Consider the following 144,179-nt stretch of genomic DNA (forward strand, 5'->3'; position numbering starts at 1 on the left):
TACTCTTCTTTGTAAATTTAACCAATAAAACTTATGACCTTCAACAAAAAGTGTATTTAGTTTCATTAAGATCCATCAAGTACTTTCCGAGATATGGGCATTTAGAATGGGGCCAACCATTTTGGAACACCCTGTATATTAAACACTGTAAACGTTAGCATTGCTACATTGAGGCTAATGGGGAAAAAGACAACATACTTTAGCCTGCTGTAAAACATTGGCAGTCTTCTCCAAAACGCAAACTTGCGGTTAAAAGGTGACACTTCAAACATGAAAAATCACTGGTTAACAGCATTTGCAAATTAAAATGTTTTAAAATAAATTAAAAAAAAAAAAAGATTACTGACACCTCATGCAATCACAAAAAGAGCTATTTTTGCAAAGTGTAAAGCTTACGGTTAGCGGTTTAGCGAACCCACTTCTGGTCAACATTTCAAAATAAAAGCACATCATTTTCATTGGTAGTATACTATAATATTAATGCTAGATATTTTTTTTTCTAAGAATTGTTTTGAATCATGTTGGAAAGGCGAAGTCAGTGTTCTGAATCTGTTTACATTCCATTTTTTTGCACTAGTTAATGCTATCAGCATTTGACCTCATTGTTTATTTGTGATTTATTGTTGTATTATTATTATTGTTATTTGTACTTAAGAATTTGTGTTCCAAAATGCTTTAGTGAATTAATAAGCATAATCAAAAATGTAATTGCTGAATTAGTTTAACAAAAAAAAAAAAAAAAGGGGGGGGGGGGTGGTTATTAGATTAGTCAACTAATCGTAAAAATTGTCAGCTGACTAATCGAGAGAAAAGTAGTCGTTTGGGACAGTCCTAGTTGTACAGTGTACCGGAACATATTTCCTCCACACCCTTCTCATCTTTTTAACCCCTGACCAATTTTCATGCCTGGTTTCTAATAACATATTTTAGTAAAAGAGAACAATTGTGGCTTATTAGAGCCTATAAATTTTAAAGTCTGAGATTTCCTTTAAAGATAATGTCTCAAAAACATTTAATCTACACTACTAATCAAAAAACATTTGTTTGACTTTTGCTTTATATTTTCCCATTTCTCTTGGCAGACATTGAAGTGCTCTGACAAACTCTTAGTGAGGGGGCATCTGCCATCTTTTGGTGAGAAGTAATATCTGCATGAGGCACCATATTTGCAGCTCTGGCTTCTTAAAGTGTGGACGACAGGATAAAAAAAACATCTTAAATAGCATTATTATGTAAATTAGAATCATATTGAGACGATTCGACAATATATAACAATTTGGCAAAGCACAGATGACAAGAAATTAGTCTTTTAATCTGCCGTTTAGACACGCCTACGATTATAGGGCTCTAGCGTCCCCAACAGAAAGATGATGTCGGCAGGATCATGATTTCATCTGATTTACAATTCAACCCATTTAGGGGGAATTATTCAGAACGAGGAAAATGCAACGAAGAGAGCCACAAAATGACATTTTTTTCAGTCTCTCTACCCCAATATTTTTACAGTATATTCTTTTTATCGAAGTATTTTTTGCTAATTGCTAGTCATGACAAATAAAAGTCTTGTGCTAAATGGAATATGAAATATTAAAAATGCATTTATTCAGTCTGACATGGCAAAATTACTCCATAATAGTCAAAACTGTCAACTTCACCTTTACTGTCGCACCACCTGGACGATATTTTTTGCCACTGTAGTTAGTCATGCTTTTATCATTTCCCTGCTCCTGCTTTGGAGAATGTAAACAAACCAAGAGGCAAGACAGCTAGCCGACATACTAGCCGACGAGTTACGTCTCAAAGTCTTATTTTCGCTTTTCGAAGCGAAAGATCACACAAAACTTGCCTGGATCATTTCACACGGCGGCGGGATTATCAATTGTCTTGGCCGAACGGCAACCCACCCGTCGATGAGCAAGTTAGAGCTGCTTCCCCTGCTACGGACAGGAAAGCTCACCGGGGAAGCAACTGGAGAGTACCGCTAGACAAACCGGCCGACGTAGGAGGAGCGCGTAGCTGCAACATGGTCAACACGATGGCGTAAAATAATGCTTTACTACATGGCAAAGACGTAAACAGAGAGCGACATGCAGTTGTTGTGCAGCTAACATGGCTGGATGTGTCTGAGGAGAACTTTTCTACATGTCTGTCCATGATGAAACGTGAGTAAATAGTCCTTTATTTGAAGAAAGATTGTAGTGTTTACTTTGTAATCACTGTATTCGCGGCCATTTTTAACACAACGTTGCGATTTGTGATGGGGTTGAAAATTTGACAGAACACTGGGCACACGAAGAGGGCAATAAACCGTGTATAGTGCTCTTCCTGCGGGGGGGGGGAGTTCGACAAGCCGCTGGCCGTCGGCCGAGTGATATTTTCGGTGGACAATCGGCCACAAAATGCAAGCCACCTCTATATTAAAACGTGTGCCATGATCCCAGCATTTCACATAATACAAAATAGGATGTTTACTCACTTCCTCGTAAGTCCAAGGGTCCCACAGTAGTAGGGCTTGTTTGGCCAATAGCCGCGGTGAACGGGAACATTTTGAAACCAAAAAAGGCTCACACACCTCCCCCTGGTGCAGCAACATTTTTCTGCAGCTGTTTGGCTGGCATGATGCTAAAAATAAACGAACCAATCCGCAAAATCAGCAGAATCCAAGGTCCAGCTGCATGCTATAAAGTAATGCTGTATTGTGAGATGCTGACCCGGGTGACATCACATTCACATTCGTCCTAAACCCGAGACTGAAGCCGGAAGTCACTCATTTTCATGGTGCGGGTTTCAAAAATTGAATACATAAAACGATCTCTTCCGCACACATCCAAGCTGTCCATTTCATTCAAGAGAATAAAACATATAGCATAAGCATAAATATGCTTTTTGGTGTCCTACGCACTTTAACTAAGCCAATCTGTTATTAAGTTATTGCAAAAATGACCTCTGTGTCTTTTGAGCTCATTACCCCATAATTTGTGATGATTCCAAACGTAATTACTAGAATATGACACAATTCAACATTTAATAATAATAATAATAACAATACATTTTATTTCTAGAGCGCTTTTCAAAACACACAAAGACGCTTCACAAGAGACATGGAATCATAGTACGATAAAAAGGTATTAAAAGGATAAAAAATTAAAAGCACAATAAAAAGAAGTAAAAATATAACAGCGAGGGGTTATGGTGGGTAAGAAAGAGTGAACAGGTGTGTTTTCAGTCTAGATTTGAAAAGTGATAGAGTAGATATGATGCGGAGATCAGGGGGTAGGGAGTTCCAGAGCTGGGAGGCGCAATGACTAAAAGCTCTGGAACCAAAGGTGGAGAGGCGGACACGGAGGACGGAGAGGGGAAGAATAGTGGTAGAGCGAAGTGAACGGGTTGGATTGTTTAGACAGAGAAGATCGCAAAGGTAGGGAGGGGCCAGGGCATGGAGTATTTTGAAGGTGATGATGAGGATCTTGTAGTTGATTCTTTGTTTGACGGGAAGCCAGTGAAGTTGAAGGAGGATGGAGGTGATGTGGTGTGTTGCGGGGGTTCGAGTGATGAGGCGTGCTGCTGAGTTCTGGAGCACTCAAAAAAAAAATCCACTGGCGCTACTTAAAAAAATTGTTGTAACAATTTGCATTTAATTTTTTGAGTAAATTCAACTAAGCAATGATTAAGTACTTCCCTTATAAATTTTCTAACTGGACTAACTCAATTATTCTAGTTGAACCATCATTATTTATTGTCCTCCATAAGCTTTATTGTGTAGAACCAACTCAATTTTTATAGCATTAATAAGAAATAAAACTACTTCATTTAGGTTGCTATAACTCCTTAATTTTAATTTCTCAACTCAAAAGTTGATGCAAAATGGTACTTTAATTTATTGAGTAAGAGCAACTCAATCATTTTCCATGCCGCTTTTTCCTCACGAGGGTCGCGGAGGTGCTGAAGACTATCTCTGCTAACTATGGGCAGTAGGCAGGGGACACCCTGAACTGGTTGCCAGCCAATCGCAGGGCACAAGGAGACATACAACCATTCAGGTACACTCATACCTACAGACAATTTAGAGTGCTCAATCAGCCTACCATGCATGTTTTTGGGATGAAACCGACGCGGGCACGGGGAGAACATGCAAACTCCACACAGGAAGGCTGAAGCCTGGGATTGAACCCTTGATCTCAGAACTGTGAGGCGGACGTACTAACCACTCAGCCACCGTGCCGCCTAAGAGTACCTTGTTTTTCAAAATAAATTGGACATGGCAACTCCAGTTTTATTTGGAAAAAAATACATATTTCAAAACTCAAAAGAATGGACAAAATGAAAGTGCAGAGCAAAACCAATATAAACATCCTAAACATCGTCAACAGTTCACTTCAGGTGCAGGTATAAACGAAAAGTGTACTTCCAGTACTTTGATTCACAGATATGGCACAACAACACACAGTGCAAAACAAGTGTACAACAAAATGTTTGCAAATGTACAAACAATATAGGGTGATTGAAAAGTAACTCCTGTTTTAAGATAATTTATTTAAATGTTGTAAACATTTTTGTAATTTTTTCGAGTATGCTGCTTGATGTATGGTAATGAAATCTGTTTTCATTTTCTTTCTGACTGCAAATATTGTAAGGCAGAAAATGGCCAATTCTTTTCCCGTGGTAATATGCACATGTGATGGGAATTTAGGAAGTTGCACGAACTTAATAATGGAATAGAAATTAAATTTCACTCACTTAATCTTTCCCTTTGTTACGTGAAAGCAGAAAAGCTTATTCAAAAACAATATACTTTTAAGTTAATACGTCTTTCTTAATATTTAACTTTGATTAACTCCATAAAAGAAGTTACCAACTTAATAAAACAATGAATAGTGAAAAAAAGCCATTTTTATGTTGAAAAAGCTCATGTTTTCAAGTCATACCAACTAGCCTCATGAATCATTTTTTAGAGTGAGGAGCTTGGTGAGCTTTGGTTCACTTCTGCGTTGCAGTTTGGGAAATATCATCAAAATTAAATTTCTCTTCCAAAGTGCACTGATCTCGCGCTAAAGAGGTGAGTATGGCTTTTGGAACTCATTTTGAGGATTGCGCTCAAACAAAATGTCCCAGAGCCAAATTTCCAAATGTAATAACTAGAATATGACACAATTCTACATTTTGTGAGCTTTGGTTTAATTCTGTGCAGCGGTTTGGGAGATATCATCAATATTACATTTATCTTCCATATTGCACTTATTTCCGCCTAGGGAGGTCAATATGGATTTCTATCCGAATTTCTAAATGTAATTACTAGAATATGACACAATTGAACTATCGGTGATTTTTGGTTCACTTCTGCGCAGCGGTTTGAGAGCTATCATCAAAATCTAATTTTTCTTCCAAAGTCCACTGATCTCGTGCTGAAGAGGTGAGTATGACTTTTGGAACTCATTTTGAGGATTGCACTCAAACCAAATGTACCAGAGCCAAATTTCCAAATGTAATTACTAGAATATGACACAGTTCAATATTTGGTGGGCTTTGGTTCAGTTCTGCACAGCGTTTTGGTAGATATCATCAAAATTAAATTTCTCTTCCAAAGTGCACTGATTTCACTTCTTCCGTTTCATTTGATGATCATCCCTTAATTCATTCTTGAGTTATCTTGAACACAAACGTACAGACAAACAAACAGACTGGCAGATAATACAGAATCAAATACATACAAAATGCTCTGGTTTCGCTCTCTTCATTTAGTTGGGCGATTGCCTCAAACATTTGCCCTGATGGCTGATCAGTCGCAGTCATTGACACGGCGCAGTCCATCGCAGTCACTCGCAGGGAAATTCGCCAAACTTGAAATGTTACGGTGGTCCAATGCGTGACGATGTGGCAGCATTCGTGCAAAGGGGATTCCGAGGTAATCTATGTTCTCACCTCTTAAAACAACCTTGAAAGGCATAGAAAGGACTGGCGCTGATGGATTGAAGAGGGGAAATCCCCTCCTTACTTATCCTTCAAAGGCGAAAGCTGCAAAGCTCTTTAATGCACACCCCTTCAGCACGCAGACGTGAGGGAAGTGATTCTGTTACTTTATTAAGATCTCGAGTCATAAAACCACTGGAAGACAAAGTGATCCACAGCCGTTACTTTGCAGTGAAATGCATGATGCGTAGCATACATCTGGGATACAGCTTTGGTGCTGCTTCCTCTGTGCTGGGGTCCAGTCCATGTCCTGCAGACATTTTTTCAGCACAAGACTGAACGGAGATTAATATTAAAACACTGTACACCATGAATTTGAGTTGGGCCCAAAAAAAAAAAAACTACTGGCACCTCTCAGTAGCCATGAGATTCTAAAACAAAGTCATAAATCTATCATTTGGTATATTACATTACAAGTACAGAGACAAGAGTGCAGACAGTATTACTAGGCCATACAGGTTGATCCAAAAGACTGAAAAGTTAAAATCCAGTATTGTGACCAGACGCCACAATGAATGGAAAAGGACCAAAAAAAAAAAAAAAAGAGGTTTTACCTTCCTAAACTATTTTTGACAAGGTCAGAACCTTCATCTATTCATACATTTAGTACAACGTATCCAGTTCAGGGTTAGGGGTGAGTTGTATTCCATTCACAGCTAAAGGCAGTTTAGAGAAGAGCATGCATATAAAAAAAAAAAGAGATGGATACAGTGGTACGTCTATATACAGTACATATACGTATATATACGGGGCCTTGCAAAAGTATTCGGCCCCCTTGAATCTTGCAACCTTTCACCACATTTCAGGCTTCAAACATAAATATATGAAATTTAATTTTTTTGTCAAGAATCAACAATAAGTGGGACACAATCGTGAAGTGGAACAACATTTATTGGATAATTTATACTTTTTTAACAAATAAAAAACTGAAAAGTGGGGCGTGCAATATTATTCGGCCCCTTTACTTTCAGTGCAGCAAACTCACTCCAGAAGTTCAGTGAGGATCTCTGAATGATCCAATGTTGTCCTAAATGACCGATGATGATAAATAGAATCCACCTATGTGTAATCAAGTCTCCGTATAAATGCACCTGCTCTGTGATAGTCTCAGGGTTCTGTTTAAAGTGCAGAGAGCATTATGAAAACCAAGGAACACACCAGGCAGGTCCGATATACTGTTGTGGAGAAGTTTAAAGCCGGATTTGGATACAAAAAGATTTCCCAAGCTTTAAACATCTCAAGGAGCACTGTGCAAGCCATCATATTGAAATGGAAGGAGCATCAGACCACTGCAAATCTACCAAGACCCGGCCGTCCTTCCTAACTTTCTTCTCAAACAAGGAGAAAACTGATCAGAGATGCAGCCAAGAGGCCCATGATCACTCTGGATGAACTGCAGAGATCTACAGCTGGCCTTTATGGAAGAGTGGCAAGAAGAAAGCCATTTCTCAAAGATATCCATAAAAAGTCTCCTTTAAAGTTTGCCACAAGCCACCTGGGAGACACACCAAACATGTGGAAGAAGGTGCTCTGGTCAGATGAAACCAAAATTGAACTTTTTGGCCACAATGCAAAACGATATGTTTGGCGTAAACGCAACACAGCTCATCACCCTGAACACACCATCCCCACTGTCAAACATGGTGGTGGCAGCATCATGGTTTGGGCCTGCTTTTCTTCAGCAGGGACAGGGAAGATGGTTAAAACTGATGGGAAGATGGATGCAGCCAAATACAGGAACATTCTGGAAGAAAACCTGTTGGTATCTGCACAAGACCTGAGACTGGGATGGAGATTTATCTTCCAACAGGACAATGATTCAAAACATAAAGCCAAATCTACAATGGAATGGTTCAAAAATAAACGTATCCAGGTGTTAGAATGGCCAAGTCAAAGTCCAGACCTGAATCCAATCGAGAATCTGTGGAAAGAGCTGAAGACTGCTGTTCACAAACACTCTCCATCCAACCTCACTGAGCTCGAACTGTTTTGCAAGGAAGAATGGGCAAGAATGTCAGTCTCTCGATGTGCAAAACTGATAGAAACATACCTCAAGCGACTTGCAGCTGTAATTGGAGCAAAAGGTTGCGCTACAAAGTATTAACGCAAGGGGGGCGAATATTATTGCATGCCCCACTTTTCAATTTTTTATTTGTTAAAAAAGTTTAAATTATCCAATAAAGTTTGTTCCACTTCACGATTGTGTCCCACTTGTTGTTGATTTTTGACAAAAAATTAAAATTTTATATCTTTATGTTTGAAGCCTGAAATGTGGCGAAATGTTGCAAGGTTCATGGGGGCCGAATACTTTTGCAAGGCACTGTATATATATATATATATATATATACCTCTCTCTCCCTCTCTCTCTCTCTCTCTCTCTCTCTCTCTCTCTCTCTCTCTCTCTCTCTCTATATATATATATATATATATATATATATATATATATAGCTAATTCGTTACAGGACCTTGTTTGTAAGTCGAAATGGTCGTATTTCGAGCAGGATTTTCACATAAGAATACATTTTAATTCTATTAATTCGTTTCACAGTCCAAAAACCAACACTTAATACTTAATAAATAATGCTGTTACCATTGCAAATAGCAATTACAAAGAGCAAAACAAATAAATTATGAATAAAAATGGTATAATATTAATAGTAATAATAATAATAATAATTGTTTGAACATAATAATAATAATAATAATACCTGTAATAATGTAAAAAATCGGGTTCTAATGTGGTGGATGCATTTTACGTGGTATACCTGAACACACTGCGTGGCTGAACACCAGAGTGAGAGGGTGTGCAGTTGAGATATTACTTTCTCTTTTACTGTGCTGTTGTCTCTGGCGTCAACTGCCGCGAACAGCCGGCTTGTTGTGTTGCACAAGTTCTGAAATAAATGATTAAAAAACCAGACAAAACTGGCGATCTCTTTAGCGATGGTACCGCAATAATAATTCTCTCCTTAAAGTGCCTCTGACAGCATAAAAAAAGCTTAAATAGCATTATTATGTGAATTTGAATCATATTTTGAGAGCATTTGACTATATACAACAATTTGGCAAAGCGTAGATGACGATAAATTAATTTTTTAATCTGCCGTTTAGCCCCGCCTGTCATGATAGTGCTCTAGCGTCCCCAGCTAGAGGAAGACATCGGCAGGGTCACGATTTCATCTGATTTAGAATTCAGCCCAGTGAGAGGGAATTATTCAAAACGAGGAAAATGCAATGAAAAGAGCAGCAAAATGTCATTGTTTCAATCTGTGTACTCCAATATTTTTACAGGATATTCTTTTTAATATTCTATTATTATTTATTCTTTTTAAGTATTTTTCGCCAATTGCTAAATAAATGCTATGGTCTTGACAAATAACAGTCTTGTGCTAAATGGAATATGAAATATTAAAAATGCATTTATTCAGTACGACAGGGCAAAATTCCTTCATAATGGTGAAAACTGTCGACTTCTTGCACCTCCCGATGATATTTTATGCCACCGAAGTTAGTCCGGCTTTTCTCATTTCCCTGCCCCGGTTTTGGAGTGCATAAACAAACCAGGAGGCGTGACAGCTTTTTTTATTCCCGCCTTTCGAAGATGAACAATCATAAAAAACTACCCTAGTCATGTCACACGGCGGCAGGGTTATCGATTTTCTTCACCGATCGGCAACCTCCCTGGTGGCGAGCAAGTTACAGCTCGTCATTCCCCTGCTGCGGGCAGGAGTGCCGGTTGCCAGGGAAGCAGCTGAAGAATGACTGCCGAGCGGCTGTTCCAATCTTTTTTGCCTTTCGAAAACGAAAAATCACACATAACTACCTCGTATCATGTCACAGGGCGGCGGAGTTGTCGATTGTCTTTACCGATCGGCAAACTCCCCTTCTGCGGGAAGGAGTGCTTGTTGCCCGGGAAGAAGCTGGAGAATGACCACCGGACAAACCGGAGGACGTCGTAGGAGCGCGTAGCTGCCCGAGCCCAACCCGTGTATAGTGGTCTATTGCCGGGCATACAAAGAGGGCAGAGGGGGCCGGGCGTCTGGATGATATGGAGAACCGCATGAGCATAAGCCGAGTATAGTGCTCTCCCGGCGGGCACGCAAAGACGACTGAGGGAGGTGTGCGACAAGCCGCCGGTCGTCGGCCGAGTGGCCTTCTCGGTGGACAAAAAGCATTGTCAGCCATAAAATGCAAGCCACTTCCTTATTAAAATGTGTGCCATGATCCCAGTATTTGACATAATACAAAACACGATGTTTACTCATTTCCTCGTAAATCCAATGGTCCCACAGTTGTCGGACTTGTTTTGGCCAATCTCCGTGGTGAACGTAAACTTTTTGAAACCCAAAAAGGCTGACACGCCTCTCCCTGGTGCAGCAACAAAACCCTGCAGCACATTTGAATGGCGTGATGTGAAAAATAAACGAATTAATCCACAAAATCAGCTGAATCCGCAGTCCATCTGCATGCTATAAAGCAATGCTATATTGTGAGACGCTAACCCGGGTGACATCACATTCGCCTTCCTCCTCAATCCAGGACGTCACTCATTTTCATGGCGCGGGATTAAAAAAATTGAATATATATACAGTAAACTGATCGCTTCTACACATATCCAAGCGGTCCATTCCATTCAGGAGCATAAAATACTGCGTGAAATATGAAATAAACATGCTTTTAGCTGTCATAGGCACTGTAATTTATAAAGACTGGCGAACGGAAGTCGGAAGAGTATTGTCAAGCAGTTCACGGATGCGCACCCCATGCTCATATTTTTCCATCATTTCCATCTTCATTTCAATGCTAAGACTCACCTTTTTTTTCTTTTTTTCACCACCTGCTTTAACATTTTTGGAACCCATGTGATTTTCTCTCACAAGAAAATCCACCGTTTGTCCGTCTTACTGGAAAACAGAGAAATTTCAACGCTGTCATAAATTGTCATATTTTGAGCATTTCGTCGGATGCAGGAACAAATGGCGCGTCAAATTTTACGTCAGAAGTCGAAAAGATCGTGTGTCGAAGCGATTGTATGTCGAGGTACCGCTGTAGTAACGTGTGGCTTTTACCCCATTACATTTACTTGAGTAATCTTTGGAGAAAAAAAATGCTTCTAACAGTAGTTTTACAACGCCATACTGTTTACTTCAGTAGATTTGTGAAGATGAAACCCTCCTCTTACTCCATTACACCAGAGTCATTACATTTTTCGTCTCTATTCTTCATACAGTGATTCCTCGCTACTTCGCGCCCTCAGTCCATCGCATTTTTTTTTAATTAAAAAAACAAGAAAAAAAAAAAACAAAAACAGATGAGCTGTCCTAAGCCGATCGCGTAGTCTCCGTCTCCCTCCCTCTCCCTGCTCTTTGAGCGTTAGGCAGCGCACTGGAGTGGCTTATCGAAGTTAACGATTATTGACAGATGTTTGAGTTTGATCTTGCCAGAGACACAAACTTCAGAGCGTCGCATGCGTCAATCATCGTTTAACTTGTTGCTGTGGCAACTCATTGTGTGTGAGTGAGCAGTTGGAGAACATTTGAGTGGACTCACTTAATGAAGGATTTAATAAAGGTAAGCGCTTTTCTAATACTTTATTCTTGTTTAAAAATAATTCGGTGGGAAAGTAACATATTTATTAATCATAATTATTACATTTGAAGTGCTTAAAAACCATTTATTAATATATATATATATATATATATATATATATATATATATATATATATATATATATATATATATATATATATATATACAGTTTTTTTTTTAATTATACTTTGGGAAAAAAAGTGAAAAAAAGTCTTATATGTATCTCTTTCCAATGATAAATCTGAATAAATACATTGAACAAACTGCACTACTTCACAGCTTTTCAATTATCGCGGCGGGTTCTGATCGCCATTAATCGCGGAAAATGAGGGATCATCGTATTAGATTTGACATTATTGTTTTCCCACAGTGCTTTTACCAGTTTCACCAATGAAACGTTGCAACAATAATAACATGACTAAATCATACCAATCAGATATAACAATACAATCACATGACCACACACAAGCTTGCAGCACCGTAAAAAATCAACTACTTCACACATGCTTCAGTCAACAATACTTGAAAAGTACCAGTTGCGCCAAGTGATTGACAGCTAGCTCAGTTTGTGAATTTGATAACAAACCTAAGAAACAAAGGGATTCCCTTGTGAAGCGTAACATACCTGATTAGAAAAACAGTCACTCAGAGGTGGTTTAGAAGTTTATTCCATTACCTGTTTGTAGTCCATTGGTATGAAAAAGTATCTGAACCTTTTGGAATTTCTCACATTTCTGCAAAAAATCACCATCAAATGTGATCTAATCTTTGTCCAAATCACACAGATAAAAATACAGTGTCTGCTTTAACTAAAACCACCCTAAGATGACACCAAGAGTTCAGCGCAGAATACTCAGAGAGGTAAAAAAAAAAACCTGGAGTGACTGCTAAAGACTTACAGAAATCACTGGCACAGTCCAATATCTCTGTGCACACAAAAACTACCTGTAAAACTGTGGCCAAGAATGGTGTTCATGGGAGGACTCCACAGAGGAAGCCACTGCTGTCTAAAAAACATTGTTGCTCGTTTAATGTTCGCAAAAAAGCACTTGGACACTCCACAAAAGTTTTGGCAATATATTTTGTGGACTGATAAAACCAAAGTTGAATTGTTTTGGAGTAACACGCAACGTCATGTGTGGAGGAAAAATGGAACAGCTCACCACCATCAACACCTCGTCCCCACCGTGAAGCATGGTGGAGGGAGCACCATGATTTGGAGCTGTTTTCTGCCTCAGGGCCTGGACAATGTGCAATCATTAATGGAAGAATAAATTCAAAAGTTTATAAGGAAGTTTTGCAGGAAAACCTGAGGTCGTCTGTCAGAAAGTTGAAGCTAAAAAGAGGATGGATACTGCAACAAGACAATGATCCAAAACACAGAAGTGAATCAACTCCAGAAAGGTTTCAGAAGAACAAAATAGGCGTTCTGGAGTGGCCAAGTCAAAGTCCATACTTGAACCCCACTGAGAGGCCTTGGCATGACCTAAGGACAGCAATTCATGCCAGACATCCCAGGAATCTGACTGAACTACAGCAATTTTGTGGAGAAGAATGGGCCAAGATTAGTCCTGATCGATAAGCCAGACTGATTCTGCAGCTCCAGGAAGCGTCTGGTTGAAGTTATTGCTGCCATGGGGCGGCCACACAATATTAAATGTGATGGTTCACTTACTTGTTTTTTCTCCTTCTGTCATTGTATTCATACTATCCTCACTAAAATATGAAAACCTCTAAATTTTTGGGAGGTTTTAGTTAAAAGCAGACACTGTCTTTTCATCTGTGTGATTTTGACAAAGATCAGATCACATTTGATGGTAATTTTATGCAACAATGTGAGAAATTCCAAAAGGTTCAGATACTTTTTCTTACCACTGTATTCCATAACATCCCCCATGTAGTTTCCTAGGTTGCGGCAGCTATCGCGTAAAGATGTCTCCCTCCTATCTCTTTAAGTTTGTGAATGAAAGTGTGTAAGTTTTACCATATGCATGGTTAACTGCTTCCTGCTTAGTATTCCTTAAATTAAACTTGCATGGCTGAACACCAACTCAACAAAATTTCATTTATAAATACACAGTAAATTACATGATGTAAATGCATTATTGGCCTGAATGTAAGATGGCCCTGATTATAAGACGACCCCCTCTTTTTCAAGACTGAAGTTTGAAAAAAACTTTTTGAACACCAAATTAATTTTCATACAGAAAATAATTACAGTCCAGCTGAAACAAATGATTATAACAATATATTTGAGAGAAAAAGCATGTTATTTTACCTCATTCAAATCTTAATATGTGAACATTTAAATATGTAAACTAAAGTACAATCACATTCGTAAATGACTGGCTTCTAGTTTTTAAAATGTAAATAAACCAATCTATTGTGATAAAACAACAAAATTGCAATAACTGCATTAACCATCAAAGTGAAGTCTAACTGTAACTGTAGTCTTGAAACAAATCTGAATAAGGAAAAACATTGCAATAAAATAATGCAAACTGGTTAAACTAAAAAGAGTAGCTGAGATCTGTCCTGACAGAACATTGCTTCATTGATATCTGGCGCCATAGCGTCGTGAATGGGAGAGTAGCTGAGATCTGTCATGACAGAACATCGCTTCAATGATATCTGGTGCCATCCAGCGTCGTGAATGGGTATAATGTCTAGACCGCGAATATAAGACGACCCTCTCTTTTTCAATGCAAAAAAAAACACCGTCTTATATTCGGGCCAATACGGTAAAACAACTTAAACACACAAATTTAAGACTCCTAATTCATTTCTATGAACCTACTGTAAACTAATCTAAGAAGTACACTCAAAGCAAATCAGTGTTACTGTATGTAAACATTTGAATGACTAAATTTGACTTTTGGGATCAACTTTCTTTTCCTCAATGATCTCTGGGGATTTAGTTGTTGTTTTTCCTAACACCGGTGGGCGTAGCCAACAGGTAAAGAAGCAGCGTTGTTGCCACTATTCCTGTTAGCAGCAGGGGCCATTTAAAGTGAATTCTATAGAATTGGCTGGGTCATAAAGCTGCCCTTCATGAACGGACAAACCGCATGTCTACTGTCACTATGATGTCTGTTGCCGGGTTTGGCCGACCACAGCCTGCAAGAATGCAAGTGTTCAATCAGAGGACAAATGCCATATTTTGAACAGTTTGTTTTTACGACCCAGCGGGTGTGTGTGATGTGTGTGCTCGTGTCCAAATGAATTTGTGCAGAAGTCACATGTGTTTACTCTATGGTTGTCTGCATTAATGCTTGTGACAGACCGCTCAATACTAGACTGCATGTTTAGAAGAACGCATGTGCCAGTCTACTGTGTACATGCTGATAATTGTATACACCTCACTCTTTGAGTTTACGTGCATTTGTTTACATTGGGGTTTAGGCCTAAAAGTGGCCACCCATGATGCCAGTAGGCCTCCGAGTAACACAGCTTGAATCAACAGCAACACAAAACACATCTGAACCCTGCAGAGTTCTTCTATATGGACCCATTTAAGAGTGCTTCCCCGAAATACAAACAGCGCATATACGCCTTGTTCGGCACTTACTATAAACTATTGTGTATGTCCGCCTGCATACATCCAACTTGTTTTGACATGCCAATCCAGCAGATGAGAACTTCACTTCATACATGGTTGAACAGCCTTTTGGTTTTGTCTATTCAATTCTTGTCTATAAATACAAATAATGTGATGATCTTTTGTCATGAGTAGAAACGCAGTTCATTTATTAATTGTGTGTAGATAGAAATAATCTGAATTTAAATGAATTAGCATAAAAATGTGAGTAAATAGCATCCTCTCGACATTTTTATAATTGGATATGTTAATAGTTAAAACCGATTATTTTTACTGGAAAACAATTTCAAATTCATCACATTCTTCAATGTCTGCAGATCATATTCATTGGTATGAAAAGGAGACTTAAATAGCAATTGGAACCAATTTTTACCAAACAATTTAAGTCAGGTGTTTGCTCAATTACTGATGGTGGTTTAAAGCTGCCCTGCCCACTATAAAACGCACACTTGGTAAGAATGATGAGAAGCATTGTCTGATGTGAATCATGGCTCGGTCAAAAGAGCTGTCTGGAAACCTGCGATCAATGATTGTGTATAAAGCTGGGAAAGGATACAAAACCATCTCTAAAAGTCTGGTTGTCTTCATCAAGTCTTCATCAATCGACAGTCAGAGAAGTTGTCTACAAATGGAGAGAGTTAAGCCTATGGCGATATGCAATAATTCCATTTATCACACGGTAAATGAAAATGAATGCGGTAATTTGCCAGCTGCGATTTATTGCCTCACGTGCGTTTGTGTGTGCGTGTGTGTGCGCGCGTGCGGCAGATTCGCGACGGACGTGCTGTCAAAAGGTTGGCTTCCTTGTTACCAACAGCGCAATATGCTGTGACGAGGATTCACTCTGTTTTATTGACTTCTGGGTTTGTTTGTTTTATACATTTGAGTTTGCGTGACCATCATTCAATGGAGGGAGGCGGGGCCGAGTGCACTGTCGGCGTACACGTACAGCAATGAGCGGGCAGAAAATGGACGGAAAATGCTGATTTTCAAGCCAAACACCACAGTCCGGGTGTGGGAACATTTTGATTTTAAACAAAATGAAAATGGCGAGGCAACCAAAAAGGACGAACCAGTCTGCAAAATGTGTTTGGAGGTTGTTTCAACAAAAAAGGGCAAACACAACAAATCTACATGCTCATTTGAAACACTATCACCATTGAGCCTTTTTAGTTTTCACTGCTTGGTAAGAAAACTGCATCGCAACAAGCGGAGCCTACCTCGTCACGCCAATGGACACTTACAGAGGTAATCACATAAATTGAGAAATACAAACAAGAGCTCGCAAAATGGCGTTCCCTCACGGAAAGTGTAGTCCGCTACATTGCTGAAGAAATGAGACCGTTTTACCTCTGTTTAATGTTGTTTGACACTTACGGTTCATACTGCAGGTCTTAATGCACGAGTCCGATTATTTTCGTGTTTTTCCGACTCAAGTGAAGCATTAGCTTGGCGGTCTGAACGTGACAAGTCGCATAGAAGTGGACCATTTCTAAATCCGATCTGGGCCACATTTTTCCAGAATGTGGCTGGCGGTCTGAACTTTCAAGTCTCCCGAATTGGAATTCATGCAGTAATGACGTCAGCAAAGCGAAAGTGGCAGGCAGGACGGGAGCAACGTAGCTGTGCATTAGCTTCTAGCTTGAACTCTGCTTTTATGCACGAAGCGGGCTTGACCCCAGTCATAAAAAATAATGAAGAAAAGGATAAGCCTGACAATTTTCGATTTTCATTCTATACGCCGAATGAGCAATATTTCAATGTTACTTACATGGCCGAGACTGGGCAAATTGACACACCCGCGTCATGTCACGCACACAAGTCAAGGCCTATGTGCGTGCGTGTATGCTTTCTATCAGTCCATATATTCTTTGAATAAAAGACTAAAAGGGGATTATTAATGTCTGTTATTTGTGCCATCTTTTTGGAAATCAAAATATGATCACCCTGGAATGTCATACAGCTAGCATGTGTAATTTGTTTTGATGCTTCTGCGCACGCGGGTCACTTTGCTGAGCGCATTTCGGACTAAACCACATACAGTGGGGCAAATAAGTATTTAGTCAACCACTAATTGTGCAAGTTCTCCCACTTGAAAATATTACAGAGGCCTGTGATGGTCAACATGGGTAAACCTCAACCATGAGAGACAGAATGTGGAAAAAAAAAAAGAAAAGAAAATCACATTGTTTGATTTTTAAAGAATTTATTTGCAAATCATGGTGGAAAATAAGTATGTGGTCAATACCAAAAATTTGTCTCAATACTTTGTTATGTACCCTTTCTTGGCAATAACGGAGGCCAAATGTTTTCTGTAACTCTTCACAAGCTTTTCACACACTGTTGCTGGTATTTTGGCCCATTCCTCCATGCAAATCTCCTCTAGAGCATGATTTTTTGGGACTGTCGTTGAGCAACACGGAGTTTCAACTCCCTCCACAGATTTTCTATGGGGTTGAGATCTGGAGACTGGCCAGGTCACTCCAGGACCTTGAAATGCTCCTTATGAAGCCACTCCTTTGTTGCCCTGACTGTGTGTTTGGAATCATTGTCATGCTGAAAGATGCAGCCACGTTTCACCTGCCCTTGCTGACGGAAGGAGATTTTCACTCAAAATCTCTCGATACAGGGCCCTATTCATTCTTTTCTTTACACAGATCAGTCGTCCTGGTCCCTTTGCAGAAAAACAGCCCCAAAGCATGATGTTTTCACACCCATGCTTCACAGTGGTTATGGTGTTATTCGGATGCAATTCAGTATTCTTTCTCCTCCAAACACGAGAACCTGTGTTTCCACCAAAAAGTTCTATTTTGGTTTCATCTGACCATAACACATTCTCCCAGTCCTCTTCTGGATCATCCAAATGCTCTCTAGCGAACCGCAGATGGGCCTGCACGTGTACTGGCTTCAGCAGGGGGACACGTCTGGCAGTGCAGGATTTGAGTCCCTGGCGGCGCATTGTGTTACTGATAGTAGCCTTTGTTACTGTGGTCCCAGCTCTCTGTGGGTCATTCACTAGGGTGGGACCCCCGAGTGATTTTTGCTCACCGTTCTTGTTATCATTTTGACGCCACGGGGTGAGATCTTCAATGGAGCCCCAGATCGAGGGAGATTATCAGTGGTCTTGTATGCCTTCCATTTTCTAATAATTGCTCCCACAGTTGATTTCTTTACACCAAGCGTTTTACCTATTGCAGATTCAGTCTTCCCAGCCTGGTGCAGGTCTACAATTTTGTCTATGGTATCCTTCGACAGCTCTTTGATCTTGGCCATAGTGGAGTTTGGAGTGTGACTGATTGAGATTGTGGACAGGTGTATTCTTATACCGATAATGAGTTAAAGCAGGTGCTATTAATACAGGTAACGAGTAGAGCCTCGTTAGACCTCGTTAGAAGAAGTTAGACCTCTTTGACAGCCAGAAATCTTGCTTGTTTGTAGGTGACCAAATACTTATTTTCCACTCTAATTTGGAAATAAATTCTTGAAAAATCAAACAATGTGTTTTTCTGTTTTTTTCCCCCACATTCTGTCTCTCATGGTTGAGGTTTACCCATGTTGAGAATTACAGGCCTCTCTAACCTTTGCAAGTAGGAGAACTTGCACAATTGGTGGTTGACTAAATACTTATTTGCCCCACTGTATGACAAAAAAATCGGATTTGTTCATTAAGACCTGCAGTATAAACTTAGCCTTAGTGAAGCCAAATTTCTGTTACTGCTACTTAATTAATCTATTTTGCTCTGTTGTTGTTGAAGTGCAATTGTTTGTGTTACTACAACTTTATACCTCTGTGGCTAAATGCTTAAGTTATTGAAGTGCAATTTTATTTTTTTTCTTGAAAAATAAATTTTATTTATTCTGTGTTTCTGTGCGGTATTGATATTGTTGTCTTTTACTTAAAAGAGGCATGGTCTATTGGTTTTCGTTGTGATTTCTTAAAAAGTATTTTTGAATTTAAGAGTAAACGTTTATTGCGTTTAAATGGGTGTACTTAATATTACTTAGTCTTATTCAGGGATGAAACTGGGCCAGAATGGTCAGGAACGCAGTTCCGGTATAAGATTCAGGGCCAGAACGCAGTTCCGGTATAAGATTCAAGGCCGAAATTCTGTTCCGGTACACGGTGCTTTGATTCCGAAAATATGACAGCAACTGTCAAAACACTATTTAAAAAAATGCTAAGCTGCCACACATGCATTTCAGCTCCAAGAAGAAAACAATTTACCAACATCAGATTTACATACACAAGTGTTACCAACAAGCATAATAAAGTGCTTGTGTAGCGTAATCCGTTTCCACCGATATTTATTATTGATTTTATTCCACGGACGGCATGGAGGTTTCCCCAGCTGCTGCAGTTATCCGAGTCCGACGATGATGAGTGACATCAATGTGCGAATGCCCGCAGCAAAGCAAAACGCCTGGACTCATTTATCCGTTCAATTGGCTGACATACTGACATGTGATCAGCAGAGATGGTTAGCTCTGATTGGTTCAAATGTGCATGTTTTCTGGAACAGCATATATATAAAAAAAGCTTGTTGAATAGATGCGACAGAAAAAGGGCAATGCAACATAAAATGGATCAAATCTTTAAGAGCGACAAAATAGTTGAGGAGGCTTATCATCTTAGCTGTCAATTGTACACTTTGGACTTATATTTGTTCATTTATGTTAGGCTACTTATTCATTTCCTTATGATATAAAAAGTCAATGTTTGCGCGGTCTTCAAAATATATTCCATTTCACTCTGCATGATATAAATCATTTGTACTTATTTTTCTGAATGTATGTTACTTATATCTTTATTATTAAAAAAAAAAAAAAAAAAAGTAAATGTTTACATTAACTTCAATTTTAATATATGTCATATGTTCTTGAGTAGTTAAAATTGAGATTTGGCATTTAGTATGTGAGGAAATGAGGTAAAATAAAAATTAAGAAATGGAGGTTGGTGTTATTGCTGATTTTGTTAACTTTTATTTTGCAAATCATTGAAAAAAATAAAATTATGAATGCAAAATAAATAAATAAAATGTCTGGCTCCGTGGCGACCTTCACGTCGGGGAGTTCCGGCAAGAAATCCTAGCCACTTTCACCCCTGGTCTTATTAATATATACTCTAGTCTTACTGTGTTATTGTAAGTTGGTTTAAAAAAAAAATGGGGGGCGGGGCAATAATATCTCATATCGCAATAGTTTAGGAGAGAAAATATCACCCACTAAAATTTGTTATTGCGAGGGGCCAAGAGAGAGTTAGGCACTGTTGCTTTTCTCCCAAGGAGTGGCCGTCCACCAAAGATGACGCCAAGAGTTCAGCGCAGAATACCCAGAGAAGTAAAAAAGAACCCTGGAGTGTCTGCTAAAGACTTACAGAAATCACTGGCACAGTCCAATATCTCTGTGCACACCACAATTATATGTAAAACTATAGCCAAGAATGTGTTAATGGGAGGACACCACGGAGAAAGCCACTGCTGTCTAAAAAAAAACATTGTTGCTCGTTTAATGTTCGCAAAAAGGCACTTGGACACTCTACAGAAGTTTTGGCAAAATATTTTGTGGACTGATGAAACCAAACTTGAATTGTTTGGGAGTAACACACAAGGCCACGTCAAATGGAACAGCTCACCAACATCAACACCTCATCCCCACAGTGAAGCATGGTAGAGGGAGCATCATGATTTGGGGCTGGACAACCTCAGGGCCTGGACAACTTGCAATCATTAATGGAAGAACGAATTTAAAAGTTTATCAGGATGTTTTGCAGGAAAACCTGAGGCCATCTGTCAGGCAGTTGAAGCTAAAAAGAGGATGGATGCTGCAACAACACAATGATCCAAAATGGTTTCAGAAGAACCAAATACACGTTCTAGAGTGGCCAAGTCAAAGTCCAGACTTGAACCCTGGGGATGACCCAGGACACGGTGTCTCTCGGCTGGCTTGGAAATACCTTGGGATTCCGCCGGAGGAGCTGGTTGAAGTGGCTTGTGAGAGGGAAGTCCGGGCTTCCCTGCTAAAGCTGTCGCCCCTGCGACCCGGCCCTGGATTAAGCGGGAGATAATGGATGGATGAATGGACATGCAGACATGCCCACATATGCACTTTACCAGAACTTCTGACACCTGAAAAATACATGGATAGCTGCATCGATCAAATTCATAACGGAAAGAAGATGAAGAGTGTACTGCAATGAAATATGATGAAGCAATATGTTGTTTTGTCACATACACACACAGAGACAAAACGCACACAGAGGATGGATTGCAGATACATAGAAGAGATTTTTCTTTGTAACCCAAGTACGAGGTAATTGTAATCCTAAGGATATACTTTTGAATCAATATCTAACAAGACTCCAGAGTCGTATCCTTTTACATTATGAAATTAAACTATTTCAGTGCAGTAAATGTTTATGTTCGTGGTCACCTTTTACAGGCCTGTAGCTATAAAGGAAAATACAGCTTTGTCTTTACGACTTACCCAACTATATGAAATTGATATCAGAATCTACTATTGCTACACTGGATTTACTTTGCCCTATGGGACTGGAAAACAAGGAGAGAGAAAGTAGAACTATTTATTGGGATGAGTCTAGGTTGGGACACGTAGTGTGGTACCGCAAAACCTTTAATAGGACAATTTCAAAACTATTTTTCACTTGTGCATTCAGGTTGGGGCTAGCTACAAGCAATATGTAGCATTCCGTGGAATGAAATGAAGCTATTCATGGAAAGGATAATTTTAGAGTGCGATTAAGTCTATATATTATTCGATCATGCTTTTGAGTTGTTATATGCTTGGCCAAGACTGTTTTTTAACTTTGGGACTACATTTACAACAACTTCCTCATTGGACAAATGACTAATAACAGCAAAGATACATGTGCAATTACACACCACTCACGCATAACCTGATTCAATCAGTTAAGGATTCTGATAGATCTGCAGCGATAATGTGAATACAGTATTCCCTCACAACTCACGTGTGTATTCTAAACTACAAATAAAAGGTATTATATTAATTGTTCTGTTGAAAAACGCCAGCTTGATGCAAAAACAGTTCTTTTTTACAGTCTGGAATTGATTGATTGATGACAAAAATATAAAAGACATATTTGAGCATAATTAAAGCCAAAAAAATGCACATTTTGTCTCGCATATTTCTCTACATGCATTGTTCCTCGATTTCCATTCCATCTTGAGATTCTGAGACTCTGAGAGTCTGTGCATGCCATGCTTTAAATCAACTATTCTGAGTGGTGATTGAAACAAGATGTCCGTGGATGGTGATTTGTAAAATAAATGACACAAAAAGATTTACCGGGATCTGTGCCACTCTTGAAAACTTTACCGGGCAAGGCATTTAACATTGTTTTTCTACAGGCAACAATGAGGCTTTTATTAGAAGTGATGGATAGGTAATGCTTCTAGGATTTACAGCGGTGATTTTACCTGCTCATCCTCAGAGATTTATGAGGTCAAACAAGAGAGGAGGAAGAGTTAAGAGTGAAGAGGAGATAGGGTAAAAGTAGTGCAACAGAAAGGAGGAAAATTTCCACATGGTTTTTTTTAAAGGCTTAATCTGGTTGTTAAACAAAATAACTAGGAGTGGAGTAAAGAGTGGTCACTGTACATTCTTTAAACGACTTCCCTGTAATTAAGCGAGCATAAACACATCTTATTAGATCTCAACATTGTTTTGTCCTTGCTTGTTGGCCAATTTTTCTTCTATAAACATATTTCTACAATGATTGATTTGTCCTATCTATCTATTTTTTAGTAGGACAAAACCAATAGTTTATTATTCGTAGGAGGAGTATTAAATTTTAGCTTTAATTTGTTTTCTAGGCACCTGGTAAGACGAGCTAGGCTAGCTAGATTTTTAGTACTATAGGCCTATGCTAAAATGTAAATGTGGCAAAATAAAAAACATTCTTTTTCTTGGTTGCTGAATATACTGCCTCTTAATATTAATAATCTGACTTTCTTACTCCGTTTCTGTCTTTGGAACAGCTTTATTTGTGTGAACTATTTACTAATCGATCTTCAGGGCAGCAGGGCCGAGAACGAAAACTGGTATTTGGTATGTGGCAAAATTGATTTTGCCATGTGGCATTTTTTTGCTATGTGGCTAAATGGATTTTGCTCTGTGGCATCTTTTGCCATGTGCATGGCACATGGCAAAATCAATTTTGCCACATGCCAAAAAAATCAATGGCATTTTTTTGCAATGAAGCATTCTGGCACATGGCAAAAAAATGCCACATGGCAAAATCCATTTTGCCACATGGCAAAAAAAATGCCACATGGCAAACTCCATTTTACCATGTGGTGTTTTGGCACATGACAAAAAAATAACCATTAATATCATTTTCCTACCTTCCATGTGGCAAAATGGATTTTGCTATGTGGCATTTTTTTGACATATGGCAAAATGGATTTTGCCATGTGACATTTATTTTGCCATGATGCCATGTACCAAAATGCCACATTGCAAAAAATGCCACATGGCAAAATCAATTTTCTTGGATGGCAAAAAAAATAATAATAATGCCACATGGCAAAATCCATTTTGCCACATGCCAAAAAAATGCCACGTGGCAAAATCAATTTTGACATATGGCAAAAAATTGCCACATGGCAATATCAATTTTGCCAGATGGGAAAAAAATGCCACATGGCAAAATCCATTTTGCTAGATGGCATATAAAAATCCACATGGCAAAAAAATGCCACATGGGAAAATCCATTTTGCTAGATGGCATATAAAAATCCACATGGCAAAAAATGCCACATGGCAAAATCCATTTTGCCACATTGCTAAAAGATGCCACATGGCAAAAAATGCCACATGGCAAAATCGATTTTGCCACATTGTTAAAAAATTCTACATGGCAAAAAATGTCACATGGCAAAATAAATTTTGTCGGATGGCAAAAAAAAAAAAAAAATACCACATGGCAAAATCCATTTTGCAAGATGGCAAAAAAAATGCCACCTGGCAAAAAAAATGCCACATGGGAAAAATCTATTTTGCCACATTGCTAAAAATGGCACATGGCAAATACCATTTTTGGTTCCCGCTGTCTCTCCTTCAGGGTCTGGCTTCAGTGAGGAACCGGCACATGTGGGGGGGAGGCCGTGGTCTGATTGAGGGCATGTCAGAGAGGGGAGTTCTTGTAAAGCTTGTTGGGAGCTGATGCTGTGTATATTTCACCGTGGGTGATGTTAACCGCATAGTAAAATGAAGGGTCCAAGCCTGGTGTGTTCAAACTTCAGATGAAGGGAGCTGGCTGCCAAAATAGGGGGAAAGATAAATTTGGATCATCCATCCTCTGGGTGGAAGCAGGTTGGATTTATAACACGTGTGAGTTGTATTTTGTGGATGTACTTTTTTGTTGAATGTTCCTGCCACCTAAATGACAACATGATGATTGCCTCCACAATTCATTCCCTATCCATAAGGGACATCCATGAGATGTTTTCACCAGGTCAGAGACCCACAGTCTTTAACTAGAACCATTGTAGGAATATTCTCAAGTGTATTTCACAAGTTTGTACACTGTGCAGGTTGAGTTCATAGGCCCCATTGACTGTAAAAGAGGTTTCTGACTTGATTTATTCCTAACCTTTTCACATGCAAACCTGGGTGGTCGTATGTCTCGACATCTTTCTTGTAAAACTGCAAGGACTATGTTTTAAGTATTAACACATCCACAATAAACATTTTATCAAGCCTTATCAGGTCTTATTGGGTATGTAGTTATATACAATAGGAATGGCTTGCACTCTGCAATGTCTGATTTTTGTAAATCGTACACTTTAAAACGTGTGCCATGATCCCAGTATTTGACATAATACAAAACACAATGTTTACTCGTAAGTCCAATGGTCCCACCGTTGTCGGACTTGTTTTGGCCAATCTCGGGGAGGGGGTTTTTGAAACCCAAAAAGGCTCACCCGCTTCTCCCTGGTGCAGCAACAAAACTCTGCAGCACATTTGGCTGGCGTGATGCGAAAAATAAACACTTTAATCCGCAAAATCAGCTGAATCCGCAGTCCATCTGCATGCTATAAAGTAATGCTGTATTGTGAGATGCTGACCCGGGTGACGTCACATTTGCATTCCTCCTCAAAATGGGAAGTTTATTATAGGTCCATTTCATTCAAGAGTATAAAATACCGCGTGAAATATGAAATAAACATGCTTTTTGCTGTCATAGGCACTTTAATGCTGCTTTTCATGTTTAAAATGGCTTTTCAAAAAAGTGATCAAATGATTGTTCCATGTATTGTATTCTTACATGCACACAGTATAATTAAATACAAATTGTTACAAACTTTACTGGTTCATCTCTGCTTTACAATGTCAAGCAAAGATGTTTTTACCGCCGCATGCAAGATATTCTGCGTATTGACTTGTTGACCAAACAAACACTAAACAAAGATGGCAGTGACACTTGGCCCCTGAGGGCCCCTTCTTGGCCCCTGTTTCAGAAAAATCCTAGAACCGCCACTGGTTATGAACCACCTAAAAGGACAAGGTCGAGGATAAAAGTGGTTGAAATTTGTTTTCTCCACAGGGCTCACTCAAAGAGATTAGTATCTTGGTCATTCGGGAGGGACTCAACCACTACTGCCTTGCAGTAGGAAAGGAGCCAGTTGAGGTGGCTATATTCCAAACGCCTCGTGGTTGCCTCCTTGGTAAGACGTTCTGGGCATTTCCAACTGGGAGGAGGCAGAATTAGGACGCACTGGAGAAATGATCTCACTGTTCGCCCGGGAACGCCTCAGTAGCCTCTCAGGGGAACTCGGGAGGCACCCAGAGACGAGGACGATTGCTGCCTCCGCCATAAAGTCTTCTCTATATTGGTATCTATTGGCTGTCTTCATACAGCATAACCAAATAGTAAATTAAAATGAGAGTGATTGTACAGCAAGCAGGAAATATGCATAGTGAGTTCATTGTACTGGTTTACATTTGTCTTCGTTATGATGACAGTAATTGGCCAATCAAAAAAAGTCCTCTGAGTCCGAAAAGAACAAAAGCACCACTCGCGGTAACAGTCATACAAATGCATTACCCTTCTAAGCCTAGTCATTTTTTGGGTAAAATTAAGTAGTACAATTTTATTCTCAAGTCTTGCATGTAATCTGCCATAGCAAAAAGAGTGGGAAGTCGCCAACATAGATGGCAATAATACTAATGAAGAATCACTTGTGCTAATTTTGTACCCATTAATTCCAACATAACTTCTTTCTCTCTGAAAATATCACCCTCTAATTGATCTAGCAAAACAATTTGAGACTATTTGTGCTGCCCTTTGCCAAACAGACCTGCCTCACCTGCAGGTCATGGGGTCGTTCAACAAGATAATAACTTTGTAGCTTTGTAATTGTGTCGAAACAACTGACTACTATTACTGTATTTTTTGGACTATAAGTCGCACCTGAGTATAAGTCGCACCAGCCATAAAATGCCCAACGAAGAGGAAAAAAACATATATAAGTCGCATCAGAGTATAAGTTGCTTTTTGGAGGGAAATTTACTTGATAAAATCCAACACATTGAAGAGATATGTCATCTTGAAAGGCAATTTAAATGAGAGACAATAGAGAACAACATGCTGAATAAGTGTACAGTATGATGTTAAATGATGTATGAACAACGAAATACGAAGGTGGCCGGTATGTTAACGTAACATAGCTATTAAGAGTTTTTCAGATAACTATAGCATAAAGAACATGCTAACAAGTTTACCAAACCGTCAGTGTCACTCCAAAACAACAAAATAACATGTGAAATGATATAGGTCTTTAGATATAAGTCGCTCCAGAGTATAAGTCGCACCCCCAGTCAAACTATGAAAAAAAACTGCGACTTATAGTCCAAAAAATACGGTAAGTAAAGATGACCAAAATTTTAGTCTCGTACCTGGTTCATAATTAATTTGATTTTAAGTGCATGTAATTCTGTTGGACTTTACTTCAAAATCTATGTCTGGTTTTCATTGGAGAGTGTTTATTGCACATTAAATTATTATGACTTTTGTCATTTATTTCCGTGACCGTAATGGGTTGATGGGTTTATGTATTTAATAGATCCATGGATAGAAAGGCTTGCAGTTCTTAGAAGATAAACGTTATTATGAGTTAAAATAACTTGATATTGAAACCCCTCTTTTGATGTTTTCGTTTTTAAACAATTTGTAAAATTAGTTTAACTAGGAGGTCGCTATTGTTGTTGACGTAGCAGGGCGGTGATGTCACATTGGTTACCCTGCTGGGCTTACAGAGTATGACTCTAGCGACATAAACATGTCATTTGTTCAACCCTTCAATTTGAACCTGAGAGGAACATCAATGAGCATGACAGTGCTGTCGATATTTCACAAAACGAGAAGAAAAAGCAACATAAACAGGAAAGACGGGATGAAACGAGATGAGAGTAGGGGAAAAAAACGATATTCTGCCAAAATGTGCTACACCGGAAAAAAAAGGCCTTACAAGAGACGAATTTGGGACCCAAAGTACTACCGTGCGTTTTCAGCTTGTTTTGTTCAGATGCATAGAGACAGAACATACTAAAGATGCATTAAGAAAATACTTCAACATAGTAATACCAAATAAGGGGGGTTTCAATATGCTACGGTGACTAATGTGGTCAACAAATCAACAATCTGCTTTAAGGCACCTATGGCAGCAAAAAGCATGTTTATTTCATATTTCACACGGTATATTATGCTCCTGAATTAAACGGACCGCTTGGATGTGGATGAAAGCGACCAATTTATATATTCAATTTTTTTAATCCCGTGCCATGAAAATAAATAACTTCCTGTATTGAGGAGGAATGCGAATGTGACATCATCCAGGTCAGCATCTCACAATACTGCATTGCTTTATAGCCGGGGTCCTCAATTAGCGGACCGCGATCCACGACCGGACCACGGCACACTTTGCAATGTTTGTTTACATGCCACCAGTAGAAGATCGAATCTAACAAAATGTCATGCTCAAAGTTGACCAAGAGAAGAAAAGTGGACAACGAAAATCGCCGTTTCAATGAGGAATGGACTGACAAATATGCATCCATTTGACCAACTGCAAGTATCAAACCTACAGTATGTAGGCTACTTAATATGCTAAAAGACAATTGCTCTGATAAAAAGTGAAAATGTGAAATGCCCTTATGTTACAGAGCACAGCTCTTTCGAAGAGAAGTTTCCTCCTAAATCATAATTGAGAAGGAAATAAATTAACAGGTTGAAGCAGTCATGAGTCAATGAGTGTACTTGACCGACATAATAAATGGACCCATGCTTGTATGAAAAAAAAAACAGTTGTGGACCTTAAAGATTTGTATTTGAGGACCCCCTGCTTTATAGTATGCAGATGGAATGCGGATTCAGCTGATTTTGCAGATTAATTTGTTCATTTTTAGCATCACGCCAGCCAAATGTGCTGCAGGATTTTGTTGCTGCACCAGGGAGAGGCGTGAGCCTTTTTGGGTTTCAAAAAGTTCCCGTTCACTGCGGATAATGGCCAAAACAAGTCCGACAACTATGGTACCATTGGACCGACGAGGAAGTGAGTAAGCTACGTGTTTTGTATTATGTCAAATACTGGGATCGTGGCACACGTTTTACTAAGGAGGTGGCTTGCATTTTGTGGCTGACAATTGTCGCAAACCCCCCTCGGTCCCCCCCAAGAGCGCTATACTTGGCTTATGCTCGTGCGGTTCTCCATATCGTCCAGACTTCCAGCCCCGTCTGCCCTCTTCGTGTGCCCGGCAATAGACCACTATCCTCGGGTTGGGCTCAGCCAGCTACGCGCTCCTCCAACGTTGGCTGGTCTTTCTCCCGCTGCCTTCCCGGGAACGTGCACTCCTGCCCGCAGCAGGGGAATGACGAGCCGCAACTTGGTCACCGCCTGGGGGGTTGCCGATCAGTGAAGACAATCGACAACCCCACTGCCGCGTGAAATGATCCCGGGTAGTTTTGTGTGATTTTTCACTTCAAAAGGCGAGAATAAGACTTGGAAACGCCGCTCGCTTCGAGTTAGCATGTCGGCTAGCTGTCACGCCTCCTGGTTTGTTTACGCTCTCCGAAGCCAGGGCAGGGAAATGACAAAAGCCAGACTAACTCCTGTAGCATAAAATATAGTCCTGGAGGTGCAAGAAGTCGACAGTTTTGACCATTATGGAGTAATTTTGCCATGTCGTACTGAATAAATGCATTCTTAATATTTCATATTCCATTTAGCACAAGACTGGTATTAGTCATGACCATCTATTTAGCAATTGGGGAAAAATACTAAGATAAAAATAATATTCTGTAAAAATATTTGAGGAGAAAGATTGAAACAATGACATTTTGCTGCCCTCGTCGTCGCATTTTCCTCGTTCTGAATAATTCCCCCCTCAATTGGCTGAATTCTAAATCAGATGAAAACGTGACCGTGCCGACGTCATCCTCCACCTGGGGAAGGCTAGAGTGCTATAATGACAGGCGGGGTTAAACGGCAGATTAAAAGACTAAATTCTCAACATCTGCACTTTGCCAAATTGTTGTATATACCGTATTTTTTGGACTATAAATCGCAGTTTTTTTCATAGTTTGGCTGGGGGCGCGACTTATACTCTGGAGCGACTTATATGTGAAATTATTAACACATTATTAAATAATTTCACATGTTATTCTGGTGTTTTGGAGTGACACTGATGGTTTGGTAAACTTGTTAGCATGTTCTTTATGCTATAGTTATCTGAATAACTGTTAATAGCTAGGTTACGTTAACATACCGGCTACATTTGCATTTCGTTGTTCATGCATCATGTAATATTATCATACTGTGCACTTATTCGGCATGTTTTTCTCAGTTGTATTTTTATTTTAAATTGCCTTTCAAGATGACATATCTGTTCGATGTGTTGGATTTTATCAAGTAAATTTCCCCCCCAAAATGCGACTTATACTCCGGTGCGACTTATATATGTTTTTTTCCTCTTCGTTGGGCATTTTATGGCTGGTGCGACTTATACTCAGGTGCGACTCATAGTCCGAAAAATACGGTAGTCGAATCGTCTTAAAATATGATAGTAATTCACATAATAATGCTATTTAAGATTTTTTTTTAAGCTGTCACTGGCACTTTAAAGCTACCACAAGCAAACACAAAGCTTAAAAGCATGAGAGGGAAACACATGCAAAACTGTTTTGAGGCAACGAAAAGGTCATGAAAGACTCAATAAAAACACAAATAGTAAGTACTCGCCGGTTTTAACCAATGTACGCATGTGTTGGACGTCTCGCTGCATAGAAGGAATTGGAATAACCTGGTAGTGTTTGTCTAGTGACAGCGACAAACTATGTCATCACCCTGGGCCTCCATTATGCGCATAAAACATGGCACCCTCCGTAGGTCAAAACATGTACTGAATATTATAGATTTTTAAATCATTGGGAATATTTTATGTGTTTCTAATAAAATCTTTGAGTAAAAGAGAACAATTGTGGCTGATTAGAGCATATAAGTCTTTAGTAGGTCCAAGGTTCCCTTTAATAAGTGTCGGGACTTTTTGCATTTGAGTTCTAGATTTTCACCTTAGCATTGAAAACGCATTAGTCTATATTGTTACCAGATGGGAACGTAAGGATGTTATTCATTTCGATTATATAAAGCAAATATATTAATGCCACCTCTTTGGTAGATGTTATTTTCTTCCATATTGAGATCTTAACATTGTAATTCTCTCCCGTTTAAATTTCGACATGACCTTTGTTGTTGACGTTAAAATACTCTTATGTTGATGCTTTAACCTTTTTGTTAAATGAAGTATCATATTCCTGTTGTCAAAAGAGCAAATCATTTCCAATTTCAGTCCTTGCCTGGGGCTCCATGGTCAACTCATCAGGTTGTTTTGCTTTCCTAATGCAGTGGAGACTTATAATGTTCATTCCTTTTGAAAGATCTGTTGAATGTGTCCCCAGTGTGTGTCAGGCAGCCTCCTCTTGGGATAAGCTCCCACACTTAACTTTGCTGACACATTATGGCTTCACAGTGTGCAGTCAAAGCCCTTTAAATCTCTATTCAACACTTTGACAAATTGAACTTTAATCACCTTTTAAGGCCATTTCTTTTCCAGCCATGTCCCCTTAATTACTTTTGCAAGCTCCACTGCAGTAGGGGGTTAGAAAGGTCTGCTTCCATGAAATGCTCAATTACCATTGTTTTCATTAATAGGTACTTCTGGTCAGGATGTAATTTAATTGGGATATCCATTTCCTTATAGTTAAGGAGTTCCTTTTCCTTTCGTTCTTGAAGTGATGATTGGCAATGCAGCCATAATGATGGATTGATGGTGCAAAATAACATAGTTTGTTTGAAATTATGGCAGTTCGCTTACCACATTAGCACAATGGCTTGAAATGTGGAAATACAGTGGTATGAAAAAGTATGTGAACGTTTTGGAAATTCTCAAAATTCTGTATAAAATCACCATCAAATCCTTGTCAAAATCAAACAGATGAAAAAAACTGCTTGAACTAAAACCACCCAAAAATGTATGGATTTTTATATGTTAATGAGGATAGTATGCAAACAATAACAGAAGGGAGAAAAATAAGTAAGTGAACCATCAGATTTAATATTTTGTGCCCCCTTTGGCAGAATAAACTTCAACCAGATGCTTATGTTTTGGATCATTGTCTTGTTGCTGCATCCTCTTTTTAGCTTCAACTTTCTGACTGACGGCCTCTGGTTTTCCAGCAAAACATACTGATAAACTTTTGAATTCATTCTTCCATTAATGATTGGAATTTGTCCCGGCCCAGAGGCAGCAAAAAAGCCACAAATCATGATGCTCCCTCCACCATGCTTTACGGTGGGGACGAAGTGTTGATGATGGTGAGCCGTTCCATTTTTCCTCCACACATGACATTCTGTGTTATTCATGCATTCACTTTCCAAGCCACTTATCCTCACTAGGGTCACGGGGGTGCTGGAGCCAATCCCAGCTAACTATGGCCAATAGGCGGGGTACACCCTGAATCAGTTGCCAGCCAATCGCAGGGCACAAGGAGACAAAGAACCATTCGTGGACACACTCATACCTAGGGACAAGTTAGAGTGTTCAGTTAGCCTACCATGCATGTGTTTGGGATGTGGGGGGAAACCGGAGTACCCGGAGAAAACCCACGCAGGCACGGAAAGCACATAGGAAGGTAGGCTGGAGCCCAGGATTGAACCCTTGATCTCAGAACAGTGAGGTGGATGGACTAACCACTCTCCCACCGTGCCGCCCATTGTGTGTTACTTCGAAACAATTCAACTTTGGTTTCATCAGTCCACAAAATATTTTGGCAAAACTTCCGTGGAGTGTCCAAGTGCCTTTTTGCGAACATTGAACGAGTAACAATGTTACTTTTAGACAGCAGTGGCTTACTCCATGGAGTCCTCCCATGACAACCATTCTTGGCCATAGTTTTACATATAGTTGATTCGGGCTGCAGCTATCTAATATTTTAGTAATCGAGTAATCGACTGAAAATTCTATTGATTTATCGAGTAATCGGATAAAACATGTTTTTTTTAGGTAAAGAGCAATTATAAATATAGATGAGAAAACAAGACATTTCATCTAATATTGAACCATTTTTAGTCAATCAATGTCTTTATTTTTGCTGGAAATTGTTGAAAACAGCTAACAATTGCATCTCAAATGTGACAAAAAAAAAAAGACAAATTCACTGCCTTCACTCAAAAAACTTATAAAAAAGATCAACTTCTTACCTAAAAATGTCATTACGCTTGATAACACACATCACTTAAAAGTTAGGTGTTTTTCCCACGTGTTTCAATTGAATTTCCATTTGTGTCAAGCTGTAAATTCGAGTTAAGTCTAAACTGTCCTGATAGGATTATGAGTTTTTGCAGAGTTCAAAATAAATGCTGTGCTGTATTGGAGCACATTAGGCACCAGTGCTACTTGGTGTTTTATCCAGCAATGACTACTGAGCTAAAATTGACAGTTAGCATTATTGAGTTTTTATATTACACCCTAATCACTCTACAGCGCTGTTTCCACAGATTAAATAAAGCCTGTATGTAAGAGCTAGCCACGCATCGACAGTGGTCATAATGAATAGAAACCTAGCCCTCCGCAGGGATAACGTTATGTGAGCGAGTGACAGTAACGTTAATCTTATTCATGAGCGCTGAGAAGTGTACTGCTTTAAGATGGCGGCTGTTTTATTAACGCCGCCGATTCGGTCATTTTGCATCTAGTTCTACGTACATTTGATATCTATGACACGCATCAGATGTTACCTGTTAGCACCGTAGCAACATGCGGGAGTAGTTTTTAGCAACGTCGACGCAGTTTGTAACGGCTGTCGGCTGCAGTAAGGTATTTATGTTTACTGCTTCTTCTTCTACGCACGTGATGTCAGCGCGTTGTCCTGTATTAAAAGGAGTCCGGGCAAAGCGTGATGCTTAGAGCTGGCAAAATTAAACGATTCCTCGAGGTGAATAAAATTACTTGGATCAGTTTTTAAACTCGAGTTACTCGAGTTGCTCGAGTATTCGTTTCAGCTCTATAGTTGATGTGTGCACAGAGCTATTGGACTGTGCCAGTGATCTCTGCAAGTCTTTAGCAGACACTCTAGGGTTGTGTTTTACCTCTCTGAGTATTCTGCGCTGAACTCTTGGCATCATCTTTGGTGGACGGCCACTTTTTGGGAGAGAAGCAACAGTGCCAAACTCTCTCCATTTGTAGACAACGTCTCTAACCGTCGATTTATAAACATCCAGACTTTTAGAAATGGTTTTGTATCCTTTACCAACTTTATACAAATCAACAAACCTTGATCACAGGTCTTCAGACAGCTATTATGACCGAGCCATGATGCACATCAGACAATGCTTCTCATCAAGACAATTCTTACCAGGTGTGTGTTTTATAGTGGGCAGGGCAGCTTTGAGCCACTCATCAGTTATTGGGCACACACCTGACTTAAATTGTTTGGTAAAAATTGGTTTCAATTGCTCTTTAAGTCTCCGTAGGCAGAGGGTTCACTTATTATTTCCCCCCGTCTGTCATTGTTTGCGCGCTATCCTCATTAAAATATGAAAACCTATAAATGTTTGGGTGGTTTTAGTTCAAGAAGACACTATATTTTCATCTGTGTGATTTTGTCAAAGATCAGCTCACATTTGATGGTGATTTTATGTAGAAATGTGAGAAATTCCAAAAGGGTCAGATACTTTTTCATACCACTGCAGCTCAATCAGAGGGTACATAGAAGCGGTAAAATGGTCTGATACGTGCACCCAGCGTCCACTGCTATCTCTCAACTCAAGTATGACCGATATTTCTAATGGTGAATGAGACCTTTAAGGTCTGCCAAAATGCATCATTATACTGTTTCACACAGCTCTTACATTGCAGTTTATATTCATTGATGCTAGAGCTGATGCCGATCGATCGGGTCCGATCACGTCATTTTCAAAGTTTCAGAATTGGCAAAAAAATATCGGACATGCCTTTTTTTAATATATATATATATATTTTTTAATTAAATAGTTTTCTAATTGTATTTAACGTTACAGACATAATGTGTTACACTCTTCCAGAGTCTTTAGTTTAAGCTTAAGGTAGGGTTATTAAATTTATTGCGTTAACGGCGAGAATGAATATTTTTTACATTTGCCACGTTACAATATTTAATGCAATTAATGCATGCGCTGCACAACCCACTCACGCATTGTCGCGTTCAATCGATAATGGCGGCGTTTTACCCATACAGTATATAGAGCTAAAAGGCAGCGTAAAATGGGTAGAGTGAATTTTGGCAGCCTTTTTTTAAATGGCTAAAGCCTTAGAATCCCTCTCCCAATGATTAGAATAATCGTGGGAAGCAATGTGGGGAAGAAAGGTAGTAGTTGATCTTGTTCTTAACACCCTATGTTATTTCCCAACGCAGAGAAGATATATCAATTGGTACCATGACGCACATTCATGGTTGCACTTCCCATCATGCATTTGGGTAGAAGTTAAATGGCTACAGTATTATTTTCTGAAAGCTCAACAAATACACTAGATGGCAATATTTAGTCACAATATACAAAGTAACATTTATCCTTTAAGAATTACAAGTCTTTCTATCCGTGGATCCCGCTCACAGAAAGAATGTTAATAATGTAAATGCCATCTTGAAGATTTATTGCCATAATAAACAAATACAGTACTTATGTACAGTATGTTGAATGTATATATTCGTCCGAGTTTTATTCATTTTTTTCTTAATGCATTGCCAAAATGTATATGATCGGGAAAAATTATCGGGAATGATTGGGAAAAAAACATGATCGGAACAACCCTAATTGATGCCCTTGTGTTGGCAAGACCTCCAACTAACCTTTAAGGTTATGTTCAAATTCTCTTTATGATGATGGATCTTTTTTTCTTGCAGTTAGATATTTTGGTACACAAATGTTTCAGTTTAATGATTACGACATTGAGAATCATAAAAGCGATGATTAGTTAACACGAGATCTTCACGGTTTTATAAATGTCAATTATTGTTGACTATTATTTTGTTATTTTCATTTATGGCAAATGAAGGTGTAAATAAGCTATGAGTAGTTGTGTCAGAAGGAAAACTAAACTTTCTCTGTATAGTTAAAGCTTTAATCTTTTAACTGGCATTATATGTACACAGCAAACAGTTTGCTGAAGACATGTCAACAAAGCACATGGACTACTGGTCCTATGGTCTGATGAGATGGGCGGGCGTTCTTGTCTAGTCTTCAGAAGAGGCTTCCTCCTGGGGTGAATGCCATGCGCACCAATTTGATATAGAGTACGGCGTATGGTCTGAGCACTAACGGGCTGCCCCGCCCCCACCTCTTCAATCTCTGCAGCAATGCTGACAGCACTCCTGTAACGAGTCACAAGACATTTTGGATTGACAAGCAGTACTCAATTTGGACATTTGGGGATGTGCATAGTTTCTAATGGGGGGAACTCACTTTTGTTGCCAGGGGTTTAGATATTAATGGCTATATTTTGAGTTATTTTGAGGGGAAAATAAATGAACTCTATTATATAAGCTGCACACAGACTACCTTTGATTTTGTCAAAGTGTCATTTTGTCAGAGTTGTCCCATGAAAAGATATACTTAAATATCTGCAGAAATGCGAGGGGTTTACTCATTTTTGTGATACACTGTATATCTGGTGTCTTTGGACAGCTCTTTGATCTTTACCACAGACCCGTGCGGTCCATAAGGCAAGCTAGGCAAATCCTAGGGGCGTCGCAGCATCCAAAAGGGCATCAAGAAAAATCTTCAAATAATATTTGATGATAGCAATGTTCAAAAAAATGGTACAAGACAATAAAAAAAAAAAAAAAAAAAAAAAAAAAAAAAACATATTGGAATAAATAATACACAGTGATACACTGTATTATAACTTTGCTGAACTTAATTAGTCTAAATTACTTTTTTTTTCTTTCATAAATCACAAATAAAATCACATCAGAAATCCAAAAGTAAGCGGACTGGTTTTTGATCCAGCAACTCCTCCGCCATGACCCGATGGTAAAAGTAAACATAGGTAATTCAAATAGTCCGTCACCAAAATTTTTTGGGGTAATTCCTTTGAGAGGCAAAATATAGTATAGGTGAAACACTAGTGAAGAGTATTAAAAAAAAAAAAAAAAAAAAAACTTTCATTCCTACTTTTCCCACTGTAATAGTACTTTATTATCTGAAAATGACCTGGCATCATGACAAAATATTTTCCTCAGTCCCCACATCAACTCCCTTAATTGGACGTCCCAATGATGTCATCAGGTAAAGCTGAATGAAAATCCGTCCACACTCCATCAATCCCTCATCACGACGTACAGTGACCTAAGCAGAGGCTACAGGGTTCAAGACCGCGCTGTCCATTTCTGTTTCTCTGCTCATGAATAAACAGAGGCCAGTGTTTGGGTGTGCATGTCCTCCAGGGCGATTACACACACAAAAAACACACATGCGCACAATCACACAGCCTTGGGCCGTCTCCACTGGCATAATTAGAAACATTTGGGATCATTTGCAAAAGGAGCACAAGTTGTGATGGGATCCAGACGCACTACTGGGTTTCACCGAAATACAGGAACCATTATTTTATGAGGGACTATTACTGGCTCCTCCTCATCCAGAGAAGTATGTTGAAGTGTCTGTGCTGTCCAATTTGTCTTGACATTCAATTGGTGATTTTTGTAAGGGAGGAGGATTTGTTCATATTCTTATTCTTTGAGAATAAAAGTAGCTTCCTCTGATATACATTGTTATATGCACTACAAGCAAAAAACAACTTTTATTAGTTTATGTGTCAAAGAAGCACAATAATCAACCTGAAAAAATGGGCCTTCTTTTAGTGATTATTCCAGTTTCCTGTGGAAGAAAAATTAAAACTATCAGTGCTGGTGAAATAACGTTCAACCATTGTCAACAAAAAAGGTCATCTGACTATTTCTAGCACAAGTCTGCCACCTTATGGTAGATTTTCCCACTACTTTGTTCTATTTGAATCATGGTATTATTAGGGCCCGAGCACTAGACGTGCGAAGGCCCTATTGTTTTGCAAAGGATTATTATTATTATTATTATTAGGGCCCGAGCACTAGGCGTGCGAAGGCCCTATTGTAATGCAAAGGATTATTATTATTATTATTATTATTATTATTCTTTTTTCATGGCAAATGAAAATGGCCAATTTGGAGGCCTGAACATGCACGAAAAGTCACCAAAATTTGCACATACGTGCAGATTCGCGTAAAATTTGATAATCTTGCGTCGTTTTGAAAAAATTTCAAAAAATGGCTCAGTGGCGCCCCCTTGACCCTTAAAATTTTCAAAAAGGCCTCTCCTCTCAGGTTTTCAACGTAGAGCGATGAAATTTGGGGAGTAGATACCTTATGCCTAACTGTTCAAAAAAGCCTCTTGCACCCATATTCCAAATTCGACAGGAAATCGGGTATTTTGGATCGAATGTGAAATTTTTTCGGTTCACAGTTGGAGTTTACGTTTGGAGGCTTGAACATGCACGAAAACTCACCAAAATTTGCACATACATTCAACTTTGCGTAAATTTTGATAATCTACAAAAAAAATTTAACAAAATGGCTCAGTGGCGCCCCCTTGAAATTTTCAAAAAGGCCTCTCCTATTAGGTTTTTTCAACGTAGAACAATGAAATTTAGTGAGTCGATACATTGTACAAAACTGCTCCAAAAAGTCTCTTGCACCCATATTCCAAACCCAACAGGAAGCCGGAAATTTTGGGTCAAATGAGAAATTTTATCGATTTACATTTGAGACCTTGTCGCTGAAGGATAAAGTTGGATCGTCTTCAAAATTGGTCAGACTATTCAGGAGACCTATGAGATCTTAAGTTTTCAAAATGGTGTGTTTTCATTCAAGGGTCTGGCCTGGGCGTGGTCCCAAAGTCGGCCATTTTTAGGCAAAATACCAAATTCAGAAAATGATTAAAAACTCCGTGATCCAACGTTCAATCTTTTTCATTTTTAGCATGTTTATGAGATATCCCAGCCTGAACATGACTGCATTGAAATATTACCCATTAGGCCTGGCGCCCCTAGTGGAAACAGGAAATGGCCTTCTTTACGAGACAGGCTCCTCCTCCAAGGGAAAAAAATCTATTGACCTCAAACCTGTTTCAGGGGAGCCTCAAGACATGTGTTCAGGTGCCTGATGAAAAATATTGAGGTTTCGTTGAAGCGGAGAGGTCCAAACTGGAAGTGAAAATGACCGTCAACAATTTGTCTCGCCAAAAACTTTGAACAGTCATAACTCGGCAGATATGCAACATATCTGCGCCAAACGTTCCGTGTTTGTTGAGAGTCATACCCTGAAGGTTCTTGTAGGGGTCATTTGCATCAACTCTACAGTGCCAACTAGTGGCGACAGAAAGTAGTTTTAAAAAAGGCCTTTCCTATTGGGTTTTTTCAACATAGAGCGAGGAAATTTGGGGAGTAGATACCTTATGCAAAACTGCTCCAAAAAGTCTCTTGCACCCATATTCCAAATCCAACAGGAAATCGGGTATTTTGGATCGAATGTGAAATTTTCATGGGTTCACAGTAAGAGTTTACATTTTGAGGCTTGAATATGCATAAAAACTCACCAAAATTTGCACATACATGCGGCTTTGCATAACGTTCAATAATCTTGCAACGTTACGAAAACATGTAACAAAATGGCTCAGTGGCGCCCCCTTGAAATTTTCAAAAAGGCCTCTCCATTTAGGTTTTTTCAACGTAGAGGGATGAAATTCGGAGAGTCGATACCGTGTACAAAACTGCTCAAAAAAGTCTCTTGCATGCGTATTCCAAACCCAACAGGAAATCGGGTATTTTGGATTGAATGTGAAATTTTTATCGATTTACAGTGTGCACATTTTACACCTTGGCACCTAGGGAATTAGTTTGATCATTCTCAAAATTGGCGAGACTGTTCATGAGGCATATGAAATCTTAAGTTATCAAAATGGTGTGTTTTCATTCACGGGCCTGACCTGGGCGGGGTGCCAAAGTCGGCCATTTTTTCGCCAAAACACCAAATTCGGAAAATGACTGATAACTCCCTCATACAACGTTCAATCTATTTTAAATCTGGCATGTGTGTGAGGTATACCAGCCTGAGCAGGACTGGATTGAACATTTACCATTTGTGCCTGGCGCCTCCTAGTGGGAACAGGAAATGCCCTTTTTTACGGGACACACTCCTCCTCTAAAAGGAAAAAAATCAATCTACCTCAAACCTGCATAAGGGAAGCCTTAAGACCTGTCTTCAGGTGCCTGATGAAAAATATTGAAGTTTCGTTGAAGCGGAAGGGTCCAAACAGGAAAGTGAAAATGACTGTTCACAATTTTTCTCTCCAAAAACTTTGAACAGTCATAACTTGGCAGATATACAACATATCTGCGCCAAACTTCCCGTGCTTGTTGAGAGTCATACCCTGAAGGGCCTTGTAGGGGTCATTTGCATCAACCCTACAGCGCCAACTAGTGGCAATAGAAAGTCACTCGTTTTTCCAATACATGTCCAGCTCTTTTCAGGTTGGTCATTGTAGTTTCAAGACCTATTAAAATACTTATTTACGGCCAATGTCCACATGTCTCTGTCTGTTGCCGTGACGACCCTTTGTTCGCCATTTAAAGGAAATATTTTTTTTCAGAGACTCAGGCAGCTTATAGAGCCACAATATTTGGCACACTTGGTCGAATTGGCCCAGTTAGAAGATTCATTTTGGTTTTGAATAAGGGCTTGGCTGCACAGCTCAGTAGTGGCTCCTTTTTGGTAGTACTCTCTCCAATAGGAGTTTTTATCTCTTGGGTGTGGGAATGTAAATAGGCGACTTTCGAGCATGTTAGGTTCTAATGAGATGATTAGAGAGGAGGATCTGCCACCACCCTGACCTGCACACAGTCCGAGTTGCGTGACGTCCGAGTTGCACTAGATTGCGAGGGCCCGTTCAGTCCTGCTTGCAGGCCTAGTTTCATGTGTATGTGCAGGGGTTGGACAAAATAATGGAAACACCTAAAATTTTGACATCATAACCATCGAAGATAATTGTTAAAGAATGGCATAAGGAACATTCTAATGAAATTGAGCATCTCATATGGCCGGTACAATCCCCAGACCTCAATATTATGGAGCATTTATGGTCAGTTTCACTTCTTTTTAGCAGTACAGTGCCAAGGTTTGGGGCAATAATTACCGTACACAACTTCAATATATATTCAGTAAATGTACTGCAGAAAAGGGCATTACAGATCATTCACAACATAACACAAACACATTCTTTTTTAAAGTCAAAATTGGAGACAGCGAGAACCAAAAGTGGTATTTGCCATGTGGCAAAATGAAATTTTAGCTATGGGGCAATTTTTTACGTGAGCATAGTGACTGCATACCCAAGATTCATCATTGATTGATTGATTGATTGAACACGTTTATTTCGAATACTTAATACATAGGTACCTATAATCGGTGACAATAATGAAAAAAAAATGGAAAAAAAAAACAAAATATTCGAAAAGGAGTGAGAAGAAGTAAAAACTTATGTACTCCCACCCCTTGTCCTTAAGTCCTGACATATCAGTTCAATTCCTTACATTTAAATATATACATTCTTGTATATACATTCTTGGTTAACACATATACAATCTCACCATATAACCCTGCATATGACCTATACACAAATGTTGCAAAAGCCCAGTCCATTAAACAGCCCAGAAAACATAGATAAATGAATAAATGACAGCAATGTCCCATATCCCAATAACCACAACACCCTAGTTGTTATCCATATTTCCATCATCCTTATATTTTTTGAAAATCATATCTTTATACGGTTTCCTAAATTGTCCAATATTTATACATTGTTTTAAATCCACACAAACTTTCTTCAGTAGTCTCACCCCACATACTGATATGCAAAAACTTTTCCTTGTCGTCCGAAATCTGGGTTCTTTGAAGTCCCAATATCCCCGTAAATTGTAACTTTTTTCGTAGTTTGTAAACAACTGCTGAATATTCTGAGGTAATAAATTTCTTATAGCTTTGAACATTATTTGTGCTGTTTGGTATTGTACGATATCCGAAAGCTTGAGCAATTTTGACTTATGAAATAGTGTGTTTGTATGATCCTGATAACCAGCTTTGTGTATGATCCGTAATGCCCTTTTCTGCAGTACATTTACTGAATATAGCGAAGTTTTGTAATTATTGCCCCATACTTCGGCACTGTATTGCAAGTAAGGAGAGACTAGTGAACCATATAGAGTGTGGAGTGATTTGGAATCTAATACCCACTTTGCTTTATTTATTATTGCAATATTCCGCGAAATTTTGCCCTGTATGTGTTTGATATGTTGTTTCCAGTTAAGTTTTTCATCAATAATTACCCCCAAAAACCTGATTTCATGTACTCTCTCAATTTCTATCCCATCTACTATTATCTTAAACTGTGCATCGTTTTTACAGTTCCCAAATAATATTATTTTTGTCTTCTCTAAATATTAATGATTTTTTATTATTACTAAACCATATTTTTAATTTGTTCATTTCTCTTATTATTTCCCCCTGCAATTGTAATATGTTATCCCCTGAGTGAAAAATATTTGTGTCATCAGCAAACAACACAAACTGCAGTAACGTGGAAACCTTGCACATATCATTAATATACAAAAGAAAGAATTTGGGGCCCAATACTGACCCCTGTGGGACACCACACACAACATCCAAACATGATGAGGAATTATTACCTAATTTGACAAACTGCTGCCGCCCCCTAAAATAACTTTTTACCCATTCAAGCACTATTCCTCTAATGCCATATCGTTGGAGTTTATTAAATAATATCTCATGATTAATTGTATCAAATGCCTTCTTCAGGTCTATAAATACTCCAGCAGCATATTTCTTGTGATCTATAGCATTTGTTATTGATTCTATTGCTCCTATTATTGCCAGAGTTGTTGACCTGTTTGACCTAAACCCATACTGATTTTTAGCGAGGATGTTGTGTTTTTCTAGGAATGAGTCCAGTCTATTGTTGAAAAGTTTTTCAAATATTTTTGAAAATTGAGGTAATAGAGATATAGGTCTATAATTCGTAAAGGAATGCTTGTTCCCAGTTTTGAATATTTGTTATTACCTTGGCTATCTTCATTTTATTTGGAAACTTACCAGTCTGAAACGACAAATTACATATGTATGTTAATGGTTTAGAGATGGTCTCAATCGTCTTTTTCACTAATGACATATCAATGTCATTATAGTCTGTAGATGTTTTGTTCTTACATTTTAAAACAATGTCCACTAGTCCCTGCTCTGTCACAGGTTTGAGAAAGAGAGAACAAGGATTTCTTTCCAATAAATATTCTTCATAATTTCCGGTATCAGGTATATTTTCTGCTAGTTCAGGACCCACATTAACAAAAAAATTATTCATTTTTTTAGCAACTTCATCCATGTTGTACTTTTCTACATCCTCATCAATAAAATATTTCGGCAGACTTTTGTACATATTACTATTTCCTATGATATGTTTTAGTATCTTCCATGTTCCTTTCATATTATGTTTGTTATCCTCTAATATCCGTGCATAATAATCTCTCTTAGTAGCTCTCATAATATTAGTCAACTTATTTTTATATTTCTTGTATTTCTGTTCTGACTCTGTAGTCCTCTCTCCAATGAAATCTCTGTAAAGATAATTCTTCTTTTTACATGCATTTTTTAATCCTGTTGACATCCATGGGCAAGTACCATAGGCATGTTTTTTACTGTGTTCCTTAATTGGGCAATGTTTGTCATATAATAACATAAATATTTCTAGAAATTCATTATATGCTTGGTTAACATTGTTGCCGTAATATACAGTATGTTTTCCCAGTTTTGATCCATCAATTCATTTCTCAACGAATTTAAGGATTCCTCCGTCTTCACTCGTCTGCGTTCTGTTTTTTTCTCCTTTTTCCTTCCAAGTTTTATATTGCTTATTGTAAAGACCGGCAGATGATCAGTTATGTCATTTGTCAATAATCCACCAATTGCTTTATCATCAATATTGTTTGTGAAAATATTGTCAATAAGCGTAGCAGATGTCGGTGTAATTCTAATTGGCCTAGTGATTCTTGGGAAAAAAATCATGCTGTACATTGTTTCAATAAAGTCAGTTGTAGGTTTATGACTATTAGAATTTAAGAGATCAATGTTCCAATCTGCACATATAAAAACCATTTTGCTACCTACTGTATATTTGAAAACATCCTTTCCATCCATTCATTGAAAGCAGCAATATTTGAGTCTGGTGTCCTGTATATACAGCTAACAATAATATTTCTTGAATTCTTACATATTTCAATAGATAAGCATTCAAGCGCATTATCCACCACAGTTGTCATTTGTTCAATAACTTTGAAGTCTAATGCTTCATCAATGTATATAGCCACTCCTCCACCACCTTTGTTTTTTCTGTTTTTATATATGAATTCATATCCCTCCATTCGAAAGTCTGTTCCTTTTTCAGTATTTATCCATGTTTCCGAAATTGCAATAATATCAAAATGTTCTGTAAAAGTATTCAAATAGTCCTTAATTTTCTTAAAATTTGCATACAAGCTTCTACTGTTGAAATGGATAATTGATCACTTTCCCATATATTTAATGACCTTGTTATATTGTTCATCTGTATAATAGCAGCAGTTTTTGTCAATGGAAGAGAAAAAATTACTGTCCGGATCTATGTCCTGTTCTAAATCCAAAATTGTGGTGATCAATGTACTCAAAACTTTTCAGTTTCTGTTCCCCGCTGTCGCGTATTATCTGTGTTAGTTGGTTCCTATCCCCGATCCATAATAAGTTCTAGCCAATTGTGAAGTCATGGTTGTGTTACGTTTGCCACCTCCGTATCCAGTCCTGTCTTGATCCGCTCCATCCTATGTTGACACTGCAATCTGTTGACGTTTATGAATATTTCTCCAGTTCAGTGATATTTCGTATGCAGATTACTCTTGCTTCTTCGGAGGTCCCGTTCAATTTTATATATACTTTGCAACTTGAAGCCCACCTGTTTTGTATTTTCCTCTGTTTTTTATGTTGTCGCGCTTTCCAGGTTATATCCGAGTTATGTTTGGTTAGGTGCTCATTGACGAAGACATCCGTTCCCTTCAGCTTTCTTCCTTGTTTCAATAGGGCGATTTTGTATTTTCTGTTTGTGAACCGAAGTAGTACGACTGGCTTCTCGCCATCTTTTCTCCTGGGCACAGGGTGGCAGGCCTCGATGTTATTGTGGTCCAGTTCGATCCCTTTGGACCATAGGAATTCAGCCACCTGTTTCTCCGTGGAGCTATTATCCAGCTCAGCGGGCTCTCCCCCTTCGATCTCCGCTGCCGCCGCCCGCACATACGACCGCGGTTTGATTTTAAGACCAGTCACAATAACATCATTCATTCTGGTGTACTGTTAGACCAGTCACATCATTGCAGAAAGAAAGCTGACACGGAAATTTGGATGTGCACAGCTGTCAATGGCATAGCCTAACTTGGTGTCCGTTTAATGTCAATGCGCTGTTATGGTAAGCGGATGTCCAAAAATGACAGCCACATGTTTTTCTGCCATTTAAAATGAATTGAAATTTTGGATGTGCATAGCTGTCAATGGCGTAGCCTTACTTGGGTGCCAGTTGAATGTCAATACACCCTAATGTAAAGTGTATGGTCAAAAGTCACAGCCACATGTTTTTCTGCCATTTAAAATGAATGGAAAATTTGGACGTGCCTAGCTGTCAATGGCATGGATGTGCATGGCCTGCAAAATAACGTATACCCCCCAAAAATGCCATGTACCCCCCTATCCCCACAGAAATGCCACAAACCAAAATGCATTTTGCCACATACCCCCCAAAAATGCCACATGTCAAAATCCATTTTGCTACATGGCAAAAAACATAATGCCACATGGTAAAATCCATTTTGCCAAATGGCAAAAAAAAAAAAGCCATATGGCAAAAAAATGCCACATGACAAAATCCATTTTGCGACATGGCAACAATTCTTTGCTACATGGCAAAAAAAATGCCACACGGCAAAATCTAATTTGCCACATGGCATATACCACTTATGATTCTCGGCCCTGCTGCAAAATGTATATGGGGATGGCGTGGCTCAGTGGTAGAGTAGTTGTCCCCAACCCAGAGGTTGTGGGTTCGATTCTCTGCCCTGATGAACTCGCCTAAGTATCCTTCAGCAAGATACTGAACCCCACATTGCTGCGTTACCAGTAGGTAGATGGCAATGTAGTGTAAAGCGCTTTGAGCACCTTGACAGGTGGAAAAGTGCTATACAAGTATAACACCGTTACCAAAAAAAGACACAGATGGAGCAGGACGGAGAACAGGGTGTTAATGGAGTGCTAGTACCCCAGAATAGTCAGCCGTTATTTACAAAGTATGAAAATGTTACAACTTACGGGGGTATTGGGACTTCAAAGAACCCAGATATCGGACAAGAAAAAGCTTTTGCCTATCAGTATGTGGAGTAAGACTACTGAAGAAATTTAGTGTGGATTTAAAAGAATGTAACAATATGGGACAATTTAAGAAACTGTATAAAGGTATGATTTTCAAAAATTATAAGGATGAGAGAGATGTGGATAATAACTAGTGTGTTGTGAAAACTGTGACACACACTGTGACACATATGGGATAACTATTGGGGTCATTCATTTATTTTTGTTTATCCCTAGTCCTCGTCCCTTCGTCTCCTTAAGTATATGCATTCATCAGATCAATGAATGGATGTGCCAAAATTTTCTCCAGCTAAATGTGGAGAGGACAGAAGTAATCATTTTTGGGCCAAAAAAGGAAAGGTCAAAGATAAGCACGCACATTAGCACAATGTCACTTACAGCTACAAATCAAGTCATAAATCTTGGCGTAATTATCGACTCAGACCTAAAAATTGATAGCCATCTAAAGTCTGTAAATCTGCTTATTTCCACCTATAAAATATAGCCAGAATTAAGGGGCTTCTGACTCAATAAGACATGGAAAAACTCATTTTCAGTAGATTGGACTATTGCAACAGTATATTTACAGGTCTTGATAAAAAAATCAGTCTGGAAGCTGCAGCTAGTACAGAATGCTGCTGCCAGAGTCCTTACAAATACAAGGAAATTGGACCACATTACATCGGTTTTGAAATCGTTACAATGGCTTCCAGTGAGTCAAAGAATAGACTATAAAATACTTCTGCTCGTCTACAAAACACTTTAAGTGCCTATGACACGAGAAAGCATGTTAATTTCATAATACACACAGTATTTTATGCTCCTGAATGAAATGTACCGCTTGGATGTGTGTTTAAGCGATCGCTATATTCATCTAGTTTTTTGAATCCCGCGCCATGAAAATGAGTGACTTCCAGCAACAGTCTCGGGTTGAGAAAGAGGGCGCTGTGACGTGTGCGCAGGAAGGATTCCTCTTCATTATACAGCCGTACTGTTGTATTAGAAGGACTAAGGATTCAGCTGATTTTGCGGATTAATTTGTTTATTTTTCGCATCACGCCAGCCAAACGGCAGCAGAAATATCTTGCTGTACGAGGGCGAGGCGTGTGCGCCTTTTTGGGGTTTCAAAACGTTCCCATTCACCGGGGTATATTGGCCAAAACAAGCCCTACTACTGTGGGACCATGGGACTTGAGTGAGTAAACATCGTGTTTTGTATTATGTAAAATACTGGGATCATTTTGATATGTAGGTGGCTTGCATTTTGTGGCTGACATGCTCCTTGTCCCCTCGGCCGATGACTGGCGGCTTGTCGCACATCCCCCCGCCAGGAGAGCACTGTACTCGGCTTATTCCCCTCTTCATATGTCTGGTGTTCTGTCAAATTTTGCGACTGATCAGAAATTGCAACTTTGAGTTAAAAATTGCCGCGAATACAGCGATTACAAAGTAAACACTACAAACTTTCTTTAAATAAAGGATGACTTACGTTTGATCATGGATGGCCATGTAAAAAGCTCTCCTCATACACATTAGCTGCACATGTTAGCTGCACAACAAATGCAGCCGCCCTCCTTCACTGAGTCTCTCGCTGTTTACGACTTTATGGTGTTGTATTTTGCCATATTTGTGTTGACCATTTGGCAGCTACACGCTCCTCCGACGTTGGCCGGTTTGTTCAGCGGTCATTGTCCAGCTGCTTCCCCGGCGAGCTCTCATGTCCGTAGTAGCAGGGGAACGAGCTGTAAATTGCTCTCCGCCGGGCGGTTTGCCGATCAGCGAAGACAATCCACAACCCAGTCGTCATGTGAAATGGTCCGGGCTAGTTTTATGTGATTTTCCGCTTCGAAGACTTTGAAACATCACTCGGTTCGGGTTAGCATGTCAGCTAGCTGTCACGCCTCTTGGTTTGTTTACATTTTCCGAAGCCGGGGAAGGGAAATGACATAAGACTGATTTAGGTGGCATAGAATATCGTTCGGGAGGTGCGACAGTAAAGGGGAAGTCGACAGTTTTGACCATCATGGAGTAATTTTGCCATGTCGTCCTGAATAAATGCATTTTTATTAGGGCTGTCAAATGATTAAAATTTTTAATCGAGTTAATTACAGCTTAAAAATTAATTAATCGTAATTAATCGCAATTAATCGCAATTCAAACCATCTATAAAATATGCCATATTTTTTCTGTAAATTATTGTTGGAATGGAAAGATAAGACACAAGATGGATATATACATTCAACATACGGCACATACGGACTGTATTTGTTTATTATAACAATAAATCAACAAGATTTATTGTTATAAGGCATTAACATTATTAACATTCTGTTAAAGCGATCCATGGATAGAAAGACTTGTAGTTCTTAAAAGATAAATGTTAGTACAAGTTATAGAAATTTTATATTACAACCCCCTCTTAATGTTTTCTTTTTAATAAAATTTGAAAAAAATTCTATCAAAAAATAAACTAGTAGCCCGCCATTGTTGATGTCAATAATTACTTACACAATGATCATGGGTGCTGAAGCCTATAAAATCAGTCGCACCCAAGCGCCAGCAGAGGACGACGAAACTCCATACAACACAATTAACATGAGGGCATTTCACTGTACTGTCATTTAAATCTGTCTGAGCGGGGCATGTGCGTTAATTGCGTCAAATATTTTAACGTGATTAATTAAAAAATTAATTACCGCCCGTTAACGTGATAATTTTGACAGCCCTAATTTTTATTATTTCATATTCCATTAAGCACAAGACTGTTATTTGTCATGACCATGCCATTTATTTAGCTATTGGGAAAAAAATACTTGGATAAAAAGAATATCCTGTAAAAATATTGGAGTAGAGAGACTGAAACAATGACATTTTGCGGCTCTCTTTGTCACATTTTCCTCGTTCTGAATAATTCCCCCTCAACGGGCTGACTGGTCCTTCTCAAGCCATTTATTTAGCTATTGGGGAAAAATACTTCGATAAAAAGAATATCCTGTAAAAATATTGGAGTAGAGAGACTGAAACAATGACATTTTGCGGCTCTCTTCGTTGCGTTTTCCTCGTTGTGAATAATTCCCCCTCAATGAGCTGCATACTAAATCAGATGAAATCGTGACTCCGCTGACGTCATCCACTTGTTGGGGACGCTAGAGCCCTATAATGATAGGCGTAGCTAACCAGCGGATTAAAACACTAATTTCTCGTCATCTGCGCTTTGCTAAATTGTTGTATATAGTCGAATCGTCTCAAGATGTGATTCAAATTCACATAATAATCCTATTTAAGACTTTTTTTCTCCTGTCATACGCACTTTAAATCAGGGCTAAAAATGCTTTTGTTTATCACAGCATATCCATAACTGTCTACATATTTCAAACTTTATGCTTGTTTGCTTTTTATTCCTTTTCTGCGTTATTTCCATTTCTGATTTCAATTTAATGCAATTTTTATGTATAATTTTATTTCCTGTTTCGATTGCGTTTGTGTTTACGTTCTTTTGAGTTACTGTGATTTTTATGACCTTCATGTGATGTAAAGCACTTTGAATTGCATTGTGTTGAATTGTGCTATACAAAGAATGCCTTGCCTTCCGGGTTTGATTTATGGACTAGGCTTTTGCGACATTTGTGTTGAGGTAACATGTAGAGTTATAAGGTGGGACTGTATACGTGTTAAATAAGAATGTGTATATTCAAATGTATGGACGGAAACTAATACGTCAGAATTTAGGACAAGGGGTGGGAGTAGGAATGGGAATTGATATGATTTTTACGATTCCGATTTCATCATCGATATTGCTTAACGATTCGATTCTTTATCGATTCTCTTATCGAGTCTAATTTGGGGAAAAAGAAGAACAGACGTTCTGATTGGCATTGCGTTTGTTTAATCAGAAGTCACAACCTTACAAACTCACAACGAGGTCAAAAGATGCCCAAAGCCTCAATGTTACCTCTGGCAATAAGTGGCAAATGCACAAAAATGTGTAACATTTTACTGAAACATTTTTCTAATAGAAATAAAAAATATTGCTAAATATTGGCATATAGGTCGTTGTTCTGCCTTGGGCAATATTAAAGTGTATTATTTACCATTATATTGAAATGCATGCCTTTTAGTTTTTATGGTGCTTTCACGCTCAAGTGGGGGCGCCCTTGCGCTTCCTCACGCGAACAAGAATGCGCTCACGTGAAGAAGAGCGCGCTTACACGCGAAGAAGAAGTGCCGCATCCAAGCGAGTGAGCGAGTTAGTGAGAGAAGGAAACACTGCTACAAGCCTACGTTCTTTGTTAATGTTTGTAACTATCTAGAGGCAACGCCTGCATGTATCTTCTGTTGTGTTGTTGTTGTGTGTTTCTACTCGCGATCGGACACTTAAATCCAGTTGTGCAGTGGTTTGAACGATGTGCTAATGCTAGTGAACGCATGCTAACTGTTTGTGTTATTATTGTATTAGCAGCTAATCATCGCTGATTTTCGTTGATGCAAACCTGTTTGTTATTGGGGACGAAATTGATTTGTTTCATTTCTATTTTTAGTTTCACTCTTCAAGTGATGGTTGAATAAAGTCAACCAATTATACCAACGTCTTCTGCATCGTCATTTGGGAGTTTAGCTATGTGTATAGCCATGACTGAGCCTTAGCGTCTTGGTGAGGACAGTGCATTTGTATTCCCTCCCGATGCAGTTATCTCCACCTTGCAATGACTGCAAGTCGCTTTGTTGTAATTTTTTCTCATGAAGTCAAGACACACTTTCCAGCGTTTGAACCTACGTGCTGTCATTGTTATGTTTACGGCTGCAATGCTCGTGCTAAACCATCGTAACCTTTCATTTTCACCCTCTTTCCTGGTGAAGTGTAGCCAAACTGGAGCGAGTGGTTCTTGGCGCCATGCTAATTTGATGCGTATGGACAACAAGACATGTCACGACGCAATACGCGTCTTTAGCAATCGTTAAAGGGACCGTTAAGGCTTTTTCATTGTGATGTCGAGGCCTCGAAACACTAGGAACCGGTTTGGAATTGGAATCGGATTTCGATTCCCATCCCTAGAGTAAGTTTTACTTCTTTTCACTCCTTTTTGAATGCTCATATTTTGTTTTCTTATATTTGATTATCGTTACTGATTATTGGTACTTATGTATTGAAGATTCAAAATAAACATTCAATCTCACAAACAGTTTTAGAGTTTTAGAGATTCAATTAAGATGTTGTCTTAAAAGCGTTAGAGGGTATTCTAACTGAAAAATGGCTTAAAATTCCTTTGGAAGCAATTCACAAATTGTATGAATCAATACCTCGGAGAATTGAGGCTGTAATTGCAGCAAAACGCTGACCTACACCATATTAAGTTAGTTTATAATGATTTTTAAGGTGCTTCCATTATTTTGTCCACTCCTGTATATGTTTGCTTATTGCTTACTTTGTACTGTAGCAATAAGAGACTGAATAAATCATCCATAGGGATTAAAAATCCAGGCAAGTCTCAAAATTTGATAGAGTTAGTTTCTCACCTTAACTTTTATTTTTTTCCCCCATTCATAAACAAGCAACCCATGTTTCACCTGCAGTTGGTTCTTCAGTTTCTTTAGCAAGCTGGAAACAAAAATATCAATGAAGTCAATTGAACCACTAATTTTCAGACTCTATCTATCTATCTATCTATCTATCTATCTATCTATCTATCTATCTATCTATCTATCTATCTATCTATCTATCTATCTATCTATCTATCTATCTATCTATCTATCTATCTATCTATCTATCTATCTATCTATCTATCTATCTATCTATCTATCTATCTATCTATCTATCTATCTATCTATCTATCTATCTATCTATCTATCTATCTATCTATCTATCTATCTATCTATCCATCTATCTATCTATATCAAAAAGTAGCTGAACCTTTTTGAATTTCTCACATTTCTGCATAAAATCACCATCAAATGTGGTCTGACCTTTGTCAAAATCACACAGATGTAAAAACAGTGTGTGCTTTAACTAAAACGCCCCAAACTTTTATAAGTCCCCCCCCCCCCCACCTTTGGCAGCAATAATTTCAACCACGCGCTTCCTTTAGCTGCAGATCAATCTGGCACATCGATCAGGACTAATCTTGGTCCATTCTTCTCTAAAAAACTGCTGTAATTCCTTTACATTCCTTGGATGTCTGGCATGAATCGCTGTCTTTAGGTCATGCCACAGCATCTCAATGGGGTTCAAGTCTGGACTTTGACTTGGCCACTCCAGAACGTGTATTTTGTTCTTCTGAAACCATTCTGAAGTTGATTTACTTCTGTGTTTTGGATCATTGTCTTTTTGCAGCATCCATCCTCTTTTTAGCTTCAACTGTCTGACAGACGCTCTCAGGTTTTCCTGCAAAACATCCTGATAAACTTTTGAATTAATTCTTCCATTAATGATTGCAAGTTGTCCAGCAAGCAAACAGCCCCAAATCATGATGCTCCCTCCACCATGCTTAACGTTGGGGATGAGGTGTTGATATTGGTGAGCTGTTCCATTTTTCCTCCACACATGATGTCGTGTGTTTCCGCTAAAAAATCCAACTTTGGTTTCATCAGTCCACCAAATATTTTGCCAAAACCTCTGTGGAGTGTCCAAGTGCCCTTTTGCGAACATTAAACGTACAACAATGTTTTTTTTAGACAGCAGTGGCTTCCTCTGTGGAGTCCTCCTATGAACACCCTTCTTGGCCATAGTTTTACATTTAGTTGATGTGTGCACAGAGATATTGGACTGTGCCAGTGATTTATGTAAGTTTTTAGGGCTAGTTCTACGGTTCTTTTTTACCTCTCTGAGTATTTTGCGCTGAACTATTGGCATCATCTTTGGTCGACGGCCACTCCTTGGGAGAGAAGCAACAGTGCCAAACTTTTTCCATTTGTAAACAACTTCTCTGACTGTTGAATGATGAACATTCAGACTTTAGGAGATGGTTTTGTATCCTTTACCAGCTTTATACAAATCAACAATCCTTGATCGCAGGTTTTCAGATAGGTCTTTTGATCGAGCCGTGATGCACATCAGGCAATGTTTCTCATCAAGACAATTCTTACCAGGTGTGTGTTTTATAGTGGGCAGTGCAGCTTTAAACCACTCATCAGTGATTGGGCACACACCTGACTTAAATTGTTTGGTAAAAAAAACGGTTTCAATTGCTCTTTAGGTCTCTTTAGGCAGAGGGTTCAATTATTTTTTTCCCTCTTCTGTCATTGTTTGCATTCCATCCTCAATAAAATATGAAAACCTTTAAATGTTTGGGTGGTTTTAGACAAAGCATACACTGTTTTTTCATCTGTGTGATTTTGACAAAGATCAGATAACATTTGATGGTAAGTTTATGCAGAAATTTGAGAAATTCCAAAGGGTTCAGACACTTTTTTTTATACCACTCCATCCATCCATCCATCCATCCATCCATCCATCCATCCATCCATCCATCCATCCATCCATCCATCCATCCATCCATCCATCCATCCATCCATCCATCCATCCATCCATCCATCCATCCATCCATCCATCCATCCATCCATCCCAATTACTAGTTACACTTGTAGAACTCCAGCACTGACCTGTTCTCAATGAGCAGAGGTTTCTTCATATATCAATTACATATTTCTGTCATAGATGGCAAAGCACTGCCAAATGGTCTTGCTTGCTATTGTGTGATACATGACTGATTCATGTTCCTGTAAGCTCATGGATAGACGGAAGGACTCCTGAAGAAAACACAGAGTGCAACACTTAAATACGTATCAGTTAGCATTTCCACTTTGAAGTGATGTGTTTAAAGTACCAGGTGAAGGCCTACAGAGCGTCAATCGGACTTCATGGGGTGACGTCTTGAACAGCTTTAGTACTTTCTAAAAAGAAAAAAAGTCTAAATAATGAAAACATGTATAAACGGTACATTTACATCATAGTTTATGTTATTGTGGTTACTTTGTTTATTCATTTACATTTTCGTGTCAAGGGGTTATGCAAAACAAATTCCCTTTGGAACTGTTCAATAATGGAATTGTAATCCATCAACCAGGGGATATATTAGGTATAAAAGAAATGATAAATGGATAAAGTACGTTAAAAATAATAAACAGATGAATTTTAAAAGCTAAAAGATTAATCCACATACTGGATAAGACAGCTCCTTGAGTGACAGGCCATTGATAGCCAAAAGGACATCTCCCTCATTGATCCTACCACTCAATTGGGCCGGCTGGCCGGGGAAAAGCTCCTTTATCCGGATCAGGCTTCCGAAGTCAGGAATGGGTGGGTCCAACTCACACATAACGAAACTAAAGCCCAGACCATTTGCGTTCTTAGTCAGAGTGACTTCCTGTGTATTTTCTGAAAATTTGGTATAGGACAGAGGAGATGCAGGAAAGATTATGAATTACAATGTTATACCAGGAGTCAGCAACCTTGAACACTCAGAGAGCTAGTTTGACCCAGTTTCCACAGAAAAGACAATACTGGGAGCCACACGCACATATTGACGTGTGAAAATATTGAGTCAGCTCGTCTTTATATAAATATAGGTACATATATACAGTGGGGCAAATAAGTATTTAGTCAACCACTAATTGTGCAAGTTCTCCCACTTGAAAATATTAGAGAGGCCTGTAATTGTCAACATGAGTAAACCTCGACCATGAGAGACAGAATGAGGAAAAAAAACAGAAAATCACATTGTTTGATTTTTAAAGAATTTATTTTCAAATCATGGTGGAAAATAAGTATTTGGTCAATACCAAAAGTTCATCTCAATACTTTGGTATGTACCCTTTGTTGCCAATAACGGAGGCCAAATGTTTTCTGTAACTCTTCACAAGCTTTTCACACACTGTTGCTGGTATTTTGGCCCATTCCTCCATGCAGATCTCTAGAGCAGTGATGTTTTGGGGCTGTCGTTGGGCAACACGGACTTCCAACTCCCTCCACAGATTTTCTATGGGGTTGAGATCTGGAGACTGGCTAGGCCACTCCAGGACCTTGAAATGCTTCTTACAAAGCCACTCCTTTGTTGCCCTGGCTGTGTGTTTGGGATCATTGTCATGCTGAAAGACCCAGCCACGTCTCATCTTCAATGCCCTTGCTGATGGAAGGAGATTTTCACTCAAAATCTCTCGATACAGGGCTCCATTCATTCTTTCCTTTACACAGATCAGTCGTACAGGTCCCTTTGCAGAAAAACAGACCCAAAGCATGATATTTCCACACCCATGCCTCACAGTGGTTATGGTGCAATTCAGTATTCTTTTTTCTCCAACCAAGAGAACCTGTGTTTCTACCAAAAAGTTCTATTTTGATTTCATCTGACCATAACACATTCTCCCAGTCCTCTTCTGGATCATCCAAATGCTCTCTAGCGAACCGCAGACGGGGCCTGGACGTGTGCTTTCTTCAGCAGGGGGACACGTCTAGCAGTGCAGGATTTGAGTCCCTGGCGACACATTGCGTTACTGATAGTAGCCTTTGTTACTGTGGTCCCAGCTCTCTGTAGGTCATTCACTAGGTCCCCCCGTGTGGTTCTGGGATTTTTGCCCACTGTTCTTGTTATCATTTTGATGCCACGGGGTGAGGAGGGAGTTGAAAGTCCATGTTTCCCAACGACAGCTCCAAAACATCACTGCTCTAGAGGAGATCTGCGTGGAGGAATGGGCCAAAATACCAGCAACAGTGTGTGAAAAGCTTGTGAAGAGTTATAGAAAATGTTTGGGTTACGTAAGGGTACATAACAAAGTATTGAGATGAACTTTTGGTATTGACCAAATACTTACGTATTTACTCCACTGTAAGTACACTTCTATATATGGAGGAATGGGCCAAAATACCAGCAACAGTGTGTGAAAAGCTTGTGAAGAGTTACAGAAAACGTTTGGCCTCCGTTATTGCCAACTAAGGGTACATAACAAAGTATTGAGATGAACTTTTGGTATAGACCAAATACTTATTTTCCACCATGATTTGCAAATCAATTCTTTAAAAATCAAACAATGTGATTTTTTTGTTATTTTTTTCCACATTCTGTCTCTCATGGTTGAGGTTTACCCATGTTGACAATTACAGGCCTCTCTAATATTTTCAAGTGGGAGAACTTGCACAATTAGTGGTTGACTAAATACTTATTTGCTCCACTGTATGACACTTCGCACTTTTCCCGGGGCTAGGTGTTGGAGGTTGTTGCCGAAGATATTTTTCCTTCCACATGAGAGTGAGCCAATTCTTTTGCAAGTCCCACAAAGAAGTCCACCCGTCTCTCTTGCCTTCCGGTGCATGCCTAATACAACACATTCATTTAGTGCTGCCATGTCAGTCATATTGTAGAACACGGCGACTGGCCATCTCCCTGTTCCTCCATGTTTGACAAAGCCAAGGGAGCCCTGGATTTGCAAATATTCAAGATGCTAATAGCAGCTATCCAGAGTGAAACCCCCCTTCACACCTCGGCAGCGGAGTGTGAATGGTGGTTGTCTGCTACTTGTTTGAATGGTCTATTGTTTGACAAAGCCAAGTAGTCAGTTTGGTGTCGGGGTCATTTGACGCCTTTCAGGTCTTTCTTTAGAGCCAAAAAAAAACCCGGGACTTCGGACGATTAATTAAGCACCGGGGCTTCCATGAATTGCACTATAAATTGCACGACAAATTGAAACCATTAAGAATACGGATAAACAATGACGGACAATATGGTGACCGGATACAGCGACGTTGGTGAGTGGGGTCTATACCTCGCTCATCTGCACACGACCGAGAACTATCTACCTACTCCTTCCTTCCTTCCTTCCTACTGCAACTCCGCCCGACGACGTAAAAAAAATAAAATAAAATAAAATAAATTGGATAATTTCTCGCGGCACACCTAACGACCTCTCACGGCACATTAGTGTGCAGCGGCACACCGGTTGAAAAACACTGGTCTACAACTGCACTATTTTAAGTACATAAAACTTGTTAAAGCTTTTAATAAAGGTATTGAGTAGAAAACAAAAAATATTCTTTTTTTTTTCTTGCCGACCAAGAAAAACTTGTGTCAATGACTGAATTGTTTTCTTTAGACAAACTAAACAACAAAATTGAATAAGGAGGAGTCAGACTTTGATAAATGAATTTTCTTTATCAAACAGTTGTTCATTAATACAATCCAAATCCAATTTCAAAGCACACTCTCATGTATGCGTTGCCTCTGTAGATATTTTACAAGCATCACAAATGCACTTAGGCTTGCAGCTGTATTTTCCTCTCTCACTAGCTCGCTCACTCGCTCGGTTGCTATTTACAGAGGCAACGCCTGGATGTATTGTCTTTTGTATTGTTGTTGTGTGTTTCCACTCGCGATCGGACACTTAAAGCCAGTTGTGTAGTCATCAATATACATGTGACAAATTAAGAACTGAACCGTCAATAAGGGAAGAAGTGGTAGTGGCACCCAGATATTTCTTAGAAAAGGTTCTATCTATGTAGCAGGAGGGATGGCAGACCCAAGGATAAAGAAGGCCAGAGGGATAAGAGGAGGAAGGTCAGGGTCAGAAAGGAAGATCAGGAAGCGGAAGTGTGTGAAAGTTCATCTCCATGCAGTTTGCGATTAAAACACTTGACCAAGTGACAACTGCTGGCTCTCTCACGCAATGGCAGTTCCTGGCACGGTTGGTTGGGAGGTCGCCTGGGGTGGCCATGGGTTTAGATTTGCATAGGGAGGGTAGGGACATAACATGACCAAAATTTCATCCCCACCAACTTTTAAGTAACCTTATTTGCATGATATAATGAGTTCAGTTATATAGGTAATTTAGACTGTATTCCCATATGTTGTAAGGACAGAATAGACCCTATCGTTATTAAGTGAATTATTTTCATTAAGTTCAGACTTACATTATCCCTTTTCACTTGCTGAATGTGCCATTTTTTCCCCTTCAAACGCATGTTTGATTGGCTGGTGACTTGACCCCACCCCCTCCTTCCTCCACACAGACAGACTCACAGTCACACAGCCCCGACAGAAATACAACATGCCGCCTTCTCCGCCCCATTCAAAGAGGAATGATATTAGAAGTTTTTTCGGCCCGTATCAGCCACTGTAAGTAATGTAAAAAGACGTCAGTGTTGTGGAGGTGGGGAAACACCACTAATTTTGCTACAGGAAGTCCGAGCCGCATCAGAGTTAGCATAGTATTAAACTGTATGAACTGGCTAACCTGTAAAACTACTGCGGCCAGGTCAGCCTACACAGGGAACAACAAAGTCAAGCTAACCGTCCCTCATTTGAATCATTGTTTGCATATTGTGCATTCAGTGTTGTTAGTAACGAGTAACACGTTACTGTAATCGGATTATTTTCTTTCAGTAACGAGTAATCTAACGCGTTCATTTTTCCAAACCAGTAATCTCATTAATTTCCTTATTGTCTGTACGTTACCATTTTGATATTGCTTCATAATGTATGTAGAATGAAGAATATTGTAGTCATGTACGAAAAGCATTTTGAATAGAAAATACTAGAAAGGTGGCCACTACATGTTCGTTCCCATGGTAACCGCGCACAGTTACTTCCTGTTTGGGTCTCGGGTCACATGCGCTGTCGGACGTATATCTTAGCAAATTTAGTGCATTTTCTTCAAACATCTTACAAGTACAACAAATATCCACTTTAACAATTTGCGTGAACATACCTTCGGTAACAAAATTGTAATCCCTGGGTCGGTCACAGATTATGTGGGAAGCGGCGCTCACGGATGAGACGCTGTTGATCCTGAGGTGCCTGGTAGCGACATCAATATCATGAATGGGTTCACTAGTGTCGGTGTAGGTGCTAAGAGAAACCCTAGGAAAGCTCATTGGTGCACTCTCCACAGTTAAAGTCACCATCTGTACAACAGGACAGGATAAAGTTTTTTTTTTTTTTTTTTAATTCCCTTCGACTATCCAGTGATTCGACATATTCTGCATACCTCCCCAGTTTTGCCCAGACACTCCACAGCTTGCTCATAGCTGACACCTTGAAAACTGATTCCATCAACCTCTAATATTCTATCACCTGGAACAGAAAACAGACGTACAATCATATTTTCGCTATTCTGCTTTTGCCTTTTTTTTATTATAGATATTTGAAATTATTTAAGCTTTTAGATCAGGGGTGGGCAAACCGGTCCTTGAGGGCCGCAGAGGGTCCTGGTCTTTGTACCAACTGGTTCAGCACAGACAGTTTGACCAATGAGGTTTCAGCGGAAACAAGAAGCACCTGACTGCAATCAACTGATTGTATGAAACCAGATTGGTGAAAGGCTGTCCTCATAATGGGTTTGAACAAAAACCTGCACCCACTGCGGCCCTTTGTGGAATAGTTTGCCCACCCCTGTTTTAGATACATCAATTTCCTGTTTGTTTGTTTGTTTGTTTGTTTGTTTGTTTGTTAGTGTGTGTATGTGGTAGCTAATGGCTAAAATATGTTGACAACCAGCTCATGAAGACATGGACTTTTTTTTTTCTTTAAAGGAAATGTCAAAAACTACAGTACAGTGGTATGAAAAAGTATCTGAACCTTTTGAAATTTCTCACATTTCTGCATAAAATCACTATCAAATGTGATCTGATCTTTGTCATAATCACACAGATGAAAAAACTTTGTCTGCTTTAACTAAAACCACCCAAACATTTATAGGTTTTCATATTTTAATGGATGGATGGTGGATAGCATGCAAATAATGACAGATGAGGGAAAAAATAAGTAAATAAACCCTGTGCTTAAGGAGACTTAAAGAGTAATTAAAACCAATTTTTACCAAATATTTTAAGTCAGGTGTGTGCCCAATCACTGATGAGTGGTTTGAAGCTGCCCTGCCCACTATAAAACACACACCGGTAAGAAATGTCTTGATGAGGAGCATTGTCTGATGTGCATCATGGCTCAGTCAGAAGAGCTGTCTGAAGACCTGTGATCAAGGATTGTTGATTTGTATAAAGCTGGGAAAGGATACAAAACCATCTCTAAAAGTCTGGATGTTCATCAATTGACAGTCAGAGAAGTTGTCTACAAATGGAGAGAGTTTGGCACTGTTGCTTCTCTCCCAAGGAGTGGCCATCCACCAAAGATGACGCCAATAGTTCAGCGCATAATGCTCAGAAAAGTAAAAAAGAACCCTAGAGTGTCTGCTAAAGAGTTGCAGAAATCACTGGCACAGCCCGATATGTCTGTGCACACATCAATTATATGTAAAACTATGACCAAGAATGGTATTCATGGAAGGACGCCGCAGAACTAGCCACTGCTGTCTAAAAAAAAAACATTGTTGCTCGTTAAATGTTCAGGAAAAGGCACTTGGACACGCCACAGAGGTTTTGGCAAAATATTTTGTGGACTGTTGAAACCAAAGTTGAATTGTTTGGGAGTAACACACAGCGTCATGTGTGGGACGAAAAATGGAACAGCTCACCAACATCAACATCTAACCCGCACCGTGAAGCATGGTGGAGGAAGCATCATGATTTTGGGCTGTTTTGCTACGTCCGGGCCTGGACAACTTAAAATCATTAATGGAAGAATAAATTCAAAAGTTTATCAGGATGTTTTACAGGAAAACCTGAGGCTGTCTGTCTGAAAGTTGAAGCTAAAAAGAGGATGGATGCTGCAACAAGACAATGATCCAAAACACACAAGTAAATCAACTTCAGAATGGTTTCAGAAGAACAAAATACACATTGTGGAGTGGTCAACTCAAAGTCCAGACTTGAACCCCATTGAGATGCTGTGGCATGACCTAAAGACAGCGATTCATGCCAGACATCCCAGGAATCTGACTGAACTACAGCAGTTTTGTAGATAAGAATGGGCCAAGATTAGTCCTGATTGATGTGCCAGACTGATCCGCAGCTACAGGAAGCTAGTTATTGCTGCCAAAATTTTAAATGTGATGGTTCACTTACTTATTTTTCCGCCTTCTGTCATTGTTTGCATACTATCCTCATTAAAATATGAAAACCTATGAATGTTTGGGTGGCTTTAGTTAAAGCAGACACTGCTTTTCATCTGTGTGATTTTGACAAAGATCAGATCACATTTGATGGTGATTTTATGCAGAAATGTGAGAAATTCCAAAAGGTTCAGTTACTTTTTCATACCACTGTATATTCTGTATAAATAACCCCCAACATTCCAAATATTTAGCCTCCTGTTAAGTATTATTATGTGATAATATACACACTAAGGGTCTCCAATCATATTATGCTAGATCTATTTTACATTTTCACTTAAATGCAACAAGACACATTTTGTACAATTTTATAGCATACCTGCATGTATGCGCCCATCCCTCTCAGCAGACCCTCCTGGTACAAGGCTTTTGATGTAGATTCCACCATTGGGAACATTCGTGTTGACCCCGCCCTAAATAATAGTAATTTTCCTTGCATTAATCCAGTGCTTCTCAATTATTTTCTGTTACGACCCCCCCAGGAAGAAGTAAATGTTTTGCGTCGCCCCAACTTTCTGAGCCCCTGTAAATAGTATCATTTGTGTATGAAATTATTATAAGCATAACTCTGCATAACATTGTTTCTTTGTTAATATTAAAAAAATATATATAGATCATTTCACAATAATTTATAGCTTTATAAACATTGCTTTGTGTGCTCGTTTCATGCAAAAATGCTGCACACACTCTGAAAAAGAGAGCGTCACTGCCACCCACTGAGTGGATGTGCATTTACTCGTTCTTTTAGTAACTGCAAAAAAGTATGTTCCGCGAGGTCACATGCGCCCCCAAGGTATTGCTTTGTGCCCACCTGGGGCGCCCCACTATTTGAGAAGTACTGCATTAATCCAATACAATAATACTGTTTCATGGATAGTTAGCTAAAACATCTTTGCATGTGTCTTTCTCCAATCCTATTAGAAAACAAATGAGATTGAATCAAGAGGACTTTGTGACTCACCCCTGTTCCTAACAATAGATGTCATTACTCTATTGTCCGTGCAATCGTTGAAGTCACGCACCTTGTAATTTGTGGAAAACAGTATTTTGCTAAACTATATTTTTTACATACGGTCAGGACTATCAAACACAAGTACTCACAAAACACTTTAAACTCACAGTGATGCTGATGCCCAGACTCCCAGCTACTTTCTTTAGCTTCACTGTGTTCTCTTCTGACCTCACACAGTTTACATAGGAAGAAAGTGAGCAGCCATCCTTAAAATGAGAAAAAAAAAAAACCATTGTTATCCACCTATCTTTTTTTAAGACTGCGAAATTAAAGATTTATTAAAATTTAGGTTAGATTTATGATTTTATAAACAAACAAACAAACACACACACAGGGTATAATACTTAATTCAGATTTTTGTTCCTTCGGATTTTTTGTTGAGTGTTTTTTTTAATTTTTTGTGGACCAGTGTTTACGAAGGTAAAGGTCAGTCGGGAGGTCTCAGCCGTCACGTATCATAGTACAGTATAACTACGCTGCAAATTTATAACATCTTGATCAGATTATTTTTCTTAAATCTAGTCAAATTTTCTTCAAGTTTTGAGTGTTAAAGACTAGTTAAGTTCAAGTAAATAATACTATTTGTTCTTTTTAAGACCATACATATAAAAGTTGGTAATTTTTCCCTTACTGTAGGCAAGCCCGTCGAGAGGGGGGAACAACCGGGTATGTTGTCCCGGGCCTCAGGACCATAGGGGCCCTTAAATGACCCTTAATTTATTTTACTTTCTATTCACATATTTATTTTTTATTGAAATCATTGTCTGATTAAATGTTGTACTTGATACATACTTAAAAACTTTAAAATATTAAATATTTCAAATATATACCGTATTGGCCCAAATATAAGACGGTGTTTTTTGCATTGAAATAAGACTGAAAAAGGGGTCGTCTTATATTCGCGGTCTAGACATTATACCCATTCACGACACTAGATGGCGCCAGATATCATTGAAGCGATGTTCTGTCATGACAGATCTCAGCTACTCTCAAGTTTAACCAGTTTGCATTATTTTATTGCAATATTTTTCCTTATTCAGATTTGTTTCAAGACTACAGTTACAGTGAGACATCACTTTGATGGTTAATGCAGTAATTGCAATTTTGTTGTTTTATCACAATAGATTGGTTTATTTACATTTCAAAAACCAGAAGCCATTCATTTACGAATGTGATTGCACTTTAGTTTACATATTTAAATGTTCGGATATTAATATTTGAATGAGGCAAAATAACATGCTTTTTCTCTCAAATATGTTGTTATAATCATTTGTTTCAGATGTACTGTAATTAATTTCTGTATAAAAAAAATAATTTGTTGTTCAAAAAGTCTTTTTTCAAACTTGAGTTTTGAAAAAGAGGGGGTCGGCTTATAATCAGAGCCGTCTTATATTCGGGCCAATACGGTATTTTTTCCTTTTTTTGCTCAAACCCCCCAACCCCTCTCTGTCTTAGCAGAGAATGGTTTGACCCCACTCTGGCACACTCAAGGCGACACTACGTATGTGCCCTGAAGGGGGAAATTAAAATTTGTCAGTTGTAAACTGTAAACATGGTGAGTCCTCATAAATCGGGTGTGCAGAAAAGAAAAGAAAAAGAAATGAAGATCATATAGGTGAACGAGAAAAACTGATGACGTTGTTAAAAGGGGGACAAGAAGCCAGAGAATTAAGGCCAGAGTAAGTGAACAACAGCCTCCAACACTGAACGTTTACATCCGCGATCATCGTGACCAAAGTCCGATTCGAGTCTGTCACTGGCCGCTTGTAGCCTATTGAGCTGTGGTATGAAAATCACTGTCACTGCTTACACTGTCATTGCTTGCAAAGTGTTAAAAGCAGTGTTGTTAATAGCTGTGTTATTTTTTTCAGTAGTGAGTAATCTAAATAATTACTTTTCTTATCTTTGCAACGACGTTACCGTTACTGAGGATGTAAAGGCGTGCACTACTATGTGTTACTATGTTGGTTGAATGACGCGAGAAAAGTCTGAGAGACATGAAAAAAGGAGAACGAAAGTGGGAAGGAGGGATTCCGAAGGAAGGGAGTTGTACCTTGTGACGCCTTTGCAAACGCGATGCTTGGCTAACAGCCTACAAACTACGCCCACATGATGCTACGCTAGATATAAAATGTATATAGAACTAGATGCGAAATGACAGACTCGGCGGCGTTAGTAAACAGCCGCCATCATAAAGCAGTACACTTCTCAGGACGGATCTGTTGTAGAGAACCTTCATAGTGAACCTAAGTAACTTTTTTTAATCTTAAATACTCCTAATTTGGCAAAATTTTGAATTGAATCTTATCTTTAAAGGATGAAACAGTTTTAAAACTTTCACACGAATAAAGTAGACAGAAGGGATCTGATGCAATAACGGGAACAATTTTAACAACTTTAACGGTTGATTCACAACATTAAATGACTTCCAAAGCTAGCAAGCATTACTATCTAGTTATCACAATTTCCACAATACCCATGTGTCTAGTTAAGTTTAGGGTAAATAATTGGGCTTGGGCGAATTGTCTCAAAAACCCTTTGAACTTCACATAGTATGGCTTATGTTTTTATTTATTCATTCATTCATTCATTTTCCATGCCGCTTATTCCTCACGAGGGTCGCGGAGGTGCTGGAGCCTATCCCAGCTAACTTCGGGCAGTAGGCAGGGGACACCCTGAATTGGTTGCCAGCCAATGGCAGGGCACAAGGAGACACACAACCATTCACGCACACACTCACACCTATGGACAATTTAGAGTGTTCAATCAGCCTACCATGCATGTTTTTTTTTGGGATGTGGGAGGAAACCGGAGTTCCCGGAGGAAACCCACGCAGGCACGGGGAGAACATGCAAACTCCACACAGGAAGGCCGAAGCCCAGGATTGAACCCTTGATCTCAGAACTGTGAGGCAGACGTGCTAACCACTCAGCCACCGTGCCGCCTGTTTTTTTTTATTTATTTATTATTTAATTTATTTATCTTTTTAATGGAAAAAAAGCTAAACATGAAAAGTAACTAATTACTATTACATTCAGCTAACTGAGTTACTAATTTAATTTCTTTTTGGTAGAAGTAATTTGCAATTGTAATGAATTACTTTGTTAAAGTAAGATTACAACAATGGTTAAAAGTACTGCGTATGTTGTCGTGACAAGCCGGTGGCAGGGGTGGGTTGGGGTTGGCCTATAATGGTGTCTTGTCCCCGGGCCCCTGCAAGTCTGTTGACAGCCTTGACTGTAAGTCAGGGGTCAGCAACCCATGGCTCCCTGGAGCTTTTTCAAAAATGTTTGAAAATAGAAAAAGATCGGGGAGGTAAATATATTTTTTGTTTAATATGGTTTCTGTAGGAGGACACATGACACAAAGATTCTTCTAATTTATTAATATTGTAATGTAAACATGAGACGACTTTATACAACAGGGTAATTACATAAATCAAAATTTACTTGAAGCACGGGCAGATAATTTCATGTATTTCTGGTACATTTTCACTTAAACAAGGGAATTTACAAATTTTAAGGAAGTGTGTTTTTGCGGTGTACATCTGCTATTGTTTATGCATCTGTTGTTTGTTTTGTCAAACGGTGGCGAATTTCACTTGTTGATGACGTATGGGTCGGATTCATCTGTTTATATGTTGATATTGCAAATATGTCAGATAAACATTCGTTTCTTATCTAGAGTACATTCGAATGGGCACAGCAGTTCGGATATGAAAAAAAAAAAAATCACGATTCATACAGCATGCAAAAAAATCAAATACGTGTTGCCATAGACTTCATAATTATATTGACGGGTCACACCCGTCACACACCACCCCACGCCTTCAAGTAGGGAGCCTGCCCACATCCAGCATCATGAGGAGCCATTGTCAAACACACGCACGCAGCGATCTAACGCCGGATTTAGGTTGAAAAATTACGAAAGCTGTACCGCATACAAGAGGGAAAGATTGTCTCAGGAGGGATTTGTTCAAGGATTCAAGGTAATTATTATACTTTTCGTACCATGCATGCAGTTTGAAAAGGGAAAAATTAGCCACTACGGCATTGGCGTCATAGTTCGCAATATTTACTTAAAATAAATGCTAATTGCCCGCTTTTTTTTGGGGGGGGGGGGGGGTAACCAAGAATCGAGAGTGTTTTACATTCATATCTATAAAGAATTCAGGGATTTAAGCATTTATTCACAAGAATTTCAACGTAAAAAGCTCTTTGTGGTTTAAAGACGGAACAACACATTCGATATATTTACGTAAAATAAATGCTACCTGCCCGTTTTTTTTTGGGGGGGGGGGGGTTAACCAAGAATCGAGACTGTTTTACATCCATATCTATAAAGAATTCATGAATTTAAGCATTTATTCACAAGAATTTCAACGTAAAAAGCTCTTTGTGGGTTTAAGGCGGCACAACAGTGTTTTAAAGACTAGCAGCACATTTGACATATTTACGTAAAATAAATGATAACTGCCCTTTTTTTTGTTTTTGTTTTTTTTTTTGCTTTTAACCAAGAATCGCGACTGTTTTACGGGCATATTTATAAAGAGTTCAGGGAGTTAAGCATTTATTCACAACAATTTCAACGTAAAAACCTATTTGTGGTTTTAAGGCGGCACAACAGTGGCTTTAAGAGTAGCAGCACATTGCAGATATTTACGTAAAATAAATGCTAACTGCCAGGTTTTTTTTTTTGTATTTAACCAACAATCAAAACTGTTTCACGTCCACATTTATAAAGAATTCAGGGATTTAAGCATTCATTCACAAGAATTTTCAACGGAAAAAGCTCTTTGTCTGTGGTTGAACTCGGTCGGCTTTGACGGAGATAGGCCCCCTATTAATCGGCTCCACGCCCCGTCAATAATTAAGTCTATGGTGTTGCATATTGGCAAAGAAATCAGAATTGAAATGCAGTGTTAATGTAACAGTAACTGTACCTGTGCATTTAGAATGCGGACTTCTTGAGGAGGGTGTAGTCTGTTGCTGATCTTTGGCTCCATCATGACAGAGACGATCTCATCCAGGCTGTCGCTTAACTGCCCGCAAGCCATCAACGTGCTTTGTGACTCATAATTTCTCAATGCAGAAGGTCGCAGAGTGTTTGGAGTCTGGGGAGCTGATAGTTACAAATAAACATTATTGTGAATTTACATCCCAAGTTCAGTGAAAACTATTGATTTTCTTCCATACAGTATCGGTCAAGTGGAGTTACATTCGTACAACAAGATAAATATGCTGAGCACACGCAGAGCACCTTTTGGCTGTGAGATAATGAGCTGCACCTCCTCTGGGCTGCTCTGCATGACCTCTGCTGCCTCGCTGAAGGTGGCGCCTTCCAAGCTGATGTGGTTCAGAGAGATCAGGCGACCACCTAAGGGAAAAAGGTCGCTATCATTTTGTTTTCCACCAAAACCCTATTAAATAAACAGTGTTCTTTAGCACCATGGCCTAACAAGATCATACAGTGGTATAAAAAAGTATCTGAGCCTTCTGGAATTTCTCACATTTCTGCATAAAATCACCATCAAATGTAATCTGATTTTTGCCAAAACCAAAACGATGACAAAACTGTGTCTGTTTGAACTAAAACCACCCAAACATTCATAGGTTTTAATATTTTAATGAAGATAGTATGCAAACAATGACAGAAAGTCTAAAAATAAGTAATGGAACCATCACATTTAATATTTTGTGCCCCCTCCTTTGGCAGCAATAACTTCAACCAGACGCTTCCTGTAGCTGCAGATCAGTCTGGCAAATCGATCAGGACTAATCTTAGCCCATTCTTCTCTACAAAACTTCTGTAGTTCAGTCAGATTCCTGTGATGTCTGGCATGAATCGCTGTCTTTAGGTTATGCCACAGCATCTCAATGGGGTTCAAGTCTGGACTTTGACTTGGCCATTCCGGAACGTGTATTTTGTTCTTCTGAAACCATTCTGAAGTTGATTTACTTCTGTGTTTTGGATCATTGTCTAGTTGGAGCATCCATCCTCTTTTTAGCTTCAACTGTCTGACAGACAGCCTCAGCTTTTTCTGCAAACATCCTGATAAACTTTTAAATTCATTCTTCCATTAATGATTGCATGTTGTCCTGGCCTTGAGGCAGCAAACAGCCCCAAATCATGATGCTCCCTCCACCATGCTTCAAGGTGGGGATGAGGTGTTGATGTTGGTGAGCTGTTCCATTTTTCCTCCACACATGACGTTGTGTGTTACTCCCAAACAATACATTCTTGGCCATTGTTTTACATATAGTTCATGTGCACAGAGATATTGGACTGCGCCAGTGATTTCTGTAAGTCTTTAGCAGACACACTAGGGTTCTTTTTAACTCTCTTAGTATTCTGCGCTAAACTCTTGGCGTCATCTTTGGTGGATGGCCACTCCTTGGGAGAGAAGCAACAGTGCTAAACTCTGCATTTGTAGACAACTGCTCTGACTGTCGATTGATGAACATCCAGACTTTAAGACATGGTTTTGTATCCTTTCCCAGCTTTAGAAAAATAAACAATCCTTGATCGCAGGTCTTCAGACACCTCCTTTGACCGAGCCATGATGCACATCAGATATGCTTCTCATCAAGACAGTTCTTACCCAGTATGTTTTATAGTGGGCAGGGCAGCTTTAAACCACACATCAGTGATTGGGCACACACCTGACTTAAACTGTTTGGTAAAAATTAGTTTCAATTGCGCTTTAAGTCTCCTTAGACAGAGGGTTCGCTTACTTATTTTTCCCCCTTCTTGCATTGTTTGCTATCCTCATTAAAATATGAAAACCTATAAATGTTGGGGTGGTTTTAGTTAAAGCAGACACTGTATTTTCATCTGTGTGATTCTGACAAAGATCAGATCACATTTGATGGTGATTTTATGCAGAATTGTGAGAAAATCCAAAAGGTTCAGATACTCTTTCATACCACTGTACATACTTCCCTTGGGACAAATTATAGTACAGTGACTGTTCAAAGTATTGAGCAATATTTTAGATGGACTGAAAAAACATTTGACGAGATTCACTACCTGGTCGGATTCGTCCATCCTTATCCGCAGGACCCCCGGGCACTACTGAGGCAATAAAAATGCCCAGTTCATAACGTCCGACTGTGTCCTCTCCCACAATCATGATGCCTGTTTGAGTACAAAGTTTTGGTTTCACAAGTTTAAGGGACCACTCAAACTCCCAGGGTTAGGTGTTCACACTGTATTTTTAAACAAAGTTGCACGTGCTAGCACAGAAGATATTGAACAACCTAACCATGACTCTTAATCCAAACAATCAGAAAAATGAAACTTGCATTAGTAGCATAGTTTTGTGCAAAATGATACATACTGTAACACCTTCTATTTAAAATGTATTTATCAATAGAGCTGGATAAAGTAGCCAACATCTTTACTAATGTAAGAGTAGTGTTACTTTAAAAATAATAATATTAAAGTAAAAGTAAAAGTAGTCATCCCAAAAAGTTACTCAAGCACAAGTGAAAAAGTATTTGGTGAAAAGAATTCCCAAGTAATAAGTAACATTGTAATTAACTGCTCAGGATGTCAGATTTGTTTTTTTTTTACAATGGTATTTTTTTAATCTATATGAACTGGTATTATTATACTTTGCAGAAGAAGACTTAAACCTATTACATAACATTAAGCCAAGGGGGATCACTGAATTCAAGCGAGAGAAAAAAAATGCAGAATTGAAGCATCATTCGTCCAAAGAGCATGAGTGCCCTCTACTGGAGAAAACATATTTCCTATTATGAAACCAAAAGGATCATATCTCCGGTTTTCCTTGGCCAATCGGTTCCAAATAAAAACTGGAAGATGTCAAAATCAGCACTTTTGAATCATGTTGACAGCAGCGCTCTATGTCAAATACTTCATTTTTTACGGTGCGTTAGAGACGCCACGTGATTGAACAGGTCGGCGTGAACATAGAAGGGCAAGCTTGAGTCCGATCGGTATAATGGAATCATGTGATTATTGTTGCGACGTCTCATTGGTGAAACTGTTGAGCCATTGATGGCTTCTCTGGCAATAAAAACGAAAACCTTAAAATCTCATATGTAGAATAAAAAGGGGAAATGTAACGAGTAGTGTAACCCAAAGTAATGGAGTAAGAGTAGTGTTTCTTCACAAATCTACTCAAGTAAAAGTAAAAGTATGGCTAAGTAAACCTATTCTTAGAAGTACATTTTTCTCAAAAAGTTACTCAAGTAAATGTAACGGAGTAAATGTAACGTGTTACTATCCACCTTTGTTTATCAATTTTGCTGTTGTTGACCTTTTTCTCCTGATTATGGAATAAACTCTCACTTCAGAAACTTTCACATAAAAGTTTACACCCTAAATTTTGGTTGAAGCATGCATTTTTAAAGCTGACCTATCATAAGCATAAAAAATGCTAATAATAAACACAAGATTCCGTTTTCAAGCATGTTTACAGATATCAAAGGCTAAATGCAACATAACAGCAGGCTGGTGGCGCCGACGTTCAAAATTTAAAAAAGTAGGTCATATTTTAATTTGAATTAAGCATGTCTGCTGAAGACTTTAAGATTAAGAAATGTAGTTTATTTTCCAGTTATATTTGTATTTCAAACATCTTTGCCGTTTTCAAAAGCTAGTCAAAAGCACAATACGGAAAGGCCAAAAACCATTTTAAAGCTGTCAATCAAACTTATTTTTTGATCCGATTGTCTGGTTCAGTGAATTCGCACACACTTCCACAGAACATGTGACAAAATCTTACCAAGGCCAAGCTTAGGGTCTTTCTTGAGGGAAACACAAATGACCTCTCTCTCTGATGAAGAGCCTTGTTTATTGTGACTTTCTGTGTGACAAATAAGTCCACACTCAGACAAAAAGTGTTGTACTCACGAATGTAGACAAGACTAAATGAAATCGTACCTCTGGTTGCCGGTGAGCCGAGAGGAGCTTCAGATCCACTTCTTTGAGAACAGGCTGGAGAACGCATGCCAGTGCTGCCACATTGACTACTGGAACATGTGCTGCAAAATTGGACATTTCATAAATTCGCTGCATTCAACCACAGTCTTAGAAGTACAGTCGAATAAAAAAACAAATATTTTCTACCTTTGTTCATAAAGGCTCTGGCGTTGCTGTTTAAAGCGGGCCTCGATCCTAGCAGCAACATCCTCACAAAGTCTTGTCAGGGACTCGCGTCGAGGAGTGGTCAGGCCACTGTCATCTTGCGGTGTTTCAGAACCCAACACGGACTTGAACCGGCTGTTTTGAGTCCGGCAAGCTGTTGTATATTGAGGAATACTATCATCTACAGACAAATATGACTATATCAGCAGTCGGCAACCTTTAACACTCAATGAGACATTTCGACCCAGTTTCCACTGGCATCGTATCCCTGGGAGCAGCATACACATATTGACATATCTTTCGTAACATGAGGCAGTATTTTCCCGTTGTACGTAGAGATGTTCGTAAGTAGAGGTACAACCATATACGTACTTAAGTATCCTTACACAAATATAAATCCATCCATCCATCCATCCATCCATCCATCCATCCATCCATCCATCCATCCATCCATCCATCCATCCATCCATCCATCCATCCATCCATCCATCCATCCATCCATCCATCCATCCATCCATCCATCCATCCATCCATCCATCCATCCATCCATCCATCCATCCATCCATCCATCCATCATCTTTCGCTTGCTACGGGGTCGGGTCGCGGGGGCAGCAGCGTTAACAGGGAAGCCCAGACTTCCCTCTTACCAGCCACTTCAACCAGCTCCTCTAGTGGGATCCCAAGGCGTTCCCAGGCCAGCCGGGACACATAGTCTCTCCAGCATGTCCTGGGCTATCCCCGGGGCCTCCTGCCGGTGGGACATGCCCGGCAGGAGGCATCCGAACCAGATGACCAAGCCACCTCAACTGCCTCATCTTAACGCAGGGGAGTAGCGGCTCGACGCCGAGTCCCTCCTGGATGACCAAGCTTCTCACCCTATCTCTAAGGGAGAGCCCGGACACCCAGCGGAGGAAACTCATTTCGGCCACTTGTATCCTGGATCCTATCACAGCTTGTGACGACAGGTGAGGTTAGAGACGTAGATCGACTGGTAAATCGAGAGCTTCGCCTTTCGGCTCAGCTCCTTCTTCACCACTACGGCCCGGTGCAGAGTCCACATTACTGCAGACGCTTCACCGCTCCGCTAGTTGATCTCCCGCTCCCTCCTAACCTCACCCGTGAACAAGACCCCAAGATACTTGAACTCCTCCATCCCAACCGCTTCACACTCAACTGCAAACCGCTCCAGTGAGAGCTGGAAGTCACGGCTTGATGAAGCCAACAGCATCACATCATCTGCAAAAATCACAGATTCAATGCTGAGGTCACCAAACTGGACCCCCTCAACGCTTTGGCTGCACCTACAAATTCTGTCCATAAGAAATATGAACAGAATTGGTGACAAAGGGCAGCCTTGGCAGAGTCCAACCCTCACTGGGAATGAATTTGACTTACTGCCGGGAATGCGGATCAAACTCTGACACCAGTCGTACAGGGACTGAACAGCCCTTACCAAGGGGCTCGGTACCCTGTACTCCCGGAGCACCTCCCACTGGACTTCCCGGTCGAACGCATTCTCCAAATCTACAAAACACATGTAGACTGGTTGGGCGAACTCCCATGCACCCTCGGGACCCTGTCGAGGGTGTAGAGCTGGTCCACTGTTCCACGGCCGGGAAAAAAAACACACTGCTCCTCTGAATCAGAAATTCGACTTCCCGACGGACCCTTCTCTCCAGCACCCCTGAATAGACTTTACAGGGGAGGCTGAGGAGTGTGATCCCTTTATAAATGGAACACACCCATCGATCCCCCTTCTTAAAAAGGAGGACCACCACCCTGGTCTGCCAATCCAGAGGCACTGTCCCCGATATCCACGCGATGTTGCAGAGGCATGTCAGCCACGACAGCCCCACAACATCCAGAGCCTTTAGGAACTCGGGGTGGATCTCATCGAACCCCGGGGCCTTGCCACTGAGGAGCTTTCCAACCACCTCAGTGACTTCAACCCCAGAGATTGGATAGCCCACCTCAGAGTCCCCAGACTCAGCTTCCTCAAAGGAAGGTGTGTCGGTAGAATTGAGGAGGTCTTTGAAGTTTCTCCCTAACCTCCTTTTTGTGAGTAGAACAAGTGCTCACTTTCTGCACTTTTATTCACAGAACACTCACGCATGTCATGAATTCACCAACTTTGTAAAGTCACAGTGCCCACTCGGTAGGTGTACCCACAAGTTTTTGCACAGTAGACCATCTGAATGGCAACCATGACCTTACATAGTTGGGGAATTCATAACCTGCGTGAGTCAACTATGTAAAGTCATGGTTACTACTCGGAAGGTGCTCTCACACGTCTTTGCGCTGTGATTGGGGCAGACTTGTTCGGTACATATGCCATTAGTAAACATGACTTTACCTAGTTGGTGTGTTCAAATAAAAAACTTTGATCCTGGATAGATTTGGCTACTAAAGGAAAGTTATACAGTGTATCACACACGCCTCGCATTTCTGCAGATAATTAAGTACTAGTATATCTTTTCATGGGACAAGACTGACAAAATGACACTTTGACACAATGAAAAGTAGTCTGTGTGCAGTTTATATCATAGAGTTAATTTATTTTCCCCTCAAAATATAGCCATTAATATCAAAACCCCTGGCAACAAAAGTGAGTACACCCCTTAGTGAAAGTTGTCAATATTAACATACGTACAACATGTCAACTGTCAATATTTTGTGTGGCCACCACTATTATCTAGAACTGCCTTTACTTTCCTGGGCATGCAGGTGACCAGAGCTTCACAGGTTGACACTGGAATGCTCTTCCACTCCTCCATGACAACATTGCGGAGCTGCCGGATATTTGAGACTTTGCGCACCTCCACCTTCCACTTGAGGATCCCCCAAAGATGTTCTATTGGGTTCAAGTCTGGAGACATACTTGGCCAGTCCATCACCTTTCCCCTCAGCCTCTTCAGTAAAGCAGTGGTCATCTTGGAGGTGTGTTTGGGGTCATTGTCATGCTGGAACACAGCCCTGCGACCCGGTTTCTGGAGGGAGGGGATCATGCTCTGCTGCAGTATTTCACAGTACATGTTGGAGTTCACGTTTCCCTCAATGGAATGTAACTCTCCAACACCTGCAGCACTCATGCAGCCCCAGACCATGACATTCCCACCATCATGCTTTAGGCATGACACGCTTATCTTTGTACTCCTCACCTGGTCGCCGCCACACATGCTTGAGACCATCAGTACCAAACAAATTAATCTTCGCCCCATCAGACCATAGGACATGGTTCCAGTAATCCATGTGCTTTGTTGACATGTCTTCAGCAAACTGTTTGCGGGCTTTCTTCTGTACCGTCTTCGGAAGAGGCTTCCTCCTGGGGTGACAGCCATGCCCACCAATTTGATGTAGAGTGCGGCGTATGGTCTGAGCACTAACAGGCTGACCCCCCCACCCCCACCCACCTCTTCAATCTCTGCTGACAGCACTCCTGCAACGATCTTTCAAAGGAAGCATTTGGATGTGACGCTCAGCACGTGCGCTCAGCTTCTTTGGACGACCAACCCGAGGCCTGTTCTGAGTGGACCCTGCCCTTTTAAAACGCCGAATGATCTTAGCCACTGAGCTGCAGCTCAGTTTCAGGGTGTTGGCAATCTTCTTGTAGCCTTGGCCATCTTTATTTAGCGCAACATTACGTCTTTTAAGATCCTCAGAGAGTTCTTTGCTATGTGGTGCCATGTTGGAACTTTCAGTGACCAGTATGAGCACACCTGCTCCCTGTGCACACCTGGACCTAGTAACACTAACGAGTCACATGACATTTTAGAGGGAAAATGACAAGCAGTACTCAATTTGGACATTTAGGGATGTAGTTTCTAAGAGGTGTACTCACTTTTGTTGCCAGGGGTTTAGATATTAATGGCTAGATTTTGAGTTATTTTTAGGGGAAAATAAATGAACTCTATTATATAAGCGGCACACACTACTTTTCATTGTGTCAAAGTGTCATTTTGTCAGTGTTGTCCCATGAAAAGATATTCTTAAATATCTGCAGAAATGCAAGGGGTGTACTCACTTTTGTGATACACTGTACATTGTTAGAACTACCAAATTCCAGAATAAATTTTAATCAAATATTATTTTATCTAAAATAAAACTGAGCTGCATCAGAGGGTTAAAAGAGCTGCGGGGAAATAAAAGGAATGAAAGGACTGCACTTACTGCAGAAGTGAAAAGTTAAGTATATTAACTGACCTGAGACCATGCTGTGACTGAGCTGGCGAGAATTCATTTCATTGTTGAACTTGTGCTGGGATGAGCAGAGGTTACACAGGTATTTGGCTATTTTTGACGTCTCCGTAATAAAGGTGTGTTTCTTCTTACTGGCTCGGCACTCTATTGTGAACTTATGCCTCTGGGAGAATATTATTGACAATCATTAGGTATGAAGTTAAAAGTTAAACCAAACATTCTGGTTTTGTACTATTTCGGATACTTCTTAGGTTAAGCATTTGACTCACATTCGAGGAAATAGTGGCTGTCTCCCTCCAATAAAAAACCTGGCTGGTGCTTCGGGAGCCATCTTTCACTTCGTAGACAATAACGCCTTTGGCACAAACTCCAAGGATAATCTCTCCTTCTACAGGCTTTTTTTCACGCGTCACACGGTGGAACAAAACACCGTATTCAGGCAATTGTAGACACACCTGCATGATTGTGCCAAAGACTTTTGCTTAGTTAAATCAATTACAGTGTGTTTTGCATCGAATGAAGGCTTCAGAAATAAATGTGTTACCTTGAGGAACTCAAGTTCGGATTCCTCTGTGAGCATTTGGGCATTGTTAGAATGGAGTCGTTGCAATTCTCCAAGAATATAAGGCAAGGCACGTTTCTCGATAACACTTTTGGGGACATATTGATCAGGGCGACAGTAGTTTCTACCATACACCTAAAACAAGAGAATTATTATCTTTTCTGAACTCATTATCCTTTACACTGAGGCCAATAATTCTCCATACCTCAGGCATGCAGTCACCATACTCTGTCTGCAAGGCTAGAGCTCCGAGGTACAGAGCTGTCTCCTCGTGGCATGACAATCTGTCGTCCAAGAGGTCTTTTCTGAGTTGGAGGTAGTACTGGTGGTGGGTCTGTTTGTGCCTAATGACACCAAACTTCTGGTTTTTACTTTTTGTAAAATGGATCATTTGTCGGTTGTGGTAACTCGGAAGCAAAAATACTTACAAAATAGTAGAAATGTCATTGACAAAGAATTTGACCCTGAAGAAAAGGATAAACGTTGTCGAAGGCACTTTCTTCCAGCTATCTGGAGCAACTTTGGAGATCTTGGTATCGTTGTCCACAAAGAAAAACTCATTATCTGACCACAGAACAGGATACTTTTGTTAGTTAACATGTTGCAATGCCATACTACAGTGATATGAAAAAGTATCTGAACCTTTTGGAATTTCTCACATTTCTGCATAAAATCACCATCAAATGTGTTCTGATCTTTGTTAAAATCACACAGATGTTAAAATAGTGTCTGCTTTAACTATAACCACCCAAACATTTATAGTTTTCATATTTTAATGAGGATAGCATGCAAACAATGACAAAAGGTGAAAAATAAGTAAGGTAACCCTCTGCCTAATGGACTTAAAGAGCAATTGAAACCAAGTTTTACCAAACAATTAAAGTCAGGTGTGTGCCCAATCACTGGTTTAAAGCTGCTCTGCCCACTATAAAACACACACCTGGTAAGAATTGTCTTGATGAAAAGCATTGTCTAATATGCATCATGGCTCGTTCATAAGAGCTGTCTGAAGACCTGCGATCAAGGATTGTTGATTTGTATAAAGCTGGGAAAGGATACAAAACTATCTCTAAAAGTCTGGAAGTTTATCAATCGACAGTCAGAGAGGTTGTCTACAAATGGAGAGAATTTGGCATCGTTACTTCTCTACCAAAGAGAGGCCGTCCACCAAAGATGATGCCAAGGGTTCAGCACAGAATACTCAGAGAAGTAAAAAAAGAACCCTAGCGTGTCTGCTAAAGACTTACAGAAATCACTGGCACAGTCCAATATCTCTGTGCACACATCAACTATATGTAAAACCATGGCCAAGAATGGTGTTCATTGGAAGACTCCACAGAGGAAGCCACTGCTGTCTAAAAAAAACATTGTTGCTCGTTTAATATTCACATAAAAGCACTTGGACACTCCACAGAAGTTTTGGCAAAATATTTTGTGGACTGATAAAACCAAAGCTTAATTGTTTGGGAGTCACACACAACGTCACGTGTGGAGGAAAAATGGAACAGCTCACCAACATCAACACCTCACCCCCACCATGAAGAATGGTGGAGGTTTTACTGCTGCAGGACCTGGACAACTTGCAATCAATAATGGAAGAATGAATTCAAAAGTTTATCAGGATGTTTTGCAAGAAAACCTGAGGCCACCTTTCAGACAGTTGAAGCTAAAAAGAGGATGGATGCTGCAGTAAGACAATGATCCGAAACACAGATGTAAATCAACTTCAGACTGGTTTCAGAAGAACAAAATACACGCTCTGGAGTGGCCAAGTCAAAGTCCAGACTTGAACCTCATTGAGATACTGTGGCATGACCTAAAGACAGCAATTCATACAAGACATCCAATATATTAAATGTGATGGTTCACTACCTATTTTCCCCCCCTTTTGTCATTATTTGCGTACTATCCTCATTAACATATGAAAACCTAAAAATGTTTGGCTGGTTTTAGTTAAAGCAGACACTGTTTTTTTTTTTGTTGTTTTTTTGTTTTTGTATCTGTGGGATTGTGACAAAGATCAGATCACATTTGATGGTGATTTTATGCAGAAATGTGAGAAATTCCAAAAGGTTCAGATACTTTTTCATCCCACTGTATTAATTGAGACGCTATATACACTATGGGTGTAATTTCATACTTACCATCAATATAAGCAAGGCCAAAGTAAAAGTGTTCCACAAGGTTGGCATGAGCGACAATCATATCAAACACGTCTCCACCTCTGGATTTCACCTCACACTTGATGGCTATGTTCTGACCGTTTGGCATCACCACTGTCAGCTCTCTTTGTGTGTTAGGAGATTTCCCTTTTTTTGACTATGCCAAGAAAAAAACATGAGGAATAAGAATGAAATGATGACTAAAGTCTAATAATTAGTGCTGCAATGATTAATCGATTAAGTCGAGTAATTCGGTTAGAAAAAAAGCTTCGAAATTTTTCTGCTTCAAGGATTTGTTTATTTAGAATGACATTGTAATGGTTTGTTCTGATAGCGTTGCATTTGGTTTTATTTATTTGGGTGGGTACACTGCACTCTAGTGGCAACAGTGAATATGCCATAACTCGTCTAACATGGCTGAATGCAGCTGCTCCCTGTTAAGACCAACATAAGGTAAGTTATTGTTTGAGGTTATATGTTTGTAATCGGAAAATAATAAAATAAAACAATTGTAAAAAATATAATTAATTTTAAATAAATGAATTATATGCATGTGTATTTTTCGTCCTTTCTGTTTTTCAGCCAAGTGTTTCCAATATTTGGTTTTCAGAATTTTGCTTTTGGTACATTCCTAGTTGGGACCTTTAGTTATTCCAATCACTTTTTATAAGCTGCTCTGCTTGTTGTTCTTGTGTATACTTACTTTGAAGTCCTACTTCCCTGTCATTCGTGAACCTATTGTCTTGAAACTTGATAGTTTTGTAGCTTGGGCTAGTATCTATTGATTCCTGGAGCCCGATTTAATTATTATTATTATTTTTTAACAAATAAGGGCGGAATAATTAATAGCTGACATAATGTTAGTGTATTTTATGAGTTAGCCCTTGGAGGGCGTAAAAGCTCTTCCTCACAGCCAGCCAACAGTGTCTGTTACATACTCTTGCTTGTCTAATTACCGTATTTTTCGGACTGTAAGCCGCTACTTTTTTTCCAGCATGTCTTCCCTACGGCTTTTATACGGAACCGGCTTATTTATGGATTTTTTTTTTTTTTTTTTAATAAACGAGCTACGTATTTTCTTGTTAAAAATAACCAAAAAAATGATAATTTGACATTTAAAAGAATGGCTTTCCAATTTTTCCATGACATAGCTCTCAGCCACTACACTAGCACCGATAAAGCTTGCCAGAAGCTCACTCATGGGACTTTATTGCCATAGTATGCTACATAATCAGTATGCTACAACAAAGTTGCTGTATAAGGGCTAGCGTTAGCTGATAACTGTTTTTAAGAGGGTTAGGGTTTCATCCATTTCAAGTTTAGAAGGCAAGTTAAAGTGGATTATACAGTACTTGCAAATGTAGTAACCTGTTTTTTAAAGTTAGTTTGCTTTGAAGCATTCATACAACTCGAGTAGATGTTGGTGATGCGTGTTTATCTGGTTATTGTTCATCAATCAAATATTTCTGTGTAACATCTATGTAAACGTTAAGATATGGACACTTGCGGCTTATAGTCAGGTACGGCAAATATGTGGATTTATTTAAAAAATGTAGTGAAATTTTGCCGGTGCGTCTTATAATCAGGTGCACTTTATAGTCCAGAAATTACAGTAAATGCATTCTAATTTTTTTTCTTTTTTTTACCCGTTGGAAACATACACTACACTTTATTCGATGGATGCATGTCATGTTCATCAGATTAATCAGGTACAACTTCAGTTAGAAACTACGACATGATGGCTGCCACAATGACCTGTAATGGTCACTTAATTATAATCATAATTAATACATTTTTTAGGGGTTCTCACCAAAATGGATCCAGGCAGCTCCAGGACAACTACTGGCTCATCTGACATTCTAATAAATTCTGGACCCATGTCCTACAACAGAGGATATAGCAATTTCAAATACAAAGCAATTTCAAAATCTTTACCAACAGAAATGAGGAATTCACTTCCAGCAGTTTACAGGCATGAAAATCTCTCACCTTTTGACGAAATTTGCCATTTTGAAGTCAAAAAGGGTGACCTATCTGAGTTGTATAGATCCGAGGAGAAATTTTTTTAAGGGGGAGGTGTCGGGAGATTTTTGGTTGATGTCGGATGCCTTGTATGCAAGCGGGGAAAGCGGTGGCACAAAGCCAAAAAAGCGCACCATAGAGGCCAAAACATTGACTTATTTCAACGAAACAAAGGAAGGGTACACTGTTGTGTCCTGTCTCTTCAATGCCAAGCTTAGCTGCATGTCGGCTGTGAATGAACACCTAAAGCGCCAGTTGTAATTTTGGAAGACGGCAGGAGACAATTACAAGCTGGCAGATCGTAAGTCCATCTGACTAACTTACGGCATGTTTTGTTGAAGTTGCTAAGCCTGTCGCGATATGCAATGAGTCCATTTATCACACGGTAAATAACAATGAGGGCCGTAATTATCATGGCCGTGCTTCATTGCCGCACGCGTGCTTGCGTGCATGCATACATTTGTGCGTGCATGCTGATGGCATATGAGACAACAGTTCCTTTCACAGATGTTTATTGGTCGTCAACACGCTGTAGAAATAAAGTTTAGACATACAAAATAAGGAAACACATCTATATTAAACACTGTAAACGTTAGCATTGTCACATTGAGGCTAATGGGGAAAAAAGACAACCTACTTTAGCCTGCTGTAAAACATTGGCTGTCTTCTCCAAAACGCAAACTTGCGGTTAAAAGGTGACACTTCAAACATGAAAAACCGCTGGTTAACAGCATTTGCAAATGAAAAAAAAAAGAAAAAAAATTGATTACTGACACCGCTACAATGACAAAAAGAGCTTTTTTGCGGAGTGTAAAGTTTACGGTTAGCGGTTTAGCGAACGCACTTCTGTTGAACATTTCAATATAAACGCACGTCATGTTCATCATATAAATAACGATTTCTGGAGTTAATCCCACATACTTCAGAATTCAGATTCTACACTAAGAATAGCTTTAAAATGAAAAATCTGATTGGCAATGAATAATTATTATACTACTATCATATACAGTATAGTAGTATACTATAATATTAATGCTAGATATTTTTTTTTCAAGAATTGTTTTGAACCATGTTGGAAAGGCGAAGTCAGTCTACTAAATCTGTTTACATTTCATTCTTTTGCACTAGTTAATATGATCAGCATTTGACCTCATTGTTTATTTGTGATTTATTGTTGTTATGTACGTGTTTATTTGTTCTTTAATAAAGAATTTAAGTGTTCCAAAATATTTTTGTGAATGAATTAATAAGTGTCATCAAAAATTTCATTGCTAAATTAGTAAAAAAAAAAAAGGGGGGGGGAAATGATTAGATTAGTCGACTAATCGTAAAAATAGTCGGCTGACTCATCAGGAGAAAATTAGTCGTTTGGGACAGCCCTAGTTGTACAGTGTACCGGAACATATTTCTTTACTTTTTAACCTCTGACCCATTTTCATGCCTGAGTTTATTTTGAACAATTTTCGTTGCACACATGCACAACCAATTTTTCATACCTTCATTTTCTTCTCATTTAGACTCATTGTTGACGCAAACTGTGTTAGAAATCTAGAGTTAGCGCGTCGGCCTCCATCCAGGTAAGGGCTACAGACATTGCGATTGAACGCCTGCCAGCTCCCATTACTCTCTGTGCGTTGACATCCCGAGGGAATCCTAGGCAGGTATGACATCGTCATTCTCTTAAATCTGCCACTCTTGAGCTCTACTAACAAAAGTTTTAGCTTTTGTGTGACATATATGAAATGGGATGCGTCACTTTTCATACCCTGTGGACTCAGGTGTATAGGATGCTCCTGAGAATGTTCGAGAGATCTTCTTTTTTGTCACCCATGTAGCATTACAAAAAGACCGCCCTGAAATATATTCCAGAGGCAAGTGAGGTATATACATTGTGTTTTTTTTCTTTCATCTAATAAATCATTTTTCTTACTGTGTAACTTGTCTCTGATGAGCTGACTGCGGTCCCTCAGCAGGGTTCCATTTTCTGTCGTCAGCACAGGATTGACCTGTCAGAAGTATATTTGTGCTGTCAGTAAGAACAGTGAAAACAAACATGATCATATTATGGTAGAGTTTTGTCCACTAACCGAGTTTCTGTAGATGTCTTCTACCAGTTGCTTGACAAGCCGCTCGGCTGGAGGAAGCATATAGGTCTTGTGGTGGAGCTCGCAGGTCTCTAGCACCGTCAACAGATCATTCCGTCTCACCAATGTGTCCTCGCACATGCTAAAGAGTAAACCCTCCAACTCTCCACTTAGTTGCACAGGCTAGGGAATGGGGCACAGCAACATTTGTTGAGAACACATTAGAAAATGTCTTCATTTGTTAGTACTGTAGTTGGATTGATGACATTTAAGGCAACTACACACCTGGTTTTGAGGTAGCTGATAATCCACACACCAGTAAAAAGTCATACCTAGTGAGTACACAAGGGACTGTAGAAAGACAGGGACAGAAAACACATTTTTATCCTGTGCAGGCCTTGGCTACACATTTGTTGCTATTTATCATGTTTAGGTTTGTGGTGAGCTTGCTGAATACTTTAGATGGCTGGCCAGAGGTCAGCAATCTTTCACAGTCAAAGAGCCTTTTGACCCAGAAATCACAGATCAGACAACTCTGAGAGCTGCACGTACACATTAATACTTGAAGTCATGAATTCACCAACTATGTAAAGTCATGGTTGTGCAACGAAACACTCGATAGGTGTACCCACAATATAAATAACACTAAGGCGAGGTTCATGCCGCAGGTCTTAACGCACAAATAAATTTTTTTGTCATATTTGTTTTTTTGGCGTGCCTGTTCAGATTGCCTTTGTCCAATGAGCCCGTTCAAGTATCACGCATGCGCAGTAATTCGCAGCCCGAGTTGCGCTGAGGAAACTGACCCGCATTTTCAGGAGCATCAAGACAAATGACCGGTGACCACACATGCTGGCTCAACGTCGTTCAAAGGTGATCGTATTTTGATTTCCAAAAAGAGGGCACAAATAACAGACATAAATAATCCCCGTTTAGTCTTATATTCAAAGTTTATATGGATCGATAGCATGCACGCACTGTCCGTGCATGACACACACACATACATACATTGGGCAACGCGGACTTTCAACTCCCTCCACAGATTTTCTATTGGGTTGAGATCTGGAGACTGGCTATGCCACTCCAGGACCTTGAAATTACGAAGCCACTCCCTTGTTGCCCTGGCTGTGTGTTTGGGATCATTGTCATGCTGAAAGACCCAGCCACGTCTCATCTTCAATGCCCTTGCCGATGGAAGGACATTTTCACTCAAAATCTCTCAATACATGGCCCCATTCATTCTTTCCTCTACACAGATCAGTCGTCCTTGTCCCTATGCAGAAAAATAGCCCCGAAGCATGATGTTTCCACCCCTGTGCTTCACAGTGTGTATGGTGCAATTCAGTGTTCGTTTTCCTCCAAACACGAAAACCTGTGTGTCTACCAAAAAGTTCTTTTTCGGTTTCATCTGACCATAACACATTCTCCCAGTCCTCTTCTGGATCATCCAAATGCTCTCAAGCAAATCGCAGATGGGCCTGGACGTGTACTTTCTTCAGCAGGGGGACACGTCTAGCAGTGCAGGATTTAAGTCCCTGGCGGCGCATTGTGTTAATGAGAGTAGCCTTTGTTACTGTGGTCCCAGCTCTTTGTAGGTCATTCACTAGGTCCCCCCTTGTGGTTCTGGGATTTTTGCTCACCGTTATTGTTATCATTTTCACGCCACGGGGTGAGGAGGGAGTTGAAAGTCCGTGTTGCCCAACGACAGCCCCAAAACATCACTGCTCTAGAGGAGATCTGTGTGGAGGAATGGGCCAAAATACCAGCAACTGTGTGTGAAAAGCTTGTGAAGAGTTATAGAAAATGTTTGGGTTACGTAAGGGTACATAACAAAGTATTGAGATGAACTTTTGGTATTGACCAAATACTTACGTAATTACTCCACTGTAAGTACACTTCTATATAACACTGTGTTCTTGTTAACATTAAAGAAAAAACGTGATATATGTATCCACTTACAATAAACTATAACTTTATTATCATTGTTTTGTTTGTAACAGAAAAGACGAAAGAAAAGAAAGTGCATCAATTTTCCTGAATTAAAAAAAAAGTCACATCCAAACTGTAAACATGCATCCAAGGTGCATCAGGAAAAATAAAATGTAATAAAATCAATCAATAATAATGAATTCTAATTGATCAGCAACATTAACTCAGAGTACAATATGCCAAACAATTTGCCAAAAAAAAACCCTAACATTAATTGAACACAAACGACAGTGTCACTGGACTGACAATTTTTTAGTGGTGTCAACAATAATCGATGCGGCGATGCATCCCGATGCGGGGCATGGACGATTCGATTCGATGCGGGCAACAAGCCGAATCGATTCAGCGCATTTTAAAACATATAAGTACGTTCAAAAATCTTCCCTGCGCAATTCCGGTGATGCAATGGATTTGGTTTCCCCATTTGTATTATTATTGTCATGTTTCATTTTTTACACACTGCATAACTCTGGTCAAGTTTCCCACCAACCTCATAGAAGCCAAAATGTCTCCAGATGTCAGCTTTCAATGTCTTAGGTGCATCAAGAATCTTTCTTGCTCCCTCTTTCTCCGCTTCAGCCATTGTTATGTTATGTCCTATCTCTTAGAGGTTAGATCTTGTGCCGGAGTTCAGGTTCGGGCCCAAACTGTTAAGCATTCACGTTCGGGTCGGGTCGGGTCGGGCCACCCCGTGCCGGACTAATAAATTATTTAAAAAAAAAAAAAAAATGGGATACCGAGAGCAGGCTCTCTGTATTGTGCATTTGCTTGTGCACTCACATGAAGCAGTGGCGCCGCCTGCTTTTTCTTCTTCTCCTCGCTGTGGCGCTTGCGATTCGTTACAAAAGACACTTTTATTTATGCACACAAAGGCAACACAAATGTGATCCTTTTGAATCCTCTCCTCTGTGTGTCTGAAAACTCGTTTTTTTTTTTCTTATTTTTTTATATTAAACTTTCCCAGCATTATTTCGTTGTGTAAATGATTTTATAATGATCACAAAAATATGTAGACTATTTAATCATTAAGAAAACTTGCGTTTTTTTTCTGCCAACTGAGAATTCGTTACGAAAGACACTTTTTTATGCACACAAAGGCAACACAAATGTGATCCTTTTGAATCTTCTCCTCTGTGTGTCTGCAAAATCGCATGTTTTTTTTTTTTTTAATATTAAACTTTCCCAGCGTTATTTCGTTGTGCAAATGCTTCTATAATGATCAAAAAAATATGTAGACTATTTAGACATTAAGAAATATGCGTTTTTTTCTACCATCTCGAAGAAATGAAAATAAATTGCTGCTGCTGCGTTTTTTTTTTCCGCGTCACTCCAAGCCGGGTCGGGCTTCAATACCAGCGGGCCGTGTCGGGTCGGGCTGGATTTTTTAGGCCCCATCTAACCTCTACTATCTCTCTGCTCTCTCAATTGCAAAAAAAAATGATATTTCCTCATGTTGAAACAGATTGTTATGGCTGCTAAAATGCTGCTGCACTTCATTTTAATTCATTATTTTTTATTGTTATGTGGTAGTTACTGATTGCATTTCTAAGTTGATTGCACATATATAGTGGGCTAGGCCAACATTTTACTTTTGTTGTACATTGCAATTTAGTTGGATGTTTTGTTTGCAACTGAACTGATCCCTGGATTGATATTGCGATAAAGATGCTGCACTACAATATTTTCTTTGTCGCTTTCTTTAATATTTACTTGAATATTTTTATCGATGGGCTGTTGTGACTAAAATACAGTGACTGTTATTACTGATTTTCCACAGCAGTTCAGATGTTGCACTGTGTGAAAGGCTGCTACTGTGTGTAAAAAAAAAAGAGAAAGCCCTGGTCTCATTCAAAGCACCAATTAAATGCTGTGATCTGTTTTTTGTTTTTTTTTAAATATATATCTAAAAGTATTTTCATTTGACTTCAACCAGGAGTGACACAAGAGCCAATAAAAAGTTAATGTCTGACCGCTTGTGTTGCCTCATGATTCACGAAAAATATGCTTTGCTTTAGAATTTTAATGCATCCCAGGCTTTAAGGCATCGCGATGCATTGCCGAATCGAACTGAATCGAATCGTGACCCTCTGAATCGAATCGAATCGAATTGAATCGAATCGTGGCCCTCCAAATCGTAATCGAATCGAATCGTGAGGGCAGTACCGATGCACACCTCTACAATTTTTATCTTCGCTGCAGGCAGTATCAGCTCCTTTGCTTTCATGTGGGGTTTATTTTGCACTGAGCAACTTGGCATGCCACCTTATATGATGCTAACAGTGCTCGCTGTTTTACTAATGTAAGATTCACAAAACGGGACGATTATTGGCAATATTCGGCACGTTTTCGCTGAAAAATAATCAAGCGGCTTATCAATGTGATTGGGGTTTAATGTCTTTAAGTGACGTCTTCCATGATTTGACTTTATGCTGTTTTCTGCCAACATTTTAAGACAGTAAATATACTGGTCTTTCCATTTCTCCCACTGTATTAAAAGTGAAGCCAAACTCTACATACGATTCGTCATATTTCCTCATCTTTGCTCTTCATATTTAGCCCTGCGAGAAAGAGTGTGTTTGTGTGTGTATGTATTTTTTAAATCATGGTATAGAGTGTTTTATACAGTATACTAGTATATAGTTTCCTTCTGCAACACTGTATTGTCAACAGCCTGTTTTTGATTGTACCGTGATTCCTTGTTTTTCGCGATTAATGCTGAGCAGAACCTGCCGCGATAAGTGAAAAAAAAGTAGCGCACCCCCGTCCCCTCCATTTTTTATTTTTGTGTGTGTGTGTGTTCAATGTATTTATTCAGATTTAGTATTAGAGATACATATAAGAGATGTTTTTTCCCAAAGTATAATTTCAAAGAAATATGTACAGTATATGGCGGAAAACACAAGCAAGGCTAAAAATGCAGTTTTTATTCTTGCTCCCTTTAAAATAAACTGCTGTATTTTAAGCCAAAAGAACTGTTGTGTTTGATAGAAGAATATGTTTGTATGCAATCATAGCAGTTTCGTGGCACATTAAGCCCCAGAACTATTTTTAATTTGTCCGTTTTACCCTGGAGACGCCCGTTTACAGACACAGCGCAACTGCTTTTGTTTCAACCCAGCCATAAAAAGAAGGTAACTGATTATATTTCTTATTCAAAATGTCTGTCATTTTTAGGTTAGAATCATTAATTGATGTATAAATATTTCGTTTAAAAAAAACAACTTAAAAAAATTATTCACTTGCATATTTTAAACTTTTAAACAAATTACTTCACAATGAAAAAAATAGTGTCTGTGAATAGGTCACGGATATCTACCTCATTACTATCGCATAATTGTTTGTTTGTTTGTTTTTTTGTTACTGTCGCATTTCCCCCGATATTTTAGATAATAAACAATCGATCCAAACAGAAAAAAAAATGTTTGAAAGGGTAAATACTTGAAAAAGAAAATCTCAACCACTCCTTGATGTCTGCGATTTCTGCATTGCGACCCTTGTTATATTACCGTGTTTCACCCATAAAATCCCCGAAAAGTCCGGCTGTGGCCATTCATTGTAGAGTTGGGAATCTTTGGGCACCTAACGATTCGATTATAAATCGATTATTGATGCAACCCCAGCTATTATCTGCATTTAATGTTTCGTACATTAGTTACAAATTTTGTACAAAAATCATCTCAGGCTTAAAAAAATGACTATTTGAGTATCAAGTTAACAGTTCAAAACAGTAAATAAAATACTCAAGTCCCCATTCTGTATCAGCAGCTTCAAACTACATTCAATTAATTTAATGTTGTGTTAAAATTGCTCTCGTTATTCCATAATTTCCCTTCTATAATGATAATAATAATAATAATAATAACAATAACACATTTTATTTATAATGCACTTTACATTTGATCTCAAAGTTACAAATCTCAAAGTGCACATTGCCAAAAAAAAAAAAAAAAGAATGAATAAAAAGACTAAGAATAAAAGAATGAAAGCAAAACTGACAAAAGCACAGATAAAATCAGATACCAATCAAATAAAAATAAGACAGTCAAATAAAATTAGCTAGAATAAGCTTTTTTAAAAAGCTTGTACTTCTGTCTACTCTCGACATGTGAAAGTTTTAAAACTTTTAAAGATCGAGTCAAGTCAAGATTTTGCCAATGTAGAAGTATTTTGGATAAAAAGTTTATTAGGTTCGCTACAACAGCCTTCCAGAAAAGTCTACTGCTTTAAGATGGCGGCTGTTTACCAACCTAGTAGTCTGTCATTTCGCATCTAGTTTTCTATACATGTGCTGCTAACGCCGCCAAGTGACCAGAGTCTGTCATTTCGCATTTAGTTGTATATACATTTGATATTTACCTTAGCATTATGTGGGCGTAGTTTGTAGCGGCTGTCGGCCGCAGTCAGGTATTATTGTTTTTTTTATCTAGCGGTTGAGCCAGAGCCGTGAGCTGAGCTTGTCATTACCCGGGTAATAACAAGCATGATGTTTTACTCTCGGTCCATTCCTCATTCTGTCCCGAAGACCGCGCCGACTGTGTTTTAGTTTTGTTTTACTTGGCATATTTCAATAATCGGAATTTGGATTTTTGTGAATCCCTTCGAATCCTCCATGGCCAAATCGCGAATAATCTAAGAATCGGAAATTTTGCACTCCTCTAGTAACTACGCGACTATTCAATTATGATAAGTTTAAACATGTTACTGTCCCACCGAAATATTTAAAACACGAGTGAAGTATTAGTAGAAAAATGTGTTATTAAATGCTGTCCACTCAAATCCGGTTGGAGCTGCTCACTTACACACAATGAGTTGCTACAGCAACTGTTTAACAAGTTGAACGATGATTGATGCATGCGGCGCTACAGAAGTTCGTGACTCTGGCAAGATCAAACACATTTATCAGTCAATTATCATTAACTTTAATAAACAACTCCTGCACACGTGCACTGCCTGCCTGACGAACAAAGAGCAGGGAGAGGGAGGGAGTGAGAGGGAGACTGCGCGATCGCCTCAGGCCAGCTCATCTGTATTTTTTTTTTTTTAACTTGAAAAAAAAATCCGCGATGGACTGAGAGCGCAAAGCTTGAAGCCCGAAGTAGCGAGGGATCACTGTATTAATAATTGTTTTGTTAATTAACACACAAAAAAGCTCTTCATATTTCCTGGTCTTTGCTGTGGCTCTTATTTTGTTAAAAATAGTGCGCACACTCTGAAAATGAGAGCGCCACCGCCATCCACTAAGTGGATGTGCAATTACACTTTGATGTAGTTTGGCTCCCCGAGGTCACATGCGCAATCACCCACCCACCCCCGGCATCGCTTTGCGCCCCTCTGGGGGGGTTGCACCCCACTATTGGAGAAGTACCGCCTAATATGAACATGAACTGATTTGACTAATGCACAGGTGTCAAACCGATTCCAGAAAGGGCCAAGTGGGTGCTGGATTTTGCTCCAACTAATAATGCGTGGAGAGTTTAACCAATGAACTTCCTGCTGAAACAAGCAGCACCTGAAAAAGTTTAACTGATTACACATGTAAAGGATCTAATTGGTGAAAAGATGTCCTCTTCATTGGTTGGAAAGCAAACCTGCACTCACTTGGCCCTTTCTGGAATCAGTTTGACACCTGTGGACTAAGGTTTCAGACTAGTTAAGTTTTACAACCTTTTCCGTTGAGGTTCTGGTGTGACCCTGAATGACTTCAGGGGCCACAAAGGAGGCCACATCATCATTTCGCCCACAGCTTTTAAAGGCCATACGCCCATTAGCGGACAGTAGCACCGAGCCAGGGCTGAGCACACCACATATGTTGCCAGACCCTAAACAGAGCGTGCAGCACAAACTATTAGGGATAACAGGTAGATCGTTCGCGGAAGTTAGCGCGAGGCCGAGGTTAATTACCTTTCTTGGAAACATCCATTAAGGCCTCGGTGGTGACAAGCAGTAGACACCAGACCTCGTCCTCATCTAGTGGTGAACCCCTGGCCTCTAGCACTTCTGCCAGGGTCACGAAAGTCCCCATCCTTATGGAAAATCAAGACCTATATGTCAGCAGACTGTGCTATTGATTGACAAAATCCTTCACTTTCTATAAATATTAATTAGTAATTAATCCCTAACAAACATAACAACTGCATATCTAGTTTTTAAAAAAAGGACGTGAACATTCTTATCCGTCAGACGTTTTTTTTTTTTTTTTTTTTAAAGAAAAGGGGAAAACAAACAACAACTTTTGCATCATCACCAAAAGATTAATTGCTTTCGTTTTGTGATTGACTGGTGGTCGTTTCTGGCCGTGTTCACCCTCCCACCTTATTATTCAGCTCTAAACCAGCGCAAGTTTTCTTAACACGTTGCTAATGCATGACCAACCTCACATAATTCAGAGACACCTATTTTACATTAGGCGAAGTGTTTTCCCATTGTTTGGTTACATTCTTGAATACATTTGTCCACCTGTCAAGTCAAATTTAGCAAATTAATATGCCCTTTTATGTATCAATATGACTGGAAAACTGTATTTCAGAGAGCAAAGCATTCTGTTGTTGATCAAGTAAAACTGCACGAGTAAAGAAAAACAAAATCCCACCAAAATCCATGATCTATTCTGCACTAGCTACTGTACCTCTTTAATTCTGGGCTTCTTTTAATCATGTTTAGATGTTATAATGAATTGTTTACAAGTAAAATGGCTTACCTTTTTCCCTTTAATTTCCTTCAGACATCAGCCTTGTGAATTTAATCCTTCCTCTTACATGTCCCCCGCTCCCATATCACCCATCTCTCCTTCGTCGCCAAGTCCACATCTGTCATGGCAGCTTGTTACCTGTCATTATCATCATCGTTTTCTCATGACCGATCAGTTGTCTTTGCAGAGACCAAAAAACACAGATATTATTTCCTCTGCGCTGACAACTACTGACGTGTTGATTCTGTTTTCCGTCATTTTCTACTATTTTTAGACCGGGTACATAAGCGCATAATTGGATTTGCCGGACAAGCTAATGGCTGCTGGGGCAAGTGAAGGGCCAATCCAATGGAGGCAGCATTGTGTTAATGAGCCATTTCGTCAACAAAAGGCTGTCTTTGTCAATTACTTCACTTTCTCCTATGTTTTAGTAGTTCCCTGTTGAGCCAGAAGTTCCAGAACAGATGCAACAGTAGATATATTTAAAATGGGACATTGTTTGTGATCTTGTTCTCGATCAGAGACTGTCAGATGCAGAGGTCATTGAAGTCTGGGTTTGAAGCACATGTTTAAATCCAAATTATTATTATTATTATTTAACTGCAGGTAATGTACGGTATTTCTGTTCATCTTATTATGCCAGCCACAGTTAAATACTTTTCCGCTAGATGAAAGAAGGAATTATTCAACTGTGTGCCTGAGGTGTTTAGGAAATCACAGCTTCATAAATAATAATGACGATAATGATAGTAAATACTATGTTATAGTAGGCACACATGAAAAATATTAGTAATATCCTAATCTAGAAGTATTAATAATAACGATGTATAGTATATACACTGCAAATTTATACCGTCTTAATCAGAATATTTTTTCCTAAATATAGTCAAACAACTGTCTTCATCTTGTTTTGAGTCTCAAAGACTAGTTAACCGATTAAGGTGTCTGCTTATTCCACTTACTTTAAGTAAATAATATTATTTGTACATCTAAAAGTTGTTAATTTTTCACCTAAATCAAGAAAACGTTGCTTTCAAATAATATTTTGAATAATACCTATTCTTGAATTAAGAATTTTCTGACAAGCAAGCATTTCTTTGAAGATTAAATATACTCATTTATTGCTTAAAGCACCGGCAGATTATACACCGTAGTGTACATAATGAAAAATCCCATATGTTACACTCAGTTTGGGGTAGACCCCAAACCTTTGAACAGTAGTTTATATACAGTATTAATATTGTTTTTTCATAAAAGTGTATTTTTCTGTCTAGGTGGAGGAAGCACACTTTAAATATATTAAAGTGATATAGACATCTTTGAGTGAACTTCGAGTAAAATTCAAATATCTCGAGGCTGGGCCGAGTGTCCTCTTTTTTTGGAAATCAAAATATGGTGACCCTAATGTTGGTGCTGATGGTTATCATTAAAATAATAGATGAAACTTTGGTATGCAAACAAGTTAACATTTGTCTACATTTAATATAACTCACAGTCACTGATGCTGGAGGCTAACCCCTTTGGCTCAAACTCCCAAATCTTATCCTTTAATGTATATTTAGGACATTTAGTAATGAGGGTTGCCTCCCTCTGGGAGCAGGTCCACAAATAACATTGGATAATGCAATTATGGGTAATAAACACCTCTAGAACAAATGGTTGTAACCATAAGCAACAGTAAATTTGTTATCATAAATACTTTGCCTCTTGAATGTACGAAAAATACAATACACACACACACACACACACGCACACCCCCCCCCACACACACACAGTAGGCTATGTGCCAACTAAACATTTAAATTAACTACTACTACTTCTTATTGTAGTCTGTAACTGCCTAATATCTTGACAAATCCTCAACTCAGTAGATGGTGGTAGTGCCCTATGATACAAGGGGTAAACTGCCAACAAAAAACAAGAAGAACAACTCCTTTTCCCCCTACTAGTAGAAGCAATGTTAACGCAAGCAGGCGCTGCCCCCCCAGCAGCCAGAGGGATTCTCTTCAAATTGGTCCCGTTAAAAATCATGAAAACCGGACATTTTAATGAATTTATAGTACCCCGCCGGACGCTATGGAGAGCATGTGAAAAGTGGACTTGTCTAGGCAAAAGTAGACGTTTGGTCACCCTAACCAACATCCTTATCTTACCCAATGGATTATTTTAATAACAAAAAAAGTCTGGACTCAAATGTATTCAAATTCATTAAATAAATAATTTGAAAAGAATAAAATAGAAGTTAAAAAACAGCTGTACAAAGAGACTATACGGGGGTCAGGACAACACATTCAAAGTCATAATTTGACATTGAAGAGAGAACTGAAGTCTGTTTTGTTGGGGTCGGATGAGCCGTATCTTCTCCGGACGCTACTTTTATTTTAGTTGAATTTTTTCTTTTATCTATCTATTATTGCACGCACATTCATGTTTTTTTCAAAAAGAGATAAGCTTTGAAGCAGCTGTCACTGGGCATACAGTGTTGGCAAAAAGTATTGACACCCCCGCAATTCTGTCAGATATTGCTCAATTTCTCCCAGAAAATGATTGCAATTGCAAATGCTTTGGTAGTAATGTCTTCATTTATTTTGCTTGCAATGAAAAAATACAGAGAATGGGAAAACAATTAATCATTATCATTTTACACTTGTAAATGGTGGCAAGGAGGCTCTTATCATGCACACGTTATTACTTTAATGGCGGTCGAGCATCAACAAAATTACAACACTGTTGTCGCGAGAATAGCGGCGATACGTGCAACTTAGAATTACCGTAAAGCTGTCGGCAAGTGCGCAAAACAAATTGGACATCATTACATGACAACACTAAACTCCAAAAATGGGCCGGACAAAAGTGTTGGCACACTCAGCCTAATACACGCAAAAAAAATTAATCAGGCAGGTTGGAAAGTTTACTAAAAGACAGTGTGCATTTTCAGCAAGAAACCATCATGTTTCCAAGGTGAGCATGATTGAATCATGCAGTCTCTACATAAACATGAACAGTGAATGAGAAGCTTGATTAGATATCGGTCTTTGACAGGTGACGTAACGCTTGCAAAAGCCGCAGTGCATTGTGGGTCGAATCGCCATTTTGAGTGCACACTTATTGTAAACTAGTGACGGGATCTGTCGTTCACTTGAGTAAACGAATCCATTCCGGATCGTTCAGTAAAAAGATTCGTTCAAACGAATCGTTCAACGAATCGTTCGCCCCCCTCATCTCCCTCCCCGCCCAAATGAATCGTTCGGTTAGTGAACGGGAAGTGACGTTGCCGAACGAATCACCAAAGACCGCTTCGCAGTATAACTGAACGGGAAGTGACATTCTTGGTCCCTCCCTCTCTCTTGCACACAGGCTCCTCATTGACCGCTCGTCGTAGTTTCAGTAATGAGTGACAGGCAATATCATTCTCCTTTCACAGACAGCCTCGTCTCCTTCCCGCTGCTGCAAAAGCGAGGGAGAACTTCCGCGTCGTCTGTCCTAGTTCTATGGGCTCAAAGTCATGGCTCGTGCTTGCATTTCGATTGAGGACACGGTTAAACACTTTCCTTTTGTGGGGGGAGCGGGGGGTTGGGGTTAGGGTCGGGGGCGCACGGACTTTCTTTAGCATGTTCTTGATCACATATACAATGCTGCTGCTACCAGCCAACGCAGCATGCTTGCTGTCACGAAAGTAAAAATAAATCGAAAGTTTAATTTCTAAATATGGAACGACCAACACACCATATTTACCTCTCGCTCTGTTGTATTTTTGTTTTTATGCTCATCACTATTATTTTTAGTTACTACTGTTAAAACTATAAGTGTAAATAGCTAGTTGTCGAATGTGCTGCTCTGAAATAAAGACAATACTACATTTTGATATTTGACAGTTTAATTGCAAATCTATATTAAGATGATCGTATTGAATTTTTGCACTGGTATTAATAAATAAAATAATCCGGTCAGCTCCCCTGTCGTCCCCGCATCTCAGATCGTCAAATGCTGACGAGAAATGATTGCTTGCTCTTTACGATGTCGCCTTTCTACTCTCATTAGTCTGATAAGAAAAATGTAGACATATTGCGACATCTCCCGTGTCCATGTGCGTTGTTTTGGGGCGCTTGAGTAGCACATGATGGACGGATTGACATAATTTGTCAAACCAACCAACACCTGACACGAAAAAAAAAAAAAAAAAACACTTGGAAAAAATGGACATGTATATACCGTTTCATTGCAAATCAGTATTATGGTGATCATACTATATATTCTTTTTTTCTGTGCACATATGAGGTAAATATCGCTGCCATGAAGCCTCCATATAGTGACAGTTCTTTGCCCCCTTCATTGCCGTCACGCGACCGCAGCTCAGCTTTTGCTTGCCTCGTAGCTACCCGTGTTTTAAATTACTGTAAATTTGATAGTATGTCGTAATAGGTAGTCCCGAGTCTGTTGAGAAAAGTAGTACACTAAACCATGCTCGCTAGATTTGTGTGGTGTTTTTGTCTTTTTGAGCTGCATTTGATAGGCTCCACGTTAACAAATATGTGACAAAGTCCTTTCCTTTCATTTTTTGATTTGTTCACCGCATATTCATTTCTGGAAAGTCAAGTTAGCAGCAAGCTAGGTCAGGAACCGGAGGACCGAGTCACTGAACGGGAAGTGACAAAACTCAGTCTTGCCCCCCTGCCTGCACGCTGGCTGCTCATTGGCCACACGTGGAAGTGAGTGACATACGCCCTGATTCTGTTTCCGGTCCCTCCCCTGCCCGTGATGAGGCTGGCGTCTGATTGGTCGTGTGCGATGTCAGAAGACGCTGCCGCTTGCTCAACGCCCTCCCACGCAGTGAACAAGCACCAACTTCATTGAACGAATCAGTGCAGATGGTGATTAGTTCGGTCTCGTTCACCCAAACAATTCGTTCAAAAAGAACGAATCGTTCGCGACCGATACAACACTATTGTAAACAACTGAGCAGTGAGAATCGTCTTTGCTTTCATCACTGTCTTTGATAAAATGGGACAGCCCTGTTGTGTGGAAGGCTACCATACTAAATCACAAGACAAAAATGGCAGCAAAGTTGACCACGACATAAGATTTTTTTGTTTTCCCTCCTGGAAAAGAAGTTATGGACAGCAGGTTGAGGAACTAACGAAGCGGCGTCGGATGGCCTGGGTCGCAGCGGTGAAAGAAACGGAAGGGCATCACTTTCGACACCATATCTCGCTTCCTGCGTGTTTGCTCTCGGCATTTTCATAAAGGCAAGTCGGAGTTTTTTTTTTTTTTTAAAGTATTGATACTGAATATGCTGTTTTTTTGCTTTCTAAAGTCGCTATTTTCTCATTGGCTAACCTTAGCTAGCTAGCCTCAATTGTAAACTACAGGCAAAGAGGGAGGGCAGTGGAAATGGGTTAATCTGTTCGTGATAAATCAGTGTTTAATTTATTCAGTCGTCGTTTGTAAAAACATTATAGAGTAAATGATTTGAAAGATAAAGGTAGACAGCAAAAATGCACAGAAATATTTATCAATGCGTGAGATTTCCTTTTGTGATCTGAGAGATCTGATGGGATGGTAGCATGTCTGATTAAGCATTTACGATTGTAAAATTCCATGGAAATATCCAATTTTACCTAGCTTTCTAAATAAAACCTAATGTAATTGCAGGTGAACCAGCTTATGAAATGATGGAGACTGACCCAGACTGGGCACCATCCCTACATCTGGGACACACATCTGTTACACCGACAAACACTGCACGCTCTGCAAGACGAAGTAGGCGTGAGCAGCTACGGAAAGAGACCCTGCAAGCACCAGAGATGGGGGTCCAGCAGGATGCAAACATTGAAGAGCTGCAAACCAAGGAGGGACCATCTGAGCCTGGTGAAATAAACAATCACCAACAGAATGAGGAGGGGACACATAATGCTGGAGAAGAAAGTGGTCAGCTACAGATTGAAGAGGGGACACATGAAGCTGGAGAAGAAGGTGATCAGCTAATCAGAGAGAATGAGACGCACAACACCAATCAGGATGTGACACAGACTGTGATTCATGACTGTTTTGAAATTTTCACAGAAAACCCATCAAATCTGAAAGCACGTGCCCAAATGTTTTCCAGCTACAAACACCACCACACTATGAAGTATTCAATATGTATTAAACCCAAGGGAGCCATTTGTTTCTTATCAAAAGGCTGGGGAGGTCGTACAAGTGACAAACATGAACAGTGATTTTCTTGATAATTTGTTACCTGGGAACAATGTCTTGGCTGACAGAGGTTTTGACATACAAGAATGTGTGGGCATGTAGTGTTCTGATGTCAAACACCCAGCATTTACAAAAGGCCGCTGTCAGTTAGCAGCTAGAGCAGCTGAGAATCCATGTTAAAAGGGTCATCAGAAATGTTTGTCAGAAGTATAATATCTTAACAGGAACCCTACCAATGAACATGACTCTTCCATGAGAAGGTGAAGAAGCCACAATGTTGGATAAGGTTGTCACTGTCTGCTGTGCCCTGACAAGCTAGTGCCTAAGAGTAGTTTAGTACAATTAGTTTTCTTTTCGTAGTGTTTGTACAAGCAAAGTTTTTTTTTTATACATTTGTAGATGACTTGAACCTGTTTAATAAAGTATGTCAGTGACAATTTTGAAGTCTTCTTGACTCTTTGCCTCTCTTAGGTACATAAAGAACTGGTGTTGGTTTTGATAATGAAAAGTTATTTTTTATACTAATTACATTCAAACAATTTTGTGGAGATAAACACTGAATAGGAAATCCGATGTTTGCTAACAAAACGAGAAGTTTGACAGTTTAACTTTTTTAGATATATAATTTTTACTAAAATTCTCAAAACAGCAGCAGCAGCAGCAGCACAATGGTAAACAGAAAATAGCAATACAAGGAAATATAAAACGTGCATATGAAGTAAATAACACGTTTTAGAATAACTTGTTCAAGTAAATTTTTCCCTCTTCACATAAGTCCTGCATTGAGAGAATTGCACCTTTGCATGGCAATGTCAACACTGAAACAATATATTGTGCAATGTACATGAATTTGCATGTCATTATGACAGTTCCTTCAACTATTTTAGTCATGTGATGTTTAAGATGATATTCAAGGTACAATTCAAGTTCAACAATGTTCAAGTAAGAGCTGGATCATGTTTCTGAGAGGAGCAACGAGAGTGACGACTGTGTTGTCGCAGTCCTGTGGTCGAAATGTGGAGATCCTGCACCGAGCCATTCGTTAAATGTCCGTGAGCTTCGAGAGATTTATAGTTTTTAAAATGTAAGCGCTGATACCGTAAACGAGGGAGTTTTTTATATCCAGCGATGAAGATGGAGGCAGTAATGAAGCGTCGAAGCTACTCCTGTTCTGGTTTGTTTACATCTGTGGTACACTCAAAATGGCGCATGGGGGCGTGTCCGCTAGTTTGGGCACGTGACTGACAAAGACCGATTGTTGATGCTACATAATGTTAATGTGTCTTTCCAACTAATTGCAATAGTTTCGTGATTTCTCGCGAGATTTAAAAGTAGGATTGCCAACTTGCTGAAAAAGTAAGGGACACCTCATTCGTACCGTCACCACTGAATTATTATTTTGTATGTGAAAAGAGATTTTTTATTAGATGGGACTTCGGAAGGCAAAGGCCCAGCAGTAAAATTCCTCAACTTTATTTTTATTTCTTTCTTTCATAATCTTATTATCCACATTTTTTCGGCGCAGTGAAGACTCCAAACCGTTTGACCGACCGGCACAGTTAAAATTAAAGTTGCACCGATACCGGTACCAGTATCCGCAGGGGGCGCCGATCCTGGCCGAATTGGTGGTATCGGTATCGACAAGTACCAACATTTAGGGCGTCGATACCATCTACTGGCATCACTTGAGCGAAAATGATCTGTCCTCCCCACGTGAACTAATTTCCCAAATCCCGATGCATGACATCTGTATGTCTTTGTCTCAAACTTACCAAACGACAATTACACTTTCGTTTTCAGTATTGAAGATGTTCACAACAACGCATATCCACGTTGTTACGCTGCTTTTTTAACATGTAATTCTCAAACGATTAGCTTGCGTATGCTAACGCTTGCTGAAAAGCGCTGATGGGATCAGAAAGGTTAAGACTAGGGATGGGAATTGATACGATTTTTACGATTCCGATTCCATTATCGATATTGCTTAACGATTCGATTCTTTATCAATTCTCTTATCGATTCTAATTTCAGGAAAAAGAAGAACAAACATTTTGAATGGCATCAAGTTTGTTCAATCAGAGGTCACAACCTTACAAACTCACAACGAGGTCAAAAGAGGCCCAAAGCCTCAATGTTAACTGTGGCAATAAGTGGCAAATGCACAAGAATGTGTAACATTTTACTGAAACATTTTTCTAATAGAAATAAAAAATATCGGTATATTTTGGCATATAGGTTATTGTTCTGTCTTTGGCAATGTCCCCAAACTTTTTCCTGTGAGGGCCACATAACTTTTCCCTTCTCTGATGAGAGGCCGGGGTCAGTTTGTAACAGAAAAAGTGTGACGATTGCAGGAGTGCGTAAATGTAAAAAAAAATTATTGTTTTTCAGAAAGCCACAATCAAATAACCCTCTGTGGATTCTTCACGGAACGAAAGTAAATAAAATAAAAATAATAATATAATATAATAATAATAAATAATAATAGCACTATTAATTAAATAGATAATAACCAAATAACCCCCTCTGAGTTATTAACTGAAAAAGTCCAGGAAATAAATGACACTACTGAGGGAGAAAAAAACAAAAAAAATTAAAAATGCTCTCTGAAATTGTTCAGGGGGTCGGACCAAATATGGAGCCGCGGGCCATAGTTTGGGGACCCCTGTTTTTATTTACTAGTACAGAGGTCACGGAACCGCGGACCTCGGTCCGGTTCCGGACCCCCAAGCCGTCTGGACCGGATCTCAAGCTGTCCGGACTAATACACGTTGCAACAACAAAACTCATTTTTTTATGCGGGTTTACAGAGCAGAGGTTGGCAACAAACAAAAACCTTAGCGGTGACGCCGGTGAGCCAGCCAATGGGAGTGAAGCATTTGAAAGTTATTTTTAGAACAGCATGCGTTACACTCGCTTTCCAGACTCCACGGAGTAACAGCCAAAAACTGAGCCGAATGAAGTTGGAGAAAAGGCGAAAAGGTACGGCAAATGGCGTGCTCAAAACGACGCAAGGTTGATGCAGAAAACAGAGTGTTTAAGGAGGAGTGGACCAACACATTTTTGTTCATTTTATCTAGCGGCAGCACCAGACCGTTATGCCTCATTTGTTCAGAGACGGTAGCGCTTGTAAAAAGCAGCAATTTGAAAAGGCACTATGAGGCGAAGCACGCAGCTTTTTCGCAAAGTTTTCCTATGAACTCTGCCATCCGTTCTCAAAAAATAGCGGAATTAAGGGCTCAATATGATCGCACCTCAAGGCTCATGGTTCATTCATTCACTGCACAGCAATGCGCAAATGAATGCTCCCTCAAAATAGCGTGGATATTGGGTCAAAACAAAAAGTCTTTCAGTGACGCACCGATTGTCAAAGATTGCATGAGTGCAGTTGCTGAAACTTTGCTTGATGGAAAGCAAAAAGAAGAGGTCTGTCAAAAAAGAAAGCAAATCCCCCTGTCAGCACCCACAATAACCGCGAAAAGTGAACTGGTGACACGTGATGTGCGGACACAGCTTGATGATGCCATTCAAAAAGCAAAATTCATAAGTCTGGCTGTCGACGAATCTACAGACATAACTGACATGGCGCAACTTGTGATTTTTGTAAGGTTTTTTAACAAAGAAGAAAACAAAATGTGTGAAGACATTCTGGGTGTATCATCACTGGAAAACAATACAACAGGAGAAGACATCTACAGAGCAATAAAAAATATGTTAACTGAGAGAGGGATTGATTTGAGAAAAGTGGTGTCTATTACCACAGATGGAGCCCCAGCTATGTTGGGAAGAGAAAGGGGAGCTGTGGCAAAATTGAAAGAGGACCACCCTGACCTTATGTCTTACCACTGTATAATTCACCAATCAGTCCTGTGTGCCATACTGTCCGACAAGTATGTTGATGTGATGAACACAGTGATGAGAATGATCAACTTCCTTCGGGCGTCTTCTTCCCTGCAGCATCGCCAGCTCAGAGAATTCCTCAAAGAGGTTGAAGCAGAAGCAGATGATCTCCTGCTCCACAACAATGTTAGGTGGCTTAGTAAGGGGAAAGTGTTGGAGCGCTTTTGGTCCATACGGAATGAAATAGCAGCATTTCTGGGTCAAATTAAGAAAGAAAAAGCAGCAACATTTCTTTCATTTCTAAATGACACAGAGAAGATGGAACATCTTGCATTCCTGGTTGACATAACATCTCACTTAAATCAGCTGAATTTAAAGCTACAAGGCAAGGACAATTCAGTGTGTGACCTGATGAGGGATGTGCAGGCTTTCCAAAGAAAACTGGAAATATTCAAAGATGACATACAGCAGGACTGCACCCACTTCCCAGCTGTAAAAGAACAAGTGAAGGGTGACAAATCTTGTTTTGTGAAATTTATAAACAAGCTGATCACGAATTTTAGCAACCGATTTGACAGTTTTAAGCTTGGAGAGCAGCTTCAGCTATTCATTCAAAACCCATTCCTTATCACTGACATCAGGGGGTTTTCTAAGGAGGCCAGTGGCATCTTTCAATGGGCAAAGGAAGGATCTCTTCAGCTCGAACTTGCAGATTTTCAGGCCAATGGTGTTCTTAAAGGGCAAGTTGGAAACGGTGACACTGCATCCTTTTGGATCCAAATGGTTTCAGAGACTACTTTCCCAACTTTAAGAAATGTTGCTTTGCACATTTTAGTTATGTTTGGATCTACCTATTGCTGTGAAGCAGCATTCTCCACAATGAACATAATAAAAAATAAACATCGCAACAGACTCACCAATGAGCACCTTGACATGTGCTTGAGAATGGCTTTGTCTCCCTTCAAACCTAGGTTTGCAATCCTTGCAGGGCAGCCACATGCACATTTTTCTCACTAACTTGAACAAAAAAACAAGCATTTCAGTTGTTCAGTCATTTGTATTTTTTTCCTGCATTGCCAATAGGACATGTTGGTTTTAAGGCCTACTTGAATAAAAGTAGGTTAGTTTACTAAAGTTGAAAATGTGAATAATGTTAAATGTTCTAATTGTTCTTGAACATGCTCTTACGTTGCTATTTAATGATTCAATTAAAGCACTTTTTTTTGTTCTATGCACCTTTTATATTTATTTACATTTTTGAATGTTGTAATTACCAGCATGGCCACGTAAAGATACGTTTGTATTTTTGGGGGGAAAAAGTATTAAAAATATTTCTGGACCCGAGATTGTTGTAATTTTTAAATTTCGGACCCAGAGGATTTTTAATTCATGACCCCTGTACTAGTATATTGAAATGCATGCCTTTTAGTTTTTATGGCGCTTTCACGCTCATGTGGTGGCGCCCTTGCGCTTCCTCACGCGAAGAAGAATGCGCTCACGTGAAGAAGAAGAAATGCCGCATCCAAGCGAGTGAGAGAGTTAGTGAGAAAGGGTAACACTGCCACGAGCTTACTTCTTTGTTAATGTTTGTAAAATATCTAAAGAGCCAACGCCTGTATGTATCATCTTCTGTGTTGTTGTTGTGTGTTTCCACTCGCGATCGGACACTTAAATCCAGTTGTGTAGTGGTTTAAACGATGTGCTAATGCTAGCGAACGCATGCTAACTGTTATTACTGTGTTAGCAGCTAATCATCGCTGATTTACGTTGATGCAATCCTGTTTGTTATTGGGGACGAAATTGATTTGTTTCATTTCTATTTTTAGTTTCAAGTGATGGTTGAATAAAGTCAGCAAATTATCCCAACGTCTTCTGCATCGTCATTTGGGAGTTTAGCTAGCTGTATAGCCAGGACTGAGCCTTAGCGTCTAGGTGAGGACAGTGCAGTCTATTCCCTCCCGATGCAGGTATTTACATCTCGCAATGCCTGCAAGTCGCTTTGTTGTAATTTTTCCTCGTGAAGTGAAGACACACTTTCGAGCGTTCGAACCTATGTGCTGTCATTGTTATGTTTACGGCGGCAATGCTCGTGCTAAGCTATCGTAACCTTTCATTTTCACCCTTTTTCCTGGTGAAGTGTAGCCAACCTTTGGAGCTAGTGGTTCTTGGCGCCATGCTAGTTTGATGCGTCTGGACAACAAGACACATCACGACGCAATATGCGTCTTTAGGGCTCGTTAAGGCTTTTTCATTGTGATGTCGAGGCCGCAAAACAGTCGGAACCAGTTCCAAATTGGATTCCGATTCCCATCCCTAGTTAAGACCGTGAGAGACTAAGCAAACTCATGGTTTCATGATGAACAATGAGTGGCAAATTCTTCAAACTCGTCCTGTTTATGAAAGTGGATTTTCATATGCTGGTGTTGTGCAGTAATGAGCAGAAGTGACTTCTGTGGCCAGAAAACACTCAAGCACACTAGATATCATTAGATAGCAACCTAGATGACCTATGTTAGATCCCATGCCAACTCTCGCGCGCACACACTAGATATCATCAAATAGCAACCTAGATGATCTAAAATAGATCCCATGCCATTAGCTGCGTGAGCCCCGAGCGACGCGTTGTCCATATACTACATTGATGAATTAGAAACCGCCATGACTGAATGGAAGTTAAGCAGGCCAAATCAGTCCATACCAGTGACTATAGATAATGCTGCAAATATTGTTAATTCAGCACATATATACAAAATTTCTTCAGATCAGTAATAAGTAAGCACATAAATATTATGCACCAAAATGCTTGTTTATATGATGGCACTGCTATTTTTGCTTGTTAGCAAATAAAATAATATAATAACAGTTGTATTTTCTGTTTCAGAGCATTAAATGTATTGAATTGTATTGAAAATCGTACCAAACCTTGACTTAACTGTATCGTTGCATCCCTTATACGTATATATATATATATATGTATATATATATATATATTTTTTTTTTTTTGCAAACAGAGTGGTATCGGAATGGTAACGGCATCGGCCGATACTGCACAGCCAGGTACAGTGCCTTGCAAAAGTATTCGGCCCCCTTGAACCTTGCAACCTTTCGCCACATTTCAGGCTTCAAACATAAAGATATAAAATTTTAATTTTTTTCAAGAATCAACAACAAGTGGGACACAACCGTGAAGTGGAACAAAATTAATATATTTTTTTAACAAATAAAAAACTGAAAAGTGGGGCGTGCAATATTATTCGGCCCCCTTGCGGTAATACTTTGTAACGCCACCTTTTGCTCCAATTACAGCTGCAAGTCGCTTGGGGTATGTTTCTATCAGTTTTGCAGATCGAGAGACTGACATTCTTGCCCATTCTTCCTTGCAAAACAGCTCGAGCTCAGTGAGGTTGGATGGAGAGTGTTTGTGAACAGCAGTCTTCAGCTCTTTCCACAGATTCTCGATTGGATTCAGGTCTGGACTTTGACTTGGTCATTCTAACACCTGGATACATTTATTTTTTAACCATTCCATTGTAGATTTGGCTTTATGTTTTGGATCATTGTCCTGTTGGAAGATACATCTCCGTCCCAGTCTCAGGTCTTGTGCAGATACCAACAGGTTTTCTTCCAGAATGTTCCTGTATTTGGCTGCATCCATCTTCCCGTCAATTTTAACCATCTTCCCTGTCCCTGCTGAAGAAAAGCAGGCCCAAACCATGATGCTGCCACCACCATGTTTGACAGTGGGGATGGTGTGTTCAGGTTGATGAGCTGTGTTGCTTTTACGCCAAACATATCGTTTTGCATTGTGGCCAAAAAGTTCAATTTTGGTTTCATCTGACCAGAGCACCTTCTTCCACATGTTTGGTGTGTCTCCCAGGTGGCTTGTGGCAAACTTTAAACGAGACTTTTTATGGATATCTTTGAGAAATGGCTTTCTTCTTGCCACTCTTCCATAAAGGCCAGATTTGTGCAGTGTATGACTGATTGTTGTCCTATGGACAGACTCTCCCACCTCAGCTGTAGATCTCTGCAGTTCATCCAGAGTGATCATGGGCCTCTTGGCTGCATCTCTGATCAGTTTTCTCCTTGTTTGAGAAGAAAGTTTGGAAGGACGGCCGGGTCTTGGTAGATTTGCAGTGGTCTGATGCTCCTTCCATTTCAATATGGCTTGCACAGTGCTCCTTGAGATGTTTAAAGCTTGGGAAATCTTTTTGTATCCAAATCCGGCTTTAAACTTCTCCACAACAGTATCTCGGACCTGCCTGGTGTGTTCCTTGGTTTTCATAATGCTCTCTGCACTTTAAACAGAACCCTGAGACTATCACAGAGCAGGTGCATTTATACGGAGACTTGATTACACACAGGTGGATTCTATTTATCATCATCGGTCTTTTAGGACAACATTGGATCATTCAGAGATCCTCACTGAACTTCTGGAGTGAGTTTGCTGCACTGAAAGTAAAGGGGCCGAATAATATTGCACGCCCCACTTTTCAGTTTTTTATTTGTTAAAAAAGTTTAAATGATCCAATAAATGTTGTTCCACTTCACGATTGTGTCCCACTTGTTGTTGATTCTTGACAAAAAAAATAAATTTCATATCTTTATGTTTGAAGCCTGAAAGATTCAAGGGGGCCAAATACTTTTGCAAGGCACTGTATCTGTATCGGTATCGGGCCCAAAAAATGTTATCGGTGCAACACTAGTTTAAATATCAAAATGACCGGAATTCCATTCATTTTTAATGGCAAACATTTTCCCTCCATTTTCAATGACAGGAAAACATAGGTGGTTGTGATTTTTGACCACTTACCATTACAGCCCATTGACATTGAAGTGGCGCCTAAGTAAGTCAATGCCACTGACAACTATGTACGTCCATGCCATTGACTGTCATGAATGTCGCTACTATTGATGCCAATGTACTGGATTCCATTGAGGCATATATACATTTATGCCATTGACGGCCATTTACGTTAAAATTAGGGCTGTCAAACGATTAAAATTTTTAATCGAGTTAATCACAGCTTAGAAATTAATTCATCGTAATTAATCGCAATTCAAACCATCTCTAAAATATGCCATATTTTTCTGTAAAGTATTGTTGAAATGGAAAGATAAGACAAGACGGATATATACATTCAACATACTGTACATAGGTACTGTATTTGTTTATTATAACAATAAATCCACAAGATTGCATTAAAATTATTAACATTCTTTCTGTGAAAGGGATCCACGGATAGATTCTTAAAGGATAAATGTGAGTTTGTAAATTGTGACTAAATATTGCCATCTAGTGTATGTGTTGAGCTTTCAGTAAATGATAATGTAGTGACAAAACTGTTCTGCCCAAATGCATGATGGGAAGTGGGTAACCATGACTGTGTGTGGCGGCTGTAAATAATATATCTAATATAATATAATCTATCTGTGTTGTGTACAATGCAGGGTGTTAAGAAAAAGACCAGCTCCTGTCATTCTTTCCCACTTTGCTTGCCTCAATAGTTATAATTGTTTTGGAAGAAATGTCAAAGCTTTACGCACTTAAAACCACGGTCTAAATGAATGCCTGTATCCACTCCACTCACCTGTTACTGTCTCTTAGCTCTGTATATACGTAGAACGTTGCCATTGTAGTCTGTTTGCGGCAATGCGTGAGTGGGTCGTTCCGTGCATCCGTTAAATATTTTAACGTGATTAATTAAAAAGATTAATTACCGCCCGTTAACGCGATAAATTTGACAGCCCTAGTTGTGCCTTATGTTGTCAACGTGTGCTTTATGTTAAAAGAACACAATTGCTAAATACTGACGGAGAGCAATTTAATCAAATTATTTATTTCTTTAACGTCGGTTCAACATGTATTTTGAGGTGAACATGAGTGCCTTATGTAGGCTCAACAAGAGTGCTTTATGTTCTCGCAACATGAGTGCCTAATATTGGCTAGACATGTGTGCTTTATGTTAAAAGGACACAATTGCTAAATGCTGAAGGAAAGCAATATTATAAGGTGCAAATTCTTTCCATAATTTTTTAATGTCAGTTCAACACCCCATTTATTTGAGTGTACTTGGTAGCACAACCGTTAGACAAACTAACTGCGAACAACCGCTTCCAGTATCCATAAACAGTCAAGGTTCTATATCCACCATCCGCACAATCTTTCATTGAAATCTCTCGTCATTTTTTCTTTTCTGTGCACATCTATGGAAGTTAGCCACAGTGCCATGGGCTTTACGCTTATTGATGACACTGCGCATGGGAGACACAGCAGCATTCAGGTCTTTGGAGATGGACTTGTAGCCTTGAGATTGTCCATGCTTCTTCACAATTTCGCTTCTCAAGTCCTCAGACAGTTCTTTGGTCTTCTGTCTTTTCTCCATGCTCAATGTGGTATACACAAGGACACAGGACAGAGGTTGAGTCAACTTTAATCCATTTTAAGTCGCTGCAAGTGTGATCTCGTTATTGCCACCACCTGTTATGTGCAACAGGCAGTGTTGTTAATAACGGTGTTAAGAGTATAATGGCGTTACTAATGGCGTTATGTTTTTCAGTAGTGAGTAATCTAATTACTTCTCTCATCTTTGCAACGCTGTTACCATGTAAAGGTGTGTGTTACTATGCGTTACTACGTTGGTTGAATGACGCGAGACGCAGACTCTAGTGACGGGATCTGTCGTTCACTTGAGTAAACGAATCCATTCCGGATCGTTCAGTAAATAGATTCGTTCAAACGAATCGTTCAACGAATCGTTCGCCCCCCTCATCTCCCTCCCCGCCCAAATGAATCGTTCGGTTAGTGAACGGGAAGTGACGTTGCCGAACGAATCACCAAAGACCGCTTCGCAGTATAACTGAACGGGAAGTGACATTCTTGGTCCCTCCCTCTCTCTTGCACACAGGCTCCTCATTGACCGCTTGTCGTAGTTTCAGTAATGAGTGACAGGCAATATCATTCTGCTTTCACAGACAGCCTCGTCTCCCTCCCGCTGCTGCAAAAGCGAGGGAGAACTTCCGCGTCGTCTGTCCTAGTTCTATGGGCTCAAAGTCATGGCTCGTGCTTGCATTTCGATTTAGGACACGGTTAAACATTTTCCTTTTGTGGGGGGAGTGGGGGTTTGGGGTCGGGGGCGCACGGACTTTCTTTAGCATGTTTTTGATCACATATACAATGCTGCTGCTAGCCTGCTACCAGCCAACGCAGCATGCTTGCTGTCACGAAAATAAAAATAAATCAAAAGTTTAATTTCTAAATATGGAACGACCAACACACCATATTTACCTCTCGCTCTGTTGTATTTTTGTTTTTATGCTCATCACTATTATTTTTAGTTACTACTGTTAAAACTATAAGTGTAAATAGCTAGTTGTCGAATGTGCTGCTCTGAAATAAAGACAATACTACATTTTGATATTTGACAGTTTAATTGCAAATCTATATTAAGATGATCGTATTGAATTTTTGCACTGGTATTAATAAATAAAATAATCCGGTCAGCTCCCCTGTCGTCCCCGCATCTCAGATCGTCAAATGCTGACGAGAAATGATTGTTTGCTCTTTACAATGTCGCCTTTCTACCCTCATTAGTCTGTTAAGAAAAATGTAGACATATTGCGACATCTCCCGTGTCCGCGTGCGTTGTTTTGGGGCGCTTGAGTAGCGCATGATGGACGGATTGACATAATTTGTCAAACCAACCGACACGCTCTGACACGAAAAAAAAAAAAATAAAACACTCGGAAAAAATTGACATGTATATACAGTTTCATTGCAAATCAGTATTATGGTGATCGTATTGAATTTTTGCACTGGTATTAATAAATAAAATAATCCGGTCAGCTCCCCTGTCGTCCCCGCATCTCAGATCGTCAAATGCTGACTAGTGTTGTATCGGTCGCGAACGATTCGTTCTTTTTGAACGAATTGTTTGGGTGAACGAGACCGAACTAATCACCATCTGCACTGATTCGTTCTATGAAGTTGGTGGCGCTTGTTCGCTGCGTGGGAGGGCGTTGAGCAAGCGGCAGCGTCTTCTGACATCGCACACGACCAATCAGACGCCAGCCTCATCGCGGGCAGGGGAGGGAGCGGAAACAGAATCATGGCGTATGTCACTCATTTCCACGTGTGGCCAATAAGCAGCCAGCGTGCAGGCAGGGGGGAAAGACTGAGTTTTGTCACTTCCCGTTCAGTGATTCGGTCCTCCGGTTCCTGACCTAGCTTGCTGCTAACTTGACTTTCCAGTAATGACTATGCGGTGAACGAGTCATAAAATGAAAGGAAACGACTTTGTCACATATTTGTTAACGTGGAGCCTATCAAATGCTGCTCAAAAAGACAAAAACACCACACAAATCTAGCGAGCATGGTTTAGTGTTCTACTTTTCTCAACAGACTCGGGACTGTGCCTATGACGATATACTATCAAATTTACAGTAATTTAAAACGCGTAGCTACGAGGCAAGCAAAACCTGAGCTGCGGTCGCGTGACGGCAGTGAAGCGGGCAGAGAACTGTCACTATATGGAGGCTTCATGGCAGCGATATGTACCTCATATGTGCACAGAAAAAAAATAATATTTAGTATGATCACCATAATACTGATTTGCAATGAAACTGTATATACATGTCAATTTTTTCCGAGTGTTTTTTTTTTTTTTTTTTTTTCCGTGTCAGAGGGTGTCGGTTGGTTTGACAAATTATGTCAATCCGTCCATCATGTGCTACTCAAGCGCCCCAAAAACAAAGCGCGCGGACACGGGAGATGTCGCAATATGTCTACATTTTTCTTAACAGACTAATGAGAGTAGAAAGGCGAAATCATAAAGCAAACAATTATTTCTCGTCAGCATTTGACGATCTGAGATGCGGGGACGACAGGGGAGCTGACCGGATTATTTTATTTATTAATACCAGTGCAAAAATTCAAAACGATCATCTTAATAATAAAAAACAAAAATACAACAGAGCGAGAGCTTAATATGATGTGTTGGCCGTTCCATAATTAGAAATTAAACTTTCGATTTATTTTTATTTTCGTGACAGCAGGCATGCCGCGTTGGCTGTTAGCAGCAGCATTGTATATGTGAGCAAGATCATGCTAAAGAAAGTCCGTGCGCCCCCGACCCCAAACCCCGACTTCCCCCTCAAAAGGAAAATGTTTAACCGTGTCCTAATTCGAAATGCAAGCACGAGCCATGACTTTGAGCCCATAGAACTAGGACAGACGACGCGGAAGTTCTCCCTCGCTTTTGCAGCAGCGGGAGGGAGACGAGGCTGTCTCTGAGAGCAGAATGATATCGCCTGTCACTCATTTCTGAAACTACGACGAGTGGTCAATGTGCAAGAGAGGGAGGGACCAAGCTATGTCACTTCCCGTTCAGTTATACTGCGAAGCGGTCTTTGGTGATTCGTTCGGCAACGTCACTTCCCGTTCACTAACCGAACGATTCATTTGGGTGGGGAGGGAGATGAGGGGGGCGAACGATTCGTTGAACGATTCGTTTGAACGAATCGTTTTACTGAACGAACCGGAATGGATTCGTTTACTCAAGTGAACGACAGATCCCGTCACTAATGCTGACGAGAAATAATTGTTTGCTCTTTACGATATCGCCTTTCTACTCTCATTATCCTGTTAAGAAAAATGTAGACATATTGCGACATCTCCCGTGTCCATGTGCGTTGTTTTGGGGCGCTTGAGTAGCACATGATGGACGGATTGACATAATTTGTCAAACCAACCAATACCTGACCCGGAAAAAAAAAAATAAATAAAACACTTGGAAAAAATGGACAAGTATATACCGTTTCATTGCAAATCAGTATTATGGTGATCATACTAAATATTCTTTTTTTCTGTGCACATATGAGGTAAATATCGCTGCCACGAAGCCTCCTTATAGTGACAGTTCTTTGGCCCCTTCATTGCCGTCACGCGACCGCAGCTCAGCTTTTACTTGCCTCGTAGCTACCCGTGTTTTAAATTACTGTAAATTTGATAGTATGTCGTAATAGGTAGTCGCGAGTCTGTTGAGAGTACACTAAACCATGCTCGCTAGATTTGTGTGGTGTTTTTGTCATTTTGAACTGCATTTGTTAGGCTCCACGTTAACAAATATGTGACAAAGTCCTTTCCTTTCATTTTTTGATTCGTTCACCGCATAGTCATTACTGGAAAGTCAAGTTAGCAGCAAGCTAGGTCAGGAACCGGAGGACCGAGTCACTGAACGGGAAGTGACAAAACTCAGTCTTGCCCCCCTGCCTGCACGCTGGCTGCTCATTGGCCATACGTGGAAGTGAGTGACATACGCCCTGATTCTGTTTCCGGTCCCTCCCCTGCCCGCGATGAGGCTGGCGTCTGATTGGTCGTGTGCGATGTCAGAAGACGCTGCCGCTTGCTCAACGCCCTCCCACGCAGTGAACAAGCACCAACTTCATAGAACGAATCAGTGCAGATGGTGATTAGTGCGGTCTCGTTCACCCAAACAATTCGTTCAAAAAGAACGAATCGTTCGCGACCGATACAACACTAGCAGACTCATGTAGAGGGGGGGGGGTAAGTTGTGATGCTGTTGCAAACGGGGTGCTCTGGGTGGCTCCACTAAGACCTGACTGTAGCCGATAGCCTACAATCTACGCCCACATGATGCTACGATAGATATCACATGTATAGAGAACTCGATGCGAAATGATAGACTCGCCGGCGTTAGTAAACAGCCGCCATCTTAAAGCAGTAGACTTCTCAGGAAGGCTCTGTTGTAGCCAACCTTTCTAGCGAACATATGTAATTTTTTATCTAAAATACTTCTAAATGGGCAAAATCTTGAAATCTTGACTTGAATCTACCTTTAAACGAGGAAACGGTTTTAAAACTTTCACATGTCAAAAGTAGACAGACGGGAACAATGCAATAACAGGAGCAATTTTAACAACTTTAACTGTTGATTCACAATATTAATTGACTTCCAAACATAGCAAAGTTTACTATCTAGTTATCGCAATATCCGCAATAGCTCTGTGTTTAGTTAAGTTTAGGGTAAAGAACTGGGCTAGTGCCGATTGTGCCCAAAAAACCTTTGAACTTTATGTAATGTGACCTATGTTTTTTTTTTGTTTTTTTTTTTGGGAATGAAAAAAAAAAAAAACATGAAAAGTAACACCAGTTACTTTGCCAAGTAACTAATTACTCTTACATTCAGGTAATTGAGTTACTAACTCAGTAAGTAATTTGTAACTGTAATTAATTACTTTTTAAAAGTAAGCTTAAAAACACTGGTAAGTAACAGGTGCTCTTAATTACACATATTAGAGAAGCATCACATGATTTTTCAAAGGGTGCCAATACTTTTGTCCGGCCCATTTTTGGATTTTTTTTTTTTTAAATGATCATAATTTAATTTGTTTTGCCATTCTCTTTCGTGTTTTTTCATAGCAAGCAAAATAAATGAAGATATTACTACCAAAGCATTTAAAATTGCAATCATTTTCTGGGATAAATTGAGCATTATAAGACAGAATGCTGGGGTGCCAATATTTTTGGCCAACACTGTATACGTTTTCTTGTGACTGTATTTGCCATAATTATTGTTATTTTATAAAGATGGGTGGATGGTTGGATACATTTGAAAAAAAAAAAAAAGTAGCTGAATATATTTTATAGGTAAGTTGCAACGTCCACGTGTATGGAATCACAGGAGTGCCAAAATTAAACAATAAATGAATGAATATATAAATATATCTATTCATGTGTGGTTAAATAATTAACCAGAGGGCTACCGCTGTTAATAAACGCATCGCGCTCTTGAATGCAGCTTTGTTGCAAAATATTGCGTAATCGTCGTTTCCACCGGTAGCATAAAACCGCGCAGCAGGTCTTGAACGTCCCCTCTAGCTTCTCATTGTGCAGCTGAGGAAACGTCGCAAGGTTCCGCCGACGTCGGTATGAAATGGCAGAAACTGCCTGTGTCACGGAAGCTGAAAGATTAGGTTACGACGAAGCCACACTTGCATATTGCCGGGATCCCGGCCTGTTAGTCTGAGGGCTATCGGGGTGTCTCGAAGAAGGAATTAGGCGTTGTTTTGTCTGCACAACCGCCCAGTTTCGGTGTACGGCGGGCAGCGAGCGGCTGCGACTGCGGGTGGACACTGTTGGAATCATCAGGAGAGGGGTGAGCTCGACGTCTATTGTTTTTCATCCTGATTAAACGTGTTGCTGTCGTTATTGTCAACAGTTGGTAGGTGGGGATGGCTACTGCCAAATTTGGGTCACGTTTGGAACCGTGAATAGGTGTTTGCTTCCACACGCCGCTACGGCAGATAGGACAGGTCTGGCCTAACTGGTACTTGGCAACCAGGCTGAGCAGATACTCAAACATACTACAGTACTGTTTTCCCGTTTAGGTTGCATTCTTACCATAAAGTATGAGCATTATCCCGTGTGTGTTTAACAAATGCAGCGATACACTATAGACTACTGCATACAAAAGACCTGCCCGTGTAAACAAATTCACCCACTGGTAGTTTTTGCATGCTGTGCACTAAATGGTCAAGATGGTTATTTTTAAAGAAGGGCAAAAAGTTCTCAATTTTCCAATTTTTAATTTGTGAAGTAGATAGTATATAGAATGTGTGTATATATATATAATATATATGTGTGTGTATGTGTATGTATAGTAGGGTTCAGTGTCTTTGCCCAAGGACACTTTGACAGTAGGCAGGTGTAGCCAGGAATCGAACCCGTAATTTAGGGTTTGGTGATTTTGAGATTAGTGCTCCAATGAGTAATCGATTTACTCGAGTAATTTGATTAGGAAAAAACGCTTTTAGTCAAATTTGTTGCTTTGAGTACAGTATTTGTTTAATTAGAGTGGCGTTGCAATGGTTTGTTTTGAAAGTGTTTGCATTTGGTGCTGTTAATTTGGGTGGATACACTGCCCTGTACAGTGGTATGAAAAAGTATCTGAACCTTTTGGAATTTCTCACATTTCTGCATAAAATAACAATCAATGTGATCTGATCTTTGTTAAAATCACACAGATAAAAAAAAGTGTTAGCTGTAACTAAAACCACCCAAACATATATAGGTTTTCATATTTTAATGAGGGTAGTCTGCAAACAATGACAAAAGGGCTAAAAATAAGTAAGTGAACCATCCTGTTGCTGCAGATCACTCTGGCACATCGATCAGGACTAATCTTGGCCCATTCTTCTCTACAAAAATGCTGTAGTTCAGTCAGATTCCTGGGATGTCTGGCATGTATCGCTGTCTTTAGGTCATGCCACACCATCTCAATGGGGTTCAAGTCAGGACTCTGTTTTGGCCTCTCCAGAACGTGTATTTTGTTCTTCTGAAACCATTCCGAAGTTGATTTACTTTTGTGTTTTGGATTATTGTCTTGTTGCAGCATCCATTCTCTTTTTTGCTTCAACTGTCTGACAGACGGCCTTCGGTTTTTCTGCAAAACATCCTGATAAACGTTTGAATTCATTCTTCCACTAATAATTGCAAGTTGTCCAGGCCCCGAGGTAGCAAAACAGCCTCAAATCATGATGCTCCCTCCACCATGCTTCACGGTGGGGATGAGGTATTGATGTTGGTGAGCTGTTCCATTTTTCCTTCACACATGACATTATGTGTTACTCCCAAACAATTCAACTTTGGTTTCGTCAAACCACAAAATATTTTGCCAAAACGTCTGAGGAGTGTCCAAATACCTTTTTGCGAACATTAAACGAGCAACAATGTTTTTTTTTCGGACAGCAGTGGCTTCCTCCGTGGAGTTCTGCCATGAACACCGTTCTTGGCCATAGTTGTACATATAGTTGATGTGTGCGCAGAGATATTGGACTGTGTCAGTGATTTCTGTAGGTTTTATCAGACACTCTAGGGTTCTTTTTTACCTCTCTAAGTATTCTGCGCTGAACTCTTGGCGTCATATTTGGTGGACGGCCACTCCTTGGGAGAAAAGCAACAGTGCCAAACTCTACATTTGTAGACAACAACTCTGACTGTCGATTGATGAACATCCAGACTTTTAGAGATGGTTTTGTATTCTTTCCCAGCTTTATACAAATCAACAATTGTTGATCGCAGGTCTTCAGACAGCTCTTTTGACTGAGCCATGATGCACCTCAGACAATCCTTCTAATCAAGACAGTTCTTACCAGGTGTGTGTTTTATAGTGGGTAGGGCAGCTTCAAACCATGCATCAGTGATTAGGCACACACCTGACTTGAATTGTTTGGTAAAAATCGGTTTCAATTGGTCTTTAAAGAGCTTACGACACCAGAAAAAAAGTCTTAAATGGCATTATTATGTGAATTAGAATCATATTTTGAGACGATTCGACCATATACAACAATTTAGCAAAGCGCAGATGACGAGAAATTAGTCTTTTAATCTGCCGGTTAGCCACGCCTACAATTATAGGGCTTTAGCGTCCCCAACAGGTGGATGACGTCAGCGGTAGACTAGGCTCATCGGTTTTACTATTCAGCCCATTGAGGGGGAATTGTTCAGAACGAGGAAAACGAGACGAAGAGAGCTGCAAAATGTCATTGTTTCAGTCTCTCTACTCCCAATATTTTTACAGGATATTCTTTTTATCCAAGTATTTTCCCCAATAGCTATATAAATGGCTTGAGAAGGACCAGTCAGCCCGTCGAGGGGGAACTATTCACAATGAGGAAAACGCGACGAAGAGAGCAGCAAAATGTCATTGTTTCTGTCTCTTTACTTCAATATTTTTACAGGATATTCTTTTTATCAAAGTATTTTTCCCCAATAGCTATATAAATGGCTTGAGAAGGACCAGTCAGCCCGTCGAGGGGGAACTATTCACAATGAGGAAAACGCGACGAAGAGAGCGGCAAAATGTCATTGTTTTTGTCTCTTTACTTCAATATTTTTACAGGATATTCTTTTTACCCAAGTACTTTCCCCAATTGCTAAATAAATGGCATGGCCATGACAAATAACTTGTGCTAAATGGAATATAAAATAATAAAAATCCATTTATTCAAGACGACATGGCAAAATTACTCCATAATGGTCAAAACAGTCGACTTTACCTTTACTGTCACACCTGCCGAACGATATTTTATGACACCTAAATCGGACATATGTCATTTCCCTTCCCCGGCTTCGGAGAATGTAATCAGACCAGAAGGAGTGACAGCTAGCCGACATGCTAACCCGAACCGAGGGATGTTTCAAAGTCTTCGAAGTGGAAAATCACACATAACTAGCCTGCATTATTTGACATGACGACCCGGTTGTCGAGTTTCTTTGCGGATCGGCAAACCGCCCGGCGGAGAGCAATTTACAGTTCATTCCCTGGAGGAGGGTGGCTGGAATTGTTGTGTAGCTAACGTGCTAACAGCTAACTGCTAATGAGCGTGAGGATAGCTTTTTACATGCCTATCAATGATCAAACGTAAGTAGTCCTTTATTTAAAGGAATTTTATAGTGTTTACTTTGTAATCACTGTATTCGTATTTGACATAATACAAAACAAGATGTTTACTCACTTCCTTGTAAGTCCAACAGTCCCACAGTAAATATCCACGGTGAATGGGAACCTTTTGAAACTCCAAAAAGGCGCATACGCCTCTCCCGCATACAGAATGATTTTTCTGCAGCCGTTTGGCTGGCGTGATGCAAAAAATAAAAGTATTAATCCGCAAAATCAGCTGAATCCTTCGTCCTCATACACAACAGTACACTGTAGCGTGAAGAGGACGTCTTCTACCGTACACGTCACAGCGCCCTCCTCCTCAATGCGAGACCGAAGCCGGAAGTCACTCATTTTCCTGGCGCGGGATTCAAAAAACTAAATAAATATAGCGATCGCTTCCACACACATCCAAGCGGTCCATATCATTCAGGAGCATAAAATACCGCGTGTATTATGAAATAAACATGCTTTTTCGTGTCACAAGCACTTTAAGTCTCCTTAGGCAGAGGGTTCAATTACTTACTTTTCCTCCTCCTGTCGTTGTTTGCATGCTAACCTCATTATACTACAAAAACATATACATTTTTGGGTGGTTTTGGTTAAAGCATACTGTTTTTAGATCTGTGTGATTTTGACAAAGATCAGATCACATTTGATGGTGATTTTATGCAGAAATGTGAGAAATTTTGAAAAGGTTCAGATACTTTTTCATACCACTGTATTAGTTTAATTAGAGTGGTATTGCAATGGTTTATTTTGAAAGTGATTTCATTTAGTTTTATTGATGAGATATGTGTTTGAAAGATTTGTTAAAAGCACTGTAAAAACGTGAGCATTTTACAGCATTTAAGCTAGCTGACTTTTGCGATGCAAGTTAGCCAGTTGTTCTCTTGTTGTACTTAGATTCTCATTTATTTATATTTTTTGATACCATTTGAGGCGAAGCTCAGGTATTTTAATTTATTTTTAAATGAAAGTGCTATTCTGCATAGTTTGAAGAAACATTTGGGAATTTTATTTTGTATTCTTTTGAAAGTGTAATCTTAGCAAGCATTTGTTTGACATGTCCTAAAATCTATTCTGCAACGCATTAAATGTTTCGAATCCAATTAGTCTAACTACGGTAACTAGTTGATAGATTAATTGACTACTAAAATAATTGATAGCTGCAGCCCCATTTTAGTTCGATCACAGTGATCAGCTGCTATTTAACATGGTGCTGATAGAAAGTGATTAGTGTGGAACATTTTCAACAGTCCCTTCAGAGTCCAATTTGGTTTTCGACTCTTCGAGCAGTTTATTACAGTCCAGATAAGGCAAAAGAATATTGAACGTAATGTGCATGTAATGTGCAAAAAAAAAAAAAAATATTGTTTGGTTAGATCGCCACAAATCGATGCAATATTTTGCATTTGCATTGATGTCAATTCAATTGTGCTTGACGTATAGATATATCGATCCTGATCAATTATTTGCTACATATACAGTATTAAAATTAGAATGGGGAAATGGCCACGCCACAATGAGTTAGTGTTTGGTTTTGTTGGGTTGTTGTAGTGGTCCGTAACCCTTCTCCATGGGTTGCATACATTATTTTCCCTTGTTATGGAGCCATTGATTAAATGAAGGCCCTCAGCTGTATCCCTCCCGACACTCAGTCATGATTCCTGGAATGTACTCATCATTCAATTTGAGTCGTTACATTCCACACATAATTTTTGCCGATACAAATTCATGTACCAACATGAACAGCAATAGAAAATCTTCTGTTTTTTGATAACACACTCCTGTTCTGAGTTTTGATGTTGATATACTTCTTAGTATTTCCCATCTGTCTTGGTATAGGCGGACTCACTAGAAGGAAGAATTTTAACCTACCAAAGCGTTTCGCATGTTGCTTTGGCAATTCTTTGACACAGTGAGAAGCTGGCACCTTTAAATTGCCGTGTGCAATTAGGTGAGAATAATATCAAAGAGGTGATTAGCCGATGTCAACTCCACTACAAAAATTATAAAGCCCGTCTACCCCCTGTAGTAAATGGAGGTTTAACCAGGGGTGAAAGTGGGCCCAAACGTTCTGATAAGCTGTACCAGTAAAAGATTTGGGGCTGGAACGGTGCTTTGATCCTGAAAATAAGACTGCAGCTGCTAAAACCCCATGTTAAAACAAACCTGCCAGGTCTGCCACACACACATCTTCAAAAACAAAACAATCTACTTATGTAATCTAATCTTATTTGCATACACTAGGTTTAACAACAAGCCTAATAAAGTGCTTTTGTAGCGTCATCCATTTCCACTGATATTAATTATGTATGGAGTTCTGCCCAGCAGTGTATCTGAGTCGCGTCGACGCTACACGTCACTTCCGCTCATTAATATTCATGATGTTAGCAACTGTTGCTAAGGGGGGACACGCTACCGTTTGTCCCCAATAGTAAATGAGTGCAAATAGTGTACGGAGGAGATGTTTACAGAGCTAAACCTACCAATTCCCTCCGAAAAGGATGTCACTGGTGCCAAATTAACTGATAAAGACAGGGAAAACCATACAAATGTACAGTTAAAGAGATGGCTTGAGTGTCGAGGGCTGCAAAAGAGCCGAGCTGATCCACACCTTTTTCCTTACGCCACTGACAATGACGTTCTCCTGTTTCAACAATCTATCCTTTACAACCATATGCCCTGTCTTTCTTATATATTATATCCTCTAGTTGTCGTACGTCTCTGACCGTTCTTGGGGTTAATTTATATTGTTTGTTTTGTGTAGTGATCACAAATGCTACTCAGTGACAGCGAACGAACACTTTAAACGTTTTTATTAATAACAAATCTTAATTCTATTAATTTATTTACATTTCCCTCTTACTAAAGTTGTTTCTTTACAACAGAAAAGGTAACAATGGTGGCAGTCAGATACCACTTTAATTTTTTTCAGGTTGTTCATTGTCAGACAGAAGCAGCACGGCAAAACGCCAAAAAATAAGTAAATATATCAAAATGGCTTACCTCTTCCAGGGACGCTTTGGCAGGCAATGTGTCGGGATCGTCATTTTGTAGGACCATGACTCCCAACAAAACTTTTACTGCATATGAGAGTGAATGATGCTGTCGTTAAATTGGTCTTTCGGACATCCGCACAAGCTAATCCATTGTTCACATTTTTTCCTTTGAGTCTTTGGTTTCGGGAAACCGTCTTTCATATGTGGACGGTCGTAATGTCTAGAGTCGTTTCTACAAGTTCCATAGTAGCAGTGTTTGGTCAGCATGTTCGTTTTTGAAAGATTACTGGACAAAACTAGCAGAAATATAATGGTTTGTACGCGAGGGTGTGTCTATAATTTCCTACTTTCGCTTAACGACGCGATGTCACGGTCTAAAAATAGCATTTGTGCGGTACGCTATTGGCTGACAGACTGACATGTGATCAGCCTGGATAGTAAGCGCTGATTGGTTCAAATTAACATGTTTCCTGGAAAAACAAAATGAAAAAAAGAACAAACCAGAAAACTAATTGACAAGTTGTTCAATTAATGCAGTAAAAACAGGACAATGCAACAGATAATTGATCAGATCTTTTAGGAGAAAGGAGAGTTGATGAGGCTTATTTGCAGCGGTTCAGAGCATCTTACCTGTTAATGTGCAATTGTGCACAATTGGACTTATTTTTGTTCATTTATGTTAGGCTACATATTTATTTCCATGTATTTTAAAAAAGTCAATGTTTGCATTATGTTTTAAAATATATTCCATTTCATTTAATGTAGGAGTCATTTTGTACCTATATGCTAATTATAGCTTTATTATTAAAATAATAAGTCAGTGTTTATATTACCTTCAATTCTGTGATCTTACGTTATGTCCAGGGGTGCACATATTTTTTTTGCCCAGGTTCTCATAGGAGGACCTGGAGATGTGACTTGGTCCTCATTGAGCTTGAGAGCCGACCCGCCTGATGCGATAAAATTATGACAAGCTTTACTTAGAGCCAATTACCTTTAATTAATTATATAAACAATTAACGCTTGATTAACATCAACTGGCACAAAAAAAGTGCCATTACTTTGAAGTGAAATGTAAAGAAATAAACATAAAAGCACTAATTCAAAATAAAGGGCATTCATATGCGGCTCCCACATTAGCTCCAAGCCTTTGTAAAAGTGAGATGTCCTCATCATAAGAGCTCATTGAACGTGCATGTTTAGCTTTGTGAAATGCGAGCAAAAACACGTTTGTCAGTGCATGGTGCTGTTCTTCAATAACTTTTTTCCGCCACTTGTCCATAGGGCGAGTGGGGTCCTGTGTGACATCGATAGTTTGCTTAATTGCCACATGCTGTTTTTTTTCGTGCTATTCAAAGTTTGGATGGCTAAAATTCTTTGACCCTACATAAAATGCGCTGCTCTTATTAACGACATTGGGATTCTCCCGGCAAATGTTGCACCACATTTCCGTGCGAGCAACATTTGCTTCTAGCCATGGTACCTCCTGCAGCCACTTTTCAGCAAAAGTCCTTTTTTTCCCGGTAGCTCCAGTGACATCTCTGTCGTCTGTCTGTCTTTTGACGGGAGCAGGGGAACACAGAAATAATTACTCAGTGGGGCCCGCCTCTTTGACATTTTGAGAAGTGATTTTCTCGTGTCCGCCGCAAATACAGTGGTCAGCCATCCGTACGCAAAAGTGTATGGAACCCGTTGAGGGCCAGCGCGTTTGTCTGCGTCCAGTGCGCATGCGCGCATGCGGACCACTTATGTGCACCCCTGGTTATGTCCTAAAGTAGTTAAAATTGAGCTTTTGCATTTAGATATGAGGAAATGGGGGGGGGGATAAAAATTAGGAGATGGAGGTTTGGGTTACTGATGTTTTTTTTTAACTGTTATTTTGAACATCATTAAAAAAAATACAATTTTGAATGAAAATCAGTTCATTCGCAATTTATACAATTATTGTAAAAATAGCATACGAGAATGTGATATCAGACAGCAGAGCTCCGGAGCCTCACTAAACTTTCACCCAACATTACGGCTTTCAGACAGGCTTTCTCCCGCTGTCCTCTGTAATTCCAACTCCAATAGCGTATCTTAAAGTTCCTGCAGTTAAAAAGCTCATAGTTTGATCTCGGGATCGAGCTGATGGTCCGCCGCGAGGCGAGCCATCGCCTCCAGCCCCAGCCTCTCGGCCGCCCCTGGGTAGAACAACATAGTCTCGATATGTCCATCAACGTACAGTAAGTGTTGCTGTGTGGCACATCAACTTATCTTCCCTTGCCTAACTGCGTTTTCCACCTGTAAACAAACGAACAAAAAACTTGTACCACTTGCATTTATAATTGTGCCTTCTACACGTACTGATTAGCAACAGGCTAGCAGCAGATACAGTAGTTGTAGTAAATAATATTAAAGATCATCATAATTGCAATCATCATTGTAATAACAATATCAAAGGCAACAAGTCGTTTCATGCACAAGAGTTTAGCTTTGGTATTTTTTGAGCACCGGACACATAAAAATGCAGGGATAAGAAGAACATACCTCCCATAACACAGCGGCAACATGGCTACAAAAACACCCGGTCTTTGTGGTGGCACGAGCTTGGTTCCACACTGGCCATCATGAACATGTATTCCTCGCCTTTCGTGATGATGGCAGATGGATGCGGTATTTCCAAATTGTCTTTTTAAGGGATATTGATGAGTAATGTTACTCATAGACTTCATAACTTATTGACATGACACAGGAAACGGGGCCGATTCGTAGTGGGCCTATTTTTAAAAACTTCAAATTCAAATATTTACAAAACCAAAGCGCTGCTACTGACCATAAACCAAAACAGGCTCCTAACTTAGCCGTATACGAGTCTCCATGAGCAGCGGCATCAAAAAATTCAAAGTCGTTCCCTTATAAAATCCTGTTTAATTATTTTTTATACAACACAACTTAAAATGGATATAAAAGACTCAGATTTTAAGCTTTTAGTAGCTTCTTAGGGAGACCTGACTCACACATAATCTTGGCTCAGCACTTGGATATGATGTACACTTTGTAAATATGAATGTGTGTGTGAATAAATTGAATTGAATTTTACACTAGATGCACAAAAATCACCAAATGCAGAGATAATCACCTATATTTTCAGCATCAGTTGCAATATTTAACATATACGTTTTTGACCAAAATAGCAACATTTTTTTTTTTTTTATTTACTGCAAGTTTTCAACAGTTAATAAGTCACTCAATTTAACATCAGAAACTTAATACTTGAGGAAAACATGCAGAATCAATTCTAAATAATATTTAAATAGATTATTAATAAATTCTATATACAATCACAACTTATTATAGAATAGAATAGCCCTTTATTATCATTATACACTATATACTGTTAGTGAATGAGGCTAGCGGCCGCCTGGCGTAACAGGAGCTTTTCTGGTGAAAATTCTTGTGAATAAATGCTTAAATCCCCGAATTCTTCATAGATATGGACCGAAAACAGTCTCGATTCTTGGTTAAAGCAAAGAAACCGTTCAATAAGCGTTTATTTTAGGTATATTGATGAAGTGCAATGCTACTGTGTTAGTGATGAGGCTAGCGGCCGCTTGGCGTAAACGCAACTTTTGTGGCGAAAATTCCTGTGAATAAATGCTTAAATCCCTAATTTCTTTATAGATATGGACGTAAGGTATGGACGTGGTCACGATTCTTGGTTAAAAGTAAACTATGAGGCTAGCCGGTTACGAATGTTAGCCGCCTCCATGTGTAAACAAAGAAGAAAATTCCTGCGAATAAATGCTTCAATCAGGCATGCATGGTACGAAAAATATAATATTTACCTTGAATCCTCGAACAAATCACTCCTGAGACAATCCTTCCTGTTTGTATGCGGTACAACTTTCGTAGTTAAATCCAATCATAAGTAAATACAAGCTTAAATTCGACATGAGCGTGTGCCGTCTTCGGCTATTACTAAATGAAGGACGCGCAAAGAATGACGAATTTACACGTCAATATTGATGATGTCTATGTGTTACTCCAGCTCCAGTGTTGTTTTGGATTGAGAAATTCTAAAATGGAAGTTGCTTTCACACATAAGGAAGTAAAGCGGAAGTACCTCAGAAACTTGTCTATAAGGGCTACAAAGCATCAAACTTTACTACTGTACAAAGATAACGTGTACTAGACAACATTTTTATAATTTCGAAATTGGATGGAAAAAGATTGTGTTTTTCATATTTTATTTAATGGCTACAAAGCAACAAAATAATCAACATGGACAAGAATATTGACAAAAGAAACACGCCCAAAAAAGTTTTGTAATAAATTGATAAATAATTAATTAAAAAAGTCAAGGGCAATCAGGTGACTTGAACTCGGGTGCAAAAATATATAATCGGGACAACGCTGTCCTCCTTTTGTTCCTGTTTGCTGCTTATTTCACTCAACCAATTGCGGTGTTTGTTCTTTCAAGTCTGGTTTTCTGAAGCATCCTTTAGCAAACAATGATGATGTCTTCCTAAGTTCAATCGATTTTGCTGATTTCTGAGCCCCACTGCTACCATTTGGTCATTAATTTTTTTAGTGCGCGAAATACCTGATGGGTGGTATATCAGGCATGCACATGATTAGAACATTTGGAAACTCAAATAATGATGTGACACATTTGACTTTGAGATGTGGCGTCTTGAGGTTTTGTGTGATTGACTCATCATAAAGCTAGCAGAGCGTACCTGTGGGCTGGTTGGCTCCTTTGCAGACGATCAGGAGGGAGTGGGTGATGTTCTGATAAGAGTTCAAAGAAAAAGAGAAGGCAAAGTTGAGCCGGAGGTCTAAAGTGGAATTTTGAGCAGACAGACAATATGGCATGAATGCAATTAAAACAGACTCACTGGGCCGATAACAGACAATCTTCCAGTTTAGTTTTTACAATAAAACAGTGAATTAGTCTTTGAGTACTTAACAAAAGCTTATAATTTAAAAGGCAAACAAAAAACAACAAGTAACAGACACGTGAAAACACAATATATGGAACTATCATCATTCAGATTAAGTTTGCTTAATGTTCATATTGAGCATTTTAATTTTGTTTAGGCATTCCTTTTCATCATAATTAAAAAACAAGGCTTCATTCATACCCTGTTTGTTACTTCTACCACTGAATGGCAAAATCCAAGCTTGATTCTGATCCAACTGCCAAATTAAGGAATCCGGTTTATCCCTAAACCGCATAATGATGAAATACCTACAAGGTAAAATACCTGCTGATGAAATTGTGGACTTTCCAAATCTGTCTGTGGTATTTTTTTTTTTTTACCAGATTAATAAAGTCAATTAGCTCAACACGTCTTAAAGTATATTAGTCGTTATGTTGATATACTCTCGTCTGCATGATTAAAGTAATGCTGGCCAGGTTTGGAACAAACCAAGTTTACAATCCTACATCTGGAAATTTACTGGTATGTATTGATATATGCTGCAGCATTTCCTGCATGAAGCAGGTTTGATTCCTGACCTAACATCCAGCCCTTGCTGATTTCAATAATAATATATATATATATATATATATATATATATTTTTTTTTTTAAATGGGCAAGTTGGGTTGTGTTTGGCACGCCAAAAACTGTCACAATTGTGAATGACTTGCTGTGGCGACCTGTAATTGGACAAGTCAAAAGTCGCATAGATGAAAACAGTTAATAGTCTGACCATGGATACCAATAAATAAAAAAAGTGCAATGGATGTTTGAAGACTAATTGGTGCTGAAGGAAGGGTTGGTTGTTAGTCACGGAAATGCAGATCACATCAAGTCATGGTCTGAGAAACATCCAACTATCGTAGTCGAGCCATTCTCTTCAACACAATGATCCTAATCCATCTAATGAGTGTTCCTTTCAGAGCCAGTTTGAGAGTCAGCTTTCTGCTTCTACTCATCCACTGCCTATTTCATTCCACCATTGCTTTAAACTTTTAGATACATTTCGGGCATTCACAGTAGTCATGGCTGTTTGATGTTGCAGAGGCTACTTCCTGCTCAACCCCTTTATTTTCTGGCAACATTACTTTCCATCTGTGTATTCAAGAATGTGTGGTTGTAGGTCACACTAAATAAAATAAAATAAAACAACTTCATTAAAATATTTTTTTATATTTCTTTTAGGGCTGCAGCTATCGAATATTTTAGTAATCGAGTATTCTACTGAAAATTCCATCGATTAATTGAGTAATCGGATAAAACTGATTTTTTGGGGGGGTAAAGAGCAATTATAAATATGCATGAGATAACAACACATTTCGACTACGGTAGTATTGAACCATTCTTAGGGGCCGTTTACATGGTGACTCTGAGAATACGAACAATTTCAATTTTGCATTTGCATTTGCGTCTCCATTTGAACAATGTCGCAATTCGGCATGAAAACGATGTAGTATTCATGCCAAGCCCTAGGGGCAGTGCAGATTTACCGGGCGACAGAGAATGATGCACTTTGACCCCACCAAGCTCCCTCAGCCCGGAAAAAAATATGCCCGCCCATTCGAAGCGATGTCATTTTTCTTTTGTTCAAACAGGCACAAAAATTGAAACGTTCAACATTCATTCATTCATTCATTTTCCATGCCGCTTTGTCCTCATATTTAATTAAAAAATATTATTAAAACAGTAAATTAAAGCTGACATTCTGCCATATTTGCTGTTTTTAATGTTTAGTAGCAGCGCTGCGCACGCCCAATGTGACGTGTACGAGTGCTGACGTTAACGGCGCGGTCTCGCGCGGCAGGGGCCTTTGATATGCATGCCGAGGAAGCCCCCCTCAGCCCCCCGCAATCGGATTCTTTCACTTTGGAGGCAGGATTCAGAATTTTTCGTTTTCGCCTTCCGTCTTCGCCGGCACCATATGCACGCGAGGCAAGTCCGCGCTCAGTCATTGCGTCTTTGTGTCGCAGAGTCGCCATGTAAAGTGCCCCTTACGCCGGTAACACACTAGAAACGTCAACTTCGCGTCAACGATCCCGCCGCGATAACGCACCAGTGACGCTCGGCGACAATTTCCAATAGGACGCGTTTCACTAGCAGCACGCCTATGGAGCGGCTCGATCGGTTCACGCGAGGATTGCAAGATCGCGTGAGAATAGCGGGTATTTAAAGGTAATAAAACAACAACACTTTGCCTTTCAGACCCCGCGTATAGGCCAGCTTTCTTTTTGAAAGAAAGAAGAAAAAAGAAGTAATGTGCTAAAGCAATCCTGATGACAAAGATTTTAACATGTATTTTACAAATTAAATGCCTCAATCATTTTTTTTTTCTTATAAACATTTTTCTAAGCTTTATTGATGTTTTTTCTCAAGTTAAAGCACCACGCAGAAATTAATAGATTTAATTGTGTAGCAGGATTTGTGTATTATTTGTGTTTTAGCTCATTTCAATTTATTTTATTTATATAGTAAGTTACGATTGCATATTATTTTGAAAATCGACCGGATCCACCGTATTTTTACACGAGTGACTTCCGGCCTGCCCGATCCTACCTAGTAGTATTTACGCAGGGGGGCCGCGTCTCGCGTAAAAAAACAAACTCTGCTGTTCTTTTCGCGTGCGTCGCGTTTAGCGCTTCTGGGACGCGTCCAACACGCGGCCGCACTGCGACTGGTGTGCATTGGCTGATTGACTTTAACGGCTGCGTTTCGAAGCGTAATCGCAGCGAGATCGTTGATGTGACGTTGACGTTTCTAGTGTGTTACCGCCGTTAGACAATCGATGTCTTTAACCTAGATGTACATTGTTGAAAACAGCCAACAATTGCATCTCAGATTTATAGATTTTTTTTTTTTTATATATATATCTAAAAATGTCATTACGCTTGATAACACACATCACCTAAAAGTTGGTTGTTTTTCCCTAGCGTTTCAATTGAATTTTCATTTGTATCATGCTATTTTTAAGTTCCAGTTAAGTTTTAAGTTTAAATTGTAAGTCCTGATAGGATTTTGAGTTTTTGCAGTGTTCAAAATAATTGTATGATACCTGCTGTGTTGGAGCACATTAGGCACCAGTGCTACTTGGTGTTGTATCCCTCAAAGACTACTGAGCTAAAATTGACAGTTAGCTTTACTATGTTTTCATTTTACACCCTCATCACTCTACAACGCTGTGTTTTTAAAGATTAAATAAAGCCTGTATGAAAGACACGTTAGCTGCGCATCAACAGGAGTCATAATTAATAGAAACCTATCTACGTTACATTAGCAAGGTACAGTAACGTTAATCTTATTTATTAGCGCTACGTTAACTTAATTTCACCTTGTCCTGAGTATCGCTCTTCCACTCTCGGAGTAAACGTGGTGCCTGGCCCTTCGGTGGCGTGGGGGCTGGGTTGCGCGGTGGCGCCGGGCACAGGTTTCAGGGGTCCAGCCGGTGGTACGGAACCGTCGGCGGGGCCGCGGGTAGCTGGGGACGGGCGGGGGTAGTCTTATGCAATCTTTGTTTTACAGTGAATACATGAAACGGTGTTCGCCTTGGTCTCCAGCTTGAAATTCTCCCACACTTTTGACATTTTCTGCTTTTCCTTGGTGCCTTCCTCTTCGCTTTTGTCAGCTTCTTTGTCGTTACCTCTCTATTCTTACATGATTGAAATTAGGAGTGGGAACCTCTGGGCACCTCACGATACGATACAATTCGTGATACAAGGCTTACGATAACGATTATCTCACGATATCACGATGCAGTGATTATCGATATATTGGTCAGAAATTTGATACATGATATTTTACGATACAACTGTTGAAATGAAAAAAAAAAATCAAAATAGAAAAAATACTGTTTAAGTCATTTACTAAACAGTGACACGTTTTCTGTGCAACATTGCTGTAAAATATAAATCTACTGCAAATTGTGCAAATATAGAGGAATCAAACCACAAACACTGATGTCTCTTGGAGAGATCATGATGAATGGCACCCTTAATTTCTTTAAAGTTTTAAATCTTTAAAAAATTTAACAGTGCTGTAGGTGTCAGTCAGCAGTTGAGCTTGGAGTGGGCAATGATAAAATTGGTAGGTCTTTTCTTTGTATATGACTTTTGTTGCCAAAAGCATTGGTTCACCTTACTTCCTTTCGTGTTGGTGTAAAATCTAAAGTGTGTCCACATGTGTGATTTGTAGCAATATTTTTATCACTTTTTCCTCCACCGTTCTCACGAACCTTTTTTATTTTTTTCATCCTACTTGGAGCGTCCTCTCTTCTTCTCTAGACGATTTGTGCGAACTTTACCTTCACCGCCACTCTTGAGCGCCCCAAGTGGAACCCAAAGGAATTGCTCAACAAACGTTGAGCAGTTTACAGCATCCATTATCCATTGTATGGCCATTATGTCAAATAAAAGTATCGATACTTGGCGGGAGCATATCGATAACCGATCGGGTTGCAAAATATCACTATATATTGCTGTATCGAGATATTGTCACACTCTTAGTTGAAATCAAATATATCCGCCGCCTCTCTCGTACGCACATGACGTCAGCGCGTCGTGCCGCATTAAAAGTTTTCCGGGCAAAACGTCTTGTGCTTAGAGCTAGCAAAAAAAAAAAAAAAAAAAAAAAAAAGATTCCTCGGAGAAAATGCCTCGATCAGTTTTTAAAATAATGTTACTCGATTTATTCGAGTAATCATTTCAGCTCTAATTTCTTACATCTTAACAGTTGGGCCGCCCCTAGTTATGAACCTGCCAATTAATTTTTTAGGTGAAATTAATGAAAAAATATTTTATGCATCTTAGGGGTGGAAGATCATATCACAATTTTTTTTTTTTTTACAATAAATTCACGATCACAATTCTTTTTTTTTTTTTCTTTCTTTTTGTTGATGTTGTGAACTACAGTTCCACACAAACGTATGTCGAGATCTCATTTAGCTTAGCTATTGGTGGCGGGAGACCTTTTTCCAGTGTCCCAAACTTCCAAGCAAGCGCACATATCAAGGTTTTTCATCTGGCGTGACGTGTGTTGCATTTTTTATTTTTCTAACGTGTGTTGGGATGGCGACGCCAGCACCGTTCAGAGTTTGCCACAAACGTACCCTCCCATGGGGTTTCAGAATCAGCACTAGAGGTGGGAATCTTTTGGCACCTAACGATTCGATTACGATAATGATTCAGAGCCTCCGATTCAATTATATAAATCGATTATTGATGCCCCCCCCCCTTTTTTTTTTTTTAAATGTGTATATTTCTTTCAAAATTGTTCAAAAATCCTCTAAGGCTAAATAAACCAAACTACTATTTTAGTATCAAGTTACCTGTTAAAAACAGTAAATAAAATACTCAAGTCTCCATTCTGTATCAGCAGCTTTAAACTACATTCAATTAATTTAATGTTGTGAATCCACCGTTAAAGTTAAAATTGCGCCCGTTATTCCATAAAATCCCTTATGTCTACTTTCGACGTTTTAAAACTGTTTCATCATTTAAAGATGGATTCAAGTCAAGATTTTGCCGATTTAGGGGTATTTTAGATAAAAAGTAATTAGGTTCACTACAACAGAGCCTTCCAGAGAAGTCTACTGCTTTAAGATGGCGCCTGTTTACTAGCGTGGGAAAGTCTGTCATTTTGCATCTAGTTCTTGGTACATGGTCTAACGCGGCCATCGTCTGTCATTTCGCATCTACTTCTAGATATATGTGATATCTACCATAGCTGTATGTTTGTAACATTTAGCAACTGGGCGCTGTTTGTAGCGGCTGACTGCCGCAGTCAGGTATTATTGTTTTTTTTTGTTTTTTTTATCTAGTGGCATTAGCTGCACATGATATTTACTCTCGGTCCGTTCCTCATTGCATCCCGAAGACTGTGCTGACTGGGTTTTATTTCCGCTTTGCCTGGTATAATTCAATAATCGGAATTCGGATGTTTGTGAATCGTTCTCGAATCTTCCACTGCCAAATCGCGAATAATCTAAGAATTGGAAATTTTGCACGCCTCTAATCAGCACCTTTCAAACTACTGTAATTTTCGGACTGTAAGACTCTTTTCCCTCATTTTGAAGCCTGCGGCTTATAGTCTAGTGCAGCTTGTTTGTTGATTTAGTTGGGTTAGAAGGTACCACTTTATTTGACAGTGGTGTCATCAGACCATCATAATTATGACACTATCATGTGCATTACTGAATGCTTAGGACCGATGTCATTCAGTATCATCTGGATTTATGTTACTAACTCCCTTTTTGTCCAGCTCAGATCTTTTACATCCATTCAAAAGTGAGATAATTTGCCAGATGACACTGAGAGACATCTGTTATAGGCATTCATTAATGATCATAATAGTGTCATGTCATAATTATGATTGTGTTATGACAGTCTTATGGCCCCCACTGTCAAATAGTGTTACCAAAACCCATAACTAGCAATTACTGAAACAATTGGAACAGTAACTGAAGAAATAATTAGCACAGAGCATGAATTTTAATTATTTACATCTGAAGCTTCTTAAAGCAATCAACCAATTGCCTGCAAAGTTTCATGGTGTTTCATTTGGTCTTATGACAGTCTTTTGATGCCGTTGTCAAATAACGTGTTACTGGTTAATATCTTTTGGGGTAAATATCCAATAATACAGTGAAGACAGCTGCAGTTTATAGTCCAGTGTGGCTTATCTATGAACAAATTCCGTTTTCGTGTCAAATTTGGTGGGTGGCGGCTTATAGTCAGGTGCGCCTTATAGTCCAGAAATTACGAAAAATGTCTCAGGCCTCCGGGGATGTTGAAACCAATGCCAAGGCAAAGGGCATTAATTGGAAAATAATGAAATAAAATAATAGTAACAACAATTTTAAAAATTAAATAAAAATTGAAGTATTTGCATGTGTATTTTTCGGCCTTTCTGTTTGTTGTTCGGCTTAGTGTTTCCAATTTTCGGTTTTGGCCAAGAATTTTCCTTTTGGTACAACCCTGTAAAAATGAATGAACTAAACCCCCTTTCTCTTCAGGTATCAAGCATAATCCTCAACTTGGATGCTCATCCACAGTCCACGGCGAAACAATGAACCGGAACAAGCGTGAGAAGGAATACTATAGCATAGATGTGGGCGACTCAACTTTTATGGTTTTGAAGCGCTACCAGAACCTCAGACCTATTGGATCTGGAGCACAGGGAATTGTTTGGTGAGTCACTTCTATTTGGAGGTTTTCCTTTATTACTTGGCTGACGTGATGTTAAATTGATCCCTAAAGAGGTGTTGAACAGCATATAAATCAAGTCAGCAATAGGGTCTATTTCTTTACAGCTTGCACACCTCTAAAATTACACAATTACAAAGAAAACGTAATAGGATGTCTTTCAAGATGCCTGTTTAAATGTGGAATAACAATCCTAAGTGGTTTCCACACATTATTCCAGTCCAAAAATATGTCCATCTTCAACTTATATTAAGCAGCCAAACAAAACCCAGTGAAAAATATTAACCAATGTGAATTTTAAGACTCTGGCCCACATGTACTCCTAATATGAATTTGCCATGAGTTTGGCTGCCCCTTGTGTTCAGTGGTTGCCTGAATCTTTGCTATGTGTGTGTTTTGTTTTTTTTTAACTTCAGTTCAGCTTACGACCACAACTTGGAGAGGAACGTCGCCATCAAGAAGCTGAGCAGACCCTTTCAGAATCAAACTCATGCGAAACGAGCCTACAGAGAACTAGTGCTCATGAAATGCGTCAACCACAAGAATGTAAGTTTTGTTTCTATTCTATTTTTTTAAAGGCGCAATATGTAAGATTTGCACTTCAGTTATTCATTAAATGGCCCCAACGTTTTACATAAAGAAACATGTTTTGTGGAAATAAATGGCTCAATGGTTGAGCCGAGAGTTTGCCTGTTTAAAAAAGTTGATACTCAGTTTTATTGATTGTTTGGATTCTGGGTCTACAACGGATGTCCTGCCTTCCACCAATCAACCAATTACAAGATCAGTTCCTTGTCTTCGTCCAGGTTGCCGGAACTCTATAGGTTTCGTAAACTAAGGTTGCAGAAATAAGACAAGGATATGCATATATGTTGTGCACTTATAATCCAAAGTATGATTTAAAAAAAAAAAAAAATGGATTTATACCGCAAGAACGTGGACTTAATAGTTTGCGGATAATATTGTACTGCAAGCGCGTGTGCTTGGACTACGCATGTGCCGGTTACCGGTTTCAAGGTATAACGTGGTATGAAAACGGCTAAAATTTTCCATCATACCGTCCCTACGGTATTAGCTATTTTTTATGTCCCAAAAATGCAGGGCTCACCCCTCCCCCTCAAGTGCTGCACGTTGGCTGGAGGACATGAAACACCTGAACTTTTTCCCCCATCGATGAAAACAAAGTCTCTGGTATGGGAATACTTTGGGTACAAACAGCCGCGGCTTAGGTGGGCCAACTTACATGTAAAACATGTTTGCGGAGGGTGGCGACAGGGAAGGCAATATCTCCAATATGATTTCGCATTTATACAAAATTAAAGGTTAGTAAACCGCTAGCATGAACGTTTCCCACTAGCCACGAGAGTCAACTCTAGCCTATGTACGAGGGGCATTCAAAAAGTAATGCACTCAAGTGCATTGCTCATACATTTTACCTATCTTGTTTATTATTTGGCACAAACATGATAGGACACAACTTTTTGCGATTGTTATGTTTTTCTTATTTTGCAGATTTTTAAAGCTTAAACTAGCTTCCAAAATCGCTGCCCCTCTTGAAGCTCGTCAGAAACAAAGAGCTGTAATCGAATTCCTTGTTGCGGAGGGAGAAACACCTCTGAGGATTCACAACCGGCTGGAAAATGTCTACAAGGATGATACCATAGACTATAGTATTGTAAAAAGATGGGTACAGCGATTTAAAAACAGTACTGAAGGCCATGAAGAGGTGGGTAAAGCCAACATAGCCGACAAGCCCCGTAGTGGTCGCCCAACCACCTCAGTCAATCCTGACAACAGACTTATGCTGATGAGTTAGTTTAAGCTTTAAAACAATCGCAAAAAGGTGTGTCCTATCATGTTTGTGCCAAATATAAACAAGGTTGATAAAATCCTGTTTGAGCAATGTGCTTGAGTGCATTACTTTTTGAATGCCCCTCGCAGTAAGGGTGTGCCAAAAAAATCCATTATTAGATCCATAGCGATTCGGCACATGACGATTCATAAATGTTCAAAAATGATGATTTTTCCCTAATAACTTTATAATATAATGATATAATAAAGATATGGACGTAAAAGTCTCGATTCTTGGTTAAAAGCAAAAAAAAAAAAACGGGCAGTCAGAATTTATTTTACGTATTATACAACTGTCATGAGCGTTTCCACCTGCTACGACAGTTAACTCCAGTGTGCTTAGTGTGTCTAGCGGTGGTAAAACATGTTTTTTTTTCTTTTTGGCAACTGTCTGTGTTGAGAAAAAGAGTGTGTGTGCGTGTGTGTGTGTGTGTGTGTGTGTGTGTGTGTGTGTGTGTGTGTGTGTGTGTGTGTGTATAATGTATAAAGATGATACGAGTCATACACATGTTCTTTTTATGGAAAATATTTCAATTAATTTTGTTCTGATGGTTATAATGTTGAGACTGCATTTATTTGTATTTTATTCACTTAACATTATACTTATGTTCCTATTCGCTAATATATTATGAAAAATAAAAATCCTCTTCAATGGAAAGTTTTTTTTTTTTTTTTTTTTAAACCCTGATATCTCAAAGTAACACATTTTAGAGCTGTAATTGCAATACCGTGATATCTTAAGGTTATTATACCGTCAGAATATCATACCGGCACATGCCTAGCGCACCTGACAGTTTCAATTGGAGATTTGGCTTTGGAGCAAAACATAGTTCCTCATTGAACTTTTTGTTTAGTCTGAGCATTGTGATGCTGACATTACTGAAGGGAATTCATTTTCTGTTCTGACATTTCAATTTTGCACCCCTAAAATTGTCCAAGATGCTTAATCGACAATAAAGATGGATAAACATAGGTTTAAGACTTCTTTTATTAACAATACTGCTTCCCACATGCAAAAATGAAATATCCTGCTGTTCCTGATAATAACTCAGCTGCAACCTTTTAGATGAACAGCCAGCATTGTGGTGGCGGTCATGTTGTCATTTCATAATGCTTTATCCGCTACAGAGTAATAATCTTCTGTCTATTTTGACAGATAATCGGTCTATTAAATGTATTCACACCACAGAAGACACTGGAAGAGTTCCAAGATGTGTGAGTATAACCCAGTTAATAACTCATTGCATGTGTCAATGAATGCAGGAGAAAACGCAAAAGGGGGCTTGGATTGTATTTGCTGACATTTACAGGCGCTTGGACACTTCAGTATAAGTCTGTAGTTAGTCTGTAAAACTCGTGTACTCTACCCGGGATAACTTATACATGTTTTCCAACATGTGAGATCGGACTAAGTTATGTTAATGTTTCTATTAAAATTATTGTATCGCATTTCAGCACACCAAGACTGTTTTCTGGCCTTTAAACTACCGGGATGTGGAATGGAATGATTTAATATACTGCAGAATGTCATCCGATTGGAGTGGCACTGTGTGCATGCCTCTTTGTGTGTTTGTGTTTCTTGTTTCTGCCTGATTGGAGCTCAAAAGGAAGCTGAACAAATGGTAGCTCGAGGGTTGTTGAATAAGTCCCAGGATGAAAGAGAAGCCCTCATATTTCGAAATTAAATTTCACTGCGCACGGACTTGTGCAAAATCATTTTTTGACTGTTTTAATGAACCGCTGATTTAGTATGTGCTGCTTCTTCTGGACACACATGATGAACCTTGAAGTGAGAGATGCCATTGTGCTTTAATTATAAATCTGAAAGTTCCTGACAACATTTTGTAGACATAACAGTTGTCAGATATTACATCATAGTTTTTAAAAAAGAGAATTCTTAAGTGCTACGGGATGAAAGTGCTACATCTGTGGCAAACATAGCAGTTTAACTAGGCTGTTTAGAATGTAATCATAATAATTAGAGGTCAACCTATACGGGATTTTTGAATGCTGATGCCAATAGCTGTATCTAAAAAAAAAAAAAAATCTCAGCCAATTGCCGATATCCAAAGCCGATTTTGTAAGCCGATACTTGAGGCCAATATTTTTTTTTTTTTTTTTAAGCATATAGATTATGAAAGGCAATTCTTAAGAAATCGCTTCAACAGCTTCAACTTTACAATGATTACCTGAGACTTAAAGGATTAATTTGGGGTAGTGTTACCAAACCAATGAACACAGCCCTTCTTATTATGATTATACACACTTGGCAAGAATAGTAAATTATTTTTAAATAATTAAACTAGGGCTGCAGCTATCGAATATTTTAGTAATCGGCTGAAAATTCTATCGATTTATCGAGTAATCGGATGAAACATTTTTTTTTCTTTTTTTGTATAAAGAGCAATTATAAATACACATGAGAAAAAAAAACATTTAATCCAATATTGAACCATTTTCAGTCAATCAATGTCTTTATTTTCGATGTACATGGTTGAAAACGGCCAACAATTGCATCTAAGATGTGACTAGAAAAAAAAAAAATCACTGATTTCACTCAAAAAACTTCTAGATCTTATAAAAAAAAAAACCAACATATATCTTACCTAAAAATGTAATTACGCCTGATTACACACATCACTTGAAAGCTATGTGTTTTTCCCACATGTTTCAATTTAATTTCCATTTGTGTCAAGCTATTTTTAAGTTCTAGTCAAGTTATAAGTTAGTCTACTCTAAACTGTAAGTACTGATAGGATTTTGAGTTTTTGCAGTGTTCAAAATAAATGTATGATACCTGCTGTATTGGAGCACATTAGGGACCAGTGTTACTTGGTGTTTTTTTCAGCAATGACTACGGAGCTAAAACTGACAGTTAGCTTTATTATGTTTTAATTTTACACCCTCATCACTCTACAGCGCTGTGTTTTTACAGATTAAATAAAGCCTGTTTGTAAGACACGTTAGCCACGCATCGACAGTGGTCATAATCAATAGAAACCTAGCCCTCCGAAGGGCTAACGGTACGTGAGCGAGTAACAGTAACGTTATATTTATTAGCGATGAGAAGTCTACTGCTTAAAGATGGCGGCTGTTTACTAATGCTGGCCAAGCGCGGCTGAGTCTGTCATTTCGCATCTAGTCCTAAATGCGTGCGATATCTATGAGACGCATCGGACACTACCTGCTACTAGCATCATGCGGGCGTAGTTTTTAGCATTGTCGGCGTAGTGTGTAGCGGCTGTCGGCTGCGGTAAGTTTTTTTTTTTTTTTTTTTAATTGCTTCTTCCTCCACGCACGTGACGTCAGCGCGTTGTCCCGCATGAAAAGTAGTCCGGGCAAAACGTGATGCTTAGAGCTGGCAAAATTAAACGATTCCTCTAGGTGAATAAAATTACTCGGATCAGGTTTTAAACTCTAGTTACTCGAGTTGCTCGAGTATTCGTTTCAGCTCTAAATTAAACCCACCAGAACACAACGACGAGATGTAAACAAGTGAGAGTTTAAGAGGATGGCAAAGATGGAGGATGCTCAAGCTAATGCTAATGTTAATGCTACCCTAATGCTACAAGTTACATTTAGAGTGTAAGGATCACTGACATATACTCTCATGCAAGGAAAAAAAAAAAGGCAAGCTTAAAGCTTCCTGTAGCAGCCTGCCTTCATGCAGGGTCCTTCCGGGGTCTTACCGTCAGTCAGCGGCAGCCACAGTTGCCCACACAGATGTCTGATCAAAATGCGCTTTTTATCGGCTGTTTTTTTTTTTTGTTGTAAATCGGCCAATGGCCGATGTTGGAAAATGTCAATTTATCGGCCCGATCTATCGGCCGACCTGTAATAAAAATGAATACAACTTTTTCCCCCAGTCTGAAATGGATTTGTAGTTGCACTACTCTTTTTGTGATAATTCAGTTATAATTAGAACATACTCACTTTGTCACTGTGTTGCATTAACCTGCCCTGATGCCTTTGCAGCTATCTAGTTATGGAGTTGATGGATGCCAACCTCTGTCAGGTTATTCAGATGGAGCTGGACCACGAGAGGCTCTCCTACTTGCTCTACCAGATGCTTTGTGGAATCAAACACTTGCATGCGGCTGGAATCATTCATAGGGTCAGTTCACACACATTTGGATTCTGTGACATTTAGATAAAACATACCCGTCAGTGTTCCAAGGAGTTGACATCTTCACGTTGTTGGAACATGTTTGTGTTTACCTTGAAGCGAAATAACAGTATACACACACACACAAAAATTCCCTTGTCGCAAATGCGCATTGCAGTCTGTCAATCACCCACATGGAAGAAGCAGCAGAGAGCCTCTTGCTTTGGCAAGCAGAATTAATTGAGCCACAGGCAGAGAAAACCAGCCTCACTCACACTGCCACATCTTGTCACGCAAAGCCGTTACTAGGTGAATAGATGCAACAGGACCCATGGCCATGTATTTGACTGTTTAAGTTCTATTTAAATATTCAACAGAAGATTAGCTTAATATTAAGGTTCTAAGAAGTAGGGCTGCAGCTATCGATTAAGTAATCGATTAATTTTTTGTCCGAACAATCGAGTGTTTGGGTAAGGAACATGTAATGCGTTGCAAAATAAATTTTAGGAGACGTAAAACAAAGGCCTGCTAAAATTGCACTTTCAATAGAGCATTAAATGCAAATACAAAATAAAATTCCCAAGTCTTTTTTTCAAACCATGCAGACTTGTTCTTTCTTTTTCACAATAAACACATTAGAAATAAATGAAAATACCTAGCCTCAAACGGTATAAAAAATTCATATATGAGGATAGAAGTACAACAAAAGAACAATTGGCTAAGTCAGCTAGCATAAATGCTCTCAAATGCTAACTTTTTTTTTTATTTTGCAATGCTCTTAACAAATCGTTCAAACACATATTCCCACAAAAATGGTCAAATATTCCTCTAAACTAAATAACGAATTCATAAACAATCATATTAGCTCAAATAAAAACTTACAACCTTATGTTTGTCTTAACAGGGAGCAGATTAGTTATGTTATATTCACTGTTGCCACTAAAGGGCAGTGTGTCAACCGAATCAATAAAACTGAATGCAAACACTTTCAAAACAAACCATTACTACTCTACTCTAATTAAGCAAATCGCCGAAGCAGCAAAATTTGATTTGAAGCTTTTTTTTAATCGGATTACATCCTCGAGTTAATTTATTAATCATTGCAACACTACTAAGAAGTTAATGCTGCAAATGCTATTTCTTTCTAACACTGCAGCACAGCTTACTTTTTTTTTTAATCTCTAATTATATGTTTCCGTATAGTCTGGTGCCCCGGCAACTTAGAAATAGCTATGCTAGGACAAGATCCACTATCAGGTCATCGGTAAAAGCATAAGGATGTCCTGATCACATATTTTTGAGTGTGAGTCCAACTCACCTGATTTTGAGGCTCTTAGAACCACGATCCGATATCTCAGAAATGTATGTAGGAGAAAAATAAATCTTTTACACCCAAGTGACGGGATTGGGCTCGATTTCCCATCATTTGATCGGATCGGGGACAACTGTACTAAAGCATATATTTTATTATATAATTTAGTGTCATTGTTACATCATGATGGCAAAATACAGAATGGATACCACACAGCACCATTTTCAGCACCTGGCGATATTTTAACATTTAGACTTTGAAAAGGAATTCTGGAATTGAAAGTGAGTATTTTATTCTTAAAATGCACAAAAAGACAGTTCTAGTGATCGGCAATTGGGTCCAATCACATTATATTTAGAAGATCGGAATCGGGTGACAAAGATCAGATTTTTTTTTTTTTTAATTTATTCACTTCTATTTATATTTATTAGTATTAGCGGATTGCCTGCCATTGACTGTGATAAACGTCCAATCCATTTTGACGGGGACGGCTGGCAGCGATTGAACGATCCCAATTTCCCTCCCAGTCAAGATGGATTGGATGTCTATCGCCATCAATAGCAGTGAAATGTGATCACTCAACGACTCGGGCTGCAGCTATGGAATCTTTTAGTAATCGAGTATTCGACTATCGATTAATCGAAACAAGAACATTTCAAATGTCTTAACAAGACATTTCACCTGATATTGAACAATTTAGTTTCGATGTACAGATTGTTGAAAACAGCCAACAATTGACTGAGTGACGAGATAAAAAAGAAACTTCTAGCTCTTATTAAAAAAAAAAAAGTTATTTCTCACATGAAATTGTCATACGCCTACATCTCTTACAAGTCGTGTTTTTCCCCACGTGTTTCAATTGAATTTCAATTTGTGTCACGCTATTAAGTTCTAGATACATTTTAAGTTAGTCTAAATTGTTAGTCCTGATTGGATTTAGAGTTTTTGCAGTGTTCAAAATAAATGTATGATACCTGCTGTATTGGAGCACATTAGGTACCAGTGCTACTTGGTGTTTTATCCAGCAATGATTACTGAGCTAAAATTGAGAGTTAGCTTTATTATGTTCTAATATTACACCCTCATCACTCCACAGCGCTGTGTTTTTACGGATTAAATATGTAAGACACATTAGCCACACATCGACAGTAGTCATACTTAATAAAAACCTCGGCCTCCACAGGGCTAACGTTGCATTAGCAAAGTACAGTAACGTTAATCTTATTTATTAGTACTGAGAAGTCTACTGCTTTAAGATGGTGGCTGTTGACTAACGCGGTGAGTTTGTCATTTCGCATCTCGTTCTATATACTTGTGATATTTATGAGAATGATCAGACGCTACCTGGTACCACCACCATAGCATCATGCGGATGTAGTTCGTAGCAATGTTGGCATAGTTTGTAGCGGCTGTCGGCTATTGCTTCTTCCTGTACAGACGTGACGACAGCACGTTGTCCCGCATTAAAAGTAGTCCGGGCAAAACGTAATGCTAAGAGCTGGCAAAATAAACGATTCCTCGAGGTGAATAAAATTACTCGGATCAATTTTTAAACTGGAGTTCCTCGAGTATTCGTTTCAGCTATACACTCAACGACGCCGGCTCTATGCACTGGCAAGAGAGGGCAGTGCTCCCTCAAATAAATGTCTTGCCACCACAAATCAAAATTTTAGAAGTTGAGAAAGCACATTTTTAATATACTCACAAAATTAACACATTACAAATTGACAGATTAATTTGCAATAGTGGAAAAAAATCTGCTAAAAAGGGGACAGGAAGGTGATATATTAGTAGTATCAGTTTTCTCTCTTCTCTCTCCCTCTGCTGTGTGTGTATTGATCATAGGATGGTCAGCGCGCGTGCACAGCCCCCAGTAAACATCCAATCCCTGTTAGTATATAAATGAGCCTAGACATCGTCAGACCGGCCACGTTCGCATTTCGTTGTTCATGCGTCATGTAACATTATCATACTGTACACTTATTCAGGGTGGTTGTTCTGTATTGTGATTTTATTTTAAATTGCCTTTCAAGATGACATATCTGTTCTATGTGTTGGATTTTATCAAGTAAGTTCTCCCCAAAATGCGACTTATAGTCCGCTGCGACGTATGTTTTTTTCCTCTTCGTTGGGCTTTTTATGGCTGGTGCGATTTATACTCAGGTGCGACTTATAGTAGAAGAATACGCTAGATATATTTTTAAATATGCCGGTGAGGCTTGAATCTCTTCCCTCGTCTATCTTTGCTCTAAATTTTTTAATTAAAAAAAACAAAAATCACAAGGTTTATGGATACGTCATTCAAGAAAACAAATTATTATTATATTGTAGCATCTACAAGGACAACACCCACATTATAATAATGCATACTGAACAGGAAAACAGTCTATTATTTTCAATTAATTGTACCCACCTGAATGCCGCAAACTGTACGTAAAAAGTTTGCCGATCGTTTAACATGACGGTCGCCAGGCTAAATGCTAATGCTAGAGAGAACGAGAATGCTATGCTGACTCTCTGAGCCACCTAGCATCGCGTTTGCAACAGCGTTACAACCCCCTTCCCCTCCTCCCCGCTCCCGCTCTATCTCTGTGCTCTATGACTCCCAGACATTTCGCGTCATTCAACCAAATTTTAGTAACGCTGCCGTTGTCAGGCAAACCGTTTTTTTACAACTTTGATGACAAACGCGGTTCATTCTACCGTAAGACATCATTGTTGATGAAGGCTCAGAAGAAAAGCAATAGGCTTACCTTTAGATATGGCTATCCTTAAATGAGGCGTTTCCAGTGGAGTTCGTTTGAGGTGATATGCTGTCTTCCCTGTCAACCACAAACACAACAATTTTTTGACTACAACTCCCATAATCCATAATTCGATGACTTTTCAATCATATTTCCTGGTCAATCAAAAATCAACTAGGTGTCTACATTATTTCATCAACTGTAAAACAATGTTAAGCCAACCATCGCCTGATGAACTACAGAAAAACGTTTCAACGTCACTGTCAGGTATCATCGGTATTTGCAATGTTGATTCAATATTGTTTATTGTCGAAAATTTCAATGTCAACCATACTGATTATTTTGATGGAAAATCAACATTTATTCAACGTTTGTCTGCTAATTGGAACAGTATGTTACGTTTTTAGTTTATTATTCGTTCATTTATTTATTCTATTGTGAAATACAGTGGGGCAAATAAGTATTTAGTCAACCACCAATCGTGCAAGTTCTCCTACTTGAAAAAATTAAGAGAGGCCTGTAATTGTCAACATGGGTAAACCTCAACCATGAGAGACAGAATGTGGGAAAAAAAACATAAAATCACATTGTTTGATTTTTAAAGAATTTATTTCCAAATTAGAGTGGAAAGTAAGTATTTGGTCACCTACAAACAAGCATGATTTCGGGCTGTCAAAGAGGTCTAACTTCTTCTAACGAGGTCTAACGAGGCTCAGCTCATTACCTGTATTAATGGCTCCTGTTTTAACTAATTTTCCGTATAAAAGACACCTGTCCACAAACTCGGTCAGTCACACTCCAAACTCCATTATGGCCAAGACCAAAGAGCTGTCGAAGGACACCAGAGACAAAACTGTAGACCTGTACCAGGCTGGGAAGACTGAATCTGCAATAGGTCAAATGCTTGGTGTAAAGAAATCAACTGTGGGAGCAATTATTAGAAAATGGAAGACATACAAGACCACTGATAATCTCCTCGATCTGGGTCTCCATGCAAGATCTCACCCCGTGGCGTCAAAATGATAACAAGAACGGTGAGCAAAAATCCCAGAACCACACGGGGGGACCTTGTGAATGACCCACAGAGAGCTGGGACCACAGCCATTGAAGATGAGACGTGGCTGTGTCTTTCAGCATGACAATGATCCTAAACACACAGCCAGGGCAACAAAGGAATGGCTTCGTAAGAAGCATTTCAAGGTCCTGGAGTGGCCTAGCCAGTCTCCAGATCTGGACCCCATAGAAAATCTGTAAAGGGAGTTGAAAGTCGGTGTTGCCCAACGACAGCCCTAAAACATCACTGCTCTAGAGGAGATCTGCATGGAGGAATGGGCCAAAATACCAGCAACAGTGTGTGAAAAGCTTATGAAGAGTTACAGAAAACGTTTGGCCTCCGTTATTGCCAACAGAGGAGGGTACATAACAAAGTATTGAGATTAACTTTTGGTATTGACCAAATACTTATTTTCCACCATGATTTGCAACTAAAATTCTATAAAAATCAAACATTGAGATTTTCTGTTTTTTTTTTTTCCACATTCTGTCTCATGGTTGAGGTTTACACATGTTGACAATTACAGGCCTCTCTAATATTTTCAAGTGGGAGAACTTGCACAATTAGTGGTTGACTAAATACTTATTTTCCCAACTTTATGTGATCGGGACAATTCTAGACTAGTACTGTACTCAGTCCAAATGCGTTCTTAACATGTAATATTCCACCCACAGGACCTGAAGCCAAGTAACATTGTGGTCAAGTCCGACTGCACACTAAAGATCCTGGACTTTGGCCTGGCCAGGACAGCTGCCACAGGTCTCCTCATGACGCCCTATGTAGTCACCCGCTACTACCGTGCCCCTGAAGTAATTCTAGGCATGGGTTATCAAGCTAACGGTGAGTGCTTGGAAGCAACCTGTTTTTATTACCTTGTTCTTCCAAAGGTCACACTCATGCGGGATCTTGGCATGATTGGCATCTTTGCTCTGTGGGGGAGCTTCCTGTACCCAGCAATGGTTTAGCATGTTGTTTGATGTTTTACTAGGCCTGTTGTGATTGTCATGCAGCCTGTCTAAAACCAAACTGCTGCGCAACCTTTCAAAAAATACATTTGATTAAATTAAATATCACAACGGCTTCAAAATATGAAGTGACGGAACAAACTATGAGGAAAATGCATTATTTATTTTTTTGCGACTTTTACGGAAAAAGACATTTAGTTAAAGGCACATCAATATATAAAAGGCATGCAGTTTTCCTTTCCTAATGTTTTACAATAATAAAAGAGCATTTTGATTCAGGTAGGGATGCACCTATGCAGCTATCGACTATATAAGTAATGGATTAATGTATCGATTAGTTAGTTTGAATACTCGAGTAATCGAAATCCAAACATATAATGCGTTGCAGAATAAATTTTAGTAGATGTAAAATAATGAA

General features: G+C 39.3%; 2 protein-coding genes across 9 annotated transcripts in view; one reads left to right on the forward strand and one right to left on the reverse strand.

Annotated features, from left to right (window-relative positions):
• Window positions 1-35,826: 35,826 nt before the first annotated feature.
• Window positions 35,827-91,323, reverse strand: frmpd2 (FERM and PDZ domain containing 2). 4 transcript variants are annotated; one of them, XM_057826754.1, is made up of 31 exons: window positions 91,081-91,323; window positions 90,285-90,406; window positions 90,048-90,202; window positions 82,680-82,745; window positions 82,398-82,577; window positions 82,241-82,316; window positions 82,076-82,163; window positions 81,807-81,963; window positions 80,099-80,170; window positions 78,271-78,445; window positions 76,555-76,690; window positions 76,332-76,470; window positions 76,109-76,261; window positions 75,834-76,019; window positions 75,568-75,727; window positions 71,350-71,521; window positions 71,164-71,264; window positions 71,006-71,086; window positions 69,280-69,387; window positions 67,510-67,626; window positions 67,193-67,371; window positions 62,358-62,456; window positions 61,558-61,651; window positions 59,220-59,305; window positions 58,941-59,136; window positions 54,407-54,621; window positions 54,071-54,137; window positions 53,847-53,993; window positions 51,765-51,846; window positions 37,566-37,605; window positions 35,827-36,098 (listed from the first exon to the last, which is right to left on the reverse strand). In XM_057826754.1, exons 2-28 carry the CDS (start codon window positions 90,403-90,405, stop codon window positions 53,956-53,958), a joined length of 3,417 nt encoding a protein of 1,138 aa, XP_057682737.1. In that variant the 5' UTR covers window position 90,406; window positions 91,081-91,323; the 3' UTR covers window positions 35,827-36,098; window positions 37,566-37,605; window positions 51,765-51,846; window positions 53,847-53,955. The 4 variants fall into 4 exon arrangements, with proteins under 4 accessions (XP_057682737.1, XP_057682735.1, XP_057682733.1 ...); XM_057826752.1 differs by having other exon boundaries at window positions 51,816-51,846; window positions 71,350-71,548; XM_057826750.1 differs by having other exon boundaries at window positions 71,350-71,548.
• A 21,688-nt stretch (window positions 91,324-113,011) lies between these two features.
• mapk8b (mitogen-activated protein kinase 8b) overlaps window positions 113,012-144,179 on the forward strand; it is a 51,206-nt gene continuing 20,038 nt past the window's right edge. For all 5 annotated transcript variants that reach the window (XM_057826077.1, XM_057826081.1, XM_057826079.1 and 2 more), the window contains exons 1-6: window positions 113,012-113,282; window positions 131,541-131,715; window positions 132,147-132,276; window positions 134,738-134,796; window positions 137,557-137,695; window positions 143,471-143,636. In XM_057826077.1, the coding sequence (XP_057682060.1) occupies window positions 131,594-131,715; window positions 132,147-132,276; window positions 134,738-134,796; window positions 137,557-137,695; window positions 143,471-143,636 (616 nt within the window). In that variant the 5' untranslated portion in view covers window positions 113,012-113,282; window positions 131,541-131,593. The remainder of the gene's footprint in view (window positions 113,283-131,540; window positions 131,716-132,146; window positions 132,277-134,737; window positions 134,797-137,556; window positions 137,696-143,470; window positions 143,637-144,179) is intronic.

The sequence above is a fragment of the Corythoichthys intestinalis genome, chromosome 21 (genome assembly GCF_030265065.1).
Source record: "Corythoichthys intestinalis isolate RoL2023-P3 chromosome 21, ASM3026506v1, whole genome shotgun sequence".
Taxonomy (NCBI): Eukaryota; Metazoa; Chordata; class Actinopteri; order Syngnathiformes; family Syngnathidae; genus Corythoichthys; species Corythoichthys intestinalis.

Coding starts and splice junctions, on each gene's coding strand:
- frmpd2 (XM_057826752.1), bottom strand. CDS start 90,405: ATGGGGACTTTCGTGACCCTGGCAGAAGTGCTAGAGGCCAGGGGTTCA. Junction 82,578..82,679: donor ATCAGCTACCTCAAAACCAG/GTGTGTAGTTGC, acceptor CCCATTCCCTAG/CCTGTGCAACTAAGTGGAGA. Junction 62,457..67,192: donor TCCGCATTCTAAATGCACAG/GTACAGTTACTG, acceptor TCTCATTTTAAG/GATGGCTGCTCACTTTCTTC.